The sequence below is a fragment of the Gasterosteus aculeatus genome, chromosome 4 (genome assembly GCF_964276395.1).
Source record: "Gasterosteus aculeatus chromosome 4, fGasAcu3.hap1.1, whole genome shotgun sequence".
Lineage (NCBI taxonomy): Eukaryota > Metazoa > Chordata > Actinopteri > Perciformes > Gasterosteidae > Gasterosteus > Gasterosteus aculeatus.
Window position 1 is genome coordinate 31,222,412 of NC_135691.1, and position 142,657 is coordinate 31,365,068.

Genomic DNA, 142,657 nt, shown 5'->3' on the forward strand with positions numbered 1-142,657 from the left:
ACAGCATGAATTTAATCAAACCTCACTTTTGTGCTGGCACCCGACTAGGGGGGATTAAGGGCGCGTTTGGAGAAGGAGAGCAATTAGCTGAGTCAAGGCTTGTTAATATTTCCCGTCTGAATACCCCCAACACGTCCAAAACACCTTTTTATCTCTAATCACACCTGCTGCTGGAAGACAGTCAGGCTTTTTCACCCGTGATGTTACTGAGTGAGGGTGGCGAATGTTTACAGCGTATGATTTTGATCTGGTAAAGACGCCTCTGCAGCTATGCTGCAACCAGTATCCACACTGTTGACTTATGACCACACCGAGCCTCAGTGACACTACTGTACTACACAGAGGGAGATATGCAGGGAGAGACACTCACCTTTGACCTTCTAGCGAGAGTGGTCCTGATTGATGCCCCCTCCTGAACTTCCACAGAACATGTGCTGAGGGTCAGCGGCGGGGCAGCGGCCCAACTCAGACGACCCTGAGGCCAAACCAGGATATGCCACCACACTTTCTACGATTTTACCCCCAAAGAAGTCAGAGCGAACATTAGGAAAAGACACGTGAGTCAGTGGTGTTGTTTTCAAAACATGTACTGTTTTTCTAGGAATTGAAATACTTTCACTATGTGTGACATGTGGGAGGTATTCTGCTATGCCTCGTCAGGGGGAGGAGGGATTTCTGGTCCATTTATAGCAGATGTATTTGAGGCAAGGCTAGAAGTTCAAGCTTTGCTTCTGGGTTAATTGTTGCAGTTTATTAGGTCTGTGTGTTCTGTATATTAAAATGTGCTTGTGCTTTCTTGATATTTTTTACACACGTTAGACATTAGACAAGTAATTATCTATGAAGAATGGAGGTGAAGACTTTTTTCACTGTCATTCTGTATCCACGCGAGAAGTAGATAACATAATACGTATAACAATATCATCATTTTTTCAATTTATAGGTGTAGATATGTGAGCGTATGTTTACATCTTAAATCTGTATCTCAACCAGAATCCACTGTTGTCCCCATCTAAGGCTGTGTGTGTGTGTGTGTGTGTATGTGTGTGTGTGTGTTGAGTTATGGCTCGTCGAGACTGACAGCTGGCTAAACCCAATTAAACTAGCCACCACATTCCTGGAGTCCACCATTGAAGGTGACCCGTTGCCCCTCGACACACACACTTGTAAAACATGACAGATTTATAAACCCTGCTTCTCCTTTCTGTTGTTGCTCTACAAGCTGTTTTGATTGGGTTTATTTGTGAGTATATGTACCTTTATTATAGAGGTATGTGAGGAATACAAGACCTCCAACAAGATGTTCCCTGTGTTTGGTGCTCTTATGATCTTTCCCATTTAATGTCAGAGAAATACATAATCTCTTGTGTGGATAAATGTAATATTGTGTTTGGGCAGAGCATGGATGCAGTTTACATCCAAGTTTTTAAAACTAAATTAAGTATGTATTGCTAAATGTTAAACAGTCAGATGAAACAGGCAGTAAAACGTTGGTAAGGTGTCGGATCTTGATTAATATTTCTTGCAGAGGTCTTTCAAGGATTATTCTCTGCTAGTATGTGTGTAGCCAAGTGATTTTGTGGGAGGATTTTCATATTCTTTACCCAAGGAAAACTCAACTTACTGCATGATTGTAGGTAATCACAGACTTAAAAGTGCTTTCTATCTTACCCTGAGGTGAAAGCTTAGCGGCCTGTGTCTGTGCCTCCATTCACTAAACACATGTACTTTAGAGCAATAGTGGGTCAAAGCTCATCGGTAACCCCCCCACGTCTCTCTCTCTATTTGTCTCTGCCTCAGTCTCTCTCTCTCTCTCTGAGCCCACAGGTAACAGCTGTAGCCGCCCCTCTTCTCTAACTTTTCTGTGCTACAACAGATCCTGGGAAAGCAAGTCTCTATCATTCATCCCCTCTTACACACACTCAGACACACCCACCTCCTCCTTCACGCAGACACACAGTTATGCACCATCATTCTCACGTAAAATTCAGTCGATAATCTCCGAAAACACCGTCGCAGGATTATCAATCACAGATCATTTTTTTCCCCCTGACTTGGATGAACTTTTTTGGTGTATTTTTGGAGGATATTTCTCCCCCGCCCCCCTTTGCCAAGAGGTCGCCTGGATTGGGGAGATAACAATGATTCATTTAGCAGCACTGGTAAGTGAGATCGCGTGGGCCAGTTTTGGGCCGAAGTCAAAGCCCATAACTTTAACTGCACTTTAATATATATGGTGCTTTGCTGAGAGTCTTGAATTCCTAACTGTGCAAATGCCCTTTCTAAAGTGTCTTTCCCTTTCTAAAGGACTTTACTGATGCTCCTTAGACATCACCACTGTCTGATATCAGTGTTGGTCATTTGCCCATTTTCTTGCTGCCTGAATTACCTTCAAGTGATAAGTTACAGCACTTGGCTCAGATGTGTTTTTGGCACACGTGCACTCTGCTTCTCTGCAGACATTAAGCAACTATGTTACTCCTCCAAACAGCAATGGGGCATAAAAAGGAGATATTATTCATTTTACCCTCATGTCAGCTCTATAGTGTCGAGAAAATGCCAGGATGTTTGTAAGAGCGTCGTCAGGAGATGAAACTATGTAGAGTGAGCTGTGGATTCTTACTTCCCATGCTTAGACTTGCCTGTTTTGGCTGAGCAAAGGGACATAAAGACAGTATGCCATGTGTGTGTGTGTGTGTGTGTGTGATCTGAATTTCACTGCTGCAAAGTCATCGGCTATCATACATTGTGGTCCTGAGCTGTGCGTGCGTGCACCTTTTCACTGTTAGCACTTTCCCACCTACGGGGGATAATCCATCCTGTGAAGTGGTGAGGTGGAAAATGTCATTATGTAGAAATAGCTGACGTGGAGTTAGACTTGCAGGGTGAGCGAGTGCGTGAGAGAAAATGAGATCGGGAACAGAGAGCGAGTATCAGGGCCAGGGACAGGAAACTTCATTTTGCAACATCATTTAATGCTCTCGGGGGAAGTGATAAACTGCAGGTCTCGGACTCACAATACTCTGGACAAAGTGCTAGTGATCCCAGCGTGGTGTGAGTGATGGAGGCTGTGCTGGGCGACATTTGTTTTGATGTGGGATCATTGCAAGCACAATGTCTGACTATATATTGGGCTTGTGACTACAAACGAGGACATACTGAGGGGAGTCTGGAACGGGATAAGGTTTGCAGCATCACTATATGAAAAGCATTATGGTCGTTCTGTCAAGTCTCATTATTCTCAGTCCGTCTATCTGCTTACAGCTAACTGGTAAATGTTCACATGCCAACAAGCTCAACTAAGACAGTAAGCATGTTAAACACTATATCTGCAAAATGTCAACATCCATACTGACATTAGCATTTACCCCAAAACGTGATTTAACTCCAGTGAATCTTTTCACAATCATTGGGATGAAGTCATTTATCTGATGTATTTTTGCACGTTGCTGAACATCAGGACCCGCTGATCTGCCTCAAGAAACCTCTGCCGCCTTCGGCCTACGATGACATGAAAGGAGAAAGCTTTCGCTAAATAATCTCATCGCATTTAAGCCTTTTTCCCGCTGCTTTGATGAACGCCATGCAAACCTATTTAAAACTCCCGCTGTAGGACGGCCGTGAGAATGTGTGCACCTCTGCACTCGCCGTCATTCACCGGAACACACGTTCATCCTCTCTCTGCACGTGTCCTCTCTGCGGTTCACTAATAAGAAGATACATGCTGAGGCAGATCTTAGATCAGCAGTGGTATGTGAGAGGGGGGGTAGTTTTGTGGCTGTGATGCATTCGAGTTTGAGCCCGGCCAGCTATCACTTGCATCTGCAGAGGTAGTAAACCAGTCACCCTTAAGCCATTCGGGTTTTGTCAGACTCGGAACAGGTGGTCAAATTGCACCGAGGAGCTTTATGGAATTTCAATTGTTTCACATTTATCTGATTTATTTTTTAGTGCTTTATCATGTTCATTCATGGTTAAAACATGCTCTAATGAGGAAACATTTGAAGTGATGTGCTATGTGTGTGTGATGTGTTGGCTTGATCGTGTGAATATTTTCATCTCGTCTTTAGTGAAGGCACATTTCTCTTTGATATTATTCGTTTGTTTCTAAATTCGCTAAACGGAATGCCCATAAAGCACAGACACGGAGCCACACATGCACACTCGTGTGGGAGGCCGCTAATGCAAACCACACCAGCTCAAAATATTTCTGAGATCACCGTTAATGCGTTGAACGTGTTGCTCTACAATGGAGGTTCATTTCAAATGGGAAAATCCGTTACTGCTGCATAATTCCTTCAACGGGGCGTTTTGAACGTTGGATTTACTCTACTTAGTATTACACTACTATTGATTACCCTCATTTAACAGCATCTTTTTCTAATGATACATTTCTGTGGTACCTCAGCAGTCATCTAACACTCAATACATTCTAAATGTAAGGTGGTCTATCGAGCAGCACGCGGGAGCATTAGGCCGGCGTTATTGCTGTGTACCTCGCTTCTTGCTTTTAAATCTCACCTTCCAAGATGCACGTATGGTATGAAGGAGTGGCCACGTTTCGATGGGACTGCATCCATTCCGTGCCAAAAAAAACAAGGGCTAACATCATTCATGCACACCTGACGTCCCCTCTGTCTGTCAAGAAAGAAAAGAGAGGAGTTTTTGTCTGTATTCCGGAGTGCTACTGGACCTCCACTCTTTTTGGCGACAGCAGATTGCTGTGAAGAACAACTGTGCTTTCGCCGACCCATCCGTCTAAATGTACCCTTGTCATTTCTTTGAAATGCTGCCAAAGACCATCCCCATTCATCCCACGTGTAAAAAGTAAAATGCTAACACCTCACACACTACATAGAGAAGAATAACGCTGCTACCTTGCAGACAAGGTTCGCTTTTACCACAAAGTCACTCTGCTGTCACACAAAACATAGCAGAGGGGCGGATGGGAACTAATTAGACACACTGCACATCATCCAGAGGTTTGGCTGACCAGCACAAATAGGTTTTGCAGATGTAGACTCACACAAGAGCTCCCTCGAACCCGCTGCACCGCTTGAACTTACTGATGCGGGCTGTGGCCGTTTAAAACAGTCCTAACCTATTATTGGCGTAATGACTTCGACGTGCATGTGTGTTTATAATGGTTAAACTCCTAAATAACTGGTTTTAGCACTTGGGTTGAGAACAGTTTAAATGCCTTTTTAGAGGCGTTTTCATGGCGTCACTGGAATCTGCCGTAAAACTGTTTGAAGGGAATGTACACATAATTATGGGAGCGGCTGCAACATTTTGCTAACCTGATGTTTATTTGCCTAAATGCTCACAATCATAATTATTTAAAAAGAATATAATTGTATTTAAGCTTTAATAGTGTGGTTAATTCCAAAGAATTGCAAATGATCAGTTGCACATGACCATGTTTTGTGAAAAAGGTTTTATTGACCTGAAGTGTAAAGTGTTATTTGTTATCAGCATGTCTGAATGTCAAAACAAAGTATTAAGACTTGCCTCCGTGTACATTTATTTTAGCAGTGTTACTGGTGGTATTAAAGAAAGACTTTATAACTTTTCCAAAAATACCCAAGTCCTTTGCAAATTAAAAATGTCAGATTACATGTTATCTTCTTGCGCCTCCAACGAATGTTTTCCCACTCTCTATTCATCCGTGTGCTTTCAGATAACAACGCCAAAGAGCTGGAGTCGATGATTGTGGAGTGGAATTTAAAGAAGGGAATTTGCCAAGAGAAGAACAGGGAGGAGCTGGTGATCGAAGGAGGAAGAGCATGGGCCGCTCCTCTGTGTGGGTCTTTCTACTGTCCCTTTCTCTGTCTCATCAAAGCGTCACAGCACAAGCTGAAGGTAACGTAACAATCCTACAACCCAAAGGAGACGCTCAAAAGCCCAATTTCAGAGTTTCGCTATAAATGTTTCTCCTCTGTTTTATTTTCAAATGCTCGTAAAGCAACCAAGTCACACCGCTCTGCAGCACCATTGGCACGTCCAGTCGCTGCATTCGGAGTCAACACAAAAGGGTCTTATTGGCAGAGACGTGCACAGGCCTATAAATGATATGACTTGAATGCCCAGGCTGAAGGAAGGGCACATGCTCACTGAACGCGGTCCGAGCGAGTGCTCCGTCATTAAAGCCGCACACGTGGATCGACACACGAAAGGCCGGCACTACAGCAGCTACACTTTCTCTCCAGCCTGTTGAACATCTGCTCGCCTCATGTAGCCCGCAGTACAGAAATATCTGCCTGCCTGTCAAATCCATCTTCTAGATACAGAACTTTAGCCCCCCAGCTGCTGTTGGATGTTGGCAAAAGGTCAATCAGCCAATCGAAAGTTAGATTTCCACCACGTGGAATGTGGTCTGCAGAAAGTCATTGGGAAAGTTGTTGGGCAGAACTATGGAAGGATTTAAATAATCCAACGGCATATTTGAGGTTGCTGTTACCATTTAACTTTACCCATTGTTTATTATTGACAGTGTTAGTTCACATGATATCTTATATTGTCAAATCCCCCTGAGGGCCGAGTGTTTCTTATCATGCACACGCACACAGGCATGTAGTCGGTTTCAAATGAATGAGCCGATTGACGCCTCAAAGTAATATTTAGTAAGTAATTAGTCAGTAATAATAATCAATAATTAATTAAATGCCTGTGTGTAATGTAGGAAACATTGTGAACTCTTTATTGCTTTTTTTTACCTCCAACAAATTGAATGTCATGTTGTCATCAACACAACGGCAAATAAATGATTCTATAAGTCTTCTCTATATATGTGTAAATATACTGGACACTTAAAGTGACCTCACAAGATAATATGCAGTGTTTTAAAAACGGCACTACGCAGCACTATTAAGCTTTGTATCACCTTATAAAGTTGTGGTGATTGTCTAAGCAAACTGTTACTGTATTTAAACATTCAGCAGTCACAGAGCAACATTATCCGTCACCGTGGAATTATACTATAAGCCAATATTCAGTCTCCTCTGATCTTCGTTTTTAAATACAATTCTCCGATATGTGACGATGGGTTCTCTTTCGTGTGTCAACATACTTTTTATCCGGCTGGTTAATGGTTCTCTCCATAATCTCTAAACTACACAATGGACTGCATTGAATTAAAATGTGATGCACAGCACAATGAGGAGAGCAGTAGACTGACAGTCCAGCGCGGCGGGTACACGTCCCTGGAAACACGTCTTGGAGGAACGGTGCGTTTGTCACATTTCCTTTAGAGTGTCTGTCCTGCACACTGTAGCTTATCTGATCTTATTTCCTTCTTCTCTCAACTTCTTAGATTCACTTTTGCATCTATTTGTTTGGATAGAAAACTGAACCTGACGGCCCTTTGAGTTGTGCGCTCTGATGGTTTGCAGTAGTGCATATTTATCTCATGGGCATCCTCTTTCATGGTAGAATTGTCTGCAGCATTGTGCTGTATCCAGGGAGCTGCATCTGGGGCGTAAATCGATGGTCTAATAGGTGAACACAACCTTTGAGATAAAAAAATGGATAACCTTCAAGAAGACCGTTTCTAATCCCTCAGCACAGAGGTCTTTTCAAGCAAGATGGCGAGGTGGAGCAGGGACCCCCTATTCTACGGAGTTTGGTCCGCCATCTTTTATTTTTGAGCTTCACGCTCTGCAGACGTGAGCATAAACGCGATCTGATTGGCTGGTGCCTGCGCTGTCGTATTCGCATGAAAGGAGCAGTGAGTGAACCGGTGCCCAGTTTGAGAGCTGCTGAGGGAAGCTGAATGTGTGTGTTGCGGACTGACAGATAACGTCTTCTCCATCAATTTATCCGTTCGCTTTAATATGTTGGATTCATGTTAATGTGTATTTAAAGACCATTAATAAAAATCTGATTCTGAAGACATTTACATTTGTGGGAAAAAATTTGTTTAAAAAAATTGTCTTATTAACCAAAAATTTCGCGACCCCCCTGCAGTACCTTCGCGGACCCCCTGTTGAAGACCTCTGCCTTAGCATGTGATTTCTCCTTTATGTTTGCCACGTGGTTCTCACCTGCCTGTCCAGACAGACCAACCTCTGCAAAATGTATCTCGTTTTCCACCTCTGTCAGAGACCAGAGCCCAGTTACTTCTTCAAAGTCTCAACAATATTGAAAGGAAATAAATCCCAATACATGCAAATGCCACATATGTGTGCAACGATTGTTGGCAGCCAATTTTGGACGGAGAGGACAGACATGGTTGAATCCTGCATTGGTGATTCTAGATATATGAAAATAAAGCTCTCGTGTAGTCAGAGATAGTAGTCGAGCACCAGACAAAGCTCCAGAATGGTTCTGTGTTTCCTTGGTGTGTGGCACAGAGATGTATAGGTGTGTGAGGGAGAACATAATGTTAGGTCGCCATGGCCTGGAGACATATGTCCCCCCCCCCCAGTGAATCCTGGGATTGCAGCCAAAGGGCGTTATAATAGAGGCGGCAAAGCTCTGTAATGAAATAGAGGGCCGCAGAGAAGCTGAGTTATCACTTACAGAACAACCGGCGGTGCCTATCGCTTATTCACAAGCCTGATCAATGCTGTCGTCACTGTGGTTTATTGCATATGTAATGCCTGAATATTGATGCACAGTGCACTTGCACACACACTTGATTTCTGTGAAGAGCGTGTGTGTGTTTCCTAGTACAGTACATCCATGTGGGAATATGTGCAGGGTGTGTGCAGGCAATGCATTAGCATACCTTTTCTGTGCTTCTGGCTTTTTAACAACACATTAAAACGCATCTGAATCCTGCCAAACTCAGCAGATCTTGATGTTAAAAGCGTTTGTTTGCTCGAGCGAGGGGACTGACCCTGATTTCGGGTGTGTTTACCTTATTATTCTAAGCGCTCCTCTTCGCTGTACTAAAGTTTTATTGCTGGAGTGCTCAGAATATTGATAGTCTCTTTGGCTCACTTGTGTCCCATTAAACATTCATGGGGATTTGAGCGCTGCTCTGGCTGCATGACAGAAGCAAGTGAAAGGAAAAATCCTATCATGATGGAACAAGACTGCCATCTAGCGGTCAGCATAGGAATATTTGGTAATTACCAGCCTCGCCCTTTAACCCTAAAAAAGATTGACTTTGAGATATAACTAACTCACTTCTTTTATCTTAGATTGATCACAGTCATCATTGCCCTACACCTCCCTCCTTGGTGTTAGAGGAGTATCACATTCTTCTCCCCTCAGCATGCCGGACCGTGGGGCAGGCGGACATTGTCTTTCTGGTGGACGAGTCGTGGAGTGTGGGGAGGACCAGCTTCACCAGGGTCAAAGCCTTCGTCTCAACCATCGTCTCCTCGTTCCAAGATAATGTGATGGGCAATGAGGGGGTCCGCTTTGGAGTCACTGTCTTTGGCGACGTCCCAAGGTAAAACACAGGCACAACATACCAGTGAGTTGCAAAAGGTACAGACCTGTTCAGCCATCCGCCGTCACGTCCAACTCTTTAAACTGTACCACAAGAGACTGTTACAGCAGAAAAACGAACCATTTCCCAAACAAAACATTTGTGTTTTTGTACTGTAAAATGTATTCACATGCACAGGTACTTTATTCATGAAACCTTACAAGATTTACATGATAAACAATGTTTCTATTAACCATTACATTCATTCAAATTGATGCAGTTTTGCATTTTTTTTCCTTGTAGGATGCCGATCGCTTTGACCGACTACAGCTCACTGGAGGTGGTTCTCAGAGCCATCAACGACCTCCCCTACGAGGGTGGATCCAGGAGAACCGGAGATGCCCTCCGGTTCCTGGTTGACCCCGTGTTCAGCCCCGTCATAAGTCGAGACCACACGCCAAAGGTACAACGCTTCAACCAGGGAACTCCAGGGTGGCTGCGCGTACCGAATGGGTTGCATAGAAAAAGCTGTCTTCTACGCTCGAAACATTCCCACAAGAGTGGATGCGCCTACAGTTACGTATGTAGGTAACATGTGCACAAGCAAACTGTACATCAAAAGAGGTATTTGAACTTCTTTCATGCTCATAAAAAAACCCGGAAGGGAGTCTTGTTTAAAAGTGTTGACTCAAGCATCAGCTTCCCGCTGGCCACCGTCACGCATATGTCGCGTGTTCGGCCCCTATGTGAAAGGAAATGACTGCAAGTGTAAAATAAAAAAAGAAATATTGTCTACTATTTTCACACCACGCTGAATAAGAAAAAGAAAAGGTGGAGGCTTTGCATTTGGCATCAGTCACAGATTCAACATTAGACCCTAACTCAATTGCAATAGTCGCCAACCAAATCAAACTCGTGGTCGAATGCTCTTTCAACAGATCCCCATTTCTGATAGCTACATTTCTCAGACACAGTTGAGTAATCTCAGTAAAAAAACAGCTAGTTATTGTTCCAATCGCCTCTCTATCTCTGAGTGAGCGCGTGAATCATCTTGCAGCAGCACACTTGACGAGGGAGGCAGAGAATTGAGTGCTTGGATGATGTATGGATTTTGACAGCTAGAACACATGCAGAAAAACAGCTACATTTTCATTCATATCTTCTTCTGACTCAAGGATGAACTGGGTTCGCTGTGTTTAATTGGTAAATCAGTTTCTGTTGGAAACCAGACCAATTTCATCTTTGGGTTTCTAATTAAATTAGTTAAATCATCTCAAATGTCTGTGGGGGATTTTTGAGCATAGCTCTGATTGCAAGGATATATTCTTCTTAGCCAAAGACGTGAATGGAGGATAAATCATAGATTTAGCAAAACAAGCAAGTTTTTTCACAGAATAAAAGCTCATTCAAAATAAAGCTACTTAAAATCACCATGCTGGTATTACTATGCAAATATGCAAAAGTAGATTGTTGAGTGAGAAAGATGCTGCCATATTTCTTATTAGTTTGATGACTTGAATACGTATTTTCTCCATTCCTCTTGCACAGATTGCTGTTATGATCACAAACGGACGCTCAGACGACCAGGTCGACGCCGCGGCCAAAGCTGTAGCCGACAATGGGATTTCTCTCTTCGCAGTAGGTGAGTGTGGAAGTTGGTATTGTGAATTCCCTCGACACTTTGACTACGGCGGACCCTCGCATTTCATCCGAGCCTTGCCCGGCTTATCTGCAGTGTTTGCAGTCAGAAATTCATGTCATGCATTTGAATTCATTGGCTACGGTGTGAGAGATTCTTGTTGAGTGCACCCGTGCAGGTATATGCACTGTATATGTATTGCGCAGACATAACGACATCTACTAAATATGCATTCAGCTACTTTACTGTGTATGTAAAAAGTTCACTTCCTGATAGTGTGTTTTGCATCAGCTAAGCTTCTTTATCCTATAGCGTACGCCTTTCCCCCACTCATGAATACACACCGCTGTTCACCTACAAGTGTACTGACACATACCTTTCCCTCTTCCTACCACACACATGCACACAAGCCAACAACTCACTGCCCTCAGCTGGGAGCAGTGCAGTAATTACTGCTCATTAGCCGTCGGTGTGGTAATCGCAGCCATTATTTATTAGACGAGTCGGTGTCCTCCATCTGCACCTCTGACACCACGGCTTAGTCCTCTCGTTCATCTCTCCCGCAGAGAAGCGCATAGTGAACCAGCAGTGCAAAACCGATATGGCTTTAGAGCAAGCATAGCGTTGAGAACACATTGCTCAGGAGCAGATTTCACATAGATGTATTTGACAATCAGTTCTCCCAGACAAGTCTTTGTCGGGTATTGTTCCTTCACTTGAAAGGCTGCACATGTCTGCGGTATGTGTGTGTTTGTAACTCCTGTCTTGATTGGAAATGAATGTATAAAATTGCCTCAGCTGTCGCTAGTGCTGTCAGTAGGAAAAAGTAGATGTCAATCAAAGGACATCATTGCTCTGTAATTGCTATTCACTTTTAATGAGGTGAAATCTCCAGCAGGTCACTCGTTGTGTCAATTGTTCTCATCGGGTGTTGTTTGTGCTGCTTTGTTTGTTTCTATGCTGTGACCAGGTGTTAGCGGTGCTGATGAGTCCGAGCTGCAGAGGATTGTGTCGAAGCCACACGAGGAGCACATAATACTGGGCGCTGACTATGCTCTCCTGGAAAAAATCCTTCCCAAACTGTCACGCAGAGTGTGTTTTACCGCCTCTGAACCACCACTACCTGTGAAAACCTCTGCACCTGGTGAGCCGACACACACACAGCATTCTTTCATAACAAGCTTCGATATCTTTTCAAAGGTGCCCTCATACTAATGGCTATTTGCATTTTTTATTTTGATGCTTTATAGCTTGAAAAGTAAAAGGTTTCATATTTTACACTCCGATCAACTTACACGTTTCCCGTTCCCTTTCTAACATATATTTTTAATGTATTTTCTTCCCATCCCTCCTTCTGTACCTCCTCCCGATCCTAGTTGAAGAACCTGTGGTGGGTCCCAAAGACCTGCAGGTGAGCGAGTTGGCTCACAGTTCCCTCCGACTGACATGGAGCCAGGCCACAGGCGATGTCACCGGCTATCGTCTCCTGGTCTACCCGCTCAGCTCCAGCGGACAAGCCTCCCCGCTACAACAGAGACAAGTGAGGGAATGTGCATGTGCTTGATGATAAATGAGCTGGACTGTACCGTACATCCCTTGATCCTTCAACATCAGGACTGCTCATCTTACCTTTGTGACCAGCACTGGAATGCAGTGAGTCATCTCTCGATGCAGCCAGAGAGATTATGGAAAATATAAACCGTGTGGCTTTCCACCGCTGTCAATGATGCATGAATGGAACCAGTACGATATTGATTTCCCCAGCGACGTCTGTGTGTTTGTGCTTGTGCATGCGTGTTCCTATAAGCTCCATCCGTTCTGCTGTCTTCCCCGTATGTGGCAGGTTGACCTGAAGGCAGATGTGAGCACGGCAGTGGTGACGGAGCTCACGCCGAAAACCGACTACTCCCTCACTGTCTACGCCATCTACCCCAGCCTCATAGGAGACTCCGCGGCGATCACCGTCCAGACAAGTGAGTGTCACATGCCACTGCAGGCTCACGCGCCTCTTTAGAAAATACACACATATTTCTGCAGGTTTGTTCGGGATTTACCTCGTTTTGCGGATCAACAATTATCTGCCTTGTAGCCCCTCTGCCTCGGGTATTGAACTTCCGTGTTATTGAGGAGGGCCTGTTCTCCCTGCGCCTGGGCTGGACGCATCCTCTCGGGAAGCTCAACGGATTCAAGATCTTCATCCCAAGATGTATGCTAACATTGCACTATAAAAAATGTTTTTGCAGTATTTATATTCATAATGATCTCTTTTTAATTATTGTTTAAGATGAAAACTTTTCATTTTCAACCAAGTCGAATGTATATTTTGTGTAATCTTCTGGATGTTTTTCCTCTGCAGCGAACCGACCAGGATATACTTATGAGAACTTGCTTCCCGGTGACAGCTCTTCTCACAGGATTGACAACCTGGAAGAGGACAAGAAGTATACCATCAGTATTTATGCTCTTTACACCCAAGGACAAAGTGAAACGGTTTCAGTAGTGGGCAGAACATGTAAGTTTGAAAACACCATAATTCATTTAGTTTACCTACTAACTTTCTCACACTCAAGTTAATAAAAAAAATAATAAATAGTAGTTGTAGTACCATAATAACGCCACAGGGTGGTGGTGTTGTTGTAGAAAATACCAGCGTTAAGTTTAACACACATAGTAGGACTCTCCTTAATCGCAATTTTCATACGCTGGATAAATATCGAGTTTTGTGCTTCGATTCATTTACATTTGTTTGCATTTCAAAATGTTCATTAGATTCCTTTTGAACAAATCTTTTCTTTGCATCTGATTAAATAATTTCACTTTTGCATTCCTTTGCATTTTGTGGACACCGTTTGAAGCGAAATGTGGACTTTTCGCGTGATTGAGCGTCACTAACCTGTTGTGGTGTTGCCTCCTCCGTGACGTGTGCATGACAGTGAAGCTGGTACAAGTTCAGAAGTTCCTGGTCGAAAACGCCACCACGGACACTGTGCAGGCGAGGTGGGCATCAGTTAAGGGGGCCTCGGGGTACCGTCTGACATGGGAATCCCCAGGTACGCCAGTTACTCTTGCTACATAATTGAATACAAGGGTGTTGCAAAAAACAACAACCTTGGTTTGTGAAATAACCCCAAGAAGTGTGACAATAGAGAATTTGTCTTTCAGACGGCCACATAGAGAACATAAACCTCGGGGACAACTTTAACTTCTACATGATCCAGGGCCTCCACTCAGCCTCTGAGTACACCATCACCATCAACCCCATCTTTGGAGACATCGAGGGTCCCATCACCTCCACCAAAGTCAAGACATGTAACTAGGACAAAAAAACAGAAAGTTAGAGTAGTTATAGTATTACAGACTAGTTTAGATTTTACGTTTCCCTGTCTGTCTCCCTTTGTGTGCCAGTGGAAAGCAGCGCGGTGCAAACGTTGAAGGTGTCTGCTGTTAGCACCAGCAGTGCTGTTGTCTCATGGAACAGTGTCCCAGGAGCCACCGGGTACAGACTGGCCTGGGGACCCACCCCAGGTGATTCTCACTGCTTCATTTTTCTTGATTTGTCTACCTCACGCAGCTACAGCGTGTTGTGGTTTCTTCTCCTGATGCATCTCATGACTCTCGTATGTAAAAGAGTGAGCTTTTGCCTGCGTTTAGGAAAAGGACGGCGGAGTGAGAAAAAAAAGAATGAGGTGTGACCGCACTGTCAACGTTGGTCATATTTTCAGAGTTTGTTGGTCGGGACCGTCCCAGGCAGTTGGCTCTGAATGGCAGCACCACTGAGCACCAGCTGAAGAATGTAGCGCATGATACCGAGTACGTCCTGTCTCTCTACGTGCTCTTTGGACCTTCGGTGGGACCCGGTATGAGTGCCACCTTCAGAACTTGTGAGTAAAAGTGTTGAATACTAACTCTTCACCTGAAGTACCACAGGGTTAAGGGTGACTATAATGGTCTTTTTTTGCCAATATGCTGGTTTTGTCAAGCTAAAAACTTCACACCAAAAGTCCCGTTGTTGATCTTGTACTCTGGCTCTGGTAGTAAAGCTTCAATTTGTGTACTCTGTTTAAACTGTATAGTGAACTGAATAGTTCTCAGCCCAAAATGTGTGTAAAACACTGCAAGATGACCGGAACTAAATTGCATTTCATATTGATGCAATTATTTTCCTCCTCCTCAGCTCCGTTGGGCTACGTCTCCAACTTCAAGGTGTCGTCGTACACCAGTACCTCCATAGATGTAGAGTGGAGTCCGATTGTTGGAGCTACGGAGTACAAACTGTCTTGGACCACAGGTGATGGACTCTTAACATGTTTTCACTTGGCAATCAGACAAACTTGTCAGCCTTTTTAAAGCTTGAACATCAAATTTGTGACTAACATAATGAATGCAAATGGTGTGTGCGACACAGATAAGCGCTACTCTGTATATAATGTTGTGTTTTGCCTATGTGCCCACATGTCTGCAGGTGACAGCAGCCCTCGGTCCCATTACCTGGAACGCAGTGCTCTTTTCCATCGTATCACAGACCTGAACCCACAGTCCACGTACACAATCACCATTTGTGCAGTTTATGGCAACTCAGAGGGACCAGAAATTTCATTATCTCAGCTCACAGGTACAGGAAGGGAGGTCTCTCATTGTGTTTTTTTTTTTAATGGATTATGATTCATCTTTAAATTGAAATTGCTGCTGCCTTGGTTGAACTGACAAGTCAATGGTCTTCCTAACTTCATAACGTCTGTTTACGACAACCACAAATGATACATGTTGTGTTTTTCAGCTGCTTTCTCGGGTTCGCAGCCAATCCCGGCAGTTAGGGAAGTGAAGGTTGTCGACATCGGGGTCAACTTCTTCACCCTGTCGTGGAGGAAAACAAAAGGGGCATCTGGGTACAAAATCTCCTGGATCCCCTTCCTTGGTAAAGGAACCATAGCAGTGTGCATAATTGCTCCTTATTCACAGCTCCTTATAGATCACTGGACTTTCACCTGTAACTTTGCACACAGAGGTATTGTTCATCATGTTTATTCATCCTTTTCTCCAGGGGGAGATGAGAAGTCCCAGGTGGTGTCTGCCGCATCCACCACCTACACCATCGGCAAGCTGCGGGAGAGCTCGGCTTATAAGATCCAGGTGTCCTCCGTGGTGGGCAACAGGGAGGGAAGCCCACTCCTGCTCACTGCACGCACCTGTGAGTCCTGCCTGCCCGAAACAGCGAGGAAGAGTCTAAGATGGGCACTTCATCAGAGGATTGAGGGGGATATTTATCCAACTATAATTATGTAAAGCATTAAAATGTTTTGCGTGCATCGCCCTACATGAAAATGATCCTGCTGAGTTAAGAATACTAATATGAATGACCAACTTTTCCTTGTTGTTGTTGTTTATTTCATCATCTGTGTGTTTTCGTTCTGTTTCAGTGGATCTTCCCAAGGTGAATGGCTTTGCTGCTCTTAACACCACAGACAGCAGCACTGTTCTGAACTGGACGCGTGTGGATGCTGTTTCTGGATACCTTCTCTCCTGGAGGCACATTTCAGGTCTGGTTCACCTCGTATTAATCATCACGATGCCGTCATGCAATGTTTCCAGTCGCAAAGAGGTTAATTCCTGTACTGTGTAAGCTGCATTGCATTGAGCATCGAGTCGCAGCATGAGCCCCCGCCATGTTTAAAAATGGCATTGGTTTGTGAATCATTTGGATTAATTCATACATTCCAAGAACAAGATAACTATTTCCCGTCCTTCAGGGTTTTGATACGCAGCGTGTCGCAATTTAGTCTCAGCATTAGCACTCTTTTCTTGAAAAAGGAAATACTGACATACACACACACAAATAAATGGTGACATTTGACGAGTTTTTTCAATAAATGCCCAGTGCAGCAGAACATTTGCAGATATATTCCCACTGAACAACAACTTACTGCAATGTTGCTTTTATTGGAATCACAAACCAATGTATGATGACGTATAGATTGCTCCCTTGACTCGACTCTTATAACCCAATAACTTCTTCTTTGTGTGTCTCCTCAGTGTTAGAGACCAAAACAGAGACCCTGGGCCCAGGTTTCAGCTCCTATAAGATCAGGGATTTGCTGTATGGGAGAACCTATATTTTTACCATCAGGCCTTTGTATGGAGAAATGGAGGGGCCTATAAGCACCGTGTTTCAGAGAATAGGTAAGACGCTACTTAAATGGTTTGATTTGCTCTGTGAAACATTGACCTCCATCTTGCACAGTTATGCTTATTGATTGCACAGGATATACATACCGTTTGAGCAGTATCAATATTTTGTAATGAATATAGTTTGCATTGCATATTACCCAGTATGAGTTTTGGTCACGTGTCTGTTCATCCCAGTGGGACAGGATCCCCCGGCGGTGACGGTCCAGCCTGTGCCAGCCACAGCCGCCCCTCCCATCACGACCGCCTCCATCACCAACACCAGGGTCCCTCACGCAGTCACAAGGACCACCCGGCACCCCATCGCTGCGCCGCCAACTAAATCCATGACCACCGAGAAGCCTCCGGATCAGCCGAGTGTCTCTGTAGCAAAAGCGGCAGAAGTCCCCTCAGTTCCATCAACCACACCTCGTGCAGCTCCACCGAAACATGGTATTGCTTATTCATAGATGGATATAGCTCTATAGTTACTGTGAGAATATTCTATTAAAATATCATTGGTGTCAGTTTCAACACGTACAAACATATTTTATATAAATGCTAAATATGTTTTTGTTTTGTCAGTGTGCGGTAAGACCAAAGCAGACATAGTTTTCCTCGTGGATGAGTCCTCCAGCATTGGCGCCAACAACTTCATCAAGATGAAAGACTTCATGTTCCGGGTGGCCACGTACTTCCCCAGCATTGGTCCTCAGGGGACACAGGTGGGTTTATCGGTGAAACCTTCTGTCTCAATATGTGTCTGTTGTTTTTATCCCAAGTTGTACGGTTGGACAACAACATTTAAAAACTGGATTTTTAAACGATGATGGCTGCAGCAGGTTAGCAAGCGGCTTCAATGGGAATCCTGTGCAACTCAGTGCCATTGGCAGGAGCCTAATGGGCCATTATTTCACCTGAATCAGACTCAAACATTTGCAGAAAGGATAACCGGGCACAATGCCATATGGCTTATAAATGTTGGCAGACACGGAAGAGGCACAAATAATTTTAGGAAGAGGATTCAAATGCATTTCGGAGTTGTAGCTCAAAGTTGCTGCGCATTGCAATGCTATGATGATGTGTTTTTTCTCTCAGATCGCCGTGGTTCATTACAGTGATGAGCCTCGAATTGAATTCCGTCTAAGTGACTTTAAAGACAGAAACTCGTTGCTCAAGGCGCTCAGAGCACTACGTTACGCAGGAGGCAACACCAGAACAGGTTAGTGACGCTCAATCAAATGTGCACACTACCACCTCTTATCCGTTTTGATGTCACAGCTTATACAGAATATTAAAGGATTGAAGGTGTGCATTGATAACATATATATATATATATATATATGGTGCATCGGGAACGGGACTGCAGTCCCTCAAGGTACGCACAGTAAAACTCCCAAAGGTTCAATACTTATGTCCATCATCAGGAAAAGGCATCAGCTACGTTCTGCAGGAGCTATTCCAGGAGTCTCTGGGGATGAGGCAGGATGTGGCCCATATTCTGGTTCTGATTACGGATGGCAGAGCCCAGGATGATGTGCTTCCACCCTCCAGAGTTGCACGTGCTCTGGGTCAGTAAAACCATTGGCAAGAAGAATGGAATCACTCCAAATGGTGTTTTTACCTATAAAAATAGGAATTTAAAAAATCTAAAAAGTTGCCTATATGGATACAGCTTAGCCATATCACATGTTTGTTTTTTTCAGGACTTTCAATATAATAAACGTTTGCATTTGTTTCTCTGCAGGTGTCAGCGTCCTGGCCATTGGAGTTTCTAATGCAGACATGGAGGAGCTGAATAAGATAGCAGCACCCACCAGCTACAAAAACATCTTCTACTCACCAACCTTTGATGACTTCCCTTCCATAGAGAGAGAATTTATCAATGTCATCTGTAATGAGGAGGTCCTTTCCGAGTTCAAACTTAATGATGAGGTAAGACACAAACAAGGCAACACTATTTCATTTCTTTTATATTACACCAAGATATTTGATAGTTCAATCAGACTTAATAAATTATAATACATCTTTCACCCACAACTGGCTCAGAGGTGTTGTAGGTGATTCTCACTTTGCTAAAGTTGTACATAAAAGGATTCTCCCATAGCCCTTCCGGAGATGGTTATTCATCAATGGCGACCATGTGTTACATAGATGGCAATGTAAAATGCCGGAAGGAACACTGCTGTCAACCACAATGTCCCAAAATTAATCCCTTTTTTTTCTCGTGTCAATTTGCAGTCCGCTCAGCTGGACACCCCGACTGAGGACCCAGAGGAGCTGCTTAAGGCTCAGGGTCCCTGCGCCTCTCAGTGTGTGAAGGTTGGTAGAAAGCGAAATGCTACCTTCCCTTGTCAAAGTCATCATCCCGTCATCTGTCATTATCGTGTTACCATATCGGTCCCACTGCAACCAAATATGAAAGACTAAAGATGAAAGAAATCATGAAAAGACGAGACAATTACACACAAATACACAGATAATTATAGTAATTGTAGTACAGCAGCATAATGTGTCTTTTCAGTATTTGCATAGTGGTTTAAAGATCACTGATGTGCTACGTAAACAATAGTCTGATTCATTAATTCTTCTATTGATTGAAGGTTACACTATTAATCACATGGTTTGTTTGTTTATCCAGGGTCAGAAAGGGGAACCGGTGAGTGTACTGAAATCTGCTAAAGGTTACAACAAACTAGAAGTATACACAAAATCAATGTTATTTACAGCTGGAATTCTTGCTGTAATTTCTTCAGGGAGGTGGTTCTGGTCTCGGCGGTCTGGTATGTTTTAAGTGTTTTTTTTAAACATTATGACACTTGTTAGCGATAATTCCACTCTGAATTTTCTTTCCTACTGTGCCCCCGTTGTCCTGCATTGCTATCAATTAAACTCTTAGAATAACGAGTACTCTTTGTCCTCTTAATGTAGAGATTTCGGCAAAGCCCAGGACAGTATGATCCTTTTACTTCAACCAAAGGAGAAAAGGGAGAAAGGGTAAAAATCAACCTCCAGCAAAACACAAACACACATTTAAAACACTCTTGTCATCATGGTCGTCATTAATATTCAAGTTGTTCTTACCTGTCTGCTGTCTTTTTAGCTTCATCTATTATACATGGGGGCGCACGTGCAGCAGTGACAAGCATAGAAACAAGCATAAATGTGACACTGCTGCATGTGGTTGACTCGCAGTGAAAAATAAATACATTTTTTTGGTTTCACAATTTATGCATCGTGCACTGCAACTGCTATTCACTACAAAGCAACGGAGAGCTATCAAGTACAACAGCAGTAGCTACAGTCAAAGACAGGGAGACTTTGCATTGGATTGGGTTTACATAGGATTAAATAAAATAAGTTGGAGAAGACTTTTTTTTTTTAAAGAGTCTTTAGTAATGGGAGTTGCAATAAGCTGTCCAGTTTCCAGATGTTCAGAAGTTGAAAGAACATCTTTTGTACAGATTGGTTGATGGGAGGTGACTTACAGTCTCTTATTAGTGTTTTGACTGTTAAATTGTAATACAAAAGCTCTGTCTCCATAGATCCAGAATATGGAATCATTGTTGTAATTTATTTTTTATTTTAACTATCTATTCTGATAGTTGTTATTGTGTTGGCAAGTGTGTCTTTGCTGTCTATATCTATTTTTCTATAATATTATGATATTAATATTAGGAATAAAATATATTCCCGATGTTTTAATATGACAGGGGCCTCCTGCAACCGATGGTATTCCTGGGTTGCCAGGACGACCAGGGAGACCCGGACCCCCGGGTTCTGCTGGCCAACGGGTAACTTAACTCAGGAAAAACACACACACACATTGACCTGGATAAAGTTTAAGCTTCAATCTGAAATTCTTTTTGTCGATTGTTATTCTTCAGGGCCCTCAAGGCGCACACGGTGATATGGTAAGACCTACATGACATATCCATGACAAAACCTCTTTCATGTGCTTTACGTTGAATCGGTTCGCTTCAACTCCTATCATATGAATCTGATAAAACATCTTCAGCTCAATTCAAGGAATAAAAGAAGATGAAGAGTGTTTTGAATGTCAATCATCTGCTCTGAGCAAGTTTTCTTTTGTCCCTCAATTGCTGACCGAAGGTAGAGCTTTGTATTCACATTTTCTAAATTGTAGACCTTAGAGAGGGGACACAAAACGGAAGACACGCAATAAACATCAGAATTAAAATCCATCTTGGTGGTTTAAACAGGCAAGAAGCCTCACCAATAAACTAATTCTACACCCATCTATAAGAATGATGACTGTTGTGTCTTTTTTTCACAAATTCTTCCAACATTCCCTCATCCGGCGTAGGGTCCACATGGGTTCACTGGTCCCAAGGGACAGAGAGGAGAGAGAGTAAGTCCAACATGTGCAATTACTTTACACTGATTGCTTCCTACACATATTTGAGCTCCATAGCAAGTTTCGTTTTGGATCAATAACAGGATGAATAAAAAGGATGAACATGATCTGTTTTATGAGGCCTTTTCCTTGTATTATCCGTAGGGAGAGCCTGGATATGTCATAGCTGGCGCCGATGCAAATTTCGTTCCTGGTCGTAAAGGAGAGCCGGGCTCTTCGGTGAGTCCTTCAAAAACCTAATTTGGATTATTCGGACAAGTGATTTCAGCACAATTCAAATGTTAATCACTACATTTTACAGGGTCCCCAGGGGCCTGCTGGCGTACGAGGTGTCAATGGAGCTCCAGGCCTACCTGGCCAACCAGGATCACCGGGCCCACCAGGACTCTCTGTTAAGGTAACTTAACTGGGCCTTAACATGGCATTTCAATGGTGACCTTGTGTTGTTTCGTGGTATCATGCCAATGTAAAGTCAGAACGACCTACAGTAAGCAGTACGTGGTGTTCCACACTGAACCGAAACATAGATCAACCAGGTGGTTTTTTTACTGTGTACACGTAGGGAGATCCTGGGGAGCTGGGAGCAAAAGTAAGTATCTCTTTATTCATGTTTGTGAAAGGCTGCCAAGAAAATGTTAATTTGCAGCATAAATATCATGCATCATGCCTCGTGTCTACTTGCATGAAGGGGCCTATTTTTAATAAATAAGATGTTAACATCCTTGAAATTTTCATTGTTTTGTTTTTATCTGCTAATTATTTTTGAAAGGGCTTACGTGGGAAGCCGGGTGTGAAAGGAGACAAAGGAGATTCGGGAAAAGATGTAAGCCCATTGTTGATAAAATCCTGAGAAGTGGCAAAAGACGTTGCGTAAGACAATGGAAAAAGAGTTGCTTCCTGTGTTTTTCTCCCCTCTATGTCTCTCTCTCTCTGTCCCTTTCTCAAACGCACGCAAACATCTGCAGGGTCTTGCCGGTTTGCCCGGCCCCATTGGCATTGATGGGGTGCCAGGCTTACCAGGCCTGATAGGAGAGAAGGTAAAAGTGTTAACGAGAGAAAACCAATAAGGTGTCTAATTAAAAGCACTTGAATATCAAAGGTAGTGAGTAAGTAACTGGCCTGATAAAATAATCCTTTCTTTTTCGCAGGGTGAAGAGGGAATTGGTATACAAGGTATTGAAGGTCCTCGTGGAGAGCCGGGAGAGAAGGTACACTGCAATAAACTTAAAAGTCTTCTTACCATTTAGTGTCCACACGGTGGTTTTTATCCACTAAGATAATTCAGTGTTTTTATGGGGAGGAATGTTAAGCTGGGACAGTGGATGCATTACTGTAAAATCCCATTTTTGTTTTCAATGTTTGAACTGTTGTTTTGCAGGGAAATATTGGCTTATCGGGACCAGTTGGCCCAAAGGTAATAAACATTTAAACACTGTGTGAAATTCTCTGGTTAAAATCGCAAAACTCTATTGAAAAATAACCTTTGTAAATAATCTTTAAAGGGTGATCGTGGAGAACAGGGCATCCAAGGAATCATCGGACCCCGGGTGTGCATTTCATGATTATTTATATTCTGTTCAATAGCTAGCAATGGTTTCATGCATATTTCCCAGCTCAGTCAAATTAGATCAAACATATTCACGGGTGAATATTCTGTAAGAATCAATGATGGAATAATTCAGAAACTGTGATTTTCTTTTTATCTGCAGGGAAAGAAGGGATTCAATGGGGAACAAGGGAACAAGGTGAGTTCATGTCCCTTTCTTTTCATTAGTCAGAACACGTTTACTATGTAAATTGATATAATAAGTAAAAACATCAACCCATTTAAGCCAAGAGCTTGTAGTTGTATTATTTTTACATCACAACAGAATCAATCTACGTGAATGTCTTCATACATATTTGTGCCGTTTTCAGTGTCGCATACTTTTTTTGTTGTTGTCTTTTTAGGGAGAACAAGGAGAGATGGGACCAAGAGGACCACAAGGACCCACAGTGAGAGACGATTACATCTTAACGATATATATATATATATATATATATATATATATATATATATATATATATATATATATACATTTAGCCTCAGCCAATATATATATATATATATATTGGCTGAGGCTAAATGTTCCTTACAATTAATAACAACTTTAATATTTCCTGTACAGATAATGTCCCTCTGAACCAACATGATCATATTTGCCACTAACTCACCTGAGCATATATAAATCCACTTCTTGATTAATTTCTGATCACAAATAAAGCCGGAGGCAGAAGCAATACGTTTATTTAACTCGGACCAAATGGCTGGAAATGCTGTTGTTAAACAATTTATTTGGTGTTTTCGCCTCAAAACAGTCATTTCGATTTTGATACATGAACAAATAAAGAAGCCATTTTGTTCTTGGGTTTCAATGACTTCATAATGTGCCAAATTCTCATACCTCAGTTAGTCACTGCATCCAACGGGACGTTTTGGAATGCATCTTTGATTTTTAATTTGATGCAGTTCATCATTTGAAAGTAACAATGACGAAGAAAATTGCCGTCATGAGGACCGGATTCCTGTCCTTAGTTACACAGCTTTGAACAGAACAGCTGATAAAGTGTTGGCAAACAGAAGATAGCAATGACTTTTGTATTTATGTTATTTTTTTATTGATTAGAGGTTAAAGTAAATTGAGCAAAAACAAGAGATTTGCTCTAGCGATTGGCACAACATAGTAGTAATAATTGTAACAGCAAAGATATATTTAATTCAAAGATAATTTGTATTTACCTCGACCTTTACAGGGATTTACAGGGCCATTAGGGTTAAAAGGAGATGAGGGTCCAAGGGGACCCCCTGGCGATCCTGCAAAGGGCGTAAGAAAACTACTTTATACATTTAAACTTTAGAAATAGAAGCACTTGACTCACAATCGGTCTTCCCTTTTCCCTTACAACAGATAATTGGCCCAACTGGAAACAAGGGGGCCAGGGTACGTAACCAAAGTCAACTCTTATTGATCCTGGAAAGCATTTTTCTGTGAAACATCCCCCTGGCTCACAGTATTATTGAAACACCCTCGAGCCGTGGAGCATATGTACAAAAACTGAATTAGCAGGAAATCTGCCTCGGTCTCCATCTGTTGGCCGTGGAAGTGCATTGACTACAGATTTGGAGTTGTCGGAAAGTGTGTTCAATTTGATAAGAAACTGTTTTGTGTTTGCCTGTGTTTATCTTAACTGCCTCTGAAATAAGTAATTCAGCCACAGGGAGGGGATTACGTTAATGTTTTAATTAATTGGTCGGGGTATTTCCTGCGCACCGACTCCTCTGTGTCCGTCTATCAAACTAAATGAAGATTTTCTCTCATTAGCTCTTGAAGGGGGACCGAATGCTCCAGTGAGTGGGACCCCTTTTATCTCCCCTGTCCACAGGGGGCCATTTAACGCGAAGGGTTTTGTTTTTGAAACTGCCGTTTGTTCCGGTGACGATGGCCCTGCTGATTGACGTTCCCTGTTTGTGTGCATGTCTGTTTATCTGTTCTGTCCGTCAGGGAGATGTTGGTCCAGTAGGCATCACAGGTCCCCAGGGGATAAAGGGTGACCGAGGAGACAAAGGAGAAATGGTTAAGGACAATTTTTGACGATCTTAACATTTCTTTCAGATTTCCAAAGATTAAAGGAAATAGTTCAAGTAGAAAAACATGTAAACATTGATATTGTTTCTTACTTCTACATCCACAGGGAAGTCCCGGTTTTGGGGTTCCAGGACTGCTGGGACAAAAGGGAGAAAATGGAGAGAGGGTGAGTCCCCTGAACAACTCGGAACCTCGTTCCCGTCACATTACACCGAAGTATAAAACAGCCGTTCACATGCACTCATGTTTGTCCGTTTACATTTCATTTACAGGGAAATATTGGTTTGTCAGGAAAACCAGGACCAAAAGTAAGAGAAAAAAATATTCTATAAGCAGCTCTCATCAATGTCTTTTGAAAATGCTAAATGTACATTACTATCCCAACGCTAAACAATAGACGAAGTTGGACACCAGCTGGTGAACACAGGGGAGTATTTAACATCTAAAGATCCAGATTGCTTCCCTCAGTGGTAATAAGATGATATGCTACATTCTGTCAGGTTATCAGACACTTGACTCCAAATTGATGCTAAGGTTGCTCCATGTCCGCTCATGGTATTATTGGAAAATTATGCCTATCAATGGTTAGTGACCATTGTGGCCATTTGTTTGATCTAGATTTGGACTTTCGGAATACATTTCTGTGTTAATGTTTCTAAAACACAAGGCATGTGTGTGTCCAGGGGAACGATGGCTCTAAAGGGGAACGAGGCCCCATTGGATTATCCGGCAATCCTGGAGAACCAGGATTAAGAGGTAAAGATGTAAGTAAATCAACGCAATGATACACTCGTCACTTGTTCATCACACTTGAAATTTATTTGACTTAAAAGGGGTTTATTAAGTACAAGCTACATCAGAAGCTCATTGTATTTGTTAAAACATGATCCAAAAACACAATATGAGATGTGTTTGATATGTACAGATGATGACTTTATTTATAAATATTATATTATATATTAATTTGTATTTACCTTGTAAAATTGACCGCAACGACTTTCCGTGTAGGGTGCAGCTGGAGCTAACGGAGCACAAGGACCAAAGGTACAGATGTTTGACTAATCTTTTATTTACGTTGTAGGTCAGTGATGTTGCTCAGCAGGTTAGCTAGTTCCATAATGACCTATAATCAATACAGTCGGGTACAAATAACTTACTTTGAGTGGTTACTTTGATTGTCTTTCACAGGGAGAGCAGGGATCACCTGGAGAGCCTGGGGACGGAGGAATTAGGGTATTTATTTTCTGTTTTCCAAGATTAATTAATAATAATACAAAAATCACAATATAAGACTGTGCTCTTTTGTATTGATGCTGATCAGGGTCCACTGGGGTTACCAGGGCGACCAGGGGACCACGGAGGCAAAGGAGATACTGGAACGCCTGGCCTGTCTGTAAGAATTTCACTAAGAGAAGAAGAATACACCATTATATCACTAGTTGAAGTCATTTGTTACTGCTGTGGAAGTACGTCCCAAATGAACTAAATCCTTATTTATTTATTTTCTCTGTGAATAACTGAAACAAAATCAGCTCAAAGAAAAGTGTTCCGAAGTAACTTGCGATTTTCTGTTTTCCAAAGGGCACTGATGGAAAGAAGGGCGACAAAGGGGAACAAGTACGTTCGTATTCACCATTCAGCATGTTTATTGTTTCTTATCCTTTAGTGTCATTCATCTGTTTCAGTCAACGTCTACAAAACTTGCCCCCGCTCTGTGATTGATGATTTCTACTTTGATATCTTTACTAATTAAGTCTGGCTTTTTGTGTGTGTGCCACCCTTCGGTGCACCTACTATTTTTCCTTTGTGTTGCAAGTGTGGACCGTGTTTAGCAGTGTGACATGTTAGATTTTTAACTCTTCTCTTCTTTTGATGGTGCTGCCGTTATCACAAAGGGAAAGCCTGGACCTCCGGGAGGACAAGTAAACAAACCTCTATTATCTTTGCTGACAGCCTCTCATCAGTTCAGCCATGTTTGACAATGTTTGCGTTTGTTGAAACGAAGCAAGAATAATGAGAAATCTCCCACAAGACCACGGAAAATGAATTTCTGTTCTCAATCTGCCTGAAATTATTTATCTTATTATTGAAGTTAACTTTTTGTTTATGATCTTGTCCTGCCAGGGTGTTGCAGACCACAACATACTGACCAGAGTTATCAAGGTAACTTGATGAATAACATGAAACATGCTGTATTCTATGTGATGCATTTCTTTTTTAACTAATAATTGAGCTCCTTTTCCTCTTCTCTCTCCTCCAGGGTGAGCCAGGAGAGCCTGGTCAGTCTGGTTTGAGAGGAGAAACCGGTCTGCCGGGACCTAGAGTGAGTGTCCTTTCACATGTCACAAACACAATACATACTGCCAGGATATCAGTGAAATATCTCAACGTATGAGATAGTACTGAATCAGTCAATGAGCAGACAATAAATCTGCCAACATTTGGATATTAAATAATGTTGGGGGTTTTCTTCAGCAAAAAATGCCGAATGTTTTTTTGCTTTCAGCCTCTCAATTATGCCGGTTTGTTGGTTTTCTATGATTTATTTAGTGGTTTAAATATTTTTAGGATGTTAGTTGGTATTTTTAGTATTTGGTCAGAGACTATTTCAATTAATTACTTCAACATTGATCTCTCACCATAGGGTCCAGAGGGGAAACCTGGAGCACCATCTCTGGTACGTTTATACACCATATAGACTTGCATTTATTGTGGTGCTGTTTATGTCACTAATGATGTGTTTGTGTTGACGCAAGAAACCTTTTGTATTTTGCAGGGTGTTTCTGGAAGAGAGGGACTTGATGGTTTACCAGGAAAACCGGGAATGAAGGTAACACCAACACATGTATAAGAACACAGATTCTCATAGTTTAACTTTTTAAAATCTGCCCATTATTCCATTGAGCTTTGTTCATTTACACCATGCACTTACTCACCATATATGTCATTAAAACGACAGGGTGACCAGGGAAAAAAAGGAGAACCTGGTCTGGTGAGTTAAACCAATGTTTTTTGTAACTTTATATTGTTCACACACAGTTACATATGACGTAAAATACTCTGCTCAAATCAGAAATAGTCTTTATATAATGTGTATAGAAAAGCCATATGTGAGTGTTTTGTACTCTCACATGATACTGTTTAATAATGTCACTGAATATCGATGAAAAGGCTTGTTTTTGTGTGTGTGTTCATGTGAACAGAGGGGGGATAAAGGAGACCAAGGACGAGGTGGGATTGCCGGGATGCCTGGTTTACCAGGAACGCCAGTGAGTATCACCCCAAATCATTCAAAATCCATCCTTCATTTCTAATGGTGACGTTCTAGACGATCCAACATGATATATTGCGGTTTTCAGGTGTGTAATTAGCACGAGCCGTCTGCTTTTCCACCATGACAATCCGTCTAAAAGGTATCTGCAGGGATTGTTATTGCTTTGTTTCATGTGCTCTACAGGGGAGACCTGGCATTGACGGGAAGAGAGGCCTGCAAGGAAAAGATGTGAGAGGCTCTTTGATCCAACTATTACAGCCCTGCGCTGAACGATACCAACTGGATTACTTTGATGTTTATTGTAAAAATTGAACAAGTATTTTCCTCCTGTAGGGAGAGCGAGCACCGAAAGGAGAAGATGGCAAAAAGGTCTCTGAAATATGTTGTGGCCAACTCGAACATTTGTAAAGCAATTTTTTTGAATACAGTGATGAAATATCCTCTCATTCCAGGGGGACAAGGGGGACACGGGTGCAAATGTAAGCAGTTTTGAGATCAGGATAATAGACAGCCATGCTTGTGAAAAAAAACTAAAACTGAACAACTGAGAGTGTTTCTTCCTTCTAAGGGTAAAGATGGCAGCAGGGGGGAACCAGGACCTCCAGGTCAACCCGGCAAGCAGGTGCTCGTCACACCAGAGGTAAAAAAATATGACCACTTGTATGGATTTGTTAAAGAGGGATGCAAATTTCTTATTTGAAAAATCTGTTAATCTATGAGCTGCTGTCTCTGTCCATAATCATTAAACCTTAAAACGAACTAAACACGTGTTTACAATGATTGTTTCCCAGAGCGCCGCCATTGATGAAATGCGAGAAGCATTTCCTGTTCCAATGGGTCCGCCAGGAGCGACTGTGAGTTTGATAAGAACACAGACCACATTTCTGCACATTTCGTGAATAATGGCACATTAACAGCTGTGGCTTTGCCCGCGTGGCATCAGAGCGATAGTTTAGCAATGGCTTTAATGCTTTTATTTTGGGTTAAGATGAATCGTGCCCCCGTATGGAATGCTAAGCTTGATGTCATGCATTGTAGATGCATGTTCCAATACCTCGCTCCTCTGTTTCTGTGTGTTTAGGGCTCACCGGGATTGAAGGTAAGATGGTAATGGGGCTCACGCTGAAACTGAGTTATGAATAAACAGAAATGTTGGCTCTTTGGCTCATTTGTCTTTTTACTATATTGCAGGGGGATAAAGGAGAAAGGGGCCTGAAAGGAGAAATGGTAGCGTTTCGTTTTTATCAGACCAAAACATATGTATATGGAAATAGAAATTAGAATTTGATCATTTACTTTGACGTCTCAATAGGGTGACGCTGGAGCTCCGGGGAAATCTATTGAGATGAAGGTGAACTCAGGGCGAAACAATAACCCACTGAGATGAATGTTGTTGTTCTGCCGCTTGAACATGTGTTTTTCCTCTTATTTAGGAAATCGAAGTGATGTTTGAAGCCTACGGTATAAGGGTGAGCCCTCAACACGGCATTATTTACATTTTGGGTTAAATTGAATTCGTGTCTGCATTGTACAGTTCGACCTCCTCAATGAAAACCATTTTTCCCCAGCTGCCTTTGCTCAAGACTTTGATTGACAGGCTGCTGCAGGATGGAATAGAGGAGCTTCTTCATGTGCTCGGCAACTCCAAGAAAACAAAAGAAAATACAGAAACTCACACCTCCAACGTCATCACTGAGTACACGGTGAGTAACTCCAGGGAACAAGTGTGAGCGCTCAATATAAAGTGGCATGCATCTCATGCCTCATGGGATTATAAGACACTTGCGTTTTTTTGCGAACTACGTGGATGATCGATGTGCTCGTCACAAGTCGGTCGGAATGATTTCCTTCTGTTCACTCAATATCTAGAATTCTCAATATTCAGTTCCATCATCCCTTCTTCAACCAGTTACCATCCCATGGCATTTGTAACCACCAATGCAATCCTCTAAAGTCAAAAGTGAGCAGAAAGAATAAATCTCCACTTCATTTGTTTTAACAGAGTTCAGTGAAGTTTGACCTCACCAGCGAGCCGCAGAAAGAGTTGGACACCACCCAGGAGCCGGATTCAAACGGGTCGCTGACCGTCGTAAGCAACTTCTGAATCTCCTTTGAAAGTCTTTTGAAAAATGTTTGTTCATCAGAGCTACAACCTGTGTGTATGTGTACAGACTAAAGTCCGTTTGTAACTAGTTCAAATTCTTCTGTCTTTTGGTTTGAAGGATCTTCTAAGGGGAGCCGCAGAGGGGCCGACTTTATGGACCGTCACCACCCCGAACGGAGAGCAGGAGCTCCACAGGGATGACGCCAGGTTAAAGGACTCCGGAGGCAAAGAGATAGCAGATTATGATCGTGAAGGCGCATCATCCCTGCAAATGAATCTGACAGTAGTCAACTCAACATTCAATTCTACAACTACACAGGAGGTGAGAACATTATGCAACTCAAAATGTACAATTTTACTAAACTGTTGTTGATGCTGAGCACAATAAACATTTTGACTCATATGGGGTTTCTACAAATGCATTTCTGCATTTTCACACCTGAAGGTTTCTGAATGTGAGCACAGTGGGATCTTGGTGTAAGACATTACGGATAACATTGTCATAAAATGATAATCATTATTAGTATCACAGATGAGGTGCTCATGGCAGGTCTCTCACTCCGGCTCACTTTCACATGCCTGGCCACGATTTGGATTAAAGGGTTGAAGCACTGAACACCTGACTAAACTCAGCTGTCAGATGCAATTTGTGAATCTTAAAATGTATGTTTTGAGGATCACAAAAGGTTTAAAACCAGAAATGTGCATGTCAGACGGTTGCAGGTTTGCCGGATACCGTGGCGGAGACCGTTGTCCTCATTCAGGATTCACTGAAGAAGACCTCTGGACAAAAGAAGAAGAACAGGGAACGTGGGAAGGTAGCTAACATCAACATCTCATCGGTTACCGCATTTGACACTTTCTGATCTAAAACACGCATGAGTATCGTTTCATCAATTATACTTAACATAAAACAGTTTCTTTTTGAAGAAGTTGTAATTATCGTTCTTGATAACTTCAATTTATATTGATAAGTCATTTCAGTTGATGCCACTGAAGTATGACAATCAGCTTTATTATAGAATGTAAATACTGTCATGAACAAAGAGAAGCAGACATTTACTATAAAACAGGTTTACTTATCAATTCCTCAGAGTATATTTGATTCGCATTTGATAACTTTAACAATAAGGCCTCCTGAACATCTTAACTCCCCATTTCCCCTTTTAAATATCACCCTTGACTTACATCAACTTCATAGTTTCATGCTTGATCATAAACTTCTGAAGCATGACAAACTTTTCTTTTTTTTTTTCTGTCTGCTGACTATGAACTTCTTAACCAGGGCAAAGGAAATCAAGGACGGCATAAGAGGCAGAGACAACGCCTGGTAAATGTCCTTGAAGGGGTCCAAACTAAACCTGAAAGCATAACTTATCTTTTGCTCCAACTAAACAAAATAAAAACCAACTAACACAGCCTCTAACACGACATTAACATAACATGAATTGTGTGTAAATAACAGCTTTAGTACTAAAAGTTGTCAGCTCTATTAAGCAGAATTTTCATTTTAATGTTTACATGGTGTAGCTGGTGAAACTAAAAGCATGTATTGTTCTTAACGTGTGCTTCTCATTATATTAATGACATATTTTATAATAGTTTCCTTTTTTTAATTGTTTGGCATTGTCGTGTTCAACACACATGATGCATTATGATGCAACCGTAGCTTCTTTTGATTATTGCTACTTTTCCTTTTATCCAAAGGCAAGTGATGGGGACAAGCAAGAAGAAGAGGAAGAAGAGGAGTTTTATAACAGCGAAGAATACAGTTATGAATACGAGGTAGGCAGCCGCTCCGACGAATGACTAATTCATGAACTGTGGGAAACTTCAGTTTAAAGTGTTGATTGATGACGTGGGGTTGTTACGGATTTGGAGCGTTGTCATGGTGGGTGGCTTCTTAATAACAGACCTGTCATGATCAAATCTGGATGTTTTTTAATAGCATCATCCCATTTGTGCCCACACTCAACCCTGGACAGTTGATTAATGACACACCCACTACCTGAATTAATCATTAAGAATAAATTAGTTTGTCATTACAGTTTAGTGCATCTGCTCTTCACATCAGCCACTGGAGTCTCTGTAGTTTTACATGTTTAAGGTTTTACATGTTTAAAAGTTATAATGGTATTTTTCTTTTTTTTTTTTTAAACAGGAAGAACTTTCCCCATCTGACTCTTCGGGTCACCAGGAGAAGAACAACAGCAAAAAGGTGCATTTGCTTCAACTGGATTGGGAATAATAAATTTCACAGATCACCAGGCAGATGAAATCCCCTTTCCAGTAGATAAAAAGACGATGGATTATTAATCTGTAGCCCAGATAATAACAAAATGTAATTCACTTGCAAGACTGCACTCTGATAAAAGGGAAGCGGAGGCAGCCGAGCTCAGCTGGGAGGAATAATGACATATTCACGCTGGTTTTATTTTCTGTAGGAGGAACAATTGCCCACACCCCGTCCTGCTCAGACAGAAACATTGGTGGGAGCCTCCAGTCATCCGCCAACATCCTCTGCAGACAGACACATAGATGCAGAGGTGAAACTGCACATTTCTGTGTTTCTTACGTATTTTCTTTAAAATATGCCTGTTGTGAAATTCTCCACACATGCTAATATGTTTTGCGTGCTTTAGACCGGTCAGGCGAGGGATACCTCTCCTAAATAAAGACCATATCATTTTTATTCTCAAGCTGCAACCGCTTTAAATGTTTAAAAATGATCACTTATGATCCCTGAAATAAGTAAGTGAGCTTTGATTGTGTATAGTATCAATGTTCTTTAGATTTTTTTTGTCAACCTGTCGGTTGTCTCGACAACCACAACGCCACTATGGGTGATAAAGAAAAGGCAGCTGGCCCGGTTGGTATCACATATAGAATTTCTAATCAACAGAGTGCTTTGTTTTTCAAGGCGCTGTTGTCACTTTCACGCTCTAAATCTATCCTTAATTGTCACGACCAGGATGAAGTGTCACTTCCCACACCGCCCGTCACAACAGAAGAACCAGACGAGGTACAGCTTTGATTTGAAAGGCTTGAATATTAACCGAATGTGTCTGAAGATTCTTGCATGCCTCGGAATGCAAATCTATTTCATTAACACTAAACTTGAGACACCCGGAAATGATGGAGAAGTGCTTTGAAGAAATGAAGGACGGGCTTCACTTTCTCCCTGTCTTAATATAAAGAATAAGCTTAAACGAACCATGCTTTAGGTCAAATGCAATGGCATCATATTTCATATTTCAACACTAGTTTCTTCTCTTTCCTCTGAAAATTTCACCAGTGCAAAAAAACGTTTGACTAAGGCTAATTTGAATACAGCAGGAATGGAAATATAATATCGCAGGCATTGCCGAAGCATGAGACAAGAGAGCATTTCTGAGCGGCATGCTTTTAGCATGATTTCTTTACCTTGCCTGAGTGGGAATGAGCAGAAATAGTGTCCGTGTCCAACTATTCAAGAATGATCTACTGGCAAAGACACAACTCCAGAGAGTTATACTTGTAATACTTTCTCTGTCTAATTTTAACAGGATGTCTCTTAAGTCCCAAGACATTGTGACGATAGGGTGATAAGCATTCATAAGAAAGGCCACACTGCACCGAACGTGTGAATAAACTGAAGTGTTTTGCTGGTGAGGAGCCCTCAACCTGACCAACACGAGGAAGGACTTCTTTCCACACAGAGACCATGTCACCCAATCAAACATATTGCCATTGCGAAGTTCATATCTTTATTTTGAGCAGAGATGTGTAGAAAATCAGGCACTGTTGAATGTTCCATATATTTTGTTTTCTTCATTTTGTGCAATGTAAACCTCAGTGTAGCCTACATCTTGTCTACAACTCAATTTATTTATTCAGACAAATATTTCTCTGTAATGAATCGGGTTAAACACAAAGGTTATGCCACCAAATTCAATATATCTCCTTTTGACAAGTTGTACGGGAATTTTATTTATTGAAACTTGGAATATGTTGTGTGTTTACTTCACTTTTGAACGCCAACAATGTGTAGTGGCACTATAATCTTATCTGTATCCAGGTCATACACTCTTTTCACTGGTGAAATTTTCTCTGTGTTTAACTTTGCTGTGCATGAATCTTCAGTAAAAGAATATTTGAATAACTTCCCGAGGCAATTTGTGTCTTCTTTTTTTGAACCATAAGAATACACATCACCACAGATGGTTGAAAGGATGATTTTGCTTGGTTTTCTCTTCGCTTTGGGGGGCTTTGACAGGTACCTCGATTCCGAATCAGGGTGAAGAAAAGTGTACCGTGGCCCAAAAACATGGTAAGCGTGTCTTGTTTAAAAATATATATATTATATTAAAAATAGCAGTAAAAATATTTCTTTTATTTAAGGTGTTCATGCCAGGAGTCCCAGGGGGAAGAAGTCAAATCAAGGAAGAACAAAAAGTTTGTTTCAGTCCTGAGAACTGTGATCATTAATGACTTTCACACATCATGAAAATCTAACTTCATGGTAACCATCTGTGGACTATACATGTGATTGCCCCTTCATTTTGATTTCAGCATTTATCCTCTGGAGCGCGAGGTTACAACAGCTGGAACGTAAGTCTGTCATCAACTATTCAGTAAAATAACATTCCGCCAAACTGAGGTTGTGTGATTTATAAATACACTGGTTTGTCTCAAAAAATGTTTCTCCAGCAACAGATGCAAGAAAGCATTGACCTTCAAACACATTCCAGGAGGCAGAGGCCAGAGCGGAGGGAGAGGCAGCGATACAGTGAAACAGAGAGAGAGATTTATCCAGAAGTACGAGGAGGAGAGCAACCGACTGAATTTGAAGTGGACGAGTGGGAAATGGAAAACCAGAAAGCACTACAGACGGATGGAAATGTCGAAACAGGCCCAGATCCAGTCTATGGAGAGGAGGAAAGGAGCGGAGACTACGACTGGGAGACAGAGGAGGACGTCGATCGGGAGAGAGGAGGAGGAGAGGAGGAGGAGGAGGACCTGGAGAGGGAGCGAGAGGAGCTGGATAAGGAGAGGCAGGCAGAGTTGGAGCTGGAGAGAACAGAGCAGGAGGGTGAGAGAGACTTGGAGAGGGAGGAGTGGGAGAGGAGGAGGGTGGAGATGGAGAGGGGGAGACAGGGGGGTCATTTTGAAGAAACTGGACAGCCGTACCCGTACCCTCCACAATATTTTTACCTCAAGGTAAGGCCGCATTGTACTCAAAGCACGCTCATCAGTATATGACATGCTCAATTAAACGCACTCTAATTGTACATTTCTCACGCAATAGGGACATCCAGGTGAGAATGGAACTCCGGGACGAAAGGTGACTAAAGATATTTTAGGTCAAAAATGTATTGAGTCACCTTTGTAAAAGCCAGACACAGCCATTATAATTAATGGACATTATGTTTCTTTCTTCATACCAATTTACGGCGCAATATTCCTCGCCGTAAGATCGCAGAGCAAGAATGACAGTCGCCACACGAAATGTGTCACCCGTCTATAAAAACACCAGCTGAGCTGGGGGAGAGGTTCTCTCCCGTCTCGCATGTCAGTGAAGCCATTTTAGTGCAAGCCTTTGATGTCACGCTCTGCTCTATTTCTGTGTGACTGGAAGACAGTAGATTAAAGCAGACATTAATAATTCCTCTTGTTAAACACACTGACAATTCAGCTTTTTTTTAGCAATTATTTTGGCTCATGAAAAACATTGTGGTGAGGTGCACTTTGTAGCTGGTATTTACTCTTTTTTTTATACACTTTTCAGGGGGAAATTGGTGAAAATGGACAAAAGGTAAATACTTTTCAGCTGTAATCATTTACGTTTTCAACAGAACAGACAAAATCAGGTGGTTGTGTTTTTACTTAAAATAAATTCCAGTGAAATATGTCATTGACATGTTGTTTTGGGTTTTTAGGGAGAGCCAGGCATTGGCCACAGAGGTCCAGAAGGCCAGGCTGGTCCTCCAGGACGGAAGGTTCATGAAAAGAAATATAAGCAATCTGTTATTCTATAAAAATCCCTTCTAAAATCACTTAATACCAACAGTCCGTTCAATCACATTCTCATTGATTGACTTTTCTTCTCTTCGCTCGTTTAATTTAGCTTATTTAATTAGCTCAGTGACTCACACCCTCATTTAAAATGAGGTTTGAGCATGTACATTGATAAAGAAAATAATCAACTTTATTTAAAACACAATTATTCAAAAGTAACAGAAAAGTAATTACTGCATTACATGAAAGAAGTGAACTTTAACAATTAATTTGTCACTTTCCTTCTCTCCTACCTCCTCTTCCTCCAGGGTGAACCAGGCGAGCCGGGGCTTCCGGGTGCTCAGGGCATCCAGGGTATTCTTGGTAACACTGGCGTGCAGGGAGCCCCTGGACTTAGGGGGCCCCCGGGGGACCCAGGAGAACCGGGCAGGGAGGTACATCGTCTCATGTTGACTAATTAGTCCAATTAGTCCGCTTTGACATTACATTGAAATGTAAAGGAGTGTATAAATATGGAGAGCGTTGTGTGTTTGAAAGAGAAAGCTGAGAGGTTTTGTATGTTGGCGGCGCAGGGGGACCGGGGAAGAAGGGGGAAGAATGGATCACCAGGAACTCCTGGACCTCGAGGAGCAGCAGGGCCTCACGTAAGAACCTACAAACAGATCAATGATCTTATTTGGCTGAATATTCATGGAGCCGTTCAGATAGATGAATTTATAATTTAACACTTTAGAATTATGTATAGTCACGTTTTCCATGTGAAATTTCAAAAAACACGTTTGACTCTTTTCAATCATTCTTTGACATTAGCGACATTGTATTGTATTTCAACTGGAAATTATATTTATTGATATTTTCTGTTTCTATCACTGCATCTCTCTATAAAGGGTCCTCTTGGTGAGCCTGGGGTTAAAGGAGAAAAGGTGCAAATACTGTATATGATATATATATATATGATGCATTAACTAAATTAAATATAATATTATGAGAACGTTTTGTGTTTTATGACCATTTTCCTTTCTGACCTGTGCAAAAACATGATACATCATGTTAAAACTACTGTGTTCCTCACCAGGGTTACAGTGCTCCTGGGGAGCCTGGTGCCAGAGGTTTGCCCGGCTTTGCAGGCAGAAGGGTAAAACGAGCTCAGCGTATTCATCACAGACAACCTGTGATAGTGACAAACACTTTCAACATGTTTCATCTTTATCTAGCTTTGTTTATTTAATGTAAAATATCCCACACTCAATTTGTTCATCCGTTTCAGTGACAGCTTATCCAATCTTTTTCCGTTTTTCACCTTTTCAGGCTTTTGACATGACATATTAAGCAGACTCGTTTCCTTTGCTTTCCTTTCTAGGGTGAGAAAGGCACTCAGGGAATTAAAGGAGCTCCTGGGAATTTAGTAAGCAACTTTTCTAAACCATACAAATAAGTATTAGAGACCGTTAGAGTTTCCCTTTCACAAAGTCCCATAAATTCATAATTTCTCACCAGGGTTCAAAAGGCTGGCATGGTGCCAAAGGTGAAAAGGTGAGCTGCTACTGGTAACTTTATGCTTCACCATGTGGATTGCGTTGGACTGCATTCTGTTATATGGTTTTATATCATAGCACAAGAGTAGCAACAGCTATGAAGTGAGATATATATGTCAGTACTTTTAACACTTTTGGGGAGTGCTTTTTAAAAACAGTGTTTCTTTGCAGGGTGATCATGGGTTTCCTGGAGTAAGGGGAGAAAGGGTATGATGATTTTCACTGTTAAAAAATAAATATTTGTTGGGCCAAAAACTATTTGACTATTAGGTCAAAATAGTTTTTTTAAAGAAAGTCCAAAACTTTTAGGTTTAAAAATGTCATGGAAATAAGTCCAAATAAGTAAAAAAAAAAAAAATATATATATATATATTAGGTTTAAAAATGTACTGCAAAAAATGTATTTTGAAAAAATATTTTGAAAAAAATGTTGTTTATGGTAAGAAAAAAAGTAATAAAGTCCTAAAATATTAGGTAGAATAGATGTTTGGAAATAAAAGTAAAAAAAATATAGGGTGAAAAAATATATATTTTTTAAAGTTCGGTCAAAAAATGTCTTACAGACAAGAATCATTGGTATTAATTGCTTCTTTTATGTATGTATACAGTACATCCATAGGAATTCACAGCTAATATTCTCAATTTGTTTCCTTCCTACAGGGGAGTATGCTTCAAATCCAAGGACCCCGTGGATCTAAAGGTTCCAAAGGAGTTCCTGTGAGATATTATATATTAACACAACTCAAATCAAATTTATTTGCTCTTACAAGGGCCATCAAACTTCTTTTGCCTCCCCAGGTTGACAGACATTTACACTAAAAATGACAGAAGGAGAAAAAAAGCAATGACAACAAAGAAAGCTCAAGCGCTCACAAAGTTCAAATGAAAATAACTATGAATAATTGAGTAGATGCTTTGTTTCAGGGTGAGCGAGGCGCACCAGGTTTTGATGGCGATAAAGGAGAAAAGGGCGAGGATGGTCCTCCTGGAGTCAAGGTAATGAAAACCGCTATGGGAAAGAGAAATTCCAAATGCATGGAAATGTTATTCACAACAGTGATGTTATACTGTTCATCATCACATCTCACATTATCAGTTATAATAAATGTCCCTGCAAACAAACTCAGAATGATAGAAAGCATGAAAAATGTTTTTTAAGGGCATAAAAGGCGATGCAGGGACTAAGGGGGCATTGGGGCGCTTTGGAGTACGAGGACCAGTTGGCCAGAAGGTAAATAATGTTTCATTTTAATAGCTTCCCACTGCTAAAACACAAGTTTAACCATTCACCTGTGTTTGTACCGTGGGTGAAATATTCTTCTTCTCCGACAGGGAGATCCAGGAGAGCCAGGACTTGATGGCGTGATGGTAGGGCTACAGGACAATCCAGTCTACACTTCAGGGAATCCCACACAGCAAAAAACACATCATCTCTTTTAAGGGTCGCAGTGGAGATCATGGAGACGATGGGGCCAAGGGGGACAACGGAGACAAAGGACTGCAGGGCCTTAAGGGCAATCAGGTACGGTACATAGAAGATCAATACAGAATCCATCGTGATCCTTTAGATTTTTTTTTAAGATTCAACTTTGTTTCTTTTCACAGGGCGATCGGGGAGAACCGGGCTTACCGGGAGACCGAGGGGAGAAGGGAGAAAAGGTGGCGTGGTTGTTATCCGTCACAGTTGTTCCATGAACCGTTTTGTTTACCCACGCGCCACGTCACGGTGTCACTATCCTGTCCTTTCTTTTATATGCAATTAAAGGGTTTCAGAGGTCTGCCTGGACGCACTGGGAGTGCAGGCCTGTATGGAGAAAAAGTGAGGCCCAATTACACGTTATTTAACAATGTAATGTGAAGAAATTCTGCTGATACTTTAGATGAATTTATCCTCGCAAAACAGGGAGATATGGGGTTACACGGAACCAATGGTATACCGGGGCTGAATGGCCTCACAGGGCGCAAGGTGAATATTGTGAAAGCAGTTCTACTTCCCTTTTCCCCCAACTGTACACAAACTCACTCATCATGTGATTTCCCTTCAGGGCGATAAGGGACAGGGAGGCGTCAACGGTGTTGATGGTGCTCCTGGAGTGAAAGGACACAAGGTTAGTAAATGAACTTCATTATCTAACTTGTCTAATTTCACTGATTGTGTGCTTGTTTGTATTTTCCTCTGTGCACATGAGATCACTGACCGGGCCAATGCACTTCATTGTAGGGTGAAGCCGGCTTTCCAGGTTTTCCAGGGTTTAAGGGGTCTCCAGGGAATACAGGAAGAGTTGGAGATAAGGGACCACCAGCATCTCCAGGACCCCAAGGGGTCAGAGGACCTAAGGTACCATATTCCTGGTCCATCAGTGCGTTGAGGAAATATAATAGTTTTATATTTTAAAATGCATTAATAGTGTATTTGTTTTCTTTGTGATTGTACATGCAGGGTAAAAAAAATGAAGAATGATTCATTCTTGAGTCGTTTTCTTGAAATGCATGCAAACAACAATCACAACCACCACTGTCTTAAATTGCTTAATCTTGCTCACAAGATTGCCAATTATTTGAGGTATGGCAGCACTAAAAACAAATCTCGTGAATTCATAACAGCAGACTATCACTGCATAGGAGGAGAGGAGACTGAGAATGCGACAAACGAAAGTAAACAGGAGGATGAGCTCAGCTTGATTACAGTTATCAGCATGCCTGTCTTTGTTCAGAGAAACTAGCAATATGCACTCACACACATTAACATTAACACACGTACACACTGTACGCGGGGGTCTATTTCTGTCTGCAGCTTTCGAGTGCAGTAATGTTTCACTCAATTCACTCATTTCGACTACATTTAGAAGACTGGGTGTTTGCAGAGTGGATGGAAACCTCTAATGAGAGTAATATACAGAAGATGTAACTGTCTTTCATGACGCTAAGCAGGTTCTTTTTGACAGAATTTTGAAACTCACAGCATGTTTCCTCTTTGCACACTCTGATCTTTTGTCAAACAGGGGGACAAGGGCAGGAGGGGCCGATCGAAACCATGTCAGAGGGGAGGACCTGGGATTCCGGGACTACGAGGAGAAATTGTAAGAGCCTTAACTGAACGTTAACTGCATTTCCAATTCAATGTGCTATTATGTTAATCGCTAAAACTCTGTGCCGGCGAAACACGGTTAACTTAAAGTAGAGCCAGTTCTTGACCCTCCCCGAGCCGGTAATACTTTTGAACCAACTCTTGTATTACTTAATTCTTTTAACAAAGGAAAAACTATGGGACCAGTTCTAAACAATTCAAAAAGGCTAGATAGATTTTATCAACACATCTGACGTTCAGCACCAGAATGTGTTATGAATGTGGAACTAATCTTGGTTTCAGATGCTGGTTGTTCGCAGGCTGGAAGTCTACACTCTCAAATTAAAATGCATTGTACAAATAGTTTAAATATAATTGTGTTGTTTTATCTGTAGGGCACAATGGGTACTGAAGGAGGAAAGGGGGACAAGGGGGAGCCTGGACTCTCAGTACGTGTTCATCACAATCACAAAGACACACCTCTTACATAAATGTACACATCGAGTTGAATAAATGGATTAACTTGCTTTGAATCTTGTCATTTTCTGTGTCAAGGCTGAAGAAGTGAAGCAGCTAGTCACCCAGCAGGTGGTAGAAAAGTGTGGTAAGATGTGTGTGTGTGTCTGTGTGTGTGGGGGGAGTCATGTTGTCATAATATTCACTTGTACATTTTGAACCCTCCTATGTGTTGTTCTACTCTTCTGTACATTTGTGCAGGAGAGAATATTTGTGTGTCTCTAGACAGGCCACACATTGTGTGTGTGTGTGTGTGTGTGTGTGTGTGTGTGTGTGTGTGTGTGTGTGTGTGTGTGTGTGTGTGTGTGTGTGTGTGTGTGTGTGTGTGTGTGTGTGTGTGTGTGTGTGTGTGTGTGTGTGTGTTTTGCTCTGAAGCTCCCGTTGAAACAGCATGGCAGCCGTGTGTGTTTTGCCATCTGTTGTGTTCTCTCGGAGGAACACACACCATGGTGCCAGCAGCAGTGGAGCCATTCACAAACACGATACTAGCGTTACGAATCCACTACACACTTAGAATACACTTAAGGGACAATTCTGTGAATTATCAACACTTTTCCCTGTTTGATTTTCAAAATCTTTTTGTAAAACTGATATAAAAAACAGATTTATAAACCTAAACTTTGCCAAGGAATGCTCAATTATTTAAAAAGTATGTTGGTGTCTCCTACAAGATGGAAGATATTAAAAACGGCATTTTTTTATGGTTCAATGATCGTTTGTGTCACGTTCACATCCTTACAGGGTTGGAATACAAGTTCATGGTAAAGTCTGTGGATCCGGATGGAACAACGGCAGTGATTTTGAATAAAAAAGAGCAGGAGGATGCCGTGATATCCCTCAACCCTGACCGCCATAAAGCAGGAATGTTGGAGGAAGAAGGTGAAGAAGTAGAAGAATATGGAGACCAGCTGGAAGAAAAGACCAGTCCTGCCCCTGGGATTCTACCGAACAGCACTGGTAATAACAATCATTTCCATCTTACACATTGAAACCAGTAAACGTTCAAGCCTGTGGGCCAAACACACAGATGCCTGGGATGTCGCCGTTGTCTAATATACTCGAATATAGATCATGATCGAGTGAGTGTCACCGCTTGGTGATTACATACGTCATGATTATGTGTAACAGCTGTGGTGTCCTAATGTGTTAGTGGGGATTTTCAATCGGTAATAATGTACTGGGAGATAAAATATCAACACATGATTTTTAACAACTCATCAACTTCATTTCATCTGTTCTTACTTATTGTGAGACACACAGTATGTTATCATGCTATTAGGTCATCTATAGGAAAAAAAGAGTTGAATGACAATGTAGCCTGAATCCTGTTGCTATGGTAACTCTCCATGGATAAAACATGTTTAAATCTAAGCTTAAGTGAAAGCACTTCTGGGCTTTTAGCAAAGCTTTTATTCAATGCCTGGTTAATTGGTGTCATACTCTTAAAAAAAAAACTATAAACTATAAATCTAATAATACAAATCTACTCTGTCAACTATCAAAAAAAACCTCAGCTTTTAGAGAGCTTGTTATTGACCAAATAATATCAAGACCATAAAGATAAAGGGCAAGAGTGGGTCATTCTGTAGTCAGAAGATCTGTGTTTTGGTTCCTGGCTGATTCATGTGTTGCTGCAGCGTCATTATTTGCCATAAATGGTCAGTTGCTTGACGTAAGTGTCTCTGACTCTTTGTTGTTCACTTTGGTTCCACTTGTTGGATGTGTTAACAGCCAATGTTGATGATGTTGTTTCGTCACACAAACAACGTGCTGTCATTTGTTTTATCAAATTCTTTGAATTGCACAAATGCGTTGAAAAGACTAACTGATGAACGATCTATGCAACTTGACAACTTGTTGGTCACTTGGATTTAAGATGAGTCAAAAGACAACTGGCATTGATTAAATGTTGACCTATCAAACTTGTTCCTGTCTGATCCCCGATGATTGAATCCACCAACGTGTAAAACGTGTCACTGATGTTCAGATTTGCTTGAGGGAGGGACAGCGGATTGGGGACAGAGGAAGAAAAGAGGGGTGTTTGGAACCAATGCTGCTGGTGAGTGTCCATAACAACTGATTTTCTTCTTTTCTTTCCCCTCGTTTTGCAATCTCATCTACTTGCTCCGTGTTCAATTCTCCTCACTTTTTCCCAATGTGACTATTGAGATGCTTCAAATCAGTATGCAGTTACTGACTTGTGTGTGACAAACACTCACATCTCCCATTTGAACCATAGCCGTTCCAGGAATTTGCACACCAGTGGCCCCAAGTGGTCTCTATACATATTTTTTGTGAGTTTCACAGACTTTCATTCCGGAATAATGTATCCGGTAATCCCACTCAAACATCCTAGAACCTTTCCTACCAATTCTTTGCCGCATAAATCCGTAACGGTGAATTTACGGCATCTCAGGTTTGTTGGTTTATCTTTTCATCTTTCCCCTCACGTGCGACGTCAGCAGAAGACCGCTGCCTGGAGCCAATGTCCGAGGGGGCCTGTTCGGAATATGTTCTTCTCTGGTACTTCCACCCTCGCTCCGGGGAATGCAGGCCGTTTGTGTACAGCGGCTGTGGGGGGAACAGAAACCAATTCTCCTCAAGACAAGAATGCCATAGTTGGTGTGGGATGGAGAGCAGAGGTGGGGACCAGTCAGATAAGTTGAAAAACTTTTTCAAAAAGCCGGGAAAAAAGCTTGCAAATTACAAATGAGATGACAATGTATCATAAGAAGAGCCATTATGATATTCTGGTATCCTTTAATCCTAGTAATAAAAATGTATTTACACTTCCACAGGTACTGAGCCCTGGAGAGGAAACTAGCAATCCATATCAAGAAATCTACTTTTGTACATAACTGTTTGTGTATTGGATTTATTTATAAACTTCAACAGATCATGAATTTGTTTTATAGAGAAATTGTGTTGAAATTCAAATGTGAATTTTGTCATTTGTATACATGCCTCTAAAAATGGACTGTGTCAAAGTGGTCGATGTCTAACACTGAAACATTAAATCCATCTTTTTTTTTGTGAGTCCGCGTCGTGCTCGTCTCATCTCCAGCCTTCTCACCGTAAAACTCAGTCACCTATCTTCCGATTCGCCGATCGCCCTGCATCCTTTGCGGTGTGAAAAACGAGACACCCCTTCGTCACTGCATATGTTGCGTTGGCAGGTGGAGTTATGGGTCAGATGAGCGACCAACAGGAGCCCAGCGAGGGAGATCACGTAGGGACTGTTTCAAAAGGACTCTGTCATCAGACCCCGGCGGCAGTAGCAGGGGATTCCTGCGTGGGTGTTGATGTGGGGGCAGCACACACACTCACGTCTTTTTCTATTTTTCTGGCAGTGTGACATGTGAAAATACACGACGCAAACTTGGGTTCCCAGGGTGCCATTGGTGGTTATTTTCAAAGAGGACACCTTGGTGTGCAACATGCTGCACCAGCTCCACCAACCAGGACTCTTGGGCTAAAATCCTCGAACGGCAGCTCGCTGAAAATAGACAGCGTTTTAAAACACGAATTCCATTCGCCTCAAAGAGACGGATTCTCGACACCGGAGGCTTTCTGCACATGAGTCACGATTCTGCGCTGTAATATACTCCCACATGTGAAAATGCTTCATAGATCTGCAAGATGTCGTTACGCAGTCCGCAGTGACAGGATGTTCTCGCTAAACCGCACCGACCTGCCAACCACAACTCAGCTTAACCTAAGATAGAAACCACACCGCAAAAAAAGAATTAGCCCTTACAGTTTAGGCTTACAAAGTTTCTAGTATTTAAAATGATCCTTTGGCATGTTACCGACAGGCTCAGGCTCCTACAAAATATAGATTGGTTACATTAAAACTGAATGTGAACATAAAAACGGCTGTAAGAGGTCAGCGCCACTGGATGCCTTTGGTTATTTCTCAGTCAGAGTAAACATGACTTAAGCAACACCCACATTTTATTGTTTGTTATTAACTTTCATTGGTTTACAGAATTGGCTTACCTCATTTAAAAAGGTAATACAAGACAAAGACACAACTCCAGAAATATTACAGATAAATTAACTAAAACTCTTTAGTTTTGAAGATGTAATGTTCATGTTGGACCAACGCTCATATGAGTCAATTCTGGAAAAAGTTCAAACAAATTTGGCTCCATCAAGAAAGAGTTGCCTAACTTTTTAGAAATAAGATAAGATGTCCCGTGTCACATGACTAACAACAACCCATCCAGCATAGTAATTATTTTTCCATTGAAAATGAAGAGGGGCAATTAATTCCGTTGCAAAGATCAACCGCAGAGTACACACAAGAGTGGGAGGACATCTTATCGGACCTTGTGTCACAGACTGTGATTGCTCCTGCTGTGGAGACTTAGTCATAATAATCCTGCGAAGAAGTTGCTCAGCTTGACCCGACACCCCTCGCTCCTCTGTCAACTTGGTTTTGACATGCGGTAATCTGTCACTTTGGGTGGTTCCCATGGCGTGCGTTGTGTGGACACCGGTTTTAATTAAAACACAATGTTCTTTGGGACTGATGGCTTCACTCTTCTTTTGAAATTAAATATACATGCAGCATGCAAATCATAGACAGTGCCGAAGCCTCGCTGACCCTTTTATTATGCATGTCACACATAGCGAAAGTGGTGACTTTTAAAGTAGTTTATGAGCTGTTACTATTGAATTGATTAATGGGTAATAACCTGTTGTCTAACAATGACTGCGTAAAGGTATTAGTAATGTTTCAACTATTAAAACTGGAGTTTCTGAATGTTTATTGGGCATCGAGATGCCCATGTCATGTACTGACTTAAAATGTACGTTCTGCAGACATGATGGAATATTCGGAAGTGCTAAAAAAGGAAAAGCAATGTCTTTCTGGAAAGGATGACAACCAGCTAAATCAAATCAATGCAGGAGTTTTTATTTACTACATCAAAAAGGTGCTTAATTTGTGTTTCCAAATTGGGCTATGAGAGATATTTGTTTGAATTGTTTATTAACCTGCTGGCTACTTTCTTGATTGATTGGTTTTGAACAAGTAATCCGCAATTTAAGACGACGTATTCAAATAGCTGGTTTTGTTCAACAGTGAAATATTTATTTAATTTCAATTATCATAAAAAATCAAACCCAAAAGTTTGAAAATATCAGACTTTTTTTTATATAATTAAAAACATTTGTTTTGTATATCAGAATAGTAGCTGACTGCTTGACTGATCTATTCATTAATTAAGTCAGTCAATTTATTGTAAAAAAAAAATGTATCCTTTAAGTGGAGACCATTTCTAATCGCAGTATGTCTGATTAAATGTCACATAAATCAAACAATGTAAGAGCAGGAAACTCAGTACAACTTTATTGCAAACGTTTTAAATGCTTCCTGTATGTCCAAGGTCCTGACTAGGAGCTGTCCGTGGTTCTGAATGGGAGCTTGGACCTGACTATGAACTCTCCTCTTTTCGATTCAGTATCGCTGTCCATGGTGCTAAATACGAGCGGACTACGATGATGAACAATAGCGACTACAAAAGTAATAGTGAAAATGTCTTTGATTGGCCCGCACAGTCTGAATTTGAGAAACCGTCACGTGGAGGGTAAAAAAATATATATTTTTAAAAGTCTCGGGAGAAGAAAAAAAGTTTGTCTTTGCGTATCTTTGCTCGTGATGTCTAACCAACGTGATGTCATGTTAACAAATGTTTTTCTTTGTGCTCACCACTACATCACTGCATCACCGCCAATGGGATACTTGACATGTCATCGGGATGACGTCATTGCTGGCGTAGGGCTGCAGTTTGATGGCTCCTACTAAACGAATGCACTGGCAATGGATGAGCAAGACACGCTGCTGGTCCCACACTGCGCTCTGCTGACCTCCGCACACGTTCATCGGTGCAGCCGAATCTCTTATCGCAGTTTTTACCTTCAGAGGAGTTCTGCCTGTTGTTGTTTTTTTTTCTTGCAGGTGTGTGGTGACCCTTTTTTATTGTATTATTGACCCTAGGACACGAGTGGTAAGTTTTAACGAAAATGATTAATCCCATGGTTTTGTCTTTAAACTGTTGCTCTATGCGGTACAACATGAATAATAACCATAGGCTTGGACACTTTCTGAAGACACAAGCTAAACGCGCTTTATCGAAAGTGAAACGAAATCTTTTTTTTCCCCTTAGACTCTATTTTTGAATGCGAGGTGCATGTAAAACTGTTATGTAGACTATTTTGCTCAACTTTAATGCAGACTACCGTGTTTATTTATTGTGAGAGCAGTGTTAAGATTGATTACAGCTTATTTTGAAATCCAAACATGTATTCTCACCGCCGTTTCTCTTACTTCCTTTGATATTAATACACTCAATGCTCTAAAACATGACAACGCTTGTGTACACTTACGTGTTGTGGGGATGTTAAATACAGAAGAAGAAAAAAAAACATAAAGTAAACATTTCTCTCCGATGTCCCTCTGTCCTGCAGGACACAGCATGCTGTCCTCGCTGAAGACCCTGCTGCTGCTGTCGGTCCTGTGCGCGCCGACCTCCGGTCTGTGCTTGCGCCTCTACCGCACGCGTTACGACCTCGTGTGCGACGACCAGACGGCAGTCGGGGTCCGGAGCCCCTTGGACGGCTGGGGGTCCCTCCTGCAGTCCGCAGAGTATCTCTCCTCCTCCTCATCCTCTTCCTCCTCCTCCACGTCTTCTTCTTCTTCTTCCGCCGAATCCAGCCGGGAGAAAAGGACTTCAAGTCCCGCGAACTACCGCTTCACGAGCCGAACGAAGCTCAGGGGCCAAATGCTACGCAACAGCAGCAAAGCGGACCGCAGGAGCAGGCTGACCCTGTCCCTCGACGTCCCGACCAATATCATGAACGTCCTCTTTGACGTCGCCAAGGCCAAAAACATGCGCGCCAAAGCAGCCCAAAACGCGCGCCTGTTGGCGCAGATCGGACGCAGGAAGTGAACGCGATGGACCTCTGAGATGTGACAGCCGTGACCAGTGTTGGCCTCCTCGTTACTCGAATGTAATGAATTGCTTCGTATTCACGTTTACATTAGGCTATTTGCATTGATTTGTTTCTCCGGGGGGAAGATTTCTTTCCACGGAGGTAAAGAAAGCCTTTCCAATATATTTGAGTTGCGCTCGTGTTAAAGGTGCTTTGAAAGTCGTCTCGCCAGAGAAACCTCTATCCTGGACAATAAATAATGTCAGCTAATGAAACTCTGTGACTAAAAGTATGATGATATCTACATTTTTGGAAAACTGAGCATTCGAATAGTGCATTATAGCTAAAAAAATATATCTATATATATGAAAACTGTAAAATTAACGTTCTTTACCCTCATTTGACTTTTAAAGTTGTACTCTGATGGTTAAAACATTCATTTATTTGAGGATAATACATCTTTTCCTATCTCTATTGGAAATATTGAAGCAACAAATTGACTATCTTTATTAAAAGTTAAATACAATCAAGAGAAATATTTCATTTGTATCAAGAGGGCAACAACAAATCACACGATTTTGAAATTGTCTTACCCTCCAGACGCCATTCAAATCTGAAAGGTTGCATCAAAGCAAGACCAGCCGGTACATTTTCTTTCCAATGTTGGACTAAACAAAGCTGCTTCATTTATTCGTCTATTGAGAGGTTTGCTTCTTCAGAGGTTCGTGGGAACCTTTAATGAATCCAAATCCTACTGTGGAAAATTAACGTGACAAAAACACAAAACTGAACAATGACTCAGATTATGTAAAATTAAGTTTACAGTAAAATTGTGAATGCATGAGATTATATGTTTTCATCACATATCTGTTATTTTTATACTCAAAATAAAGGATTATTTTTCCGCAAATAGAGCCGATGTGAACTATGTTTGTCTTTTTCATCTGCACCATTTTGAACCATGGTAGCCATGAAATAGTCCTATTTAATCCCTCCTCTGCTATCGGTCTTAATAATAGCCCAGTGGATACATCAGCATTTAGAATAGCCGAGGCTATTATCATACGATATGACCATATCAAGTGTCAGTGGATGAGAAGTTTGTTTTTGTCTGTGTCTAAACTTGTGGTCACATTGTTCCTCTGTATCACACAAGGCACTGCCATGTCGACATCTTGTGGACATTTGACCTAAAACACACCGTGTTGTGTTTCAGCCCTGTTGGTGTGCTACTGGTCTGGTGAATACGTTTAGAGTGTTCTTAATACCCTCCATGTAAATTCTGTCCTCTTATTGGTTAGGAAACAGTCAAAGCGGTAAACAGCTCTCAACAGGTGTCCAATAGCTCCAAAGTATTTGGGAACACTAGAAAAAGATTAAATTAATCAAAGCCAACCTGCATTGCAGCATATAAGCAGTGGTTGTTTTTTTAAAGTTTTTTTATTTATTTAATATTTTTACACTTTTTTAATCAACCTGCCATGCTTAGTCCAAAATGTAGTCTACCCGGTTGGTACTTTGCATTACATTACATTACAGGTCATTTAGCAGACGCTTTTATCCAAAGCGACTTACATTACACTTTAAACCCATGGCTTTTTTCTCATTTTTGCCCGGGGAGCAATTAGGGGTTAGGTGTCTTGCTCAGGGACACTTCAACATGGAACATGAGACAGCCTGGACTCGAACCACCAACCTTGTGCTTCCCAGCACACCTTTTCTAACCCCTGCGCCACAACCCCGTGGCAGTGGTACTGACATGCAACACACACACACACACACACACACAATATATATAGAGAGAGAGGGCATTGAATGGGAAAGTCATTTTTTCTAAATTATTTTCTGATACATCAAATACGGAATATGTAAGTGTTTGTATGTTTTTAACTGTATTTGATTTCAGATATTGCATTCCCCAAAAACTGATACAGTGATTAGTTTTATTTGGAATTTGAGTGACAGAATAATGTAATGTTTTTTATATGTGTCACCAATGCTAGCGAAAGACACACATGTACTGTTTTAAGCCTAGTTTATGCTTCTGCGTTTTCAGAGCGACGCAGACGCAAGACCCACCTTGCGTGTCCCTTGCGTGCTTTTTCACACCTCCTTCCCGCGCGGCACCCGTGAATTCTTCAGCTAAAATCCCTAAACCAAAACCCATTCATTCTCTATGGTAGTGCTAAACCACCACGGATGTAATATACCTTTGGCCACCGGTGGCGCTGTTGTGCGGACCGAGCGTTTACCCGGATGTAAAGCGTTTCTCCGGACATTCTCGTCAGTCTACCCGGGAAAGAGCACCGAAGCGACGGTGCACCTTCGTCGGACCTCGCGCTGTGAGGAAGTCACTAAGCAGTAAGTCAATGACCTATAATGTGTAATAATTATTCAGATAAATATGCAGCGTTTGCTGCTGTACGTCATTTAACACATATTCTCATTAGCTATTCATCTTATACTATTTAAACATTATATACATTATTCCAGGCTGCCCCATGTTCCATGTCGAAGTGTCCCTGAGCAAGACACCTAACCCCTAATTGCTCCCCGGGCAAAAATGTGAAAAAGCCATGGGTTTAAAAGTGTAATGTAAGTCGCTTTGGATAAAAGCGTCTGCTAAATGACCTGTAATGTAATGTAATGTAATATACTGTAAACGTACTTAGAGAACAGCCAGCTATAAATGTCTTTAGCTGTAAATACTAACAATATAGTATATGTTACACTATACCCTGTATATTTATTATGCTAATAATATATTGTATATTACATTAAATTCTGTATACATATTATGCACGTACTGAGAGAATAGTAAACTATTAACGTCGTTAGCCATAAATACTGTACTTTAGTACAAGTGTCATGTCTATAAATGCATTTATGTTAGTGTCACGCCACATGTTAGTTTATAGTTGTGTTCACGTGTGTTTGACTGCATTAATTACTATTTGCATATCACAGACGTTACTCAACTAATAAATGAGGATCTTGTAATAGATCAGAAAGTCAGTCAAATGTAAACACATTAATGCCTCAATGATTAGGATAATATATGATATATTTGGCATCACGACTAGTTTTATTCTTTCATTAAAGTTCATTTTGATGCTAAGTCCCTGAAGCCCATGGGACTGGCACAGCGCTACAGTGCTGCAGGCATAGAAAAGGCACAATACCAGTGGGTAGACAGGTAAATTATATCAATATTTCTGACCATCATTGTTGACACAAACAGCTCATAGTCACAACTTAGATTACTTTTTATTTTTTTCAGTTTAATTAAAGAAAATCCCTTTGCATTCAATTTTATTTTGATGACCATATACACTGGAGCACACATGGTGGTCTATATGACTGCTGTCACATTGATGGCTTTCCTTTTATTTTTTCTTTCAGGGATTGCTGTGTTGCATTCAAGGTGGCAGAGTCGTTTGCAGGAAAGCATCTGAAATGGGATTCTTGGAGAACAACAGATGCAATTGTTTCCGATGTCACTTCTGGTAACTGCTTCCAGGTCTCGTTGTCGACCCTGAGTTACGCACTTTTGACAGAAAGTTGTTTCGTGGTCTCGGTGAGCTTCAGAGATAAACCCTCGTTCTCCCTGATCTGTCTCATCCAGAGCCTCTGTCTTGATCTTTAGCAGTTTGTCTTCTTCTTCCAACTGGTGGTTGTTGGTCTGCTGCTTGTGCAGCTCCTCTTGAAGAGAAACGTTGGTGGACAGTAACCCTGTTACTTCAGACTTCAAGGACTGTTGTTGGTGATCCAGTTCTTTGAATGTCTTTTCCTCCAGATCGTTATACTTCTGCTGCCAGGTCTCGTTGTTGACCGTGAAGTTCAGCACTTTTGACAAAGAGTTGTTCGGCGTACTCATCATTGCTTCAGAGACAAACCCTTGTTCTCCCGGATGAAGTCTGAAAACTTCTTTCTGTTCTTGTCAACCATCTGCTCATAGGCAAGATCTTTGCCTTTTAACAGGTTGGTCAAACTGTACTTCCCAGTTTCAGTGTGAGCAGTGAGTTCGCTCACCTTCCTTTTCAGGTAGTGCACTTCATTCTGGCCACGAGAAAGTGCCATGTTCACATTGTATCCTGTAGGAGGAGTCCCGAGAAGTGAAGCGCCAGCTCCAATTCTCTGGTTGTTTTCCCGGTACATGTTAAATAACACTTGTGTAGTCTTTAAAAAGAATGATGGTATCTTTAAAAAGGCTGGTGGGATGCCTGTAAGTAGGCTGGGAGCCTTAATAAAGGCTGTTTGTTTGTTTGCCGGTTAACGACTCGATGTGGTCTTTGAAGAATGGTGATATATCCATCGAAAGGCTACTTAAGTCTTGGTAAGGACAAACGTCGGTGATTAATTCTCTCACCAAAAAAATCTGCAGGTGTTCAGTTCTGTGGTCAGAATCGCAATGAACAGATGAATCTAATTTGTATGGAACTTGGCCCTGAAAATTTCATTCCATTGTCATAGAGTGGACTCAGAGACAACAGAATGGAAAATACAACAAAACCCACTTTGTGTGGTTTTATATATATATATATACATATATATATATATATATATATATATAAATAATATATTTATCTTCAGCTTTTGTTTGTGTTTTGTTTGTGTTCTGCTTCCAACTGCTGCCAGGTTTCGTTGTTGACCCTCCTTTACACCTTGCCTTGTCCACTCAGCTCCAGCCCTCTAATTGATTTTCTATTGATTGGGGGATGAATGAAATTGCACTCAGTGAACTGCGTCTCTTGCCTCACCGAGTAAATTTACCTGTGTGCCTTGTGCTTCCCAGATTATTTCTCGGGGTGAATTTCCCCGGGCGGCATTGTTGGTTTCTTAATTTGGTTTAATTTCCCTTTTACACCCTATCCTCCCCCACATCCGCTTTAGTGGAGAGTGGCGTTTTGAGGTCGGAGGAGTGTTTGTCGGACGTGGCAGCTGTGGAAACATCTGTGTCTGCACCCACGTCGGGGCTGACTTTTTGAGCAGCAGAAGGAGCAAATTCAGATAGAAAAGATTCGGCGGAAAAAATGAAACTAGACTTTGTCACGGTGTGGTTTCACTTCCTGTTGTATTTTGTAGTTTTCTGCCACTCGTGTCCCCGGGTAACTTCACTTCCTGCCTTGTCCCGTCATCCCCTGTGATCGTCTAATAGTTTCCACCTGTGTCCAATCACCTGCACCTCCCTTGTGTATTTAAGCCATGTGTCTCCTGTGTCACTTGTCGCGTCATTGTCTTTCGCCACGCATGTCCGTGTCTCTTGAGTTGCATGCCTGTGTGTTTTTGCCCCTTGGCCTTTTGATTTTTGACCTTTGACTATTAAAGTCCCTTTTGTTTTGAACTCTGCGTCTTGAGTCCTGCCTCCACCCTCACCCCCTGACAGACTTGCAGCAGTATAAATTGAGTTTATTTGTGACGGTAAACTTTCAGTGTCTGTTCTGAGTCTGTGCGGGTTGTGTTCGATGTCCGCGCTAATTTGCGTTTAATGCCCAAATTCAATGAGAAGGATCCTGATACGTTTTTCACTTTGTTTGAGCGTATTGCAGATGCAAGAAATCGGCCTGATGCTTCAGTGCGTACGGGACCTGTTCCTCGTACGTGGTTCAACCAAGTCGATCAAATGTCCGATTATCCAGCTCAAATGACCGAAACGATTGACATCAGGCTATCCCGGTTCCTCGACGGCGGATCGGCCCTCGAACCGTCTCGTTAGTTTGAACCAGATGTCAATCATCAGGATAATCGTTTTACGTCGGAAGGCGGAAGAGTCGATCGCCGAAACCAGGATTTTTTAACAGTATAACGGCAAACAAACTTAAAGGAAGGGCATATTCTTTCTCCGCCGACGAGCAGGAGATGATCATGAACACATATCTGGAGGAGATAATATGTTAATTTGAATCATTTCTATCGGATGAATGAGAAAGAGAGAGGCCTAAAAATCCAACTTCTCTGTTGTAGTTTGGGGTGAAAAACATGGTGGGGTTCTCATAAATTATGTGAATTAAAGGCTTGTTGATGTCCATTGACTTTCACTTTTCAAAGGTTTGCAAATGGAATAATAAGGATTTTGTTTAATGGATTTCTAAAATAATTTGCCATCTGTGAAACAAAAAGTACACAAAATGCAAACAAATGTGGACACGATGACAATGCCATTTTAAATGAATCTTGTATTGAACCCCATTGGTATGGTTATCTTTTGTGAGTCACTCTTCAGTACAAACACAACACCAACAAGTGATTGTGTCTCAGAGGAAACTGCTCCTCTTTGACAGAATCCTTCACTTCTCTTCCGACGCAGTCCATCCAGCTTATTGTCATTATCTCAGCGCACAACCACGGCCACCTCAACCTCAACCTGGAGGCTGTGTGGGGCCCTGAGCGACTGACAGCCTGGCCTCCAGCAGCTTTCTCCATGTCCTCCGTGGCTCGGACGGCGCTCTTACAGCAGCAAAACAGCTGTCGTGGTCCAGCAGATGGGGCCATTAGACCCTGCACAATCCACACAAGGTTGAGTTTTTTAAGGCGATCTATTGTTTTGGTCGAAGGGTTGTTTGGTTGTCAGCAGCGACCCCTGCTGGACGTGGCCCGGAAGGGGTTTGACGTATGTTCCGGTGACGTGGACTCATCAACCGGAACTGAGTTCTCATTTTGGCTACGTGGAAGTAGCTTCTCTTATGATCAAGGCTGAGACCGTCCGTCGCCCTCATCGGTCAGCTCCATACCGACATAATGATTAAGAAATTCGATAAGAAGGACGAAGAGTCTGGTAAGATTGGGCCGCTTTTCTTTTAATAATTGAGAGTTTTCAAAAATTGTAAAGAATGTCTGGACTGACAAACTATTGGACGCCGTGGAAGCTAACGCGGGGCTAGCCTGTCACAGCTAGCTGACTAGCTGAAGTCACGTTAATACTTGTTCGTTAACCGTTGCTTACAGATTATTTTTTTCATATGACTCGTTATGCTTCTCTAATACAACCTGCTTTGCATTCATATTATAATTGTTAAACGGTTGTATTTCACGCTACGATAACACTAACACCTTACGTAAGCGAAGCCTAGCGTTAGCATTGCAAGCTAGGCAGTGTCAGCTGGATGTTTGTGATGTTAGTTTTCCTAACATGAACATACGTTTTACCCACTTAGTTGATACACGTAGCTTAAGCTGGTATCAAAATATTTCCCGTGTGTCGACTTTGAATAGAGTTAGACGACAAGGGTTTAACTGCTCCGACGTCTCACTCCGTTACTGTTTTTTTTTGTTGTTGCATTTTTAGGAAGTGGGTCGAACCCTTTCCAGCATCTGGAGAAGAGTGCCGTGCTGCAGGAGGTACATCACTCCCTTGCAATATGGCTTTGGACCTGCGCTGCACAAGTATAAGCCAAAGAAACGACAGCCTTCCCACTGCCGAGAAATAACGTGTCCCTCCTCGTTCACAGGCGCGTATCTTCAACGAGACCCCCATCAATCCGAGACGATGCCTCCACATTCTCACCAAGATCATCTACCTCCTCAACCAGGTAAAATGTTGTTAATTGGACGTCTTTATATCTGTCTACCAATGTTAAGCCCCCCCCCCTCCTCTCCCCAATCACTCACATGGCTCTGTTTATAAAGGGAGAGCATTTTGGGACCACAGAGGCCACAGAGGCCTTCTTCGCGATGACCAGGCTCTTTCAGTCCAATGACGTAAGTTAATATTCATTCGTTTTGGATTTAGACTATGGTTTAGCCCCAAGCTGCATGGCATCGGTCCGTATGGAGTAATACAATACAGATGCTCTAGGCTTAAACTCTTTATTTTACCCTCAGCAAACCCTGAGGAGGATGTGTTACCTGACCATCAAAGAAATGGCCAACATCTCCGAGGATGTCATTATTGTCACTAGCAGGTTTGTACCATGACGTTTAAAGCCTTTGTGTCCGTCATCGTTGTGAAAAGACAAATATGTCTCCCAGAAAGTGTCTTATCTTCAGAGCAGAGTGTTGTTGTAGTAATGCAGTGTTATTTTCCAGTGTGTAAAAACGATTTCTTGTGTTTTTACTACATTTGACAGTTAAAATTATTAATTTCAACAAATACTTCTCTTTTGTGTGGTATTTTACAGCTTGACTAAAGACATGACAGGGAAGGAAGATGTTTACCGAGGACCTGCTATCAGAGCCCTCTGCAGGATTACAGATGTGAGTCCCCATTTGCTATATCTCCTTCTTTTTCCTGTCTCCCCATCTCTTCCTTAATCTTGTCATCTCATTTAAGAACGAAATGAATGAATGCTTTACTCATTTGTTATGTTGTTCTTGTCTTATCCACAGTCAACAATGCTGCAAGCCATCGAGCGATACATGAAACAGGCTATTGTCGACAAGGTCCCCAGTGTCTCCAGCTCAGCCCTGGTCTCCTCTCTGGTAAATAAAAATATATATTACTTACAAATCAAAATGATTTAAGTACAGTAAAAAAATGTTTTGCCTTATTTCCAAAACATAGAGATGTCTAAACGTTCATAATGGATTTGGATTTCTGTGATTGTTTATCATGTCATGTTTGGAGGCTAACCCTCTTTCTCTTTGTGCGTCTTCAGCACATGGTGAAGAGGAGCTATGACGTGGTGAAGCGTTGGGTGAATGAAGCCCAAGAGGCTGCCTCTAGTGACAACATCATGGTCCAGGTGGGTCACACAGACATTCATAGCACGTAAACTCATAGTATTGGCTGTCTTCTATTGTCATTATCTCACCGGTGTCTTTCCGGTTTTATTTCATATGTTTTGTGTGTTTCCTGTATTCCAGTACCATGCCCTGGGCCTGTTATATCACCTCAGGAAGAACGACCGTCTCGCCGTCACCAAGATGCTCAACAAGTTCACCAAGTCCGGCCTCAAGTCTCCCTTTGCCTACTGCATGCTCATCAGGATCGCCAGCAAACTGCTGGACGAGACAGAGGGAGGGTGAGTTGGTTATTTTATGCTCAAGTAGAAACACACGAGGACATCTGGGTACTTGCCTCGTCGAGTTGATTTCCCCCGCTTATACAATATCTGTTGTCGTCTACGGTGCCGCTTAAAACGGAGACTAACACGCACAAACTGCATGGATTAGTTTTTAGTTTCTCTTTGAGTTGGTTATCCTGTCTCTGTTTTCAGCCACGACAGCCCCTTGTTTGACTTCATTGAGAGCTGCCTGAGGAACAAGAATGAGATGGTGGTGTATGAGGCTGCTTCTGCCATTGTCCATATGCCCAACTGTACTGCCCGCGAGCTGGCCCCTGCCGTGTCTGGTGAGTAGTTAACTCACTAATCACGTACCCTTTTCATCTCTTAACTGTCTAGTTGACTGAGGACAGAATGATGTGTTGGTGAGTCTCATTGTGAATGTCCTTCTGTAGTGCTGCAGCTCTTCTGCAGTTCCCCCAAAGCAGCCTTGAGATACGCTGCAGTCAGGACCCTCAACAAGGTACAGTTCCACCTTCATCCCTCCTTCACATGGCTTTCTTTTAATAATGGGCATAGACCACTTTAATTAGTCAAGTCACATGGCTAACAAACTGCATATGTAACTAGGTAGGTTCTCAGGGAAATGCCTACGGCATGACTGAAAGTGCTCTACTTAATAATTTTATTTGTCTTTGCAAAACACCCCCCCTGACATTTCATTTGTGTCCACTAGGTGGCCATGAAGCATCCATCCGCCGTGACTGCCTGCAACCTGGACCTGGAAAACCTGATCACCGACTCCAACCGCAGCATCGCCACGCTGGCCATCACCACTCTGCTCAAGACCGGCAGCGAGAGCAGCGTGGACCGACTCATGAAACAGATCTCCTCGTTTGTCTCGGAGATCTCTGACGAGTTTAAGGTCAGACACTGACTCCACACAACTTTAGGTTGAGAGTTGTTGTGTCTGAATGATTGATTTGGCTTTGTAGAGATACTTGTTGAGAATGTGTAAAAATAATGTGTTTTTTTTACAATTCACCCAAAAATATGACTTTCCAATATGAGATCCGGTGCTCTAACTTTTTTTATGGATGTTATCTTTGTTCTCATCTTTGTGTGCTGAATCGGTCTTGTTTATTTCAGGTGGTGGTGGTGCAGGCCATCAGCTCTCTGTGCCAGAAGTATCCCAGGAAGCACAGCGTCATGATGAACTTCCTGTCCAACATGCTCAGAGATGATGTGAGTTGATCATTAACAGACCGCTGAGCTTTACACTTTGTTCTGGGGAGTTGCTTCATCACTGCTGTCCTCATCCATATATAAAGAAAATGCTGTAATCACAGCTGAAATTGTTGTGTTAGCGGCTGGCAGTGAACTGGCGTCCTCTCCCCACAGGGTGGTTTCGAGTACAAACGGGCCATCGTGGACTGCATCATCAGCATCATCGAGGAGAACCCGGAGAGCAAGGAGACGGGCTTGGCCCACCTGTGCGAGTTCATCGAGGACTGCGAGCACACGGTGCTGGCCACGAAGATCTTGCACCTTCTGGGCAAAGAGGGCCCACGGACCCCTCAGCCCTCCAAGTACATCCGCTTCATCTTCAACCGAGTGGTACTGGAGAGCGAGGCCGTTCGCGCAGGTGAGACACAGCAGGACGCCGTAGGAGCTTCGATATTTACCACAGGGTTGCGTTTATGCGACTCCAGAGGCCAACTTCCAACGTCCCAGGGTCACGTCGGAGCTTAGCTCACGTTTTTCACGTCTTGTTCGTTAGTATTCACTCTATTTTCACTGCATTTCATAACCAGTTGAGACATTTGCTTCTTCCACCCTCAGCTGCCGTCAGCGCTTTGGCTAAATTTGGAGCTCAGAATGATGATCTGCTGCCAAGCGTCCTCGTTCTCATGCAGAGGTACTCGTTTACTTCCACTCGTTCTCACGGGACAATAAACCCCTACGTTTCATCTCTTTGATTGAATGAACATGTGCCATTCCGACTATAACACATGTCTGTTCTTGCAGGTGCATGATGGACAGTGACGACGAAGTGCGCGACCGCGCTACTTTCTACATGAACGTGCTACAGCAGAAGCAGAAGGCTCTGAACGCTGCCTATATCTTCAACGGTACACACAGTCTACTGTATAACGGTGTATGTGTATCATGCATACTAAGAGAGCAACTTGCGGGCCAAACACGCCGCAGGCGATGGCAGGAAAGTTAAAGTCAACGTCTCCCCTCTTGTGTGTGGCACTCAGGTCTGTCTGTTTCCATCCCCGGACTGGAGAAGTCCCTCCACCAGTACACCCTGGAGCCCTCAGAGAAACCTTTCGACATGAAGAGTGTCCCTCTGGCCACCGCTCCTATCACAGAGCACAAAACCGGTACGACAACATGCTGCCGACTCATCTGCACAAGGTTTTATTCCCCGCTGAGAAACCTAGTAATGTTTTATTTCATTTTCTCTAAGATATGGCCCCCATTGCCACGAGCAAATTGCCAGAGAAGTTGGCCCCGTCACGCCAGGACATTTATCAGGGTAAGGATTTGGACAGTCTTGTCTTCAGAATCAACATGATGATGTTGGACTTTCCCACTCAGTACTTGAATCGAATTACAGTCTTGTCCGTCGTCTTGCCTTCGTTGTAATCGGTCTTTACTCACAGAACAACTGGCAGCCATCCCAGAGTTCCAGGCTCTCGGCCCGCTCTTCAAGTCCTCTGAGCAGGTGCAGTTGACGGAGGCTGAGACGGAATACGTGGTGCGCTGCATCAAACACACGTTCGCCAGGCACATGGTGTTCCAGTTCGACTGCACAAACACCCTGAATGACCAGCTCCTGCAGAAGGTACTGGTGGAGAACTTGAACCTTTCCAGAGATCCATAGATATTTTTTTTTTTTGGACAAATAATTACTTGAAACCAAACAGTCGACAAAATATTTTAAATCCTTTTGAGCGTCTCAGACAGTAGTTGAACCGAAACATGTGAGCACATTTGAAACGAACGTCTGCCGCGGTGGTTTGTGTGTCAGGTGGTGGTGCAGATGGAGCCGTCGGAGTCCTACGAGGTGACCAACTACATCCCAGCCACCAGCCTCCCCTACAGTCAGCCCGGTTCCTGCTACACTCTGGTCCAACTGCCTGACGACGACCCCACCGCTGGTGAGAGCACTGGGATGTTATCAGGCCAGTGGGAGCGGTGACGGACAGCCAAATGTCACTCAGCTCGCAGCTAAAGAGCATTAATAGATTGACTTTTTATGACTGGGTTGAACACACTTGACTGTGACTACTATTGCTTTTTGACTTTTTGGCCACATCATACTTTGGTTTTATTTAGATTTATTTTTCAACGTACTGAACTATGTATTTCCTTTGGCATTATACGCTATGACTTTTCCAACACTATAATATGACGTTTCGTTGACACAACTTTTTCTGCTCTACTATGAGGTAATTTACCACTATTATTACTACTATATTACTATTTTTTTTTTTCAACATACTCTTAACAGCTTTTGACTGGCAAATTTAAATCGATCCCGAAATCGTATCGACTGAACATGAGAAGATTTAAGAAAATGTTTTTCTATGTCCTGTCTCTCCCCAGTGTCCTGTACGTTTAGTTGTACTATGAAGTACTTGGTCAAAGACTGCGACCCCAACACAGGAGAGCCGGACGATGACGGCTATGATGATGAATATGTGGTATGTGATCAACTTTCAAAACAAGGGAAAATTGAGCGTTTATTTCGTGCGCTTTGGTTCATGTAAATTATTTTATTTTGTTTTTCAACATCTTTCCTACTCGTTTGTCGCCGTCCCGTTCTGCTTTAGCTGGAGGATCTAGAGGTGACGGTTGCAGACCACATCCAGAAGGTTTTGAAAGCCAACTTCGGAGCAGCGTGGGAAGAAGTAGGAGATGAATTTGAGAAGGAAGAGACGTTTGCCCTGGCGTCTGTGCAAACTCTGGACGGTGAGTCAAGTGTTTAGCCTTAAATAATTATTGCAGAAAGCTCAACTTTTCAAGAAAGGTTTCTCTTAAAGTACAGTTTCAGCATGAACTAATATTTTACACTCTGGAATGAGGAGTTACTTTCAATGCTTTAATATTTTGAAAATAAGTGCTTTCAAAGATGCGCAAGGCATGTTGAGCGTTGCCATTGCGGCTCTACGCAGTCTTCTGTGACTCATCTGTGGGTTTCTTGTGCAGAGGCGGTGGGCAACATCATCAGCTTCCTGGGAATGCAGCCATGCGAGCGCTCCGACAAAGTCCCCGAAAACAAGAACTCTCACGTCCTCTTCCTCGCCGGTGGGTGTTGGCTGTCAAAATGGTTTTGCTCCTTGTTTGTATGCAGCATTAAGTCGTCTCCCATGGAGATTGAAGGTCAAATGACTACTGAGAATTTTGTGGATTTGAAAGCACGCTGTAGTACTGATGTGCCTCTGACGGCTCTCCCTCCGTCCTCCAGGAGTTTTCCGGGGATGTCACGACGTTTTGGTGCGTGCTCGCCTGGCCCTGGCCGACGGCGTCACCATGCAGGTGACCGTCCGCAGCAGCGAGGAGACTGTGGTCGACGTCATCCTTGCCTCGGTGGGCTAAAACGCAGCACGGGGCCTTTCGTCTCTGCACCACTTCATGCAAACTTGTCTTTCACATGACTTTTACACAGCTTTAAAAGTAAAAATGGTATAATAGTTTATCATGCCGACACCATCCAACGTGGATGTTTTACTTCTTCACTCTTTATACTGTCTGCTGCTCATGTTTTCTTTGCAGTACGAATATTCTTCTGTCAAATCCTCAATAAATTCTGTCTGTCAAAGTGCGTCACTCATTCAGACAGATTCTTACAAAACTAGTTTTAATTAAAGAAAAGCTGAGATCTAGGCATTTCATTGACATCAAGAGAAATGTAAAAAAATCATTCAGAATGGAGGGAATCAAAACAATGTCCTCCAGATATGTTCAATGATCACGCGGCAATTTCCAGGATCAGGTTGAAAACACTGTCACCTTCAGTTATTCACTTGCATTAGGTACAATTAATAAGGATTTTAGCTGAACATTGGACGGTTGTGATCTAGTCCGTCACTGGTAATCAAATATCATACTGATGCATAGGCCCTGGTTAAAACAGTCATGAAAGGTCTTGTTTCATATTACCTCAATAAAAATAAGTGCTGCAAACTACCAAATGCCTGCAAAGAGTGGGAATGAATCCACTAACATGGAGCGCCATACTTAGAAACCTCTCAGAAAGAGTGAATAAAATTAAAATATGCATTGAGGAAGCCGGTCGGATCTTCCAGCTGAGGATAGTGACTGATGTGTTCATCCAAAATGGTGAACGTCGACCTCTGGACCAGCTGCCTGCAGAAACAAGACTCGTAGTTAAGATCAGAAATTTTGTTCTGCCCAAGAAGACTGCTTCAGTGAAGCTGGGGTTGAAGAATAATACTGGGGGGTCACTCACTGATAAAGACGGATGAACTCAGGATGAGGGTTGACGGGGTCCAGGGGGCCGTAGATCATGTGCACTGTAAGACAAACAGGGTCACAAGAGGGTCACGGAGGACAAGTTGGAGGGAGGAACACAGAGAAATGGAGTGATAGTAAAGGAAGTCAAACAACATTCATCAACCTCAACATCTACTCACTGCCGAGGATTCAGGAGAAGCGGTTTAGAGACCCTGGTTAATGCCTTTCTAGCTACATCTGACATGAGGTCTTTGTGAGCAGTGGACACACACGTCCCTGCCCCCCCTCCTCCCTTCCTGCGTGTGGCATCACAGATGGACGACGAGGCTTCTCCTTGTAGGCTAAGCAGCTTAGAATCAGCGACTCTGCTCGAGGCGACTGAGCTAACACACCTCAAGGGACATTTAGCCACACACACACTTGTTGTGATCACTCTGTGGACTCACGTGGGACGATGGTGGAAGTGAGGGTGCCCACCCAACGCTCTCTGTGTTTTGATCTCTGGTTGATGAACTGCAGGATGCTGAGAGGGGGGGAAAAAAAGGAGACAAAATGAGTGACAAGGATCATCGAGGCCATTTGAATGCAAAGTAAACGCACACACAACACACACACCTGTCCAACACCAAGTTTCCATCGTTGTAGCGTAAACCTGTCCACATGTCCCAGAACTCGGCGTCAGTGGGCTGCGTGTACGGACCGAACACGTCTCCGATCCTACGAGTTCAGTTATCAGCAACATGAAGATCATGTCGCACAATTTGAAACAGTTCTGCGCTTGTTTTACCCTTTTTGGAAGATCTTATAGTTGGTGAGCCGCGTCAGAACTGGAGCCAGAAAACTAGAGTCCTTCAGAAGCTTTTGACGGCAGAACAAAAAAGGTGTCAATGAGAACTTTGACAGACAATATAACTTTGTTTCTTATAAGATAAACAGTACACGCGCTCACCGTCTGCAGCAGACGCGGGTAATGCGTTTCCGGGAATAATCCTGTTTGGGAATAAAAGAATCAGCACTGACCCGCCATCTACAACTTGACCCCCAAAACCAACGGGCGGCGCCGTACCTCCATTAGAGAGACACAGGCTGTTGATGATCAGGTGACCGGAGCGGTTCTGGTCGCTTCTGTTCGTGAGGAAAAGAGACAAACAGCAGATGGGAGGAGGGGAAAGTGTCATGGATACTGTTTTCTATAACGTCAACCTGAATATAGTCACACACACACACACACACACACATATAAATACCTGTAGAGCAACTCCAGCGCCACAGTGTCTCCGTAGTCATGGGAGACCAGATTCACTCGCTGGTTGCTCAGACCCAAGTGAGCCACCAGGGCCTCCACCACACTGGCCTGCTCGAAGATGGAGTACCGGTGGGGTCGCTGGGATGAGAAAAGAGTTAAGAGCAGCGAGAGGAAGAGGGAACCATGCAGGAAGTAGAAGCGCACAAAAAAAATGCACTCACTGGCTTGTCACTGAAGCCAAAACCCAGGAAGTCCAGCGCAACGACCCGATGGAAGCGCTGAGTGAGCGGCTCCCAGATCTGAGTAGAAGACAGAAACTTGGTCACTCGGTCAGACTTGCGGGCGACCTGTTACTTGGCTGCTGAGCGCGTGCGGTGGACACCTTGTTCCAGTCGAAGCTGGAGGTGGGGAAGCCGTGGAGCAGAATGACGACATCGGAGCTTCCCAGAGCGCCGTAGGAATCTGGGTTTTGAGGAGGAAAGAGAAAACAAAAACCGTGACGGGCACGCGTGGGGTTGCTCTTTTCCCCATTGGGGTCTGGACTGAGGGCTTTGGTGGCATCGTGTCATTGAATAAGTGATAACGATCCACCGTGAATCTGCACTGGTGTCAGTTGACGTGGGATGTGATGCAGCAGCACCTATAGCGTCCATGGAGGTCCTCCTACCTCTGTAGAAGATGTCCCTGCCTCTGAAGTGAAACGCCTCCCCGGCGTTGTGCCACTTCTGCAGGGACGGGGACAGCTGAGGGGGAGGGATGTGGAGGTAGACGGCCACCAGCGGGATGCAGATCAGACCCACATGAACCCACCACTCTCTCATCTTGTTGCTCAGCGGCGGGGGGAGGGTCTCATTCCTTATTGCCTCTGGAGGAGGACGGAGGTCACGAGCAAAGACAAGAGATAAAAGCACAGCAACAGCCACACGGCGGCGTAACGTGGAGGCGCAAAAAGAAGAAGAAAAGAAACGTGCACAGATGAGAGCAATGCGGCATGATAATCGGATGCGCATCGGCGCTCAGCTGTCAATTGAGGATTCAAATTAGCTCCAAACCGAGCGATCTCAAGGAGAGGGTCGATACCGTCCAACTCGCGAATGGCAAACGCAGCTTTAATCCTTCGATTACGCCGGTTCTACTGTAGGTTGTGTTTTTTTGTCTCATTATATACTTTGTATCATTCTTACTTACAGAAATGTCGCGACTTCGTGGTTCAGCGGACCTTCGGCCAGTGTTTAGAGTCCATTGCTGCGGGAGGAACACAATGCGGAGCCGAAAGGGAACGAGGGAGGGAGGAGAAGAGCGCGGACGCCTCACTCTGTGGTCACTTCCGGGTTCCTAAACTCGCGTTTATGGAGATTTATCCGCCAGGACAAGGAGACATTAGGTTATAATCTCTGCCCACACGGAGAAATCATTTCAGGGTACTTGGCGCAGGCCGTTTTTCAGATGCCAAGAAGCAAAGAGGGAGTGACTCATCTCAGCAGTGCACGATCTTTGTTAAGAGGCTGAAAGAGGACACCAGCGCCCTCTGCCGATGTGGTCGTGACATGACATGGGCATATTATTAAGCGAGGATCTTAGTTAATTACAATTTTTTACTTTTCTCAACATGTTATAAAATAACCTTTATTCAACAAGCTATAATATATATTTCACCTTATTGACATGATATACTAATACTTTATTCAACCTGCTGTATTGCCATACTTAACCTGTACAAACTATTGTCATGGTAAAAGCTGAGACTACACATTTCAAACTGTATAAATCACATCACTCCCCAACCAAAACTCACAGAACCAGCAGCCTATTAAGAAGAAAAATGAAAAGATCTTACACACAAACATTTGAGATGATTCCAGCCATTTGTATTTGCATTGGATGGAGCGTCTTCCTCCAGCATGTACCAGCCGGTCACACACTCTGCCTCCACCTAGTGGATGGGTCATGGTACTGCACTCATCCAATCGCTTAACTTAAATAATTTAATTGGAATAAAAACACGTACAGTGCCAGTCAAAAGTTTGGACACAAAAATATAGCCGTAGTTCCAGAGACTTACACATATAAGGTTCCTTGTGCGGTGGAGGCGACTGAGGATGGGTTTAATATTTAAGCGTGCATTTCCAGTTCTTTACCTGACTCACCTCTGCAGAGACAGAAAATAACTGGGTCAAACACTCCGTTCAAAGGCTGCATTGTGCAATACTCACTGCCAGCGAGCTCTGAATCCAAACGTTATTGGTACTGCTATAACATGCATTTACAGGTTTTTAATGTGTATTAACAATTATTTGAGTAGTGTTTTACATAGCTAATGGTTAAGATACATTTGGAAATTGTGCAGTTATGCGTAAAAATACGCTTTCTTGCAAGACAATCTTCCTCACTCAGGATTTAGATTTCTTGCAATATCTTTGCCCACCTGTAATGTATAAATCAATAAGTACTGCATGGTAAATGAAAACCATAGCCCTGCAGTTAGGCTAAATACATTTTTTATTTTTAAAAACCATACACATTACTCAACAAGTTTCAAATGTAAATCCAATCACGATATCCATTTAAAATGCTCAAGATAAACAGACATGAAGTACTTTTTATTTCCAAATGTTAAAAGATAAAAAAAAAAAAATCCATAAAACAGATGGAAAAACATTCATCCCCATTACAGGAAGAAGCTACAGAACAAACGCCTCATATGGATTCCGCTCGTCTTTTCAATTATCTCAACTTTGTATGCAAATCGTAGCTGCTGTTTTGTCATCTGTAAAACAAAGTATTTCCTCGCAGGACGTTTTGGTTTTTACATCTCCAACCCCCCCCCCCCCCCCCCCCCCCCCATCTCCCCGTCCACGGCCAAAAGGCTGCAGGAATAATGTGCAGCCTGCTGCCCAAGCCATCCCAAGCGTTTCATTAAGTGTGACAACATACAGACTGAGGGAGGCTTGATCGCTTTTCACGCCATTTGCACCCTGAGATGAATATTCCAGGAACACACATTTTAGTGGCCAAACAACCCCCCCACCCCACCCCCCATATAACGTAATTGGTGTCAAATCATCCAAAATCGGTTTAGTACGATGAAAAGGTATCATCAGTATTGTCATAAAAATACAAAGGTACACTTTATTTTATGATTTGTATCAAAATTATTCTTTCCCAAGGAACGCTCTGAAATAAAGTACCCTGTGCAGATAGATACCAGTGTATGCCTAGTCTTTATTCTTGAAAAATGTCCAATTCTTTAGCGTTTCCAGTACATCAGGTGTCAAAAATATTTTACAAACAAATCAAATGCAGCAACATTTATCCATGATGAAAGAAGTCTTATGGACAGGGTTGGAAAAAAAAAGCCTATTTCCCCCCCAGGTTTTTGATTTCTAAAAAGTGTCAAACTAGAACTTAGGAGTAAAATGAAGTATTCCCTAAGGCATGATCTTAAACGATTGAATGGAATATGAAAATAATTCAATTGCTTTTTTTTTTTTTTCACCAAGACAATAATTGACTATCTATATACACAAAGTCTGAAGTTAAAAGGTTCTTTCTTTTTAGATTCCTTTTTAAATTAAATACTTTTTCTCTGCCTGAGTAAACAAATGTCAATATTGTACATTGGCAAGGGGCTAACGTTTTACTGAGAGAAACCAGAACAGAAATGAAATGCACCAATATGACCAGGGTCCATATTTATCAAGCATCTAGAAAGAGAAACTCTTTCCCAACTGGCCCAGAAGGATGAGAATGAGGCTTAATTGGTCCTACGTTTAGCAGTAGGAGTAACAGTGTTTATTCTGTGAGGAGTTACCTGCATGTGGAAAACAAAGGGACAAAGCATCGCCTAGATCGTTATTGTAGCCAAGGCACATTCAAGATGAGTCTATATCAACTTGTTGTTGAAAAATAAATAGGCGCACCGGGCTGATTGAAGCGTTACTTTAAACTCAAAATGTGGTTATGAGGAAAAAAAAAAAAAAAAAAAGCGACAAACTTGAAGTCATTTTTGTGTTTTTGTGAGCTTTGGCAAAAACAAATTGTGTCAACATGCAGAAAAAAACCCAATACACCAGCGAGTGCTTCCCTCGTTTGAATGTGACTAATAAACTACTACAATACGACATTTCATGTTACGTTACAAAGTGTTGTAAAACCACAAAAGGAAAAAAAACGGAAAAAAACCCGACTTCTTCGTCCCGCAGGAGGCTTCGTGAGGGACCAACTCCGAGGTAAGACTTGGTTTCAGCTTGATTCGAGGTGTCAGTCGGTGATGCTTGCTAAATACGGGCCCGGATATGTCGTTAACTCCCTTTAGCGAGCGAACCTTTCAACATGTGGAAATCCTTGAACACAATGTAATGAATGAAAGAGAATCCAGAACTCCAGAAGGTTTTTGTGCACATGAAAACTATCGAAGAAGTAAATATTTATAGCGATGTTAGTGGACAGAGGCCCTACGCGTCTCACCCGGTGGACCCCTTTTCTATACAAGCCTTAGTGTTTATCGGTTTGGCTAGAAGGTTCTACATTTATCTACAAATATATAACAAATAAAACTTGCAGGCAAAAATAGTTAAGTTTCAATAGAAACACCCTTTTCTCCTGAAAATACAGCAGTATCTGAAATAATCCTCTCATTCATTTTTTTTTTTTTCATCTGTCCCAGTTTTCTGCATCAGACATCAGGAAGCTCTTTTGCCTACAAACTGAAAAAAAGTATCTACAAACTTTGTAAACAGACCTGCTTTTTCCAAAAAAAAACCATAAATAACTCAAAATATTAACAGCCAATGGAGCAGAAATAAGTTTTGAATGCGCGAGGGCCAAAGAGATAAATATACAACACCATTCAGATAAAAGAGAAGCTAAAGGTTCTTTCAGAATTCTTACAGACGATCTTCAAGCCAGGAGGACGACCTCCCCTTCTTAATTCAAATAATAATAATAATATTAATAGAATGATAAAAACAGGTCACTTTCAATCCGAGTTTAGAATCACCCCTTGTTTACAGAGAAAAAAAAAAAAAGGACAAACAAACAAAAAATGACCAATGAGGGGAGGGGTGGAGACATGGTCCTCTAACAAGAACCAAAAAGAGAAGCAGACCAAAGCATCCACGCCGAGCCGTACATTCCTCTCAACGTCTGCGGTTCCGTTAGTCCAAAGCTCACGCACCTACCTCCCCCCCTCCCCGAGCCCCCCGCGCCCCCCGCCTCGCTTCTCCCAGTGTTCCTTCCGCTTCGCTTGGGAGCTCCTCGGTGGTGGGTAGAAAAGTATGCTGGGGTGGTGGGCAGGGTGAGGGAGAAGGAAGGGGGGAGGAAGGGGGGGTGTCAGATCAAAGGGAGGTCTCCAGGCTGTGTAGGGGGCTCCCCGGGGCCGAGGGGGTTCCTGACTTAGGGCCCTCCGGGAGGAGGTGGTTGCTGCTGCTCTCCACAGCGTTATTGTTCTGGTTGGGGGAGGCGGAGACGGGCGTGGGCGTGGCCGGGGCGACTGGGGCGGCGGTGATGGTGGGCGAGGGCGGCGTGGGCGTGGTGTTGCGGGGGCTGGCGGAGTTGCGCTTGGTTGGAGCGTCGTCCTCGGCGTCGGTGTCGTCGATGAGGGGAATATGGGGCTCCGAGTCCTCTATCCGGAACTCGGGGTGGTTCATGAAGTTGTGGATGGACGACCGCGACTCGGGCTTCTCCAGCCCCTCATAGAGGGAGATGGAGCTGCGGAATGCATTCACCACCCGGATCTGGAGGGAGGGGGGGGGAAGGGTAGAAGGGACAGGGCGCAGAGCTTTAGTCCCGTGCGGTTCTGAATTTGAACACCGGCGATAACAAAATGAGGCCGCAGGTTTTATTGGGTCAATATTGGGTGAGTTTTTAAGGGCAAAAATCAATCTTTGTGCAGGTGTGCAGTTACAAACGACGAATGTCTGGACTTAAACCTCACAACCACCTGAGAGTTCGTAGCAGTCTCGCTCAAAAGTGTCAACGGGAGAAAAGCGGAGAGGCAAACCGTTTACTTTCACGTCGTGAATCAGTCAGGGTACAAACCAGTGTCAAACCAAAGGCAATGCAGGTTTCTTTTAATTTTTTTTTTTTGTGAGTACAGTAGTAGGTCACAAAACACGTGGTAGATGATGCCCGTGTCCGATTAATCAAAATGCAAGAGGAGACTGAGGCGAGAGGAGTGCTGTTCTTTAGACAAGAACGCATCCAAGAGAGAAGAGAAGGACAGGGGCGGGACACAAGAGTTCTACTTTAGTTGGACATGCTCAGGAAAAAGTGACGAGAGAGAAAGAGAAAGAAAGAGGAGACAGACAGAATGGTCAGTCACGGCTCATGTTTGTGGAGTAAAAACAATAAAAGCTGCGGCAGCCAAGCGTGTCTACATGTCAAAAACAGCACAGAGAGGGAAAAAGTCACAAACGAGACCAGAGACTTTGAACCCATGCAGAGCGTGGCGCTACCTTGTGTTCAATGGGAGTAAACCTTTGAGTATAGCCCATGACACATTTCACAGAATCTAAAGAAGAATACGTGGGGGGGGGGGGAGGGGGTCAGTTGTTTTTCATCGTTTTGGTTTTGCCAGTTTTCACAGAGAGAGAAAAAAAAAAAAAAAAAAAAGCAACCTGAAAGGAGAAGTGAAGAGTTTAGAAGCAAAGCACCCGTCAGGTCAAAGAGATTCACACAGAGACCCAAACATTACTGCCGCGTTGCATATGGTCGGCAATATAGCGGGTGGGGGGGGGGGGGGCAAAAACCACATGGGATCTGCTGCGTCTGGGGAAAGTCCCGCATGTTTACACCCGAGAGCACAGTCATTTATTCCATCGGGCTCTTTTCGCGGCATCTGTTAGACATTTAAACTCCCCTGCTGGTCAGACGGTCCGCCTGGGAAGATCTGAAAGAGAAAAAGAGTCAACAGCCGCGCGGGGCGCCAGGGAGGAAGGGCTCAGCCGAGTGGACGCGCGGGCCGTCGAAAGGAACGACGCACAAACTACGGCTGCTCGTCTCTAGGGCTCCTTTGGCGCCCGCCACCAACGTGGCCGCCCGTCCTCGCACCCTCTTTTCCACCCCCCCCCCCCCCCCCCCCCCCCCCCCCCCACAACAGACTCCCAGAGACAGCCCCAGCTGGAGGAGGAAGAGGTCATTATTCCACCGACACTCCGTCCGGGGGCCAAGGTTTGCCTCTTTATCGTTTTAGGCCGTGATCATGGGCTGATACTCAAAACATTTACCCGACTAGAGAGCAGCGACACAGACCCACGGGTGCTACACAGGCAGCTGCAGACAAACCTGGTTACGGTCAACCCAGAAAACAGCTTTTTCTTGTTGTTGTTGTTTGTTTTTTTCAAATAGGAAGTGCAAAAAAGGTAAAAACGTTTCATTTCTGAGACCGAAGCAGAAGCGGAACAGAAACATGATGACAGAGAAAAACACTGACACTAGAAGCGACCTGGTTACAGGGTACATATACATATATAGATATATATACACACACACACACACACAGCAGGGTTATCAAAGCATTATGCAAGATGTATTTTGGGCAGTAAACAGGAAGGGGGACATTGAAAAGGAGGCGTGAGAGAGTAAAAGTGTCAACGTTACGTGACAATCAGAGTGGAGGAGGAAGATGTTAGAAGAACAGAAGAGATCAAATCAAAAAATTCTCATGCACTAGAGGAGAACACGCACTCACACCCCACAGTGGCAGAAGCGGTGTTGGCGGCAGTGGCAGCAGTGGCAGTAGTAGAAAAGGCTACATGTGTAGGGCTAGAAACATTGGTTACATCGTGCTGTTGCTGGCTGGAGTTGGAGGCCTGCCGCCTTAGAGCCCCCTGAAAGGAAGTTCCACTCTGGAACGCACTCACTACATCCATCTGCAAAGAATCAGACAGCATGACAGGAGAAAGCCCAGAGGGAAATAAAACACAACGCAGCCAGAGGAGAGAAAGAGCGAAGAGAAGGAAGAGAAAAGAAAGAAGAAGAAAAAAAGCACCAGTACGAAAAAAATGTCACTTGGAAATTTAGGCATTATAGTCAAAAGGAGAGAGGGGGGGGGGGGTGTTGCGTTTAAAGGGCATTGATCGGAGGGAGCTCTGACCTCACTTTCAACCTTTTCTCTGCAGAATCTTCCCATGCTTGCAGCTATAGCCCTGCCAATACGCTCTACATTCAGGTGTTCTATGGTGCGTCCCGGCCAACCCAATTCCCTGGCTTCCCATCAGCACCTTCAAACTAGTCCAGTAGCATAGATTGATAGATTCAGCCAGAAATAGGCATCAGAGCCTGCTTTAGCTCAGGAGCGAGAGCAGAAAAATGAGAAGAGGGGCCTTTGCTTCTATGGCACAAGCCGCTCTTGACGAATGCAGAGGGGAGAGAACGACGCGCTGATTTTAAGCTGGAAGAGCAATATAGAGTTAAAAGGGTTTATGGCTTTTGATTCCCTTGGTGTTTTCGGTGTGTCGTGCTCGCTGGTACGCGGTGGGACCGTCGGTGGATTGTTACCTGAGTCTGGATGCGATTGAGGCCTCGGAACCAGAGGATCTGGCCTCGGCGAAGCTCCCGCTCGGCGTGGTCAATCTCCTCGTTGTCCTCCAGCTCGTCCAGCTCCTCGTCTGGGATCTCCTCCTTCTGGGTGCCGTGGCCGGCCGATTTCAAGAACTTTAAGCGGCTGGTGGGTATCGAAGAGATTACCTGAAAGACATCAGGATGCAGGTGAGCCGCACTCATTTATGACCCATGTCCGACAGCCATTTTGCCCAGTCTTCAGACCCCCCCCCCGTAGGATCAGTGCAGGCAATCAGAGCCTAACTATAAATACTGGAAATAAACATTGATTATAAAACGAGTAAATAATATCAACCCTCAACCTCCCATTGTCAGGAATTAAGCAGAAAACAACGTTTTATGCATAATTATATGCATACAAAGAAGAAAATAGATTCCAGAAATGCCTTTGTCATTGCGATAAACGCATTCAGGTGGCTACATGACAACGCGCCATGCAGTATAACTACCATATGAGCCCTTTTGCAATTCAAATGTTGGAGCTAAGGAATGCAACACACTGTATCGTTACACCTGCCACCACTTTTCACCCACTACGACAACTCCAACACAGGGGGGCAGTGTCATACCATATTTCTGTCTCCGGCCAACTGACGGTGAAGCTCAGCAGTATAGTCACATCATACCTGTCCCCATAGTAGAGAGCCAAAGCCTAAGAAAGTGCACCATAGCCACTGGTCTATGGTCAGAGCCACGCAGCTGAACGGCTTCCCACCGAACTGCACTATGACGATCTGGAGGAGCAGGAAGAGAGGCGGAATTAATTAGACAACTCCTTTTTTTAGATCTAACATTTGCAAGGCACACATCTTGGGAGACCGATGATCCTTTTTTTTTTCTTCTTCCTCTCTCCCCCCTCATGTGAGTCACTGAGCACATTCACAGGAATTCAACAAGCCGCAGAACTGTGCACTCTCCTTTACCTGGATAATAAAGGTACCAAAGACAATACTACAGAAGATGAGGTTGTTGAAGATGCCTTCAAAGACATTCCTTTCCCCGTGGATCTTGCGGGCGTTGATCTCGTTGAAAAGCTGCATCAGTACAAAGGTGTTGAAGACAATGGTGTAGTGTTCAGAGGGCGGGGCGTGCAGGGGAGTATTTCTGCCGTTGTCTATATCAAACAATCTCTCTCCTGCAGGGACAATGGGAAAGAGAATGTGTTTTAAACAAACAGACAATTTTCTTCCAGCAAACGCACACAGAGTCCACTGGCTCTGTGTGGCGGAATAACCGGAGCTTCTTACCCGCAAAGAGCAGAGTGAAGATGGTGATTAGCTGGAACACTCCCTGACCCAAAATGTTCTTCATCATGGTGCGGGAGACGAGCGGCTTGTTGCGGCCGTACGGCTTCCTCAGGAGCAGGGCTTCTGTGGGGGGCTCTGTGGCCAGGGCTAGTGAAGCAAAGGTGTCCATGATGAGGTTGACCCATAACATCTGTACTGCTTTCAGCGGAGAGTCCTGGAGGCAGAGAGAGAGACACACACACACACACACACCAAGGTCGTTTGAGGAGAGGATTTTTATGCAAATAGGAAAAATTCACTGCATATTTAAGAGATCTTCAATATGTTGGTAGAGATAACAGGAAGGGCACTTTGGAAGTGAAGAAAACCTTACTAGAAGCCTTTTTTTAATTGTTTTATTGACTTGTTTTGTGCTCACCTGTGTGATGCAGGCGCCTGTAAATGCGACGATGACGGCCACAATATTGACCGTTAACTGAAACTGGAGGAACTTGGAGATGCTGTCGTAGACGTTGCGCCCCCACATGACGGCCTTGACGATGCTGGAGAAATTGTCGTCGGTCAGGATGATGTCGGATGCCTCCTTGGCCACATCGGTGCCGGCGATACCCTGGAGACCAAAAGGGAGGATGAAGAATCGGCCCGCATCTCATTACGACATATTTGGACGGTCATCCTTTTTCGCTAGACCTCGAGTCTGGTTAAGACAAAAGTAAAAACAGAGAGGACTCACCATGGCAAAGCCAACGTCAGCTTTCTTCAGGGCAGGGCCATCATTGGTGCCATCTCCCGTCACTGCTACTACTTGTCTTTGTTCCATCACTGTGCTGTCAATAATACCTGGAAAAGTATGGCATGAATATGCAAAATGCCTTCAAAACAATAAAACTAGTGCAAAACAACATTTCCAGCAACACAACTACCTTTCACTAAGGTGTGTTTGTCCGTGGGGGAGGAGCGGGCCAGGACCCGGAGTTTGGGCCATATCTTGTCAATGCGTTCTTGTTCAATCTGGAAACGAGACAAAACCTGAGTAGAATCCCGATGGAAAACCTTCAACAAATCTCCGGAGTGCAGCGTTTCGCCGAGGCCCACCTCTCCCTTTTCATTTCGTATCCTTCGGTTGAACTCCTTGCCATCCATGCAGATGAAGTCATCTCCAGGCAGTAGGATGCCACACTTGGTGGCGATGGCTCGTGCAGTGTTGATGTTGTCCCCAGTCACCATCCGCACTGTGATTCCAGCACGCTGGCATTTCTTGATGGCGTCTGGGACCTGAAGGAAAGCGAAGACAGGTTTTGCATATCAGTGGGGATATTCAAATGAGAAAGTTCAGGTTGTGTGACGTGGTCATTCGTACAGCTTTAATCTCGATACATTTGTTCAGGTTGGGATTTATATGGGGACTGTATGCTGGAGGACGATGCGCTTATCGGCCCCTTCAAAAACACAGGCAATCGATTCCAGCAAACAAGTCAGGTATATGATACCTGCTCATCACACAGTGGCAGAAAGCAATGAGTGACAGAACATGAAAGTTGAGCCTCAAGCAACAGTAACGCATCAGTTCTGATTCAAACATCAATATCATAGTGCTTGTATTGGTTCAGTGTGCCACAGGGGAGTCACTTCTCCCCTTTAAAGTGGGCTGATGCAGCATTGCCTGTCATTCACTTTGGTTCCCAACAGAGCAGTGGAGCACGCTAACCCATTAAGGCTCCCTGTGTATTTCTTCAACAGTGCTTGTCGGATAGTAAAATAGCTTCGGAAACCCCATCAGCTGTTCCGTTAATGGCGCTCGCTTCCGTGAAATTAATCAATGATACTCACTCGCTTTCAGTGAACCCGCAGAGCAGGTCGTTTTTTTTCCCCCCATTGTGAGCGGTTCCCCTGATTACACGCGATTCAATTCAGTCAATGAAATTATCCGCTCGCCACTGACCTCGGGCCTGACGGGGTCTTCGATGCCCACCACGCTGAGACAGGTCAGTCCTGTGAGGATGTCGTTTTCGTTGTCCCAGTCGGGCTCGCCCTCGGAGACGGGGAAATCTCTGTACGCCAGGCAGATGGTCCTCAGGCCCTCGGAGGCCATGGGCTCGATCACTTTCTTGACCATGTCATCCCTGTCCCGGGGGCGGAACACCTTGGCCTCGCCGCTTGCGGTGAGGATTTTAGAGCACCTGGCAGGTGAGACAGGGATATTAATATACCATATCAACACACACACACACACACAAGTGTGGAGGGATGAGTTCAAAGAATACCCAGAGGAATGAGAAATACGGACGAAGGAGGAGATCGGTGCAGAATCCTAAGAAAATAATTGAGGTGACAGCGGGGAAGACAGAGCGTATGTGAGCTGCGGTAATATGAGGTCACCCTAAGCCCTCTGTGGGTTAAAAAGAAGGACGCTTGGTTAAGAGGCTTACAGCGTTGTTACCGGCTCATTCTCCCTGCGCTTGTTTTTTAAGTCGCAAAATAAGGGGCTTGGGTGGGATGCACTTGAACTGGCCCCCGGACCACTTCCCACATACCGAAGAGAAATAATCAATGGAATACCCTCCTCATTCTGGAAAACTACTGTATGTGGACAGAAGTGATCAAAATCCAGGTGATCACGGATGTACACACAAGCCACACAACATGTCACACGATGATACATTAAATCAGAGATTCAAGAATGTTCTTGTACTTTTTTAGGAGGATTTCTGAGGCCCCTTTGCTGAACATGCGGTAGCTGCCGTCAGCCATCTTCAGCACGGTGCTCATCGACTTGCGGACCGAGTTGAAGGTGTACACCTTGTACAGTTTCTCTTCGGGGATCTCGTTGCGCACGGCGTGGTAGTCGCGCTTCAGGTCGGTTGAAAAGCCAAGCAAGGCACATTCGGTCTTGTTGCCCACTTGCCGCGGCAGGCCGCCTTCTTTCTCTGGTGACTGAAGTAAAAAAAAAAAAAATTTTAGACAGGTGGGAAGACAGTAAGACGAGGCGATGTTCACGATGGAACACAAATTAGAGGCGAGTTGCTTTCCTCGGGCCACCTACCATGATGTTAGTAGTGTAGGCGCAGTTGACTGCGATGCCCAGGATCAGAATGTCTAAAATGGAGGCGGGGATGGCCTCTGGGTCAGGGACCTTCTTGTAGTGCTTTTCAGCGATGAAGGCCTGCACCACGGTCATGCGGTTCATGGTGAGCGTGCCGGTCTTGTCAGAGCAGATGGCGGTGGCGTTGCCCATGGTCTCGCAGGCATCCAAGTGACGTACCAGGTTGTTGTCTTTCATCATTTTCTGTGGGAATATAAAAACAATAAAATCAATTCGGTATTACAAAACAGTGATGACAATGAATAGTCCCTTGACTGGAGGAAGCCCACTGTTGGGTACCGACTGCAGCATATGGGATCATAGCTTGACTCGGTTAGCCAAGTCTCCTTGTCTTAACAGCCCGGCCGGCTGGTTGTAATAGGCTGACAGGTAAGCTGGTCAGCATTGGCCACAAGTCACTTGGCTAGGAGACTTTACCTTGACAGAGTACGCCAGGGAGATTGTCACAGCAAGCGGGAGGCCTTCAGGAACAGCCACCACCAGGACGGTGACGCCAATGATGAAGAACTTCACAAAGAACTGAATGTAAATGGGCGTGCAGTCCTTGACCCAGGGCAGATTCTGGATCCAGAAGGTGTCCACGACAAACAGCACCACCAGGATGATGACTGTGATGGCCGACATAACCAGTCCTGAGGGGAACGGGAAAAAAAAGAAAAGAAAAAAAAAGGACGATCAATCATATTAACATAATTTACTAGGGTTATTCCATTGGATAAAACTCATTCTGCCCCCCCCAACTCACCCGCTTTGCCAATCTGCACGGCTAGTTTGGTCAGTTTGCCCTGAAGAACCGACTTCTCCTTCTTCGGAGGGCCGGTTTTCTTCTTCTCCTCCGCGTCGCCTCCCTCGTCGCTGTTCAGTGGCTGCATTTCCATCGCGGCCCCGTCCATCGCTTTAGCTTCAGCAGGGAACGACAGGAAGGTGTTTAACGAAAGCACCCGACAGTTGCAGTCACAGTAAGCTGCGACGTTTCAGTGGCATCTAGTGTTGTACGCAGTTTTAATGCATAACATTCGATTTTCATTTTCATATTCAAAACAGATTCCAGGATAGCAGTAGCTTGTAGTTTTAACAAATCAGCATAACCGAAAGAAAAAAAAACAAGAGCTTACAGCCTTCAATCCGACACCGCATGAAGCCAATTTAGATTCGCTTATTTGCTTATATTTATAAGACCTGAATTAAAATCGTTGGTGTTGCAACAGGAAACGAATGCACCGAACATGGTCAAAAAACAAATTGAAGTTCTGAAAAAAAAGGCACAATAAAGCAGTATATTTCCAGGAAAGCCCTCCAAGAGTAAAAGATGTCACAGCACTCAAGATATCGGCGTTTCTCCCCCCCCCTTTTATCTGAGGGGACTTGGAAATGTCACTTTAATTATGTTTGCAGTGATTTGACTGGAGTAATTACACGAAAAACTAAAATGTGTAATTACACTGCCACCTTGGAGATTTAGGGTAGAACAGGTTAACTAGCTGGTAGCATTGGGAACTATGAGAGGAATCACCTCCTCTGACAAGCTAAACACAGCAGTCGTTGCCAGTTAAATTCCCATAAATCCCTCTCATCTCGTTCTCAACATCCCACTGGACCCCCCCACCCTCCATCCCTCGCGTGCAGAACCGACGGGAATCCCATAACCATATCTAACCAGGTAACCGTGGCAACACAAAGCCTCTAGTGGCAAAGGAGAGACAGCTGACAGTCCAGTGTCGTGTCCCTTGCTACAATAAAACCATTAGCTTGAGCGCTGCAGAACAACTGACACTTGTCCATCTCTTGCTGAAATGATTCCTTTTTGGGTGTCATTCCTGGATTTTGATTTATTTATTTAATTTTTTTTTTTTTAACGAGCACAAGCAGCACATGTCCCAGTTAGTCAATGCTGAAAGCTCTATTCACCACGTTGGCGAACAGCTGCATGGTATTGTGCGCGAATGTATGTAGCAGGAAGAGGTAGGGAATTAACACTGGGCTACTGCAGCTGCTGTGGACTGCGGCTTGCTCTGCTCTTACATGGCCTGTGTAATCTCAGTCTAAAGGATTACTGTTGATTCCTGGCAGGCAGAGGGAATCTGTGCACCGGGGACTCACGCCAGCGTTGTGGTCACAGACCCGAGCACAACTGATCAGAGAGTCCCGGCGGGACTACAAGCCCGGCTAGCTGGCTGAGTTGCCACTAAACAGCCTCATTACCGTTGCAGCCAGTCTGAAATTGTGCAAGTCTTACAGTTTGACTCTGAATAGTTCAGATTGGGGCATCAATAGAAATCAAATTGTTGGGGGCCCGAGGGAGAGAGATGGGTGGGAAAGCAGATGTTCTGGCTGCAGAATTGCTGCATGGCTTTAATCTCCTCATCACTAATCGCTATAACTGGATTCAGTAGCACCTGCTGCTCAAAGCGCAATGTGCCAGGCAAGGACGAGAAAAGGGGAGATAGAGACAGAAGGGAGGGGCAGACAGTGTCAGTCAGACAATGGACAGGAAAGTACAGCCAGTCCAAATAAACTGACGTGAAAAAACGTGCATCAAACCGCTGCAGCCAAATTTAGGCTTTGACATATCGCCAGTTCCTTTTAAACGAGAGGCAGTCATCTATAAAAAAGGTAACTGCTAAGCTATAAGGCAGTTGTATAGGAGACTGTGTGTGTGCGCACGCACATGTAAAAAGCAACTTACCTTTCTTACGATTTTCCATGGATTCCTCTAACTTCTTGTCTGTGGAAAATTGCAACATCAGTTCTAGTACTTAAAAAAAAAAAAAAAAGTTGGTGGACAATATAAACAGTAACTAATATGAACCACTACAAACCGTATGCATGTACATCGTGTGGATAATTATTTCAGTTCATAGCAATAATTCACTGCTGGGATTGTACAACAAAGTATACAATAATACTCAAGAGTTTTTTAGACTAAGGATTAATCCAGAAGAAAATCGTCACGTTAACACATGAATATGATTAATGATTATTAAATCTGCTGCTGCCCCTAATGTGTGTAAGTCATCAAACCTGTGTTAACAGTGGCCATGCTACTACGTCAGTACTACTATTTACTGCACAAGCTCACTGCTTTCAATATTTAAAATAAAAAAGTATCAATGGAACATGTGGACTCTTTATGCAAAATGCAGATGCAAATTGTAGAAAATGAAAAACTCCATGCGGACATGCAAGCAACAGAACAAGGAGAGGAAACAAACTTTTTCTTTGTTTTTTCTTCTCCTCCTTTTCCTTCTTCTTCTCCTCTTCATCTTCTTCATCATCCTCAGCGGTGCCGAGCAAAGTGAATATAATTCCAGTTTGAGAGTTGACACCCACAGCAGTGACCAACATTTTCCCTGAGCCTTCCATGACATGGGTGCCTTTGGACAGAGGAGGAAAATCAAATGTAAGTTATAGATAATTTGTTGCTTTGACCTTCTCATATCGATTCAAACCAAATCATAAGATTTGACATTTGGTTTGGCCAGACTTACAAGAGGGTTACTGAGATACATAGAGGATGAAATAGGTTTTAAAATGTAGGAAATAAAACACAAACGTGCAGAATGGTGCGCTTGATAAGAATAAAAAAAGTCACGGATGCAAATATCCTCCAAACATTTAATCAAAGGCCTTTAATCAAAAGCCAATTGTCTGGGTGAATTAATGGGAATCAGAGAGGCTCGAAGAGCTTTTCTCCAGAGATCTCTTCTCTGCGTCCCTCTCAAAACAACAGGAAAGTCTCATCGATTTATACAGAAAAGGCAAACAACAGAAGAGAAAACAAGCTTAAATCGGAGGAAAGGAAGAGGTGAAAACAGAGCAAGAGACTGAAAAGTACAAAGCATTTAAAAGTTCTCTCGTGCCTCTTAATAAGAGGAAGCCTTCCTTTCATTCGTCTTGAGGGAAATCAAAATTAAGCGTTCACACACACACACACACACACACACACACACACACACACACACACACACACACACACACACACACACACACACACACACACACACACACACACACACACACACACACACACACACACACACAGAGAGAAGAATACACTCCTCCCTTCTCAGATGTGGCAGCAGAGAGCCTGACGAACCAAACAAGAAGCGTTTCTGCAGAATCAAGCGAGGCTTTGTGCACGTGGACTCTCCACACAGCGGAAACTGGATCTATTACATCTGGGGAGTTTTGGCAGCTGATTGAACAGCAAGGAGCAGGACAGGGGCCGCGTATAACTTTCAGTTCTAATCAGCAAATGAACATTGCACCCTTGAATATACATAGACTTATTTCTAAAAGCAAAATCATAGCAGGAGTTCTGGCTACTGAGGATTCTTGTTTTCTTTCAATATGCATTGAAGCAAATTATTTTCAGAATCAATAAAACGCTTTTATAATTCATCATTTTTGTTGAAGCTGAGAAATGTCATTGTCAAGATGGTACTGTGAAAAGACCTCACTGACGTGTATAATACAGGCCTGCTTCGAGGTTTCAACTTACCCGATAACATCATTGGATCTTTTTCATGCGTTTTCTTGACATGGTCCGACTCTCCTGTGAGGGAGCTCTCATCAATCTTAAGATCGTTGCCTTGGATCAGGACTCCGTCAGCAGGCAAAAGGTCACCTGAAAGCACACGCAGAAGACGCATCTTTAAATTGGGAAGGAACAATAAAAAAAAAAAATATTATTCAACTTGAATAAACCTCGGGTTACACGGAATTGATCCTAAGCATTCGCCATACGTTCCTTCCGCCAAAGAAACGTGACATCCACACGAATCGCTTTCTCCTCTCACCGTATTTTATTTGTGCGACGTCGCCGACCACGATCTCCGCCACGGGAATCTGGATAACTTGCCCCCCGCGGACGACAGTGAACTTCTGCTCCTGCTCAATGCGGCTCTGTAGGCCCCTGAACTGCTTCTCTTTACTCCAGTCGTTGAACGCGGTCACCAGCACGACGCAGATGACGGACAGGAGGATGGCGGCACCCTCGATCCAGCCTGCTTCCGACTCGTTTTCATCCTCCACGCCGCCGGCAGCCCTCCCGCAGTCTGCAGAGGGACGAGGGGGGGGGGGGGGGGGGGGGGGCGCTCTTTATGCCAGTTCACATGACTTCCATGTCCCAAATATTCAAATAGATTCTCAACAAACCGTGACAATACAAAGATAAGGGAATTGTAATGAAGTGTTGCTTACGTTCTCTTTCGGCATCTGGAGGTCTATAAAGAGAAAGGCCTAGTGAAACTACGGCTGCCACTTCTAGGATGATTAGTGTGACGTCCTGCAGCGCCTCCCACACTAACTGTAAGAAAGTTTTGGGCTTTTTGGGCGGTATTAAATTTTGCCCAAACACCGTTTTCCGCTTCTCAATGTCTCCAGGTTGTCCACTGAGACCTACGGAGGGGGAAAAAGAAAGAGGACAAAATGATTAGATGTTAAAACAAAGCCTTTTTAGACTTTAATCTCAGACATCATAGATGAAATATTCACATCCAAAAGGAAAGCGGACCTAAAATGTAAGTTAGTCAGTGTTATTCTCGTCACTGGGCCTCCAAAAACATTATCCCCCAGAAAGAATCAGCATTTATTTTCTGACTGTGGAGGCGACTGGACAACAATGACACACATTCTATGTGTGTGCGCCAAATATTTGGCTCTGTTGGGTGTGCAAAAAAAAAAAAAACCTGAACCGGGGTCACGTCTAATCCCACAAACCCTTTCTTTTTTCTTTTTTTGAAATACAATGAGCGACTGACGCGGGAGGTCGATTCAGCTTTAGACCCGCGGGGTTGGTTACGTACACTACTCTGCCGTCCTGTTGTAGTCGTCTCTCTGACTCATTGCACGTGGGCTCGGCCGGACGCTCGGTCACGCATGTGCACCGCGAGCAGTCTGCAGCAGACCATTGAAATGCCGGCACAGTCATATATTCAAAAGGGCCTTCTCGCATTTGATGATGCATGACAGTTTTGTTTTTTCTTCCCTAGTTCTATTCACGCCGACTGCCTGCACGCGTGTGTGTGAATTTGTGTGTGTAGACTGGGGTGGAGCTGTGTGTGTGTGTGGCAGAGAGAAGGTGGAGCAGAATTGAGGAGGGCCGGTGGAAGGGAGACTGTGTGAAATTGCTACGGACGGGGGATCGGCGGAGAGGTGCACGGCCCGATACGCATTCACAGCGACTAGAAGTACAATGCAAATCATGACAGCACATTTGGGTAATGAGTCTGTGCGATGAGAACAGCCCGGGGAGCGAGGCGCATTGTCTAACTGCTAAACAGACGATTCTTCATCCGAAACGGGGGTGGGTGAGGGAAGGGGTGGGGGGGGGGGGCATGGGGGCAGCGAGCGATAAAGAGAATCTCTTGTCATTTTTCGAGGCAAGGTTATCCGGTTCCATCTTCTCCAATGTGAAGCCTGGCTGCAGTTTTTTGTCTCACCCACACACGTGATAGTGGCGAATATACAAGAATATCTTAGAACAAGTTGAATAAAACCAGCAGCGTGAATACATGTCCTTGTGGGCCGCGGTCGTTAAAGAATAAAACAAGTAAACACGACCAGAAGCTTTAGAGGAATCATCAGCCCCAGACTGCAGTTAGATAATTGCAAAGGGAGAAAGAAACGTGCCCGAAAATGTTTTAGTGAAGAACTCCTCATTCAAAAGTAGGCTTTGTATTTTGTATCAAATACTGTCCGGATTTTTCTTCCTTCCTTTCACTTCAATAGTGTGCAATATTAGAACACTAAAACAACTTTTATTGGCTGGATATTATTCTCGAATATAATGTATGGGTATTTCCTGATATCCATCCCAGGAAACCATTACTTCCAGATTCTTGTCGTGTAAACATTTTTACAGCTTTCTGACACGGAGTGAAATTTCCAGCCCCATCATCTGCCATCACACTGAAGTAAATGTGTATTTTGGGAGTGATAAATCAATTTTAAAGCCATGGTTCCATAACAAATCCAGCTATTTATGCTTAAGAGTCACTATTCAAATTGACCTTGACCAATCCCTTCATCAAAGATAGTTACACTAGTTTCCCATTCCAAATTAATCAATAGATCAATGTAACGACCAAGAAAATCAGCATGCAAATTGTTAATAAAATGCAGAGATTGAACAACATCATCATAAGTAAATGTTTTGTTGTGTATTATCTAATTCAATTAAAACATGGGTTTCATTCTGCATTTCCTATTGCTACTTCGGTAATGAAGAATAATCCGTACTTAAGTGACATTAAAACCTGACACAAACACATACTTTTCTAATGGCGTGTGTGTGTGTGTGTGTGTGTGTGTGTGTGTGTGTGTGGGGGGGGGGGGGGGCGTCAATGACTCACCAGCACATAAAACGGCCGTGGATGTTTATCTTTCACCATCCGCTTCGATTCTCCACGCCTCTAATGAAGCCACGCTGACAGCTAATCACCCGCTCAGCGTTACAGCGCGTTTTACCTTTTCATCAGCGCACTGAACACAAGCGACGCTCAGCGACTTCCCCCCCATTGGATACGGCAACAGCAAACAGGTCGACCGTGGCCCCTCGCATCACTTTCGCGACCCACGCTGCGTCTCGAAGTCGAGCCGCTAATCATTAACCGTTTAATTTGGACGCTCGTCCCCGGCTGACCCCGTCAACTCGGACTACAGCGAGTTGTTTTCACAGGTGAACCCTGCACTCGTCCTTCTTCCTCGTGGCAGGAGTTTAGAAAACTTTAAACTTAACCAGATCCTGGATGGGAACTACAAGTAGGACAAGAATGACAGCTAAAAAGTGCGCTCTACTTTTCATTCCCACTTCAAACAGTCCCCCCGGAAGGGAGTTGTGATATTTATGTAAAGTGTGCTTCCGAGTCCTATAAAAGCAAAAAAAGGCAGTGAGCCAAATCAAAGAAATTGTTAGTTCACCTCAGAACTTGTTTGTGTGCGCTTTGCCATTATTATCTGGGAGGTAAACGAGACAAAGACGTTCACGTCGCTGAAAGGTTAGCCCCAAATCTGGGTATGTTAATATGATATCATGCTCATCAGAGCCGGATAATTGGATTACGGGATTCCCATAATAGCTGCTCTAGATATAGTATTACTTTTATCGTATGAAGAGCAGATTATTAGGTTTTACACAAAAGGTACATCTGGGTAGCAATTGAATCAAAGAGAAAGCCTCTTTGGAAAAGCTTCTTTTCTTACCAAGTGCAAATGAGCAGCGCTTTGCTCAACAAATGAGACTTTGTCACCCTCATCACCATAGCGGGATCGTTTTACCTCCAGAAGTGGTGTTAAATCAATATTACTGTGCAATTTAAATTATACGTGTGCGTTTCGCTGCATTGCAACCTACTCTGGTGTTCTCGCAGGACCACTGAATGAGACCAAGCTCAGCTGGGACAAATGAAACATCTCAAAGCTTTGTAAGAGAGAACATGGCCAAATACTCAAAAGTCTGAACTGAAGGTTCTAAAGATCACCATAACGAATCCAACATCACTGGTGAAAGTAAGACGCTTAAGAACATCTGTAATGACTCCTGCAGGCATCTTTCTCGGTCATTTCTGGGCATCTACAGCCCAGCTCTTAAGCATCAACTGGTTTGGGCACCGGAAAGGAATCATCTCCAAGCCTAAATACAGACATCTGGGTACACTTTGGAGTACAATACTATGACCCTGAGCGGGGATATTAAATCCTGAGAAAATGTGGTAAAAAGGATGGGAATTCTATTACAAATCTCCAGTGATCTAGTATTACAAATAGCTGGTGTGAGGGAGGGGGGGGGGGGGGTCACACGAGACAAATAAAACACTAAATGAAAAAGAATGAAAATCACAACCGATTCAGCAGAGGCCTCAGATTCCCCCACTGATCGAGACCTTGAATAAGTAGGAGCCACACAGCGGCGTCGCTCCCTCGACGTGGGCCTCGTCGTTGAAAAGCATTTCTACACTTTTCCATATCGCGACTCAACGGAGCCTTTTTTCCTCCGACCCTCCCTGCACGGTAAACAGCAGTGTCTTTCAGTCTCCATACACAGAGTACGTAACGCAGGCTTCCAGTTCAAATGTGTCATCCCCAGGCCCGGGCCACGGTAACCCTGGTGACAAACCAATGGTGTCATTTTTCGTGTGCATGTCTGACGATGCTCGTACGAGAGCCACAGAGATGATTGTACAGTCATTTAACAGAAACTAGTAGCAGTCGCCGTGACGAGTGAATATATATTTGACGTGGTGCGGTTCCCCCTTTAAATGATTTATATCACTGACTAAGAAGACCACAGACAAACGGGAGACTTTGCTGGAACACATTTCGCCCCGTTATCTTACTTGGAAAGAAAAGGAAGCGTCTGCATGCTCAGAGGAAGTGAACAAATAACACCAGGCCACCTGCGGGAGCCTCAGGTATTGGTGAGCTCTCTCTTGCCACCACACAAGGGATCCTCACCGCTATGGAAACGGGATGTGTTTTCAGAAGCGCAGCGCACTTGAGAAGGAGGGCAAACGTTCGAAACACAAGGTTGGGTCAAATCGATTCAAAACTCCTCGTCTTGTCATCCTCCAGCAGTTTAAATAAAGGGCACTAAAAGCCCCCCCCCCCCCCCCCCAAAAAAAAAGAAGATAAGCTTAACGAAACAAAAAAACAACATTTGTGATGTGTTCCACCTGTGACTAAAGGCCTTCTGGCCGTTATTGTGTTATTCTACAGCGGCGGGTTTGCGTTAATGGCTCACATTTGTCAAACAGTCAAGGGGTAATATTTGATTAAGAATAAGATCATTACCACAATTCAGAAAGCGCAATGTGCATAATTAGGTATTTTCAAAATCAGAGTCCTGGTATGTTAATGATCAAAATGAATAATGAATCACAGCGAGATCTTAAGATCTTTAGATACCAGGCCTTATAGGGGCGGCGTGGAGAATCACAGCAGCAACAGAGGACCTCAGTCAAACTTTGATGGAGGAGAAAATCGAGCTTGGAAATGTGCAGGATTAGCAAAGGATCGGTTTTAGGATGTTTGTGAAACGACTAACAAATTAGAAATCCCCTTTCAATTGTCAAGCTTCTGTAATCTTAAACGATGGCTTAATTGTGAAGGCTAATGAGGAATGAGCCGATTGAAACCGGAAGTGGCTCCGTCCCAAGTGGAGCGGCACCTTCTGCGAGGGCAAACGAAGTGAACGCAGTTGTAAATAACCAGGGAAAATTACTAAAACTGTTTGGCCTTTGTAAAGTAAAAGTCTATTTTAAATCAAATGATTTGTTCCGTTAGAGAATCCAGAAATAATCTAATATTCTCCTTGACTCAAACCGTGTTTGATGATCTGGAGATGGTAAATACGGACTGCGCAGAATAAAGATTGTGAAGCTGCGGCCGGGATTGAAAGTAGTTTGAAATTCCATGTTTGCGGTATTATCTACTCAATACCGTGCTAAGACTTTAAAAGTCTTTGTGCTGTAAATCTAAATGTCGAAAGAGCTGATGAGCCTCAACCATACACATCCTTTTATATTTTTGTAGAGCGCTCGTCTGAGCAGGGACGGATAAGTACACTCGTGCATAAAAATGAAACAAGCAATGTCCCTCGTGTGACAGGACTCTGCGTTACTACACGCGTGTTTGGACAGATCACTCTTCCTCTCGGCTTCCAAATTTCGACATGGGAGATTTCCCTTCAGTAGGGGTTTACCGGCCTTTTAAACAAGACTACCAAAGCCTATTGGGGCAATTAATGCTTTCTTTTTGATATGATGCGGCCCAGGAAGCGTTTTGCTAGCGTTGAGACACTGCATACAGAGGACTACTGCTGCTGCTGCTGCTGCAGTGAATATGCGGTGCCGTTTTAATCTGGGATCAAACAGAAAATCCCCTCCAATAAGAGTTCAGTCAAGGTCATTCTGGCGATTAGGCAGCCGGTCTATAGAGGTGCAACTGAGACAGAAATAAAGAATGGCAGAAAGGGGTAAATATATATATATATATATATTTATATTAAAAAAGAGAGGGGCTGACTAACACCACTGCTTAAGCCGGGTTCACCAGCAACTTAACTAGTACTTTTTTTTTTCCCTTCAACTCGCTGCTATCTTCAAAGTGAAGAAGATCTTGGTGGCGTGCGAGCGACGGCGAGGAAGCAGAGGAGACGTTCAAAAGATGAACCCGCTCCTTCCCCAACATCTCAAGAGTCATTACTAACCAGCCTCTCGCTTTGTCCGCCACATGTGGGACATTGACCTGCCTGCAGCCTGGTGCTGTGCCCAGGCAGACAGCTGGTCTGTCTGAAGCACACACACGGACACAGAGGTGAAAACTGAAAGGGGGGGGGGGGGACATGTCCACGGGGCCTTGAAATAGAGCAGGTCAGAGCCAGCCTGCCCGGCCACCTGTCTGGCATATGAGTTTTCCAAGGAAGTGATGTCAAGGTATCCACAGTGTGGATCACGGAGGGCAATGACACGCCTCCCAAACTATGTGTGCGCCACACGAGCATTCCAACGGCGCTCGCTACTGGCGCCGCTGCGAAAAACATCCTGTATTTCATCCAATCAAGCCACAGTTGTGAGATTGTGTGTAAGGGGGGGAAAAATTACTATACCGTCTACGGGCGACGTTTTTAACCGGTTGCAGAGTCCGTGAACATCCTCGTAAGAATCCCCAATCAGGCCTATCGCCTCTGCGCCTCTCAGTTCCATAAGGGAGCGCAGTTCTTTGAGCGTGCAGCCAAACTCTCCGTCGTGGTTGGCCTCCGCCATGGAGTTCTTCACCCCGCTGTACGAGTTGTTCGCCATCGTCTCGCCTCTCTTAAAGCGTCGCTGCTTTCGGCTCGGCGGCGGGTTTTCAAAAAGTGGGAAGGGGGTGGGGAAGAAAAAACAAAAATTGTTCTCCTGGAAAAGCTTAGATCCTCAAGAGAGCAAAAGCAGTGGTAGTTCCCATTCAGAGGCAGCTGGAGTCATTCGGCAGGTAGCAGGGCTGGGATATTACAAAACAGGCCATTCCCCTTGGAGAGCCGACTTCCTAGTCTTTCATGGTGACCGAGGATCACCCACAGAGGCGGAGATCACCATGAACGCAGATCTGAAAGAGAAGATCAAACACACCAAGAGAACAAAAGAAGTGTCATTAGTATTAGCCGCGTTATTTAGTGCATTTCCCCAATGCATCAAGTCCTGTCACACTGACGGGCTCAGGACTGGCCACTCAGAACAGTTTTTCTGAAATGTCTCATGACACACTCGAAGGGATTATGCATCATATCTTTACATTTTCCTAACAGCCGTGTTCCCACTAACCACACGACAACAATGCTGTACTTTTAAGAGGCCTGAAATGTAACCAAAGTCATTTTTGTCTACGTACTTTTACAACCTTTGTTTTACAATAAATGTATTTATTGTACAGTTCTATTATTTCCCTTTATTCTACAGAACACAAGCACAGCCAATTTCGTTGACGTTTTTTTCTCTACTCCTGCATAGGAAGAAACGCACATACCGAGACAAGACCACTTGGCTGCAGAGACGATTAGCAAAGTCACTTTCGCCGCCTACAGCTTTTGGAAAGATATTTTTATTAGCTGTACTTGAGTAATAAAACTCTAATTTAGTCATCTGGACAACACTTATCAGGTGAGGTGCACTCTGCTCTCAGCACGTGGGCATGAGCGTGCAGTAATCAGTGTGCTAGGAGCGGTTCTTTTCTGCAAAGAAAATTATACTGTACTCCTTCTACAATGTTCATCTCCTGTCGATAAAAAACGCAGTTTCTCACACAGCAAACAGCACCTCAGATTTTAATTGACTACTGTGATTACATTTGCTTGATAATGATAAAAACGACAATACAAATAAATGTCAAAGAGATTTACTCATTTCTGTTTGGCTGTAGAAAATGTGTTTTCTAGTGCCACACTTTTTATTTAGGCACAGGCCACATGTTGAATACTGCATTCAGATTGGTCAATTAGAGCATTGCAGGGTCTTATTTCTGCACGCAAGGAGATCAGTGTTTCCCCAAGATTTATTCCCAACCTTTTCATTAATAATGCTTTATTAATAATTTGCATCTCCAGTACAAAAAGCAAAGCCTTTTGATGAACACCAAGAAGAATATATCAAAATACTCCGTCCTGTCAAACATCATACAGAACGTAGGCTATTAAAATCAAATTAAAATGTCCCCATCCACCAAAGGCCACCAGCTGCCCTGCAGTGTAACTGGTGGTGACCAAGTGACTGATTACTCAGGAAAAGCCTTCAGTTTAATCTAATTAAGACTATCTGTGGCATCAGGGAGCTCTATGGTCCTCTACAGGGGAAAGTCCATTGTAATGAGAGGCTGCCTGTCCATTCAGCTTTAATCAACCAACACAATGAGGCGGAATCATTCACGTCCACCGTGTTGATAGGAATTTGAGGCGGAGCAGCTCGGCCAGAAGCCGAAACATAGAGCTATGGGAACAATAAAACTACAACGGATGGAGGCGGGGAAGTGGCAATATGTCGAGAGAGCAATAGATTCTACTTTAAACCACCGGACGTGAACATGGGCTGTACTTTCGGGAAGAAAAACTATATTTCGCGCTGCCACGGTCACCTGGACTCAGCCATGTGATCCATGAAATTAAAAATGAAGAGGCTTTAACCACTTCCTGCATTTACGGCTGTCACAAATACCAAAAGATGTTTCAGAGAACACGATGCTTCGGTCTTTGCACCAAACAGTTCACTTCAAAACATGCAACTCCCAACTAACACCCCAAACGCTAAATGTGTCAGAACTCAAAACTGGGACACAGAAGGAGAGAAAATGTTGCTTTTATCATTGCTCAGTGCACAAACGAATGCTTGCAGCTTATTCCATTGAGTTTCTTGGAAACTATTCAGTCACATGTTGAGATGCTATTTGGAGCCATCTGCCATGGAAAACGGGACACAATTTATTATTTATTACACAGCAATAGGGTGATGAGGGGCCACGTGTATCACTGAGGTGGGAGACATCACGGCAATCTCTAATTTGAAGAGAAAATACTTCTTTACCTCTTGTGCTGACCACCAGTTTAAGGGGGGGGGGGGGGGGGGGGGGGGGGCGGGTATGCATGTCGACACCTTGCCTTCATCCATTCACTGCAACTTGTTATGCAGGTTAGACATATTGGCGCACCTGTTATTCCATTGCAATAGGTTTCAAATTCTGGAGTCGGTTTGTTACGCAACATCTTCATGCTGCCCAATGACTAAGAAGACAAGTGCCCCATGACTTGGAGTGGAGACTCATCCATACATCACACAGCTCAACACTGGGTCACGTTCTGTCCCACATAAAGTCTTTTGTAAAATGAACAGTAAGATTACATAAAGGCCCTTTCAATGGCAGTGCAGCGCTCTGAATCCTATTTTCAACATATTCCTGGCTCTTTCAAATTAAATTAGAAAAAACATCCCCAGTAGAAAACTGTAAAAAAGAAAATAACGCCTTTTGCCCAATAACACATCCTAACCTTTCACATCCAAAAACAAGGGTTTTTTTGTGTTACCATGGCTTTGAGCTCCTTGTGCCCAACCGAAGCCCTTTTTTACCCACAAATACAATCAAAAGGACAAGTGTTTCTCAGGAATCGGGCATTCTTTTTGTCATCGTGCACGTTGCAACGTCGGCGTGCAAATGTTTGATTGGGCGCTAAAAGGAAAGAGCAGGAACATTTGCCTTGTCTTCATGGGCGGAGCACACGTGCGGCCTATAGTGGTGAACGCAACGCTCCGCGCGTTCCATTTCCCCCCCGTCTCCCGCGTTCCCACCCTCTGACCCTACGAGCGGGCAACCACGCCAAGATGAAGGAAGTGCCAACATTTGCTGCGCTCCGACAGTTTCGGGTTGCGGAGCAGGTCAGATGTCACAACAGTGGAAAAATCATTGTGATTGGATCTCCAAGCCAACAGCTGGCGTGATATGGTGGAACGGCACAGGGCCGAGGACAACCCTCTTCAACGCAAACCGAGCTCAGAGCGAAGGGCCGGCGTCTTCTTCTAAGTCACGAGTCTCCTCCCCGCCGTGAAGCTATTTGCGGCCGCGATCACGCACATCCACACCTCACTGAACCCCCCCTGCCCCTCTTCCTCACCCAGCGAAGAGGTCGCGGCAAATAATGGAAAACGAGCGGCTCGGACGACAACGGCGAGCATCTCAGAAACATTCTCATATCTTTTGTTTCCACGCAAAAGGAAACCCTCTGGCAGTTTGCACGCCTCTACGTGCCGACGGCTCGATGCCGAAGTCAAGATAGCAATTCAAGGGATCCCTCTGCAATGGAGCCGCCTAATGCGAGGGGGGGGTATTTTTAGCTTCCACTAGACTACCCCCACTCCTCCTCCCCCCTACTGCTAGCCATTGCTGAACTGGGTCAGGCCATGTAAATGTGGAGGGTACAAGATGAGACACCCAGTCCTTCTTGTGCGCCACTCCACACCGCAGACCGGAACCTCAGCGTGGCTCCCGCTTCACACCAACACACAGTCGGAGGTGTCGCAGTCAACACACTTTTACCTTTCAGCGCTTCGTGTACGGAGCGAGCGACACGCGATGTAAAATGATAATGAACCGTAATCTTCTGACTCAGGTCTAAAAGCGGAAGCAATTAACTAGGGAAGAGACACGAACATGTAGTCCCCCGCTTTTCTTCTTCTTTTAAAAGGATGCTTTTGAATTAATAGCCTCATCCGATATTGATTAAAAACAATCATTTGATAAAGTAATTTACTTCACATGCAAATGAATGTTTCCAATGTGAAACAGTGAAGTTATTAGGAATTACAGTGATATTTTGTCCTATTTCTCCTCCCAATAATACAAATGGGAAGGTTGCATCACAAAAAGGATGCGCGTGAAGCAAATGAGTCTCCTTAAATCAAAACACGAAGGAAGTATACGTTCCAGCTTTTGGGCCCCCCAAAATGCCCTAAAATTCATTCAATCTCCGCATGAATGAGTGAGGGGACTGACTTATTCCTGTTAAGTGTGTTCTTGTTAAACATGATACGCTAAAATATAGGCGAGAATATGGCTGATGTGGACCCTGATTTATTAGGTCAACCTCTTAGCATTTTAGCACTACATAAAACACAAGATCAAAGCATGGCAGGGTTTCTTCACATCAGTGCGGCGTCATATCCTATAAAAGATTCTAAGTACCAACAATCAATCGTATTTGTCGCAGCCTTTTAATAACGTGGAGTCCTCGTTAAACCGTGACCGTATTAGAATTCTTCTTTCTTTTTGCCAGGGAGGATTTCACTCGGACGCTACAGGGTCCTTGGCGCCCAAAGGATGAAAAATATTCCCGAAACGAAGCATCTTTCATCGCGGCACTTTGAAGATGAGAGGCTCTGAGTGCTTTGTTATGCCTTATTCTACACAGCAGCTCGGTGGCCTGAGGTCGTGCCGCCCTGCCATTTGCCGCCGCGGTGTGACCTCGCTGTCCTTACCATTACAATTTGAGAGGCCTCCCCGAGAGTTGAGCATTAAAGTCACAACATCGAGGCCTGTGGTAGGGAATCCCATTTCTAAAAGGCCCGAGACGTTGGACAACGCTGTCATGAACTAAAGTGGAAGTTAATCAAGTCGGAAAGCCAATGCCGGCTTGGATCGGCCATGTTGCCATAGAGCATATTACATTATTTTGGCAAGAAACCAGCCAAAGCTGTAAAACGTATCATGCTATTAGTGTTTTTACGGCTGAGTGACAATACCAACCTCATCCCTCAAGAGGGTTTCAGTCTGACCATCCGCGCCGTCACCGACACACAGAAAGTGCATTCAGTGCCGTGATGGTGGTGTCACTAGAAGCCCCAAGACAACATTGTGAGGGTGGATTTGTCCTTAGATGGTGAGAGATGTGCTCTTAAAATAGGATAATCTTTCACCCTAAAGAAAATACAGAACGTTCCGCTCGCTTTCATTTAGTGACACTGACGTAACCGAGAATTTGTTGGTTACAAAATACTTCTACTAACGTAGTCGCTTTTTCTTTACATTTTGCAAAGGTTGTGATTGTGCACTCGTTGAATAGAGCAGGAGGACGAGGCCTCTCTCCACTGGCCCCCGTGGCCGGGCTTCAGAAAACTGCTGCGATGACAGTTTGGCTGCGTGGAGAAGATTACAATGAAACCACTTTGGAGCCCAGCCGTGTTGGTTCCGTTTCACATATTCAAAGATGCCATCAGGTTTAAATTATAGCCCGGATCAGCGTTATTCAAGACTAACACGCAGGCACTCGCACGACAACTACATGTTCTACACTACTTTGATAAGTGACACGTCAAGCCATGAAGCCCACCAGCTTTTCACAAATGCCAAAACTAAAGAGTAACGTCTGCAGGTTTGACGTTAGGCACAGTCAAACCTTCTAGCTATCTTGGTGACTAATTGATGATATTTAGCAGCGTATGCCTGCATTATTTTAATGTGAAGCATCAGAGTTAATCCTAATAGCTTTTCTGTCTTTTGTCAGAACGCAGCATATTCACTTTGATACACAAATGTAGTAAATGTGTACTGATTCGTATACTTGCATAATAAATGGGAATGTAATGAATGATTCAGAACTCTGTAACCTAAACCGTTTGTTTGGAGTAGCCTTGGACTTACAATCCACACAGAAGGCAAGATAAGCAAAATGTCATCCAAACTAAGTAAATGTTACCATATACACGTTGTACTCGTAGACTCTATTTAGCCTTGTCCCTTAAGATTATTAACAAATTCCGGCTCGTCTCTAAAACAATTTTGTTGAACATTTTTCAACAAATGCTGCTACTAACAACAATCTTACCACGTTTTTAATGGTATGCTAAAGTGCAGAGTTAGGGACAGAAGTAACTGCCTGGAATAAAGTAGACTCACTGCATCATCGCTATGTGTCTGCTCCAAAAAAAAAAAAAAGACGTGAGAAGCAAACAGCACTTATTTTAGCAGCAAATATTAATTAGTTGAAAAGCACACAGTACCAAGCATGGCTAATTAATTGTGGGTGCACCTAATGGAGAATGAAACACAGCCTTTTCTTGAAAAGCGGTCGGTCTAGCAATCCTAGCAGGACCAGCAATCCTAGCAGGATTGCTAGACCGAAAACACGATTGAGGAAAACACGATTGTGCTGAACCCCACAGCCGAGGAGGTCAAGTGATCTCACCTGAGATACGCTTATTTGGGAAAACGGTAGTAAGAAAATACAAACTCATACCCGTCTGGGTGAGCACAGCAGGCCATTGGGGAAAAGCACGGTATACAGAGGAAAGGGAAAAGATATTTTTGCCCTTCTTGAGTGACAGCAACAGTCTGGGATCAAAGGGCTCGGACAGTTAGTGGTTTAATTGAATCACATCAAACAAACCCTGAAATCTCTTCATCTGGACGTGAAACATCCTGGAAATGTCATTGAGCAAAATACTGCAACAAGGTGTTTTGATTTTAACTCGTGACCTTTATTACAACTATATAACACCAGCTATTACATTACATGTCATTTAGCGGACGCTTATCCAAAGCGACGTACAATAAGTGCATTCAACCATAGGGTACAAACTCAGGAGAACAAGAAACAAGAAAGTGCAATTTCCTCAAATAAGCCAATTTACAATTTTCTATAGATGAGTGACGTTACAAGTACAATTTAAGTGCTACAATTTGTTAGTCTTTAGCTATGTGATGCGTCGAGTGGCATAACCACACACACACACACACACACACACACACACACACACACACACACACACACACACACACACACACACACACACACACACACACACACACACACACACACACACACACACACACACACACACACACACACACACACACACACACACACCAACAGTAATCAATTCGCGCCAGGTGGGGAGCTTAGAAGAGAAACACGCGATAATTCCGTTACGATGCATCGAACACCGGCAAATGCGATTCGACGAACCGACGCTTGCCTCTGACGTCACGAGGTGACGTTATTGTGCGGCATACAACGGCACAGATATTCCTCCAATTAAATATTCATTCTATATACCCCCCCCCCCCCCCGGCCCCTACCCTCATCCCATCGGTTTGGAGACAAGTCAGTCCGACACACTTTGAATACGCACGCGTAGGCTCGGTGAATACCGTGACCGGTGGTGCTCGACCCATTCCCGGTGCGTTACGGTAACAGCGGATTCCGGTTAACGTCTATTAGCCTGAATCGCGTCCCGTTAAAAATGCGAGAGACGGGGTGAAACGCGGGTAACGGCAACCCTCCCGCGGCGCTGTGCAGGTCCTCCTTTTTGAGGTTTTGCTGTCGTTCTTTTTCACACGCGGTCTCCCAACGATGAGACTCGATGTCCGCGGGAGGCTGAAGCGTGAAATCCAACGCAAAAAAAGGGAGTTAGCGTGTGGTGTTAGCCGAACTAGCCTCCCGCCGCCTTTAGCTTATGCAGAATGAAAAATAAAAATGTTAAGTTAAATGCACAACGACTACTTCCAAGAGCGTGACAAGTCGGGAAACTTGGCCCTGGGTAATGCACGGGTCAATGTTATCTTAGCGCAATTAAATGAAATCTGGTGGCATCCCGGCTGATTTGGTACCTGGTTTTGGAAGAAGAAGAAGAAAAAGAGACGCCCAGTGCCAGTATCTCTCCCGAGATATAACGTTGGCTAACGATGTTAGCTTGGTCTAAAGCTAACTAACCAGGGCAGCTACCCACCGGTGGCCAGCCGTCGTTGATCATCGTACACATACATGGAGGCTTAACCGGTCAGGGCTTTCCTCTGCAGCGTAAACCTCGGAAGCAGCCCCCGCGCCGTGAGGCATTTCGTCGCGATAGCAGAGAAATTACAACAAAAAGAAGAAGAAGAAGAAAAATACTCACTCCGTTCTCTGAAGAGCACCCCAGGTCCCTTTCTCTCTGTAACTCCCCCTCAGTCTCAGCAGAGACGAGACTCTCTCCCCTGATCTGAGGTGAAATCCCGCCCACTGCGCTGTCACAGCCACAGAGGAAGTCTCCGGCCGGAGTAGTCAAGATAGTTACCCTCCCACTTGAGCCCGCGGGCAGCCAGCTCTGCTGAACCGGAAACCACGTGACACCTGCGTGCCGCTGCGTTGTAACGCAGGTTAGACTTACGGACGTCGAGTACACGTCTAACGACCAGTATTTGTCGTCTAACGCTAACGTCCTTTTTAGCTCGAGCGTTACTTATTATATGCACACGAGACACAATGTTAGACACGCAGCGTGCTCAAGACTAGCGCCTTTTCCTCTAACGCAGAATTTGACAAAGACGGAAGTGTACCGGCCGGAATCATCTTGCCTCGCCTGGTTCCTTTCTGTCACAACACCGCCGGGGACATTTGATGCACGTCAAAAGGAGGTTGGGTATGGACCGCTGGTGTGGATTCCCATTGGTTTAGACGGCATATCAGTCGCCTATGGAAACGGTCACGTCATGAAACACCCCCTCCCCCTGTTCCCCTTTACTCAGTGTCGATTTATAATAACAGGATTATTCAACAGTTCAACCCCATCATGTGATGCAGCTTGTAAAAAGCAAAAACCGAAACCGTACTGCCACATCGCTTTTGCTGTGCCTCCACCTAGGCTACACAAGTCTCTTCCTTTGGCGCCTAATCAAACCTGACGTCATTCTTTCCATGACGTGGCGCTTTTCTTCTTCTGTGGATTCAATGACTCCATTCTTTGGTCCTGTTGAAAAGACTAACACACTTGGCAATCAGCCTTCCCATTACAAGGATCAAGCGACAGTGAGATGCAATGAACTGCATTTCATTAGAATGTAAGCAGAGGAAAATCTTCCCTTTTTATCAATTCACTTGCAGACTTGCACAGTAAGGTGCAAATCAAAATGAGCATAAGTCAATGACTTAAAAATATGCACAATACAAATTTCAGTATTTATTTTCAGTTAAGGTGAATAATATTTCAGATGCACCAACCAAATTGGGTAAAGACACTGACAAATTACTTCTTACTTCTTAAGCCTTTATAACTACGTGGTTGACGCTTCGTTGAAAAAGACACGAGTGTTGGTTGATGATAAACAGAAAACAACTTAGGCTGAGGTCAAATCTCAGTGTAATATACTTGCTGTCTTGACATAATGGGATTTATCATTAACACGTTAGTCTCAAGTGCGAAGAAGCTTTTCTCTCTTCAGATCTGTGAACAGGCAAAAGGTTCAACGGGTTTACACCCGTGTGCAACCTTGAATTTAGTTGTAAAAATGATTTTTCAGAACTTGCTGGCTCACGTCTTTGTCAACGGTTGAAATGTTTTTTGAATGGAGGAGAAGAAGCAGGAAAATCATTTATTACGTAAGTTGACTTGCGCAATTATCTGCTTGAGTTAAAATCAGAAACAGTCAGATAGATAGATGGATAGATCCAACGGCAGCAGGCCTTCAGCTGACTTGCGGTGCTCCGTGGACCTTCAAACCCCGTAAAATGCTCGAGTGTAGACGAGATCTGTTTCACGCCTTCTATTTTACAAGCTCATTTTCAGTGTTTTTGGTAGTTTCCTGATTGCCATCCTGGGAAGATGTCACTGTAACATGACACTGGTGCTGCCCATTTTTCTCTGTTTGTCTTTGGCTGTCCATCAGTCTGTTTATCTTTCTTCTTACTTTTTCAGATATTGCTGAGCCAGGGGAGGCACTTAACAAGCATGTAATGAGGGGAATGTTAATACAGCAAGCCTATGGCCCGCGGTAACTAATAAATATGCCTTAAGATCCCAAATTAACGGCTTACATCTAAGCCATCGTAGAATTTAAGCAGCGAGGCTGGTTGAGTGGCACCAACCAAACCAATAAATGGTCCGTCACACAACCCCACATTCAAGGGCAAATTGTCCTTTTTACAATTGTGTGTGCATGATTTCTACGTTCATTTGTGAATCTGACAGGTGCTAGCACTTTTTATGTCTTTGCGCTAAACTAAGCAGCTGCTACCTGTTGATTAAATGCATGTGTATAAAGTAAAAACAGCATTCCTCATGCAGAACTTAATAGATTTTTCCAGACAGCGTTTTCCTTCTTGTCAGCAGTGTGACGCGCATTATGCATCTAAATGTGGTCGGAAAATAGACAGTATTCTGCTTTGTGTCATCGGAGACTGTTTGTTCAGTTGAAACCACTTAATCTCCGCTTCAATCCAATTAAACACTTTGGGACCGCAGGAGTGTAAAAGACTGAAGCACCGCACAAAGGACCTTTTAGCTGTATGTGTCCACACAACAATCTGTGGGCTGTCTGGTCGTCTGATTTGCTAATGGTGAAAATTCATTATCTGTTTCAGGGGGGGGGAGCATGCATCTGCAACAGAAGCTGTCTCAGGAAATGGAGCATTGCGTAAAAAAGAATTGTACAGACCACTTTCCCAACAGATGTTGTCAGAATCTGTTGATTCAGGTCTTCAGTGGAAATTTGCCATATGCTCTGGAGCGTTTGGTGAACTACTGTAAATGTCAAGTGACAATCGCCTGTCTGCATGCTAATGTGTTGTTCCTGTCGTATTGAGAATACATCAATGATGTGACTCGCTAAATCATTCTCCCAAGAGGCGACATTTCCTTCAGCGTAAGTTTTGTATTAGAAAAAAAACAAACACTCAAAGCATTAGATTCATTTAGGTCAAAGTAAGACATGCTTTGACAGAGAAAGATGTTGCAGAAAACAAAAAGTGGACAAAAGTGTGATGCAATTTGACAAAACACTAGATAGCCATGATTGTGTGTGGGCTGTCTGTGAGTGTGTCCATCCCAACATAGAACTTTAATTATTGGGGTGAAGCCCTGCACAGTAAGAGACGGGACGAGTTGACAAATAATTGCAGGTTCAGTCATAGAGTGTCTAGCAACTGCCACCGGGGGAATAAGTCTGCAGCGAGAGCGGAACTTACTTGCGGACACGGCGTCTTATCACAGTTTTAGATTGCACGCTGCTGGGAACTGATTAAGACATTTGCACAACTCTGGACAATGGAAACGCCAAAGTGAATGGAAACAATAAATCATGAGCCGCGGAGAGATTATCAGTTATTCCCTCGACTATTTCTACATAAACACGCAGCCGCGGTGGAAATGGCGATGGTGCACTTGGAGATCAAGTGGAAAAAAAAGCCAACGTGAAGATGTTTCATTGCTCAACTTGCACAACCAGTTCCTATCAGGGAGGACAGGGCTTGTAGGGTTATTGCTTCCTTTGGTCAACCAATCTTTCAACGCCCCTTGGCCTCTTGTATGCAGGTTGGATTTTCCACTGGCTCAGCACATTGGCAAAGAGTTGGACGTGGCGGCGGCGGGGGGGGGGGGGGGGCTTCCGTTTTTTTTTTTTTAGAGGAAGAGGAAAAATTGTGTTGCATAAAGACTTCTGATCGGGAGATGATGATGTGTGAGCATTTTCCAATCGCAAGTAAATGAAGGAGTCCAATTCTGTGCTTGCATTTCTTAGTTGTGTAATCTCCGTTGGCGTGTTGTTGGACCTATCATTGCAGCAGGAAGGTTGGTCCATCAATCAGGCAAAGTTTATATTAAGGATGCGCCTCGCTCATTGTAATAACAAAGCTTTCTTATCTAGCACGTCATTAGTCCGCCACAATTACTGTAATCACATTTGCCCCGAAATCCACGAGAGTCCAAACATTGGTTTATGTCTGCTGGAAGAATCATCAATTATATGATTAACACACACACACACACACACACTCTGCTGGCTGACAAAGCAACCGGAGGAACAGACGCATGAAATTGCACCTACGACGCAGGTAAACATCGAAGAGAAGTTCTGAGCTGACACTTTGCGAAGCAGTCACACACACACACACACAAAGACCACTTGTGTGAAGGAGAGCTGAGAGAGAGAGAGAGAGAGAGAGAGAGAGGGGTGGTGGTGGAAGGTGCGGTGGTGGTAAGAAGGGGGTCTGCCATGACTGCGCCGCTCGCCCAAGGCTTGTGCATGTTTGTGTTTCCAGCTACCCTGGAATTTACTGCAGGCACTGGCGAGGGCAGCCACAGAGAGGTGAACGGCCTCTAGGATAAAGGCCAGAGTTGTTGGGAAAAGAGCAGCGGAGAGAAACGGAATTTTTAAAAAAAAAAGGGAAACAGAAGTTTTAGAAACGGAAGAGAAAGACACAAAAAAACAGACAGGACGGAAAGGGAGTTATTGTTAAAGAGTCAGCAAATAAGTGTGGACTGGAAATAGAGATGGTAACACAAAAGCTATGTGTTTGTGCAAGGGAAGGAGACAGTGGTCTTACTCAGCCCTGAGCCAGCAGCATTGAGATTATCTAGCCAAGTTTCCACTTGCAAACAATAATTCACCTCAAGTGCCCATTGAGGTTAGACTTTGTCAGGGCAGCAACCCACCCAGGCCAATTCAAGGGTGGGTGAGTGGAAGAGTGTGGGGTTATTGTATGCCCTCACCATATAAACGTGTGTGTGTGTGTGTGTGTGAAGTCATAGAACGGTGTTAGCAGTGTTGGGGGGTAACTGCCACTGCCTTCTAGGACGTGTTTTCCATGGCCTGTTTTCCGTCGATGTCTTCTGTATTTACATTTTGCTTGGCTAGCGGTAGAGCTGGAAAGTGTATTTTATTCAGGCCACTGAACATTTACTCGTCGTAAAATGTAGGGCATATAAATAGTCTCGATTCAATTTCGGCCAAGGCACAGAAACCACCTGAGATTTCACAATTAGACTCATGGAAAACGCGGCCGTTAGAGTCCAACGGAAAATGACATGGAAAATGAAGTACAAAACTACTGCAGTAAAAGCTCAAAAGCAAGGTGGGGACACTTACTGTACACTGGGTGAGAACTGTAACAGTTCAGGGTGTCTATTAGTCATTTATTTAACAGAAAGGACAACTTATAAAAGAAAAGCTCTCCGCCAGAGGTGACTTTGGACAGGCAGCAATTAAGACTTCAGTTGCTCAGTTAGGCGTGGAGCCCATCAGCCCTATAAATGTGCTGCTTTCTTCCCCCAAAGTGTGAGCAGCGCCACTTGGAACAAGGCAAAACAATTAATGGCAACTTAATTACAGTACCACGTCGGATTTATGCTTAACCCACAGAATGTGCAGAGAGAAGGGGCACTTTAAAAGTGCTTGCTTGGATACAAGCTGGTGCAGAGCTTTTGCAATGTCCAAAAGCAGAGTGGCATGGACCGGGCACAGATGGGGCACAGAGGAGTAGTTCCAATGGGAACTCAGTGCCCTTTACACCCTATTGCTTCCATTTTCGCATGGGGGCTTTTCCCCTGGGAGGGAAAGAAGGCAGAGGAAAGGAAGAGAGCAAAGGAGGGTCACAGAAGAAAGCCTATGGATCTGCAATACAACCCCATGTGGGCACACATTCATGATGCACACACACACACACACAGATTGCCCTGCTGGAGGTAATGGCCTCGACACGTGTGTGTGTGAGGTGAATGGTTTTAAAATGGAAGCAGAATGTTGTGTCAATACAATAACACAAATTCTGGGGGATCGTTTTGACACAAATCCAACCACACTCGCCATAACACGAGCACTGTGAAACAAGCATTTTCAAGCTTTTAGATAAAACTGGTAATTGAACTGTGGAACTCAAACCCAGTTGCAGAAAAGCCAATAAAAAACAGTGGTCCTTATAGGATTAAAGGATTTCGAGGACCCTCAAACTGTCTTTTCCATCTTATCGCGCAAAACCAATGTGGCATGTTGGTCGAGATGAGCTGTAAATGTGGGTAAAATCATACCCCTGCTTATTTACATGTCATTTCCCCATCATCATTACCACTGGCACACCCCCCTTACCCCGATTTAGAGAGAGAGGCAGATCCAGTATGATCCTACCATAGCAGATGGATATGTCAGACATGCCTGCTTGGGCTTATGGAGATGCTTAGTGGTAAATGTAATGACCTGCATCCGTGTGTGTGTGTGTGCGCGCGTGTGTATGTCATCAATCCACTGTTCCAATTACGTAGGCAGGGACTGTCTGGGGAAAACTCGTCGCTGCGACAGAAACGCCCCTCGCGCCCAGAGCCATTTATAACCTAAAATGTTTGTTCCCGATTGAGAGACCACAGAGAGGGAACCCTTTGTTATACAGAAACGGAGCGGGGGAACAACTCTGTTTAGTTTGTGGGTTAAAAATGACAAATTACCAACTGCTATGGCAAGTCAACACGACAGAGAAGAGCTGATGACAGAGAACAGCCATTTCTCCACCCCGACGAAAACAGAAACATCGCAGCGGTTTGATACGATTGACACGCCGGTGCTGACCTGGTTCGCTTTGATACAGGAAGTCAGTTTCGTGTTTTCAGGTTTAAAAATAACACAAAGTGCCCTCTAATTAAATTAGAGAACATACTGACATGGTGGAATAAGGCTGTGGTTCAAATAACACGTGTGATGCCAAGCGGTCATTTAAAAAAAAGTTCCATCTGCTGTTTGTTAATTACAAACTTTCCAGGAGTTGTTGAGGCACAGGTGAGCTTTTGGACGAAACGCTCGGTGAAGGTTTTGCCTTTCGTCGTCCGTCGCTCGACCGCACAATTCACTTTAACCGCGTTGTGTTTGTTTAATTGTCCCCGAGCCTTCCCTCTCCTATTAAAGTCACAACCCTCGGCTGCTGTCTTTTTACGGTCGATGGAAACGTTCCTCTCTGCTCGTGTGCCGTGTAAAGAGCAAGGCAGGAGGTTTCCAGCGCTGCGTGTGTAGAAATGTGGGAAGCGTCGGGAGGGAAGGGAGGGCATGTTTATCAAAGCTCTTTTGGTGGGCTTCCTGTTTTGACCTACGGGAGGGCCAGAACTGGTGTTTGTGTGAGGAATAATGATTGTGTGTATTATGTTTTGGGAGGAAGCATTCGAGTTTGTTCTCGGGAAGTTTTTATTTTTTTTTCCCATCCATGCCACTTGTGACGTAAAGATGAGCGGAACAATGAAACAATGTACTGTATGTAAGGACCAAGCGTTGCATCTGGGGAACGTTTAGTCGAGGAGCATTGAAGTTTTGCTCTCGCTCTCTCCTTTTTCAAAACCTCCCCTTGCTATTTGTCAGATGGCGCCTGGTGGAGTCTATCCATTAGCGAGCGTTATTAGAGGCAAAATTCCACTCAGATCTCCGGTACGTGAGAAACCATAGAAACAGACAGGCCTTTGTTTCTCGTGCTCGGGAAAGCGTCCCGCGAGCTGGACTGAGTATTACTGCTGTGGCAGATGACTGGTCCACTCACACATTCGGCGTCAAAGAAAGAAAAAAAAATGCTTGAAAATTAGAAGATTATCTGCCATCTCTTCTTTTTGATTAACTGTCCACAGAAATCATGATTTTTTATATTTTGGATGCTATTTTGTAAGTTTGGCCTGGCTCTGTCCAAAGTCAACACAACTCTTTAAAGCAGCACCTTAAAAAGTACGAATCAGTCAAGGTAGGAGGCATAAATGAATGAGCTTTGAGCTGACGGCAGACAGGAAAGTGGTAATAATCTCCTTTTCTCCCAAAGTACCGAACTGAATTTCTTTATAGTTCTATATGTCACAAGTCAAGGGTGAAATTCACATTGTGGAAAATTGACTTTAGCCCAACTTGAGTGGCACAAAACCTCGTTGGAGTATTGTGCTCGTAGCCCAGTTAATAAGGGCTACCCTACTTTCAGCGCCAACAGCCCAGTTACAAAGACACTCCAAGTCAGTCCAAGCAAGTAAGGGCCACTGTGAGCTGGAGCGATCCCCCGGCCCTAAAACAAAGAGGGAAGAGTTGTCACAGAGAGACATATTACATGAATATTTCAGGCATCTATCTGACAAGCTTGTCCTCAGTGACTTACGGGATCTTTCTCAAGGACACCTTGGCAGGACACACGACTGTTAATGAGTACCGACTGCAGTGGTGGAGAAAAAACCCGTCAGTGGGAAAATCATGCCACATTACTGCATAATACAATCTTGTGACCATCTGGCCACACGCATTTCTCTGCAAACTAAAAGGCATGCACACGTCGTGGCACGGCTGAATTAAATGTAGTAAAAAGTATTCTATTTTTTGTATTTTTAGGTCTCTTCTATTTACACACGTCTGTTTTCAAGGTCTGGTTGCCAAACACTCGCCTGAAGGCTGTTGATGTGCTCCAGGCTGGAATGAAACAGGGGGTTCTTCTCAGTTTACTTCCCAATGTCAAACAAGAGCCTCTTGACTGTCAAATCCAGGGGAGCACAGACTACATACATTCCCCAGAGCAGTCGCATCGAGGAACTCTTTGCTATAAAAGGGTAAAAAACAAGGGACGGGGAGTACACTGTGGTGTGAGGCTGCAAGTCATCATCGATGTTATCGTCTGGAAAGTAATGTTCGATGTGCTGCTGGCCGGCACAGAGCCAGTTTTAGTAGATGTTGATTGCTATCATTACGGATGGACTCTTTTGATCGAGGGGCAAACTGCGGGGGTGCTGACGCAAAGTGGAAAGCAATCGAACTGAGAGGAAAACCAATCCAGGGAGTAAATGTGAGGTGTCACGCACATTCCTCCTCTTGTCTTATCACCCTCCCGTCGAACGAGCGCTCTGCGTCGTTTCACCCCTCCACTTCCTTCCCTGTTTTTTCCGTCTCTCTCCGAGACGTCGTCCCCGCTCCCCGTTTATGTAGGTCACCTCCCAGAGGGATGACAGAGACGCTCCAGGGTGATGGGAGTCACTGGCAGTGGTCTTAGTGGTGGAAGGAGAGAGCACCGGGAGCGTCGGCGCCGCAGCCGCGCGGCATTGTACCTGCTAATCTATAATGCACGAGCGCCAGCAATAATAAATGAGGCCGGTGAGTAACCTGAGGAACGTGAGGGACACGGAGACTTACTCCGGCCTCAGCCTCCTTTTCCTTACCGGCAGCCATCTCCTGTTGTCGGCCGACGGAACCTTTCTCAGAAAACATGGAACATGAGGCTCACCGGTACGCGGCTGCATTGAAAACAAACATGCCGGCGCTCAGATGACGCCAACGTACCAACCAAGGAACCAACGAAGGAACACTGAAATGAAGACGGATCAAGCAGGAGTGGCCTTTATTACGTCACTAGCTGATGTTTGTGTATTCGTTGGTTGTGCTTTAAAATAAAAATTGTGCAACTCTGTATTTTATTTAAATGTATCAAATACCAATTTGAAAGAAGTTGCTTGTTCGGATGAATTCATCATCCAAATCAACAGCTTTTTAGTGGGTTTCAGTTCATTATAAGTCATTTACTGATTTTTCTTCACATTTAAACAAGGGACTTTTTTCAGCCAAGAAGCTCTAAAAAAAACACCCTAAACTACTACTAAACAGGACCAAGACGCAGACACACACAGTTATCGACCAGCTGATAAACTCAGTGGAGCATTTAGCAGCTAAAAGAGCAACATATTTCCCCAAAGAGTTGGTAGCGACACACACAAACCATTTTATGATACTCAATCCACCAGCACACCAGCACATAGTAAAAGTGTGTCCACTATTTTGGGCACTTCATCCATATTATGGATTACAACTAAATCTGCCGCCTCATTTCCTTACTATAATTTTTTTTCAATCCCCCTTGTGGGTCCCGAGCGTGCTGTAAGTGCAGCAGTAAAAATCTTTAAAGCAGCCTTCAATTTAGCCAATTTACTGTCCATAACTTCTATCTGGCTGGGATGAATGAGCCTGTGATCCGCCGGCTTAGCATTAACTCTCCATGATGAGCTCTTTTGAGTCAGCTGGCTCCCACAAAGGGAGCACTGTACCCAAACAGCTGCCGCTGGCCACACCGGCCCCGCGGCTCACTGCAGCCATTTGAAATCCAACACCGCGGGGGGCCCGTCCCACCTTTACAGTAGCAATCAATGACCGGCACTTTTGACAGGCGACACTCGCTGAGTAAAGCCTGACAGATGGGAAAGAGCGACGGCTCTGCGTGTGTGTGTGTGTGTAGGAAGGACGGAGCGTGGGCGGTGGACTAGTGAACTAGTGAGGTTCACCCTCACGCCGACAATGGCATGCTTAGTCACACACCTGATGGACTGTGAAGGAAGAAAGCGTGCGTGTGTGTATGTTTGCATGGGGGGGCCGATTGACTCACGAATGCCCCGAGTGACTGTGCTGCTTTTTCTTTCATCGTTCCCTCATTCCCATCCTCAACTCCCGCAATGATGCACAGCATTTATTCAATTAGAGCCCCCTCACTTCTGAGTGGCCGCCGAACTGATTTCTGCCAGCGCACAAAAACCGAGCTGCGGGTGTGTGAGCACAAATCTGCCTGGAAATCGATGTGGCAGCATAATGCCACGTGAGCATATGAATGGTGAGTCAGCCCGAGAGGAATAGGTGTCGGTACAGAGCGAGCGTGACTATTAGCAGATAGGAGAAAGAGATCGGGGGAGCGACCAGAAGATGGAAAGCAACCCAACCGAGAAAGACGTGGAGGAGGACTGTCACGTCTTGTAACTGACAAACTAAAAGACTCGCCACATTAATGTTTTGTGGCAACATAAAAAAGCCAATTCAATATAATGTGCCTTATGTGGCGTCTTGAATAAATGAGTATGTAGAGAGGTTTGTGTAGAAACGCTTTCCTATGTGACTGTTGCACGTAACCCTCGGCCTCGATGTGCTCCACGTTGACTAAACTCAAGTCAAACACATTGTACTACGCTGTTTGCCCAAACCTGACAGTAGATTGCTGACAAGTTTATCAGCAAATAGAGAATTGATAACAGCCGTGCAGGCACCTGAACGGCCCATATGTCAATTTGTCGTAAGGTGCACCTGATTACAGCTAATGCCGATTCTATATTTACTGCATACAATAATGCACTTCAGTTGGTAGCGTTGGCAGCTTACGTACTAACTAACAATGACAGAGTGACAGACTGCACTTTATAAACCAGTGTGCCATTACTGCCATTTCAACCATGTATCAGGGCGGCCACATGTGATTCTCTGTGCATAAAGGACACTCTTCAATTCAACAAACCTTGTAAATATCAGAAGGCTCTAGCAGCAACACTGTAGAATCCACTAGTTTGAAAAGCCTTCTCCCGGTTGGTGTCTTCCGTACACATGAACCAATTTAATCTTCCCTTTCAAAAAAAAAAAAAAGCCCTGTTGAATTTCTGCTACAACCGATGACAATGCAAAGTCGTGGAATCACACTTCCATTTACCACCCTCAGATAGCAGAGGCAGTGTCACGTCAGAGAAATGATTTCTGTACAAATCCACTTTCCAAGCCTTGAATGACACGTTGTGTGGCAGCTCCCCAAAAGACCTCTTGTGATGGGACTCATTAGTACTTTAACACTCTCAACATTGTAAGTAAAATGCATAATACACCATCTATAGTCATTATGAAAGCTCATTTGGGTTCTGGGAAAGTTTTCATCAGTGAATTACACATTTCTAATTTTAAAGCGGTGAGGGAACTCTGAACATATACCTCCTAAATCATTCAAATTGTAATCAGTATGTGATTATATGATTGCATTAATTTACATGAAGAGCTGCACTTACCCATTATTGTCATTATCTATTACTGCTGGTCATTTTCTTGATTGATCAATTTGTTCTTTTGTCCATAAAATGACCTTCATGATGTCTTTAATTTCCTTGGGTTGTCCAACAAACAGCATAAAAAACCCAAATTAAATTTACTATCAGCAAAAAATCAACAGCAAATCCTTATATTTGAGAATCTGCAAACAAAAGAATAAAGCACATGTGTCAGTGTACAGCATCTGATTTGTTCAATGCCACTACTACCAGTACTACTATTGTTTCCTTTGTCAGACTGGATCGGGAATCTGTGCGCTGTGTGAGCACCGTGAACGTGTTTAGGAAATATCCATCAGCACATCTAAGACAAATTATCCCATAGGTGCTTAAGTCCTTATTTGGCCTTGAAACAGATGAAATATTCGGGTCGGAGAGATATTTGACACCTTCAGTCTGATTAAACAGGAAAATGAAACATCTGCCATCAATCAGAATGGACGTGACACTGGCAAGGTCTCTCTGATTGGATGTTTAACTACAGACAGTGATTGATGAGTCATCCCAGGCAGAATAACCCACCGGCGGCGGCGGCGGCAGTCACCCTCGGGTCGATTCCTCCTCGGATGAAACACCAGCTGAGTTCTGAGTAGACTTAGAGGGGCATCGGGGTTGGGACTGTTTTAGTTTGAACCTAATTATTTATTCAAACGTATTCATTGGAAATGACAGCTGTTCTCGTGTCGGAAATGAGTACACTTACGCCGCCGCATACAGACGACAAACCATGGTGCTTAACCCCTACAGGCCATTTCATTTCAGTTATTAGAGACAGCTTCACATCCCTGAGCTTAACTGCTCCATGCATGGCCATTTCAATACAGCAGCCACCTCCCCCAACACACATGGATTTGATAAAATAACCTACATAAAAACTATAGTATATGAGTCCAATCCATTCATTACGCTCAAAATCGTACACTGCTTGACGCCGATAAGCACCGCCAGAGAAAATCTTTGATATTTGAAGACTGGAAAAAGGCGTGTGGTGCTTGTCTGTGTGTGATTATGATTAGCAGAATAATAATTCAACGATTCTTTGCAATCTTTCACGTTCATCGACACAGACTAAAAGTTTCGGGAAATGAGCGAAACAGATTGACTGTGAATTTGTGCTCGCACGTTTTTCAAAAAGAGACCAAAAGCCACGACGAATACAACTACATCCTTATGCGTGAAACACTGCATCTTCTGATCCGGTCACATAAGACACATCCCAAAAAGCTATTTTATTGTCATATGTCCTACTGGTTAATTTGCAAAGCTTATGTTCCGATATGCTGTGGTTGCATCTGGTAATCCACAGTAATGTGAGACTGGTGAATATCTCAATATAGTGACCTATTTTAAAAGTTAACACGGCTAGCATGCTGACATGGCTTATCATCATACAAACTCGCAACTAGACAAGTCTCTTGTGTTGCAATAATGTAATGAGCACTGCAGAAGAAATGTGTGCATGATCAACCTTCCTCAGTATGTGTGAGTGTGTGTGCGCACTGGTCTCTGCGGGCAATTTTCCATGTGGTGACGTGCAAGGCAAACACAGCTTATGGCTTCAAGGAGGGAAGAGTAGCATGTCCTTTTATTGTATGCAGGGTCGCCATGGCAACACAACAGGAAGCGGTGCGCCTGCAGAGTGGATGTGACCCCTGTGATAGAATCAAAGGCAGCGTCACCCACTCACAACTTCACAACTCTCAGAGACGAGCTGACACACAAACACGCACACATCCACGCTATCTTCATATTACAATGTGCGTCTGAATGCAGGTTTTTTTGACAGACGCAGGACAACCCTGGAAAGCAACAGGAGCGCGACCGTGTCCTCATTGAGACACGGACGTAATATGATAGAGGAGGGAGGGAATGTTGTGCCTACCCTTGAGCACAAAACACTTTATAAATAACTAAGAGACACATGCTCAAGGCTCATTAACATTATTATTCCAACACACACAAGTATGTACACACACACACACACACACACGCACACACGGGACATTAAAGATATTAATATCTGTCAACATCTGTAATAAGAAGAAGCAGCTACAGAAAGATAATTGCTGGGTGTATGTGTAAAGTTTCCACACAAATCATCCACTCTTCATGGATACAGGTTGAAAATAGAAAAATGGTTTGATCCTCAATGAAATACTTACTTTCTGTGGGAAAACACAACACTTTTTTCCATCCATAAATAGCCAATGCCGATTACCAGACAGCACGCCTGTGTCTTTGGGTGTGTGTACTATATGTTGGTAGGGGTCCGTCCTGAACTGACCCTGGTGCAGTGATAACATCATCATGGTGCAGAGCTACTACCTCAAGCGGCCCCCCTGCCGTTTCCAAGGCAATGACCAGGGCCGCTCACTTTCCACCTCAAATGCATCACAAGATCTGTGTGTGCGCTGTGTATTGTATTGGCAACTGCACATTCACATACAATACATGTAGTGTCTGTCTGTGGTTTGTATCCGAGTGCGCCTTTGCATGTATGAGCACATGGCTGCAGCGGTTGTTCAAGTTAAAGAAACGCTCATGGGCAACAAGTCAAGGTTAATAGATATTTGTTTTTGCACGGTCGTCTGATCGAGGGCTAAAAATAAATGTGAAATAACTGAATCACATAGATTCACAGTGCCTCAGTGCATGAGAGAGAGAAACAAGCATGCACCCTCACACACACATATGATCATATTGGGTCTTCTGAAAATTACACAGTACAGATAATATGGAATACATTTCTGGGACCGCCTCTTGCTCCCCTGTGCATGCCTTTCAGCTGCTGATGCAGAAATTCAGAGGAACCTTTTACAAGCTGCTGTGCTGACATTGGGCATTTTACACAATTTTAACCAGGTCTCAAATGAGTGAGAAGCCATAAATTATTTTGTGTGTGTGTTTGTGTGTGTGTATGTTTGTGTGTGAGATAAAGAGAGAGAGAGTATAGGGAGTGCACGTCTGGTAGCTTCTGCGTGGTCTCCTAGTAATGAGAACCAGGCCCACTCGAGTCAGATAATGACTGCTGATATATTGCGTTCCTATTATACACTTGCCTTGGAATCTTTATGATGGATTTAATTGAATAAAACAAGCAGGGAAATGTGTGCTTCAATGTGTTTGCGGTTATATGTGTGTGTGTGTGTGTGTGTGTGTGTGTGTGTGAGAGAGTGTTTCTGTCTGTGTGCGTGGTTACTTGCAGGCCTCTTTAAAGCTGTTTGGGTGGTTATTGATCTGTAATTAACAGATGCTAAATTGCAATAAATGGCCTGTGGAGCATTGCGAGTTTCTCATGTGTCGCTGGGGAAACAAGGAAATGCAGTACAAATGAGATGCATGCAAAGACGGGCTATTAAGCAGCTAATAAACAAGAAAGTCAATCCAATTACATTGAAGTTAACACTTTAGCGACTGGTTAATGACAGGGAAGTGATTGTGTAAATTTAAAATGAAAAAGAGTTGCAAGATGTCTGCCTTTGAGTATTACTGCAACAATTGTCTACAGAAGTCATGAATTAATCATAGTGAACTTTTGCATGGTTCAAATTTTCAAAGATGTCATCCATTCCCTTTAAATAAAATAATAACAATGCTCACTGACAAATACGAAACAATAAGACTGTGGGAGAACGCGAGCACAGATATGAATAAATAAAGACGCAGAGGAGCAAGAGAAAACAGGATTTTCACATCCCTCAATACAAAAAATACCAAAAGTAAATAGAGCAGCTGCAGTGCATTTTGACACAATTCCACAAAACTAGCAGGTGCAGAACTGTATGTTGGTTATGTCGGCCCAAGGGGAGCAATGGGACAGTTGCCTGAGCAACAGCCGGCTCCATATGCCAGGACCACATTAGAAATAGCCCAAATGTTACAATATTGCTCACCAAAAAGGTATACATGGAAAAACTGCAATTTCATAGCAGTTATAGTTAGCTCCCTTTGCTGGCTAACATTATTCATTTGTGTCTATTTTCCATACCCATGTTATTATTATTGAGTGATGATTATTTTATCCTGAACTCACATTTAATTTGTATGCGTGTTGCATTTCAGAGGTCATTTTTCGACTAACGAAAACATGGTGAGAGAGATTTGATTCAAACAATATAGACTTTTTAAAATGTATAATCTTAATCCGGACATCATCGCTTGTCCATCAACGCTGCGAATGAGAAAGTGATGACTGGTCAGCCAACGAGTGGACAGCAGTTAGGAAAAAGAGCTGGGCAACCAGCCAGGCATGCTGCGATTGATGAGTCCTTGGGCAAATAGATGTCCCCACAGAGCGACTGTGTCAAAGTACTGCTTAGTGAGGAAAAATGTGAGAAAGAAAGTGAGAAAAGGAGACACGAAGTGAGAAAAAATACACATGGGAGTATGCAATGACAATGTGTTTCACAATGCAAAGTATAAGTTTACTTCTGTTGAATGCCAGGAGGAATCAGGCCTCAGGGTCATCTGGGTTCATCCCATTTTGTATTAAATACATGTTACACATTTTGGGATACACTCATATACATACCGTATACATACATATAAAATATGAAGCTACAACAGCAGCTGTTTAGCTACACTGTAAAAAAAGATTTTACAAAAATACCTTCTGTTTTCGTGTTTTTTTTAAATGATGTACAAAACTGTAAAAACAAAGATATTACAGACAAAATCAACAAAATCAATATGTTTTTCTGTAGAATTATTACGGAAAATTCCTCTAAGTTCATGGTTTTCGCACTTCATTTGCAGTTATTTTACCTTCATTTTACGTTTTTTGTTTGGTCGCCACTGTTGTCAGTCATTTGACCTTCTTCTTATGTTTATTTTTTACAGTGTAGTGTTTCCTTGTTCCGTGTAGTGTGTTGTGACTGCATTTTAATAATACACCACAAACTCAAATCTAGCCTTTGGTTTGATAGTATATGTAAAGAAATTCTCTCTTAGGCTAATAAATGTCTCCGTTGTCAGATTTTTGGTTTGTCTTTTTTTCGCTATTTGCTTTGTGGGAAACGCTTAACGTGTAAACAAGGTTCACATAGGAAGGGAAAATTAAATATTGAACAACTGCGTAAGATTTCAGATTTCAGATCCAATTCGGGTGGCCGATCTGTGAAGATACAGCCCATGTCCTGTGGGCCTCCCACGCAGCCAGAAGCCAACTATCTGTGTAGGAGGGAGACAGACTGATTGAAATCCGCCTTGAAGCGCTGCTGTGCCCTCGCTGACATACAGAGGGTTAGATTACCTCATGAGGTGAAAAGCACAGGCTGAGTTCACTTTGATTAGACTGTTACGTTATTTTACTGAATGGTTCATTGGTTTGTGCCTTGATCCGTGGGAGTGAATGTGCATGCGGTAGTGTGAAAGTCAGAGACACGAAGAGCAACATACGGGAAGAGAAGAGTGAGCATACCGATGATTCTAAGTCAAGGTAAAAGCAGTGTTTTTAAAAACTCTACCAGGATACCTGTTTCTGGAGGAAAATGTATTAACTGGGTCTGATTTTGCAGCCTGTTATGTTCTCTAACCTAAAAAAAACAAAAAAACTCAACTGCCTTTGGCTGCCAGCTTGACAAGCCAGTGATTCACTCTTACTCATGGGGAGGATATTGCAACAATAATATGACAGGAAATAGTTTAACATGGATTAACACATTTTGCTATGGCAGATTCTCTGTTGTTGAAACCATACATTTTTCCAGAATAACACAGAAAATATCTCATTTCATGACCATCACACTTCTATCTTGTGGGACTTTTCACTCCCGAACTAATAAGAGAGCGTGAAATAGACGTTCCTTCCATCCTGAATGTCTCATTAAGTGTGTTTGCTATCACCTAATGGTAGTTTACCTTATCTTACAGCAACTGCATAAAAAACAGAATCTCTACACCCCGCTCGGTCGGTTCTTCCATCTCACCAACTGGGAATTATCTAATTTAATTTTACTTGGTGAATTTATTATCCCTCCAATACTGACCGTTAACACCTTATATTGGGTTTGGGGAGCTGGTTTAGATCAGAGCATTGTGCGTGAACGTGAGTGAGAGGGGGGGAGATGGTCCAGACGGGGATGGCACAGCGGATTCTGTCACAGGGTCTACTTCCTCTCCACAGGCCTTCTGCTTCCTGTTGTGTTGCCATGGTGCTGCATACAAAAGAGGACAAGCTACACTTCTCCAGGAAGCCATAAATAATTGATTGGCAAGTGGCTTAATCAGCCCTGAGGCAGCCTGGCAATTCCACGGCTAATTCCACAGCTGGCTATAAATAACTCATTACGCTAATTATGGCATGTGAGCACACAGCTAGCCTGCGAGCGCAAACACAGTCAAGCATGACTACTGTGGGTTCAAACACTGCGTCCGTATGGCAATGTTCGGGTTGTAAAAGTCCAGCGGCATGCAGCAACCACCGCTTCTAATACCTCTAATAAGGAGTGAGACGAGCCTCGACACTTTTTGAAGGACAAGGTCTGCCGACGTCGCAGTCCAAAGGAATCCCGGCTGACTATGTTTACTGAAGATAAACTGCGTACACCCCCTTATACTTGACAAGGACAGTGAATGTGATTCTCCATGACACAAACCTATCAGAACTCCCTAACCATGACAGGCGTCTCCCGCTGCGACTTTGACACATCTCAATACCATTCTCGTTGTGATGGAGCCTGTCTTCCAGACAGCCAGCAGGGACAACGGGATTCAGATGATGGGAAAAGAAGAAGGAGAAGCACTTAGGAGACCTGGGAGAGGTGTTCCTCCTCTGGGCAAAGCAATAATGACCTTACTGTCTGTGTCTGTGTCAATAGCACTCTGGTGTCCATCTATTTCAATCACATCCAGACTTCCTGCTAATGACAGGAAGTACTGATAATGCACAGGAAACACACCACGCTGGCTGCATTTTGTAAAAAAAAAAAACTTGCAACTTCAGATGTTTATTGCCTGCCGGAGAAAAGAGAGAAACGTTTGAAACGATGAATAGCAAGCAAATGGATCAAAGGCAGCACACACAGACAAGCACACACAACCCTTTAGTACATATACTGTAGTTCTTGGGGGCAAAGTGGTCTTTCTGCGAGAGGGATTCAGTATTTTTACAATCCACCGCCACTAATGCAGTCTTTTTCACTTACATCGTATTGGCCTACTCGTCACTACTTTTCACTAAGTTTCATAATCTAAGGGGCCCAGGAACACAGTGTACTGTGCTGTTTAATCGTCTCATGGGACAGGATGGGGATTTGAATTTGGTCATAAAACACAAAACGATTCACTAAAAATGTGAAGGAGATTACGTCAGAGTTAAGAACCGGTTATTGATCCACCAAACCATTTAAATGTTATTTAGTAAGCGCACTGGTGGTGCGGCTTTAGGCTCCTGTGAGCTGGTCTTTCTGTTGATCGGCCAGTCTGTCCGCCACTTGAGTCCAGAATGAAATATCTCAGTGTGACTGTGGCAATTGTGTGACTCCTTGTCACGGTGTGGTTCACTTCATGTTATATTTTGTAGTTTTCTGCCACTCGTGTCCCCGGGTAACTTCACTTCCTGCCTTGTTGTGTCATCCCCTGTGATCGTCTAATAGTTTCCACCTGTGTCCAGTCACCTGCATCTCCCTTGTGTATTTAAACCATGTGTGTCTGTTGTCACTTGTCGCGTCATTGTCTTTGGCCACGCATGTCCCTGTCTATTGTCGTGAATGTTTATAGTTTCCTGCCTGCTGTTTTTCCCCTGGTTCCTGTGTGTTTTTGCCCCTTGGCCTTTGGCTTTTGACTATTAAAGTCCCTTTTGTTTTTTGAACTCTGCGTCTGAGTCCTACCTCCCCGCAATCCCAGACACTCCTCCTCTCGTGCCAACCTCGGCCAAAGGTTTGTACTTATTCACTAAAATAACTTGGCATCAGCTGGATTATAGGGCACCAAGTTTCTCACATATATTGGGTTGGCAATATGAATGAATCTTAGTCACTGGCCGAATTAGCAGTTTCACATTCACACATTCCACGGGTTGCATTATTTATCCTTTTATGGATCCGTAACACCGTCCTTAGGGGATATTACTTAATACAAAGAGGACCAAACAACAGTGTAACTACTGGCATTCCCACCAGCCTCATCCCCCTCTTAACGGTAAGTGCTAATAAGCAAATGTCAGCATTGTATCATGCTAAATTAAGATGGTAATCATCGTAAACATTACCACCAGGCAGAAATTGGCCTACCTCCTTATTAACAACATCGGCCCGTTAACATCTCCACTGTGAACAATCAGAGTCATACAATTCCACAGAGTGTATTTAAGGAAAAACTGCTTTCCTAAAATAGCCCTCCAGAGTTCGTTGATGTGGCCCAATATGAAAGCACAGCACTGCCAGTCAGGTGCGAAGTGAAGACGGCACAGAGCCCCTTCATCTCCAACACCTACCTACTCGTCTGGCCTCTCCCAGCAGCGTGCCCACTCAACGGGAGGAGGTGGCAGCGGAAAAAACAGGCACGACGCAATGCCAGAGCAGCAGCGACGCGAGGCCGGCACAATGCCAACCACTCAGTGGCCACTTAGGTCCTCTGAAGTGTGTTGGCTGTTTTAACGGGTGTTCGGTATAATTAACACAACCGTACAAAGAAAAAAACTATGTGGTTGATGGGTCAAAGCTGCATGTGCATTTTATTAGTTGTTGGCCTGAAAGGTTCTACTACTGCACATGCACATTCCATAGCTATTCAACTTTATGGACTGGTAGTTTTAGTGAATATTTAGACAGAAATCCATCCTACATTTAAACAACCAAAGGGGCAAAGCCGACTGCCGTGTGCAAGACATGGAAAACTACACAATGAAGTCGAGTTTGACCAAATGATCTATGAATTTGAAGCCTTATCACATATCAACAACAGCGCACAAAGGTTTCCAATACGCTGACCCAGGGATTTTGAACTCAATAATTGTCTCCTCTTTTGCCTAAATGCAAAGTAAGTATTTCGAAATGACAAGGAAGGCGCATATTCTTTGAGTCGGGAATGATTACAGTTTTTTTTCCAAAACCCCTTTGTCGGCATCCTTGCTATATATTGCATAATGCCTGAGCCAGTGGAAAGCCCTGTTGTTGCCTATATCAAATCTGTACATTGACTCCCACTATTTACACCCATCTTTGTTTTGGCTCCACAACATTAGTCCGTAAATTTGTAGTGCTTAGTTGATGGCACTAGAAAAAGAAGAGGGATGATAAATAAAGGCATTACAGTTCTTCCTGTGCCAGGGAAAGTGTTTATTCCGTTACAATCTCTTGTAGAGATATTGAAGGACATAATGTATCTGAAGCAAAGATTTGGCACAAAATTTTAATGAAAAACTCATAAAACTTTTCAGAGACATTCTGCCGGGGCGACTAGAAACATAACAGCCGATACCTGAAACATTTAAACGATCTGTCTCTCACACAATGGCCCTGTACGTATCATTTTATGCCAAGGGAAAAAAATAAGCGGTGGCTTTAATATTCTCTATGACATCCATTGAAAGTTTAAAGGTTTCAAAATGATTGAGCTCCTCTCCTGCCTTTTTGTCAGCTCTTATAAATGATCCTCAGGTGTTTTGGGATGGGATGAATGAATCAGGTTGACACATAATGCAACAGAGGATCTATACATGTGGTCTAATAATAGACCCGTGCTGAGTGTGTGGCGGGTACAAATAATCATGCAACCGTCGAGGGTAAACATGCCCTCGCGCAAGTTGTGAATAAACATTCATTTTTCATAGCTTCAACTCAGCGAATGGGTAAACCACCGGGGATGTATTCATGTGTATGACTGCGTCTTAACACTCACAGAAGCGTGAATACATCAGACTCTTCGGAGCACAAAAGTGATTTCATTAAGGGGTTGAATGAATTCTAAAAATAACGTTTGATTTTGATGGAAAGGAGTACAGTAGTTGCCCGCTGATGGTAAAAAATAACCGGCAAAGAAGGGAGGTTGACGTGGTAAAAGTTATTTTCTTTTCTTGAAGTCATTGCCAAACATGGTTGTGGAGCTACAAATAGTATTTTTCCTCTCCTCTATGCAGAGATTGTGCCATCGCCCGTTTGGGTGGAGGTGCATTAGAAACATACAGTGTATTTTCAGTTCAAGACCGAGTTATTTCTGTCCTGAACAAATTGCCGCCACAGAGTGGGGTCCAAATTGCCCATCCTGGGCCGCGGCTCCCAACTTGAAGCTGACCACGGCTCCATCTGGCAATACTGCTTCCTTCCCAGGGGGGGGGGGAACGGCAACACTGAGGAAGAGGACGGTAAATGGTGTTGATGGGTGGAGGCAATATTCACGGGCATTTTGTAGTGAAGAGGACATCAAAACGGGGGTTAGAATCTGCAAACAACGTACACACACGCGAGCCAAGCCTGCCGACTCTTCTCCCTAGTGACAGTTGTGTTCCTTCAGGACTCACGAAAAGCTATGTGTGCGTGTGTGCGTGTGTGTGTGTGTGTGTGTGTGTGTGTGTGTGTGTGTGTGTGTGTGTGTGTATGGGTGCGTGATGTAACATAAGCCCTCGTTTTGCCCAGATTCAGCACAGCTGGGCTTCTCAGTATTCCAGATTACAATACGTCACGGCTTCGCTCTCGGCCCTCCCTTCTGCCCAGCACATGCTCTAGTACAACACATGCACAAACCAACTCCAATGATGTCATTGAATCTGCTTTTGTCTCCGTCTCCTTCCCCAGCAACCTCCGATAGCGTTTGATCCTCTATCCCGCAAATGAATGTGTCTACTCTTGCTCGTGTGAGCTAAACTCGGCATTTTTATCTCCCCCCGTCTCCTCTTGTTCCATCTTCCGATCTTCCTCCCCGACTGTCCCTGCTTCTTTCTCTTATTGTCAAACCCACACAGGGTACGTCTTGGCCAGATGTCAAGACTTTGTGTGTCTGATTTGTGCCAAAGCACATCCTGGGAAGGAAAAATACATGACATTTTTAGTAAAATCAGTTTCAGGAAAAAGTTGAGGATGAAAAAGAAAACTTGTTCTTCATTTAGTTAATTTTCTAGCTGGAGTTGAAAAAGAAAAAGAAAAAATCCGTACACACTAGAGCAGAGGACAAGAGAAGCAAAAGAAGACAAAGGGAGGTGAGAGAAGTCGAGGAAGAGATGTGATGAACGAGAGAAAGGATGGCGGGGAGGAACGCGTGAGGAAAACACGGGTAGGAAACGGAAGCACACTCACAACCGCACAAGTAGACCCGTTGGATGAGCTGTGCACTGTGCCAGGGAATGGGATGATAGTAGACTGCACGGGGTTTGATAGAGGCATTTGGCTCCTCTGATCCTACTGTGTGTGTGTGTGTCCGTGTGTGTGTGTGTGTGTGTGTGTGTGAGAGAGAGAGACCATCCTGCCTCTGTAAGCATTGCACTCAGTCATGGTATGGAATACTACATTGCACACATACAAGACCGGCAGAGAAACACACACACACACACACACACACACACACACACACACACACACACACACACACACACACACACACACACACACACACAAATCCACATAAATCCTCCACCAACAGACACACCAGGATTAGACTCTCTTTCTCTCTCTCTCCCTCTCCTCCCTCCCCTTTGCTTTCACACACACACACACACACAGATTACACTGCCACCATAACCATGCAACCTTCCAAAGGTTTTCGAAGCATTATGAGAATCAAACCATGATGTCATCTCTTCAGTGCAGCGTATCGATTCATTCTGGGAGGAACACGCATGCTTTGAAACAGGCCGGGACGTTGAAAGGCTGTGAAACACTGCGCAAGTCAGAGCGTCAGCCGTCATTTCAATTGCAAAGATGACTTCCAGAGTTGCGTCCCTGCACAGCCATGTGTGCTCAATGCCGCTCTACTCGTATATGATACGGTTACATCCAAGCATCAGCATGTAGAGTTGCATCCAGAGTATCCACATTCAGAATACGACGAAGTATGACAGGCCCAGGCAGTTGTAGATGAATTGAATTGTTATTTCTAACCCGCTAAGATCAGCTGCTGGGTCCTTGTCGCCAACACATACCTATCCATAAATACGGAGAGGGAAAGTGATACCACAACAGCAAGCTTACGTCATCACCTGTCGCTGTGCCACGGCTCGCCAGGCCCCGCATCTAGGGGCGGCACAGAGCGTGAACGTGTTGCCACGAAGCGGTCTCGCTGTTGGGGCATTCGCGGCAGTTAAGCTTGTCGCGCTTTGACACAGGCGAGTGAGCTAAACTCTTAAGTGCTGAGTGAGTGGAATGCCGGGGTCCACTAATCCCCCCCGGCGGCAATTAGGGAAGGAGGTGGAGATTCTAGCAGGGAGCAGGTCTGTATGTCTGTGTTTAGAGAGTTGGTCGACTCCGTGGGAGGTCGAGGGCTCATTTTGAGCTCAGAGAGGCAACCGGTGGGCACGAGAGTCGATGCGCAGTCGACACAACAAGAAGGAAAAGACACGCTTACACACACACATACCACATGTACCATACCATATTCCATACCACAATTTAGAGTCCTACCAGGATGACATATGGTTAGGAAATACATACACAAGATTCTGAAGATCGGCAAATGTTAAAAGCTAATGTTGAGTTTCAACGAGGCTGTAATAGGTATTATAGTTGGTGTAAGGCCTTTTATTTTTTTTAAATACTTTTTTACCTTTTATTTTTTTGCCGTAACCACCATACATCTCTTTTGAATTTAGATGTATATACTGACATACTTTATAGGTCAAAAGGTGCAAATCTCATGGACCTATATTAACCAACATCCTTAAATTAAACATTGACTTCAAGATGAGGACACTGAAAAATGAATGACGCTTCCATCTGCCTCACCCGTACTTCCTGTTGAGTCTTAATAACCAAAAGTTTTCTTGGCTACAGGCTGGACCAAGTTGGGGAACACGATAAGCAAAATGTCAGCACGTTAGCATCACTACAGTGAGCATTTTAGCATGCTGAAGCTTGCGTTCAGCTCCAAGCATCACTTTACAGCCTCGTAGAACTGCTTGCGTGGCTGCACATTCTGCTCCCGTCTCAGAGTTTGTTGTTGTTGTTGTTGGCGAAGCAGAAAAACATTGCTTCACAAGTGCATGTTACATTGCATGCTAAATTGGATTATATTATGGCTTTATATTACGCAATACTGGACTCACACACATGAACCTAAAATAAATCCTAGGTAAAGATGTGCACTCTTATTGTTAGATTACGGATTTAACTAAACCTCATTGTATATCAAATAGTTAAAAAACTGTACACACAGTAAACGCAACATGCTGAACTAAAGGATGAGTACCATAAATAACCTGGATACCACTGATTATTATTGCTTGATTTCATAGCTTTACAACGGAATGCTCCAAAATAAGCGGTCAAATATTCACTTTGATCAAACTTCCACTGATGGATCTCCTGAAAAATTAAATGAGATCGGGAAAGTCAAATGAGTTGGTGGGGTTCAGTCACGTGGACTCAGCTTCTACCTCACATACAAGAGGCACCGTCATCCTGCTATGAGTCAACAGCAGTGGCGGCGGAGGGATTTCATGCACGCGGTTAACTAGGTCGGCCGAGGACATACTGTAGCTGTCTAGTCCACTCACCAGAGAATTAATTCCATACTGATTGGGGTTAACGCTTTGCAGACTCAAACACACTCATTCACAGATTAAAACATAACTGAAACTAACCTGCCGGGGGAAACGTTTTTGCTTATTGTCGATTTGTAATGCCTCATAAGTTATGAAGATTAAAGCTTGAGCTTTTAAAGGCTTATCGACATTCTGTATTAGCACAACAAGGTTATTTAGCTCTTAGGCTTGGGCGGAACTCATAACCCAGCCCCCCCACAACGCTCATCAAAGTACAGAAAGTGTCTTCAATGAATCAACTCGGGACCGATTTCTGATCTGTAGGGGTTTAGGACAGAGTGGACAAGGTCAAGTATCTAGGGAGCAGAACTACTTAATCACACCACCTTGTCTCCTTTACAGACATTCTTTTTTAAAAAGAGAAAAATGATCATTGCACTGCGCTGTCAGATATTTGGTGCAACACTCATATTTTCACAGGACAAAAAAAAGTCTATTTCAAAACAAAAACAAACTTTGCCCTGAGCCGCAGTCTGTGTCCTGCCACCTTTGGTCTTCAGCGCAAGCTGAGGACAAACATGCTGTAACACATTTTCCTGCCCCTTGATGAAGGGTTGATGGTGCAATTAGGAAGGGTAATGTATGTTTATTGCAAGGGAATGAAAGGGCATGTTGAATAAATGAGATATACAACGAGGGAAAGGGATCAGAGATCACAGAGATCCAAATCTCTTGGCTGTACTCCAAGATTGCTTTGCCATTGTAAAACCATATAAAGTGAGACAGTATTGATTGAGGACTGGCCAAGGGAAGCCAGGATTGAGGAACATGGAGAGAATGTGACTCTTACTTACTTCCTGTTGACGGGGCAAACACATTTGCCTCGCATGTTACATATTCAGTACGCCGATTGCGAGCTAAAGGAGGGGAATCAATGGAGCAGTCCTCGTATTGAAAACGAATGAAATAATAATACATTATTGGCCCTCCAGAACCACAGCGAATAGCATTACTGATTTGAACATATACTTTTTGATGTGGCAGTGTCAAATTTAGTTTCTTTTTAGATTTCAGGATGGAAACAACTTGGTGTGGTAAATGGAAAGATCATGGTTCAGCTTGAAATCCCTTTTTCATTAAGGTCAGGGGACTTTTGACAGTGGGACACAATAATAACCATTTCTGTAAAGTGACAATTGCGGGTCATGGTTGAATGAACCGGCTTCTGCGGAAATAAAAGTATCTCTTGTGAAAACATCACACTGCTTTTACTTCAAACAACAACGCTCTGGATGGATTTGGGAGGACAGTCTCCAGCAGACAATATGATGTCATAGGTCAAGCCCAGGTTAATATTCAGCGCAACATGAGCATGTTTTCTGATGAGCTTAACATTAATGTTTAAGCTGCTGCTGTGAGATAAATTATTTCACAAAGCAGCTCTGATACTCGCTGCTCTCCCGGGTTTCGAATTTTTGCATCAAGCATGAAACATCAAACAGGTTATCGCCTGTTTTCTGATTAAACACGGCAGTCATGCACTATAGCTAGAAGTGCAACACACAATCCGGGGCCTCTGCTGCTCCAAGGCTGAAGGCATGACAAGGACAGAGCACATAATCAATTATGCCCTCTATGATGTTCCTTTCTGTTAAACTAAGAGAGTGCAAATAATGAAACAGCAATTGGGAACAGATCCTTTTGCCAAGTACGGTTTGGACAGGTTTGCAGCCAGACCTTGAAATCAATCATCATGGTTTTGCTCGGAAGGGAAGTGGACTCAAGGCACAAGCGCTTGAGGCCAGCTGACGGAATCACGGTTAGCTACCAAATTGCTGAGATTTTGTGGCCTCACACTTTTCGTTCTGTATGAAATGCTCAGTAGCAATTTTTCTAGAGCTTATCTGACAAAACTGCTCTTGCTTGTTAGTGAGTGCTGTGAGGAAATAAAAAAAAACAAGTGGAAATCACTTTTTACCAATCCGCAAGGTCCTTGCAGATATATTCTCTCCCTGCTCTCCCTCCACTATTATTTTACTTTGTCTGTCTTAGTGTATCAGAGCCATAGCTTCTGTTGTGCCCTCAAGCCCAGTCACAAATTGACATGCTGAATTTTCAGCTGGGACCTTAAACTCCAGGGTATCAAACGTACAGAAGAAGCACATTTACGTCCTCTGCCTTTGGGGAATTGTTCATGTTCGTATGGTGTGTTCATTGGCTGGATTTCCTACCAAATGCACAAGGTTCAACATCTTAAATCTACTACAAACAACACCAAAAGACAGATGAGGATAACAAAAGAATAGATACAGATACAAAAGAACCTGTCAAAGATAAAAGACCTGCACACAAATGGCCTAATTATGACTTTCAAACTGAAGCGAGATTACCATTTTAAGACAGTATATTTTCTCTTTAAACCAATAATCATGTCTCAATTGTCACGCTCCTCCTCACATCAATGCCGCTCACCTGCTAAGCGACTTATTACTGCTGCCTGCACTGTATTATTCATAAACCTTTGAGGGTGATGATTTATCCAAGTGTAGGAGGACAGCAGGGAAACAGAGGATAACACTGTACTCTCAACTGTATAAACGAGTCCGTTTGATGCCTTCATTTGGTGCTGGATGATTGACGCAGGAACGGATTGGGATTAAACTCCTAATATAATAACTCTTGATCCCTTGCGTAAAGGTGTATGAGTCAAACCCACTGACCATCAGACAGAAATAGAAAAACAGTAGCGTTTGTTTTACACACTTGCAACGTGACCTCTCCGAAAGGTATGATTTGGACACATTAATACTATTCATGCATTCTCTCAAACCTCCACCTACACACACACACACCCTCTCCATGTCTTTTCAGGTCAGCTCAGTAGAGAGCACTCTGCGATAATGAGCTGCTCCACTTTCATGACAGATGGAAAACGTGCGGCACGCCACGCTCTGCTCCTCCCTTCCCTTCTCCACCCCAGAACTTTGTCCGACGCGCCCGGACCATCCACCCGTCGGCCCCCTCGCCCGCCCCCGGCACAGCGTCGTATCGAATGGTCGGGTGCAAAGCCGACGAGAGGAGGAGCCACTGGGAGTTGAGGCGGGTGGAAAAAAAAACGCCTCAACGTCTTCATCAATATTGCAGCCTTACCTGGTGAAAGGTAACACCCGGCCAACATATTCCATCATGTCATTGGAAGAGAGGATCAGATGCCTTGGCTTGACATGCCAACATTGTTACCGGTACAAATGATGACGCAAAGCTTACTTCATTATTCATTGCTTCTTTACAGGGGGGAGGAAAAGTTTGAAGAGGATGCTCGCAAGTCCAATTATCCACAAGTAGGTCACGTTTGCCCTCGACTGAAAAGATGAGGAGCAGCAGAAACGTGAGCAGGAGCTCTTCCCGGTTCGGATTAACCAACAACAGATTCAGGTGTATCTTTGGTTGCAGCAGTGATAAAAGTAATATTACTGAAACATATGAAGGTAATACTTGAGAGGAAAGATAAGCATGTGCGAAAGTTCAATACAATTGTAATTCAAATAGTAATTACGAAAAATATAGATGTATGCATGTTGAATCTTTTGCTTTTAGCACAGTGACGCAGGCATAAATAGGTGTGCATGCTGGTTCTGCTGGCTTATCAAACAATGAAAGTGACTTGATCGCAGGACGTAGACTTAAAGCACAATCACTATTACGGGTTGTGAAGCTGCTGGAAACTGGCGCCTATCTCATTGGTCACCGGGACAGCGTTGTCGTCACCGCAGACGCTGTTTGTCTGTGTGCGTGAGCTGGTGTGTAACACGGTCTGGCCGAGGTCACAGTTGGTGCACATTTAATCTGCTCTCTGTTTTCCAGGCCACTCCAAGGACTTTGACACACCACTTCTGCATCTATTATTCACAAGTGGTCCAAGACTTTTAGGTGTGTGCGCTGCTGAAATTGCCCCCGCAACAGCACAACAAATAGTCCGTTTGAATTTTATTTTGAAGCCGTGACATCAACGCTGGTGTTGCATAATCACACCGTTACCGTCCTGCCGCGCACAAACTTATCCACTGACACACTCTGTGCTCCCACTCCAGTTGCACAACCGCTGAATTTTAGGGATGGAATGGCCTGATTTCATAAGCAGTCTGCTGCCTACTGGCAGCTGTGCCGTCAGATGAGGTCATTACTTGGGTCGGGCCACAAGCTCAGGGAGACAGGGACACTGGACACATCAGTAAAAAATAAACTGCCTGAGTGTGAATACAGGACAGCAATGGGTGAACACAGAGCTCTGGTGATGGGGAGGTTGGATTGTTTCTATTTCGAAGTTGTGTCACCACGCCGGTGGATCCATCGAAGCACACGAGAGACAGAGGATTTGAATGGTGCTTGTGTGTCTGCAAGTGTGGGGTGAATGGCCCCGGTGCTATCTGTGTAGCTCAGCTTGTTTACCCTAATGAACACGACCCCAACTCCACTCCAGCCAATTGCCCTGAGAGGGCGTTTGCCTATTGACGCTACTCCAGAGCTGGAAATAAAAGGGGGCAGGAATATACTGTACGTGAGAACAATGCCGGTGCTGCTCATTGTGACGCAGCGAACAATCACTGGGGATGCTTACATAAACACCAATAATGCCCAGACACCGACGGCTCTGTCCCTGATCCCATTGTTTGACTTGATATCATTTTCTGCATTATGTTGGTGATGGAGGCGTGAAGAGCTGCAAAGTGCTGCCCTATCAGTGGAACCATTTGACATTTGTACCAGCAAAACGGTTCTCAGGTCTTTCCATGAAAGTAAAGACGTAATTCAATGTCAATATCCACCATGTCCCCGAAGATAACTTCTGCTAATACTGCAGGGGAGTAGAGCACTCACATCGTTTCATCCAGTAGCTAAAGCTTCTGTAAATCCCTCCAAACATGAATTTTCGACCAATAGGAAAACAGTTAATGTGATGGGAGTAAAACGCCATTCCATCCAATAGTGGAGCACCTGTTTACCCAAATCTCTGAAATCCCCCCACGAATGATTATTCAGCCAATGTGACGGCAGCTGCCGCGGTGAACAAGGGCGAATGTCTGCCCCGCGGTGCACGGTAATGTTGGGCTGCACAAGGTTGTGCCGTTGCATGCAACGGCCCATTACATCAGGGCTAGTCTGCATCGCGCTCAATCACGTGACCTCCTGTCGTCATCTCAGCACCGCAGCCGGGCTGATCAGATCAAGACTTTGCAGTGAGGCGATTTCCCGCTGGCATCCCACTGTGTGTGTGTGTGTCTGTGTGTTCTAATCCCTCTGTGTCTATTGTCGTGGGGGAGGAAGTGACTGGATGTGAGTGTGCACACGCTTGTCCACCTTATAACGAGTGGTAACCTGCGCCTTTCAGGTGCAGATGCGCTCATCTTCTCTTCTCTTTCTTCTTATTGTGGATTTTCTACGTCACCTCATCGACCTCCAGCCTCCCCTTCCCCCTCCACGCTGCCCTGCTGAAGCCGCTTTGAGCTTTTTGCTCTGACATCACCATAGTCATCATCAGTGGGCATGGGCTAGACCACTAGGTGAATAATGAGGGGGGGGGGGGGGGGGGGTGGGGTTTACACATAAATCACAGCACTTCAGCTCGGCCGTGGCAAAAGAGAGAGTGTGAGTTGAAAATGGTGAATCACAGCTTAGAGATGTTTCGCTTGAAACTAGTATAAACGGCTGAAATCTCTGGGGTGCAGGAGGAATTCTCCAAAAATATCTGCATCAGCCGAACGAAACTGCCATTCCGCTTCGGGCTCACGCTCCATTTTCTTTTTTTTTTTGGTTCTGAGAGGTCGCGACCTGTCGATGTGTGCTGACATGTGTTCCACTCAGAGGGGCGAGAGATAAGATAGAAAGAGACCGAGAGGGTCAAGAATGAACAGGGACAAAGTGTCTGTGCGTGGGAGAGCACGTCGGCGCTCTCAGACTTCACTCTGTAACATTATGACACTTCTGCACGGCGGCCAAAATTTCCATCCGGCCCCCCCAAAAAAACCCCTTCCTTTGTTTGCTTACTTAAATGACGGAGCCGTCACAGCGACCTCCTGGACCACTTCTTCATTGGTGTGATAGAACACAGGCGTCTCTGGAAGCCATTAAGACATTTCACAAAATTGTGCCCATGGTTTCTTCAACATACTTGGAAATTCTAAAATAGACTCAAGTTTAAGTTTGCATGTATATTTGCGTATTTATATATACATGCTGTATATATATATATATATATATATATACATATATTAGTACATACTAACTCTTGAGGCCTCGACCTCGGTAGGAAACGATAAACAAGAGGCTCTGAGTTTCCACACAAACGTGCCTTCTCTAACGCAATGCAGAACATCATTCGGGCTGACGTGTCCAAGCGGGTCGCCAAAAAGCGTCTATTCCGGAAAGCCACAACAAGTGGAAAGTATTTTTTTTTACTTCCGAGACACTAAAAGCCTTGAAATGAATCCAATTTATAAACAGACACAAGCAGACAAATATAACACTCGGGCCCTCAACCGCTGCGACCTTAACATTGACACCTGCTTCATCCCAGGCAATGGAAACACACACACACATGCTAAACTAAGTGTACACAGCATTTCTTAGCTGGTCAAAATCCCCAAGCTGCTGCTATTAGGAGGACTTCTTCGTGAAGGACTTTCCAGGTTGTCCGACACCGACTTATGACGTAATGTTACATTAACAGATCGTGTAGATGGATGAGTCACATTCCCGCTAGGACACCCTGGCATGATATCATTACAGCTGGGAAGCCCTACTCTGGAAGCCCCTAAACTTCCACAGAACTCCCCCCTCTTTTTAAAAATAGCCCGCCGAGACGCCACACTTGTCGTGACGACACGTGTCCCCTTGGAAACGGCAGATGACACGTTGTTGGAGGTCACAGGTCGGATCTCGAGATAATCTGGGGAATTTAGGGGAGATGTGTGGTTGCCACAAGAGACGCGGCCACTGAAACCCCCTCATGTGTGTGTGTGTGTGTTTGTAAAGAGAGAGGGGGGGGAGGGAGCCTTCTCTCTTTCAGTCTCTGCCCTCCGATGTCACTCACTTGGAAATATAAACATGCCTTTTGCAACTGAGCTGAAGTCATTATGTCATTAAGCCAGCCGGGGTTTTCAATCGGACATTTTCAGTTGAGGACAGTCTAAAATAAAGGGCTTTCTTCTCTTTCTCTTTCATAGTCTCTTTCATAGTGAAACTTTACTGCTACGTTCAGCCATACTAAGATACTAATAGAGCGCTCCAGTACTTACATGCTGCTTCTAAGCTTTTGTAAATGTGGCATCTCTATTTTGGACGATGCACAGCAAAATTCTTAGAGTGAATTTTCCGGTGTTGCAAAAAGTTGAAATCACACTGCAAAAAGTTGATTCAACTGTTAACAAAATAAATTGTATGTGTCACGGTGTGGTTTCACTTCCTGTTGTATTTTGTAGTTTTCTGCCACTCGTGTCCCCGGGTAACTTCACTTCCTGCCTTGTCCCGTCATCCCCTGTGATCGTCTAATAGTTTCCACCTGTGTCCAATCACCTGCACCTCCCTTGTGTATTTAAGCCATGTGTCTCCTGTGTCACTGGTCGCGTCATTGTCTTTAGCCACGCATGTCCTTGTCTTTTGTCACACATGTTGCCTGCTGCTTTTCCTCCCGGTTCCTGTGTTTTTGACCATTGACTATTAAAGTCCTTTGTGTTCCTTTTGAACTCTGCGTCTGAGTCCTGCCTCCACCCCCAACTCTGACAGAATGACGCGACCAAGAAAGGACTCAGCAGAGTTTTTTCCCTTGGACGAGTTCAGGGGAACCCGTCTGGCAATGGGCGGTCCACGGAGTCTCCAGCGGGCTGCCCGTAGTGGGGGAACGGTCCTCCCGGGGGTTCCAGCTGGGTACTTGTACTACTCCGTCTCCCCATCTGGAGCCCTCAGTAGGCATCTGGGTCACCATCCGCCGCCCCCCACATGGTCCCCAGAGGAGGAGACCATTTCGTGGTCGTCTGGCGGCGATTCGCACTGGGAGCGGGTAATGGACCTTGCGGTCCGACTACAGGCCACCTATGCTCCCCACGCTGGACAGCGCACAATGTCCAGCGCTGGGCCGCAGCGACTTCCCGACCCCGCTCGGTCGCAGCGCACAATGTCCAGCGCTGGGCCGCAGCGACGTTCCGACCCCGCTCGGTCGCAGCGCAAGATGTCCCGCGCTGGGCCGCAGCAGATTCCCGTCCCGGCCTCCCGACCCAAGCCCATGACCCCCGAGCCAGTGCCACGATCCATGCCCCCGACCCCCGAGCCAGTGCCACGATCCATGGCCCCCACCCCCGAGCCAGTGCCACGATCCATGCCCCCGACCCCCGAGCCAGTGCCACGATCCATGCCCCCGACCCCCGAGCCAGTGCCACGATCCATGTCCCCGACCCCCGAGCCAGCGCCACGATCCATGCCCCCGGTACCAGCACCACGTTCCATGCCCCCGACCCGACCAGTTCCGGCGCCACGTTCCATGCCCCCGACCCGACCAGTTCCGGCGCCACGTTCCATGCCCCCGACCCGACCAGTACCGGCCCCACGTTCCATGCCCCCGACCCGACCAGTACCGGCCCCACGTTCCATGCCCCCGACCCGACCAGTACCGGCCCCACGTTCCATGCCCCCGACTCGGCCAGTCCCCGCTCCGAGACTCTCAGCCATGGCCCCGACGCCCCCAGTCCCCGCTCCGAGACTCATGGCCCCGACGCCCCCAGTCCCCGCTCCGAGACTCATGGCCCCGACGCCCCCAGTCCCCGCTCCGAGACTCATGACCCCAACGCCCCCAGTCCCCGCTCCGAGACTCATGACCCCAACGCCCCCAGTCCCCGCTCAGAGACTCATGACCCCGACGCCCCCAGTCCCCGCTCCGAGACTCAGGCTCCCTCCCTCCCATCCCATGGTCCTCTCCCACCCTCCCGTTGGTGATTTGAGGGCCGTCTGGGATCCGGCCCTTGAGGGGGGGGCTATGGGGTGGGTTATGGGGGGGGCTGAGCCGCCGCCGACTGCAGAGGTGTTCCGTGTCCCCGAGCTGGAGCCGACTACGGAGGTGTTCCGTGTCCCCGAGCTGGAGCCGACTACGGAGGTGTTCCGTGTCCCCGAGCTGGAGCCGACTACGGAGGTGTTCCGTGTCCCCGAGCCGACGGCGACAACCGCGGAGGTGTTCCGTGTCCCCGAGCCGACGGCGACAACCGCGGAGGTGTTCCGTGTCCCCGAGCCGACGGCGACAACCGCGGAGGTGTTCCGTGTCCCCGAGCTGCCGCCGCCGACCCCGGAGGTTTCCCGTGTCCCCGAGCCTGCCATTCTAGAGACGTTCCGTGCCCTGCAGTCGCCGCTCCGGAGCCGGCTTGGTGACCGCCCGCCGGGCCGACCCCCAGAGGCTCCCCGCTCGTCTGGCCACCCGCCGGGCCACCCGCCGGGCCGCCCGCCAGAGTTTCCCGGGTGGTCCGACCAACGTCTCTGGTTTCCCTGCCCCCCCACCCCTTGTTTTGCTCTAGTGTGAGCCGCCTGGAAGTCGGTCCTTGAGGGGGGGGTACTCAAAGAGCTGGAGTCATTATCCAATGTCAAGGACTACATAGAGTACATAGAGTGTATGTAACACTCATTCTGAGTTAAATTGTTAACACTTGGGACAATATAAAGACCAGTTGAAAATTGAATCTGACAGAATCAATTTTACTCTGTGAAACTTGCTGTGTGGAGTAAACCACACAGCACAATGTTGAGCAAGGTCATGTTGTATGAACGGATCTTGAGCGGAGGGGGGAAAACCCTTCTGCAGAAAAGGTAACACCCTGCGAGTCCCCCGTGTCTCGCAAAAGAACTAAAAGGGGAAGCGAGGAGGGGGAAATACAGCACATTAAAGGTTAGGCAGCAGAGTGAGCCGAGGGGAAACCCTATATGCTGCAAATGTCCGTACCTTTGTGTGACAGCTGACCGGCCCGTCACGCTTCCCCCACATCCCTTCATTCCCCAGACCGACGGATATTTTGGGCATGTGTGTGTGACCCCACCGCTTACCCAGATTCCTTATTCACAAGGGCTCAGACAGATTTGCATTTGACAGCCAGTTGACAATCAAACTGTCCAACTCTCTCTTTTTCTTTGGCACTTGACTGGTGCAGCAGAGCAGCGGACTGCTTCCACATTTCAGTGTGTGTGGTTTACGTGTACGCGCGTGTATACGCGTGTACACAGGTGTAGCAGCGAGCAGGCAAGCGTTGGGGTGGAGAACACGCGTCCGTGTGGTTTTGAATTCTTATGGCAGATGCTAGTGGGAATTATTTACTACAGTCGCTCCAGGAGTCCTGCTCCACTCATCTGCCTCTGTACTTTCTCAATAACCACTCTCGTCTATTTCTTAGGACATCACCCAGGAGGTGGAGATAAAACGGGGTCGAATGGTGCAAAATGTCTCCTTAGAAAAATGCTTTTATGTAGATAGATTGAAGAAGTCTGTATAGAGTCAATGGCCAGAGGTGTGACTGACAATAGAGGTCATGGGTTCTTTAAAACACTAGATCAGTCTCTGCATACAACCTTTAAGACGTGCAAACACACACACACACACACCCTTTTGAAATGACAGTACTGTGTACACTGTGATGCACTGCTAAAATAAACCTCGTCTCCATACATATGCAAATCTGTGACGCTAAAAATATCTACACGGCGAGAATTAATAGGCAGAATGCACACACTCATAACCCTCAGTATTTATTCACATGATCCTAGTGGAACATACGCTGGGTGCTATTCACGTGCAATAAGAACGGAATAAATTAAGGCTTGGGTAGATATATAGGAGATTTCCCGGAAGGCAATTTCACCATCCAATTTACTAACCACAATAGCTGAGATGTGCTGGGGGGCAATTATCCCCTGGGCTGAATACGGTATGACTGCACAGGCCTGCGGAGGCAGAGATGTGCGCAGGATGCTGCAGAGTAGATCCGACGCAGTGGAGCGCAACGCCAAGGTGTGTTGAATTAATGAGTTGCGGTAGCCAAAAAGCTAATGGCTCGTGTTCGGCAAAGCTAATGGAGTGTGTGCATCCTGCAACCGAGGGGGTTGACACCCAGCCGTATAGCCCCCCCCCCACCCCCTCAGACTCATCGGCCATCAATCAAGCGGGTCAAGGCTGCTAAATAAAGCACCGCACAACTTCTTCTCAAAGTCTCCCCTGCTCAAACGGGGCTTTATAATTCGGCAGGAAGAAATTCAAGCAACTCACACGCGGAGATAAACGTGCCCCTCACCTTTGACTCCTCACTGCTTTCCGTCCTCTCTGACCTGAATTTGTGAGTCCGAAGGCGCTTTATCTCTCTGAAATGGCGGCCAGAGTGCGTGCAGGTCGTAGGAAATGATAAAAGAGGTCAGCAGGGACGAATGAAAGCACGATAGCCCCATTTATGGGTTTATCATGTACAGAGCACGATCTAAGTTTGGCAGTCAATACATTGTATCGCAGCAGCCGTAATTAGACGTCTTTTTAAGGAATACTGGGGATATAACAGGAAAAACAAAGACACACAGAAAGGTAAACCAACGCCACGGACTACACTTTCTCTGGGAATCAACACCGTGACCTTTTGGCTGACCACATCTACAAGCTCTGGAAAGGTTGACTTCAGGATATTAAAAGGAGTACTTGTTGGAGAGATGAAGAATGGTAATGATACTTCATTGTGAAAGAATTGACCTTATCGCTGCCCATCGCAAAAACATTTTAGTCCTGCAATTTTAGCCAAACAAGCACCGCCGCTCAAGTGACGGCAACGGCTCATTGTGTGTTTGTGAATAAGCATGAAGGATGCTTATTATTGATGCAGCAACAATATTGTCTCAAGAGAGCTTCCCATGTATGGATACGAATGTATAAATACATCACGTTGATTAACAGGCTGTAATGGCATAAAGTGAAATTTGATTCAGTGAGAATTTAATGTACCTGCCTTTTCATTTCCCTTCACACAGCACATAGCTATTTGAAACGCTGTGGGAAGATGTTTATCCTCCAATGTTTAAGTTCCTGATGGCGATAAAAGGAATATGTGATTTAACTTAGATTGAGTTAGCTAACGGCCTTTCAAGGCAATAGGGAGGACCTTGTTTGTAAATGTGCTTGTAGCGTATATAATGTGATTGAAACCCTACCGGAGAAGAAGTTTAAATGATTCCCCCCAACCAGCTGATGTCACATGTCGTGCCAAGGAACGCTGGTCCCGATGTTCTTATAACATGGTATCAAATCGCATCTGTTTGAATGCTAAACCGTAAACAAGTCCTGGATCCAAACACATCAGCAGTGGAATCTTTTAGCAGACTTTCTCTTCCCTGTTGCTGCCTTCATTCCCAACGCATCCCTGCTGGCGTCACCCTAATTTCTTACACTGTGTCGAAGTGGGAAAAAAAGCCGGGAAAATGCTGACACAGATTTCCCTGAATATCAACTACTGTTCCGAAACATACATGCGCAGGGTCCCACGCAGAGAATGTTAATGAAAACGTGACGGACTGAATGTGTGAAAGGGACCATGGGATCTTTAAACGTGTCTGTGTGTGTGTGTGTGTGTGTGTGTTTATGTGCATGCGTCTGAGTGAGTGGCAAAACGGGGGAAATAACAAATCATGTGGGTTTAAAGGAGATTAAACTGCATTAGGAACAATGGGATATGCAAGGACACGTGCACTGACACACACACACACACACACACACAGCTTGCTGAGGTAGCTGCTCTCTCACTTCACACTCAGAGACTATTAAATTCACATACAGTGCACACACAGGTCTATTTCGCAGACTGGAACATTTCCTCGGCTGGCGACAACCCAGCAGCGGCCTTTTGGACACCGTGGCTCCTTCCGTGTGATTGGTCGGCCGTGCGCCGGCCTCCGTGCGCCGGCCTCCGGGGACCGGCGGGGTTGTGAAGATGAGGTGGCTGCTAAGAGACTGAGTCACAACATGCGATGCTCTCTGCTCACAACATCTCCCGTGCACGCTGGTGACAGTTACATAAAGGCAGGCAGGCGGACACACATGCTGCTCTCATTTCCAATCAAATTCAGTTCGTACTGCTTCAGAGATTTTAGGTATAAAAATGCATTTCGTTTGTGTCTTTTGATTGAATCACCTCTCTCGGCCATATACCTTTTTTATGAGCATTTTGAACATCTGTAGTATATTAAAGCTGCATGTTCTTATCAATGTGTGGTAAAAAGATATTCCACCTGTGATATGTGACTTTCCTCATATCCACTTCGCATTTCATCCATATACTGTGGGTAGCAATAAAAACGAAACTGTTCACCCAAACTACAAAAAGAAAACCCGGTATTGACAGAGAGTTTTTCATTTATTGGCTCAGTGCTCCTTTTCACGTGGACGTGAAGCGCGACGAGTTTCAACTCCAGACCGTCGACTTCAGTTAGAGGAAATGTTCCTCCGGTTTGTCGCGGTGGGTAAAGGGAGAGTCGCTTTGCGTTTGGGCACCGCTGTGGACGATACACAGATAAGTAGTTCTTTTAATTAACGCGGCTTCTTCGGAAGATGGAGTTGTTTCCCAGAGAGGCTCTCCACCTCTCTCACCCTTATGCCTGACAATCCCCGAGAGTAATAGTTTGACATTCTGGGAAATACGCTTATTTACTGTTTTGCTGAAATTGAGACGACATCCTTTTAGAGTTTTAACTACGAACCGAGGTCATAGTTTAAGAATTGAGCGTCAAACTGTGTTGCCACTGACTGAATGTGTGGATTTTGTTAGAAGGACACTTTAGGTACTATAGAATACCGTTTTTACACAAGGTCACCTTGAGAGTGTTTGCCCCAAAATCAAAAAGGTTTGCAGTACCCATGATTCTCCTTTTGCTAAAATGGAAAAAATAGACAAATGAGGCCATAAACACTACTATACACACACACACACACACACACACACACACACACTCACACACACAGTGGCACAGATAGAAAGAAGTACGCAGACTCAAACGAGCCAGTCAGAGCTGCAATTATGGGAAGGAAACTATGTATTTATAGCCAGGCGAGGATCAACGGCAGAACAACTAGTTGTGTGTCTCGGGAGGGGAGGGCGGTTATATTTAACGCGCCGCCATGTCAACACGTGGCTCGCACGTTTCCATGGTTTCCCCTCCGAGACGGGGCGTGCACTTTCTTATCAGCGCGGCGCAGAGACAGATGAGGCAGCGGAGAGAGAGAGAGAGAGAGAGACAGAGAGACGCATGACACGTGGACAGATAGATCGACAGCCAGACTGAAAGGGCAAGAGGACGAGAACACAGAGATAGCAGCGAGGGGGGTTTGAAAAAGGGGGAAACACAAACAACATCTCAACGTAATGGACAGGCTGTGCGGGCCGTTGTTTGGCCCTCGGCCTGTAGTCTCTGCCGTTCGGTGACCTTGAGCTTTCCGTCTTCTTCGAAGGGAAACGTTCACTAACAAACTCCTCCACGGTGTCCCTCTTTCCTCAGGCTTCATTTTTATCCCTCCCACTCACTCCCACCCTTTCTCTCCCTCTCTCTTTTTATTTGATCTGAGACGCCATCCGCGGTCTAATGAGGATGGAGAGGCTTCTAGCTACAGCAGCACCTTCAGTCGGCTCGACTCGCTCAACAACAAACAAACAAAAAAAAACTCTCCACGGTGACAATCCCCGAGCCGGGGAAATACTTGAAAACCTGGTGATGCCTGCTGCTTCCGCCGTTCCCTCGTCTCGTCAAAAAAGCTAAAACACACAACGCCTGCAGAGGAAACGGTGACGACGGGAGCACACGGGGACGATGCACATGACGCTACAAACGCCACAGAGGATTCATTATCCCCTTTTCTCCAAGACTCACTACACTAATAAACGGTTTCATATTAGCCCTACTTTTAAAATGCCTTCTCTAGGTGTCAAGTCTCATATAATGTTACATTATATATATATTCAATAATGCTGCAGTGACACATCGCAGAGGTTCTCCAGGCCAGGCTGCGTTATCTACAATAACACAGGGGGCTGTGTGAATTCAGCTGAAATGGGCAATAAACTGAGCATGAGGATGGGAGAGAGGGAGAGAGAGCTTCAGGGAGATGGAGAGAGAAGTTCAACCCCCCCACCCAACAAAAAGAAGCGGCGATTAGTTAAAGCTCCTTAACCTCCCTGGTTTCATTAGCGAGCCGCCACAGAGGGCGAGAGGTGTCACGCCTGAAGATGCTCGGGCTGAGGGAGGCAGCTCCGGCAGCCAGCGGGCAAGAGGCGACAGATTAGAAATCTGGTGGAAGTCGGGACCGGAAAAAAAAGAGAAATAGAAAGTGTATGGAGCGTGTCAATGTCCATTTCTCGGTCACTTCGTTCCCATTTGGTTTCCTTGGTCGTGATAAAGAACGTGTATTTCTAACCTATGTTCGCTTCACCTGAAGCAGTTTAAGAGCCATATAATTACACCGTATGGAAACAGCGTCAGGTGACACCTCAACTGAAAAACTGGAAAATGACTCTTAACTAAAATGGTTGATTTTTTCCCAAAGTGTCAAACTCTTCCTCTTGACGGGTCTGCTTGTAGTGTTTAGACTCCGGGATCAAACGCTTCCTCCCTAAGCCGTCTGTAACTCCTTTTAAAGGCACCTTTTAAGAGCTCCGCAGCAACAAAAAGCATGTCAGAGGCAATGCGACGCAAAAGGTTTCAACCTACTTACAATTATTAATGACAGCCTGGTTTTGAACAGCGGCGGAAAGGAGGATGACACGAAGCTCTGAAAAACATCACAGGCAACGGGTGAGAAACACTTTTCATTCCCCACACTTTGCTGTCACCACTTTCTATCTATAAGCTGCTGCTCATGCAGAATTACATCACACGGGCTTCTCGGGGGGCCCTCAGAGAGGTGAGGAGGGTGAAGGGGATCTAGAAGTGCATCTTGTGTATACGATTGTACAGGCGAGTTGTTGTTGTTGGACTCGGTGGGGAAAAAACGATGACGTTTGGAAGAAATGAGAGGGTCCAAGAAGGACATCGGGACCCCAGGAGGAGAGTGAAGGGCAGAGGGACGGAATAAATCACGGCAGAAGAGAATGGATGTTGCAGAGCAGCCGTGGTGAGTGATTCACTTCGATTTTCCACCAGACTGCAAATGAATGGCAGTCAAAAGGAGAAAAAATAGTTCCTGCCCAACATTATGTGCCGCATGTGCTGCTTTTTCTCGGGCACACATCAAGGGCATTTTATTACCAGGCACATGAGGCCCATGTGCTGTTGCGCAAAAATAGACGGCGAGTCTCCTCCAGTGGAGCTTCGCGCATCAAAGTGAATTTCATCGCCGTAAATGCCGATCCACAAATAAAATAGTCAGCGGAGGAAGAGGAAGTGCAGAGAGTGTGTGTGTGTGTGTGTGGGGGAGGGTGGATATCTGAATGAAAACGCTTTAGTGACAGGAGAGCAGGTCTATTTGGGGAAGTTCCCGAATAAGCCAACTGTGCATTCACACAAATTCAGTTCAGTTATCGATTCACCTTCGGATGCGTCCACACAAGTGGGCAGAGGAACGTAGGAAAACAAATCCAAACAGGCTCAATAAAAGTATATCTTGAGGATATCATGACGCACATAAATAGGGTGGAAGTAAATCGTCAGTTGGCTAAAATATATGTATTTATTATGCCACCATCTATTAAAAACGGCCCTCCCTTGCAGGTGAGTAAAGGTAGAAACAACAATTTGGGCGTTTGTCATCGTCTTGAGCTCTCAGACAGCACGGTGCGAAACGGGTTGTCTCAGGATGTTGCTAAAGTCAGTGGATAATTGAGCTGAAGAGGCTGTCATTTGGAGCCCAGAGACGCGGGTGTGGCCAGTGTGAGAGAGGGATGTGGGGTGGAAAGAAATATAATTAGACGGAGCGAGGGTGAGGGACTTAGGTCCTGGTATTAACGCTGGCGTCCATTGGAGTTTGAAACAAACAAAGATGAAAATTAAAGGTGAAAGGTTTTGACTTTTCGTGGCTTTCGTGGCATTCAAATGGATGCTTTAAAGTAGGGCTCCTACTCTAATGAGTATTTAAAATTTCAGTATTTAATCTATTGGTTGTCACAATGCGGTCAGAAGTCTCCTAATAACTATTTTCTTCCAGAAATGTTACAGAATCCAAAGATTTTCATTTTTTAACAATGTGAAAATGAATAAATGCTGGAAATCTGTGTCTTTGAAGCTGGAACCTGCCAATCCCTTCCAGACGTGTTTTAGGGCATATACATATGTATATATAGATATAAATACCCCGCTTGGAACAGTAATGTGTGTCCAATATGTCGTCACCCCCAAAAAAGTACAATTTCCACAATGAAATCACTGAAAAGGGAAATCTATCACTTCTGCTTCATCATAAACCATCAAGGATCCATCAATGTGAAACTCCTGCCTATTCTCAAAGTCTCTCATCTCTCACATGCATGTGATGGAACATGTGATGGGCTGTATGGCAAAATACTAAACATGCTCATTAATCGTTATCATTAATTAAGCACACACACGATCAAATGTGCACACATTTATCAACTATGTGTGCAGTGTATGCGGTATGCATAGCGACGTGAGCATTATAATGCAGAACATCTGGGGCACGTGAATACGCTTGGGGCAGCTTTGTTTGCGTAATCCCCACCGACAAACACACACACATACGCTAACGCACATGTGGTAAAATCCCACAAAACATACATTTGTTCTACTGCAGGCTTTCAAATTGATTCATCCATTTGATGCTCTGTGAAATGTAAACTCAAATTGGCTCTCGCAGCTCTTTTTCGTCAGAAATGTTTGGGATTGAAAACTGCCTTTACACAAAATTACGCCCTTAAATTGGTGACAATCCAAGCCTAGCAATGAGTCTAAAGCACGCAGCGGATGCCGATGCACTTTAGTGAGTGGGAGCCGCCCAGTACTGTTATTAACATCAAGAAATGACAGTTGCATTTACCAGACTGTATGACCATAAACACAAAGAGAAGAGGAGGAAGACAGATCCTCTATCACAAATAAATCCTGATCATCAGGCGATATAGAAACTCTAAAATTTGAGATGCCGTCAAAGACTAATTTATAAAAGTGCTACTTTAACATTTTAATATCCATTCACTCGTTCATTCAGATACTATACGTGTTTTGCAAAACTTCAAGAAATGCAATAGTCTTCATTGCCTTCAAAGCTTCTGGAAAATATCTAAGACTTATATTTTTACTTGATGAACTCAAGGTACTTCTGAATATTTTTATATGTGTGTGCGTGTCTGGGGGGGGGTGGCTGCTGAGCAAGACTTACCCTTGGAGGGGCAGTGTGACTTGATTATAATCAAATGTGAAAACCACATTAAGTCGCAAACCGCCCACGATCTCAGCATTACGAGAGACGACCATGAAAAAAACCCACGTGCACGCATGCATGCACAAACTCGTCCAGACATGCAGCCCCGGCTGTATATCAGAAGGAGCAACCTTTTATGAACCGTGAGTGTTGCTATTCAAATTGCCGACAGAATGATGCAACGCTGCCCGCAAAATAACGACATCCAACACATTTTTTTATCAACACGGGTAATTATGCCCTTATTCATGCATGAGGTTGCGCATAATCTACTGCGCTTTGCTCTTAATTTGGTTGCATCAGTGTGCAGTCACAGTGGAACGTAGACCTCGAGGCTCTTTGGCCTCATTTTCTCATTTGTCATTGAGGAGAAGATGATTTCTGTTGCGCTTTCTGGTGACACGGCTGCAAAAAAGAAAGATCGTCGTCACCGAGTAGCGAAGAAGAAAATGGGACGATGGCGCCCGCTCTATTCTCAAAGGCCTACATGGCGTTGCCCTCATTTTGGGGGAGGAGGTCGGGAGTCGCGTCCTGTGACAAAATGTTGCCTGGAGAACTAATTAAGACCCGTTGATCTTTCTCGTTCTCGCACCATGTTTGCCGCTCAACTGCTCGGTGTCCTACCTGTACCCTCAAGTGGCCTCAGACAAGGAGCAGGAGGTGCAGGTGAGAACCGAGAAACATTCACATCCAATTTTCGTGGTGCAGCCCCCTGGCCGCCGACATGGCTTTCATTTGCAAAATGTTCCAATCTCCGCCACACATCCAGCCGCGCGTGGTACAGGCTCCTTTTAAAATGTAATCTGTCACGGATTACTGAGCAACCGCTCGAGATTTGACCCAGCAATATAATCCTTTGTGTTGTTCTGACATAATCTGATTTCTCTCAATTACTTTGTCTGCAAAATACATTGAATATGACGCTAAATGAACAATATACGCTGGTTATAGATTCGCTTGAGCGACGCGGCAGGCATCTGAAACGGTCGCACGCTGCGCACAACGGCGCTTAAATCACAAGACAAAACGCAATTATAATGTCCAAGTCAAATGTGTCCTTTTAATCCAATATTCCTTATGATTTGACAAATAAGAATATATTAAAGTGACCAAGTCAATATACTCAGATTACTGTAATCCATGCTTTGTGTTGTTCGTTTTGATGCAAACACACTCACACCACAGCCACACGCAGCCTTTCTCCTGCAGTGACACTTTTATCTTCCCTTCCTGCACAACATGGAGTCGTCTTGAATTCGTTCCCCACTTGGGTGCCTTTCTGACAGCCCCGAAGATCCCAATCGCTGCTCTTTATCTCCCCGGGTTGGAGCCCAATCGGAGGAAGATGGAGCATTTCTGATCTCACCGCGATAACTTTGGAGACCTGTGCAAGAAGTCAAGGACGGCAAATGCGGTTTGGTTTCATCCGAGACGATCATTTAAATGACACCCGTCGTTACCCTCTGTATGCGTTCTGTGCCAAACTACCAAACACAAATCAACATGTTTGCTTCTGCAACATCGACAGATTGATGCAGGAGAAACATCAAGACCTTTTTATTTTACCGGGAAGCCTGAAGACAACACAGCAAGTTGTTGTCTTCAACAAGTTGGAATGATATTACAAATATATTGGCATGAATAAGGAAGTGATACCATTCGTGGAAGATTCTTGAAATGTTCTTCTGAGGCAGAGCCGTACTCAAGGGGACACACAGGGACACAGATTAATACATGTTTAGATTCAGACTGTCTTGCATAAATGACGAAATACAAAACACGGATGAAGCAACATTCATCACAAGCCCGAC

The 142,657-nt window shown here is 44.2% G+C and overlaps 5 protein-coding genes across 13 annotated transcripts; 3 read left to right on the forward strand and 2 right to left on the reverse strand.

Annotated features, from left to right (window-relative positions):
- The first annotated feature begins 418 nt into the window (after positions 1–418).
- Positions 419–44,713, forward strand: col7a1l (collagen type VII alpha 1-like). Of its 7 annotated transcripts, none has more exons than XM_078100313.1 (108): positions 419–557; positions 5,681–5,862; positions 9,147–9,400; positions 9,683–9,842; positions 10,928–11,021; positions 11,989–12,162; positions 12,395–12,558; positions 12,862–12,991; positions 13,108–13,224; positions 13,375–13,530; positions 13,952–14,068; positions 14,181–14,327; positions 14,424–14,543; positions 14,741–14,899; positions 15,193–15,306; positions 15,481–15,630; positions 15,796–15,933; positions 16,060–16,206; positions 16,436–16,555; positions 17,049–17,195; positions 17,379–17,633; positions 17,766–17,905; positions 18,279–18,402; positions 18,608–18,751; positions 18,928–19,115; positions 19,422–19,502; positions 19,822–19,839; positions 19,937–19,963; positions 20,112–20,177; positions 20,894–20,974; positions 21,068–21,094; positions 21,508–21,552; positions 21,703–21,777; positions 21,860–21,955; positions 22,121–22,147; positions 22,328–22,381; positions 22,524–22,595; positions 22,707–22,766; positions 22,937–22,972; positions 23,061–23,105; positions 23,268–23,303; positions 23,509–23,553; positions 24,352–24,423; positions 24,507–24,539; positions 25,101–25,172; positions 25,291–25,350; positions 25,457–25,492; positions 25,868–25,948; positions 26,193–26,228; positions 26,373–26,417; positions 26,506–26,577; positions 26,766–26,801; positions 27,080–27,106; positions 27,309–27,347; positions 27,445–27,507; positions 27,829–27,861; positions 27,961–28,014; positions 28,144–28,176; positions 28,388–28,453; positions 28,642–28,686; positions 28,792–28,827; positions 28,911–28,937; positions 29,027–29,098; positions 29,250–29,312; positions 29,540–29,557; positions 29,650–29,685; positions 29,771–29,809; positions 29,892–29,927; positions 30,027–30,161; positions 30,461–30,547; positions 30,681–30,884; positions 31,276–31,380; positions 31,848–31,892; positions 32,270–32,347; positions 32,724–32,780; positions 33,007–33,108; positions 33,534–33,584; positions 34,818–34,871; positions 34,943–34,996; positions 35,114–35,152; positions 35,252–35,761; positions 35,850–35,885; positions 36,330–36,356; positions 36,481–36,540; positions 36,868–36,993; positions 37,132–37,203; positions 37,447–37,482; positions 37,635–37,694; positions 37,920–37,964; positions 38,057–38,092; positions 38,266–38,301; positions 38,755–38,811; positions 39,019–39,090; positions 39,254–39,325; positions 39,427–39,462; positions 39,536–39,616; positions 39,700–39,753; positions 39,860–39,913; positions 39,998–40,060; positions 40,140–40,202; positions 40,316–40,432; positions 41,097–41,174; positions 41,557–41,610; positions 41,717–41,765; positions 42,419–42,634; positions 43,665–43,736; positions 44,140–44,319; positions 44,476–44,713. In XM_078100313.1, the coding sequence occupies exons 2-108, from the start codon at positions 5,707–5,709 to the stop codon at positions 44,499–44,501; spliced, it is 9,135 nt and encodes a 3,044-aa protein (XP_077956439.1). In that variant the 5' UTR covers positions 419–557; positions 5,681–5,706; the 3' UTR covers positions 44,502–44,713. The 7 variants fall into 7 exon arrangements, with proteins under 7 accessions (XP_077956439.1, XP_077956444.1, XP_077956438.1 ...); XM_078100318.1 differs by having other exon boundaries at positions 9,220–9,400; XM_078100312.1 differs by lacking the exon at positions 419–557 and adding an exon at positions 1,864–2,162.
- A 2,838-nt stretch (positions 44,714–47,551) lies between these two features.
- Positions 47,552–49,530, forward strand: ucn3l (urocortin 3, like). The gene is made up of 2 exons (XM_040174866.2): positions 47,552–47,691; positions 48,152–49,530. Exon 2 carries the CDS (start codon positions 48,160–48,162, stop codon positions 48,631–48,633), a length of 474 nt encoding a protein of 157 aa, XP_040030800.1. The 5' UTR covers positions 47,552–47,691; positions 48,152–48,159; the 3' UTR covers positions 48,634–49,530.
- Positions 49,531–54,859: 5,329 nt separating this feature from the next.
- copg2 (COPI coat complex subunit gamma 2) lies at positions 54,860–62,392 on the forward strand. Its single transcript, XM_040174871.2, has 24 exons — positions 54,860–55,391; positions 55,902–55,954; positions 56,065–56,145; positions 56,243–56,314; positions 56,438–56,517; positions 56,734–56,809; positions 56,942–57,034; positions 57,211–57,297; positions 57,419–57,576; positions 57,772–57,905; positions 58,014–58,081; positions 58,295–58,483; positions 58,708–58,803; positions 58,960–59,203; positions 59,401–59,476; positions 59,587–59,690; positions 59,823–59,948; positions 60,035–60,103; positions 60,231–60,412; positions 60,599–60,728; positions 61,177–61,274; positions 61,404–61,542; positions 61,780–61,878; positions 62,039–62,392. The coding sequence occupies exons 1-24, from the start codon at positions 55,355–55,357 to the stop codon at positions 62,167–62,169; spliced, it is 2,622 nt and encodes an 873-aa protein (XP_040030805.1). The 5' UTR covers positions 54,860–55,354; the 3' UTR covers positions 62,170–62,392.
- A 22-nt stretch (positions 62,393–62,414) lies between these two features.
- Positions 62,415–65,821, reverse strand: mest (mesoderm specific transcript). The gene is made up of 12 exons (XM_040174872.2): positions 65,483–65,821; positions 64,962–65,159; positions 64,677–64,756; positions 64,516–64,593; positions 64,296–64,432; positions 64,115–64,173; positions 63,998–64,038; positions 63,836–63,906; positions 63,664–63,765; positions 63,495–63,571; positions 63,044–63,107; positions 62,415–62,940 (listed from the first exon to the last, which is right to left on the reverse strand). The coding sequence occupies exons 2-12, from the start codon at positions 65,113–65,115 to the stop codon at positions 62,823–62,825; spliced, it is 981 nt and encodes a 326-aa protein (XP_040030806.1). The 5' UTR covers positions 65,116–65,159; positions 65,483–65,821; the 3' UTR covers positions 62,415–62,822.
- Positions 65,822–66,775: 954 nt separating this feature from the next.
- On the reverse strand, positions 66,776–97,575 carry atp2b1a (ATPase plasma membrane Ca2+ transporting 1a). Of its 3 annotated transcripts, none has more exons than XM_040174867.2 (22): positions 97,114–97,575; positions 88,815–89,293; positions 82,409–82,606; positions 82,006–82,263; positions 81,708–81,833; positions 80,419–80,580; positions 79,893–79,931; positions 77,952–78,107; positions 77,624–77,838; positions 77,147–77,389; positions 76,796–77,037; positions 76,046–76,283; positions 75,199–75,378; positions 75,027–75,114; positions 74,837–74,943; positions 74,522–74,713; positions 74,104–74,317; positions 73,780–73,991; positions 73,483–73,590; positions 72,794–72,982; positions 72,076–72,165; positions 66,776–70,029 (listed from the first exon to the last, which is right to left on the reverse strand). In XM_040174867.2, exons 2-22 carry the CDS (start codon positions 89,005–89,007, stop codon positions 69,631–69,633), a joined length of 3,849 nt encoding a protein of 1,282 aa, XP_040030801.2. In that variant the 5' UTR covers positions 89,008–89,293; positions 97,114–97,575; the 3' UTR covers positions 66,776–69,630. The 3 variants fall into 3 exon arrangements, with proteins under 3 accessions (XP_040030801.2, XP_040030802.2, XP_040030803.2); XM_040174869.2 differs by having other exon boundaries at positions 67,930–70,029; positions 71,985–72,165; XM_040174868.2 differs by lacking the exon at positions 72,076–72,165.
- Positions 97,576–142,657: the final 45,082 nt, after the last annotated feature.

Excerpts from the sequence above, each read along its gene's own strand:
- col7a1l (XM_078100313.1), top strand. The coding sequence starts at position 5,707 with ATGATTGTGGAGTGGAATTTAAAGAAGGGAATTTGCCAAGAGAAGAAC. Across the intron at positions 26,802-27,079 it reads AGGGCGACAAAGGGGAACAA|GGAAAGCCTGGACCTCCGGG; the intron begins GTACGTTCGTAT and ends GTTATCACAAAG. Across the intron at positions 38,093-38,265 it reads ATGGTGCCAAAGGTGAAAAG|GGTGATCATGGGTTTCCTGG; the intron begins GTGAGCTGCTAC and ends GTTTCTTTGCAG.
- ucn3l (XM_040174866.2), top strand. The coding sequence starts at position 48,160 with ATGCTGTCCTCGCTGAAGACCCTGCTGCTGCTGTCGGTCCTGTGCGCG.
- copg2 (XM_040174871.2), top strand. The coding sequence starts at position 55,355 with ATGATTAAGAAATTCGATAAGAAGGACGAAGAGTCTG. Across the intron at positions 57,906-58,013 it reads GCTGGCCCCTGCCGTGTCTG|TGCTGCAGCTCTTCTGCAGT; the intron begins GTGAGTAGTTAA and ends GTCCTTCTGTAG. Across the intron at positions 59,477-59,586 it reads GTCCTCGTTCTCATGCAGAG|GTGCATGATGGACAGTGACG; the intron begins GTACTCGTTTAC and ends CTGTTCTTGCAG.
- mest (XM_040174872.2), bottom strand. The coding sequence starts at position 65,115 with ATGAGAGAGTGGTGGGTTCATGTGGGTCTGATCTGCATCCCGCTGGTG. Across the intron at positions 63,766-63,835 it reads TATAAGATCTTCCAAAAAGG|GATCGGAGACGTGTTCGGTC; the intron begins GTAAAACAAGCG and ends CTGAACTCGTAG. Across the intron at positions 63,108-63,494 it reads CACTTCCACCATCGTCCCAC|TGCACATGATCTACGGCCCC; the intron begins GTGAGTCCACAG and ends TTTGTCTTACAG.
- atp2b1a (XM_040174867.2), bottom strand. The coding sequence starts at position 89,007 with ATGGCGAACAACTCGTACAGCGGGGTGAAGAACTCCATGGCGGAGGCC. Across the intron at positions 82,607-88,814 it reads AAAAACGTCGCCCGTAGACG|GTCTCAGTGGACAACCTGGA; the intron begins GTATAGTAATTT and ends CCCCCTCCGTAG. Across the intron at positions 73,992-74,103 it reads CTTCACTCTGCTCTTTGCGG|GAGAGAGATTGTTTGATATA; the intron begins GTAAGAAGCTCC and ends TTGTCCCTGCAG.